The 111,231-nt window shown below is 39.7% G+C and overlaps 3 protein-coding genes across 20 annotated transcripts; 2 read left to right on the top strand and 1 right to left on the bottom strand.

Annotated features, from left to right (window-relative positions):
• Positions 1 to 4,488: 4,488 nt before the first annotated feature.
• gabra5 (gamma-aminobutyric acid type A receptor subunit alpha5) lies at positions 4,489 to 58,178 on the bottom strand. 3 transcript variants are annotated; one of them, XM_078946656.1, is made up of 10 exons: positions 58,106 to 58,178; positions 40,206 to 40,290; positions 39,438 to 39,562; positions 38,702 to 38,769; positions 36,978 to 37,198; positions 29,438 to 29,520; positions 20,414 to 20,557; positions 16,264 to 16,416; positions 10,937 to 11,148; positions 4,489 to 7,492 (listed from the first exon to the last, which is right to left on the bottom strand). In XM_078946656.1, exons 1-10 carry the CDS (start codon positions 58,161 to 58,163, stop codon positions 7,202 to 7,204), a joined length of 1,440 nt encoding a protein of 479 aa, XP_078802782.1. In that variant the 5' UTR covers positions 58,164 to 58,178; the 3' UTR covers positions 4,489 to 7,201. The 3 variants fall into 3 exon arrangements, with proteins under 3 accessions (XP_078802782.1, XP_020558310.1, XP_011472720.1); XM_020702651.3 differs by lacking the exon at positions 58,106 to 58,178 and adding an exon at positions 40,454 to 41,078; XM_011474418.4 differs by lacking the exon at positions 58,106 to 58,178 and adding an exon at positions 40,687 to 41,074.
• On the top strand, positions 11,892 to 16,418 carry LOC111947393 (uncharacterized). Of its 13 annotated transcripts, none has more exons than XM_078946659.1 (8): positions 11,927 to 12,132; positions 12,911 to 13,006; positions 13,168 to 13,316; positions 13,718 to 13,851; positions 13,924 to 14,010; positions 14,747 to 14,821; positions 15,159 to 15,348; positions 16,282 to 16,411. In XM_078946659.1, exons 2-6 carry the CDS (start codon positions 12,916 to 12,918, stop codon positions 14,793 to 14,795), a joined length of 510 nt encoding a protein of 169 aa, XP_078802785.1. In that variant the 5' UTR covers positions 11,927 to 12,132; positions 12,911 to 12,915; the 3' UTR covers positions 14,796 to 14,821; positions 15,159 to 15,348; positions 16,282 to 16,411. The 13 variants fall into 13 exon arrangements, 5 of the variants coding, with proteins under 5 accessions (XP_078802785.1, XP_078802784.1, XP_078802787.1 ...); XM_078946658.1 differs by having other exon boundaries at positions 11,950 to 12,132; positions 14,747 to 14,872; positions 16,282 to 16,406; XR_002873204.2 differs by lacking the exon at positions 13,924 to 14,010 and adding an exon at positions 13,527 to 13,620 and having other exon boundaries at positions 11,964 to 12,132; positions 14,747 to 14,872; positions 16,282 to 16,410.
• On the top strand, positions 16,535 to 71,858 carry gabrb3 (gamma-aminobutyric acid type A receptor subunit beta3). Of its 4 annotated transcripts, XM_023954490.2 has the most exons (12): positions 16,535 to 17,766; positions 17,839 to 18,069; positions 42,900 to 42,947; positions 45,644 to 45,735; positions 45,827 to 45,894; positions 56,137 to 56,357; positions 59,007 to 59,089; positions 59,573 to 59,710; positions 60,802 to 60,954; positions 64,599 to 64,843; positions 65,324 to 65,404; positions 68,637 to 71,858. In XM_023954490.2, exons 2-12 carry the CDS (start codon positions 17,975 to 17,977, stop codon positions 68,982 to 68,984), a joined length of 1,572 nt encoding a protein of 523 aa, XP_023810258.1. In that variant the 5' UTR covers positions 16,535 to 17,766; positions 17,839 to 17,974; the 3' UTR covers positions 68,985 to 71,858. The 4 variants fall into 4 exon arrangements, with proteins under 4 accessions (XP_023810258.1, XP_078802781.1, XP_023810261.1 ...); XM_078946655.1 differs by lacking the exon at positions 65,324 to 65,404 and having other exon boundaries at positions 16,535 to 18,069; XM_023954491.2 differs by lacking the exons at positions 16,535 to 17,766; positions 17,839 to 18,069; positions 42,900 to 42,947 and adding an exon at positions 44,896 to 45,566.
• The last annotated feature ends 39,373 nt before the right edge of the window (positions 71,859 to 111,231 follow it).

The raw sequence follows: 111,231 nt of genomic DNA, 5'->3' as shown, positions 1-111,231 counted from the left end.
AGGGTGAATCCAGCTATAATCTCTGATCAGCTCTGGAAGACTAAAATGTGTTTTAACAGCTGCTAAGCCTTGCACGTCTTTATTTTTAGTCTTCGGCTTGGGCAAAATTCCACAAACTCTGCATCCCGCACTGTGGAGCATCATCGATCATTCCACTTTCCCTGCTTCATGTTCTTCTGTGTTTCTGCTCCTCACTGGTTGTTGACCTCACTGATGACACACTTTGTCAGAGCTGCATGACCTCTCATGTGGCCTCAAACATTTTAGGGCATTGTTGTTTTCCCAGCGTCAGTGGGACTGCTCAGAATGAATGTTGAAATCTCTGGGACTCTCACATTGGCAAAAAGAAAAAGAACAAAAACAGGAAAATGCGTACAGAGTAAGTTACAATAAAGGACTGAAAATAGTTCTATCACAACTCTGTGGTCCATAAATAAAGCCTCTGCACCTGCACGGTTGCTGGCCTTGATTTTCAATAGCGGCAAAGAAACAGAGGTTATGTGTGGCAGGAACAGGACATTAGCGGGTATCAGCTCTAGCAGGTATAAAAACATGCAACAATAAAAGCCTCATATGTAGTAAAACACACTGCACATCGTGTGTAGTAAAAACTATTGCATCATCATTCTTTTTCATGAGACTCTGCAACAGGTTTGACAGCAACAGCTGAAGCTGTGGCTGAGGTTTGTCTCCCTCTAGTGGTTAAGAATGTAAAATAGTTAAGCCCCCCTTAAAGATTACGTTCAATCAAAATGAATTGATGTCTATCCATCCACTTTCTGAACCCACTGAATGCCCTTCAGGGTCACAAGGTTGCTGGAACCAATCCAGCTACTATTAGGTGAAAGCAGAGTACACCCGTTCTGAGAGAGGAAGCCAGAGGGTCTGGAGAAAACGCACACATTTGCGGAGAACATGCAAACTCAGAAAACTGCCAGGTGGGTTTGAACCAGGGCCTTCTTACTGTGAGGCAGGAGTGCTGACCACTACACCACCACACAGCAAGAAGGGTTACAAATGACAAAAAAACACATTGTCAAAGAGAAAAAGCAACTCAAACAGGATCAGATTGACGTTTGAAATGTAACCCAGCCTCTTGTGTTTTCACCAAATAATTACTATACTGGTCGGATTTCCCTAACAAAGTAAAAGCATGCATTTTTGACTTGAACAAACTCAATAATTCCAAATCTTCAGGCTCAGTTCCCCTGTCAGCTGGCAGCAAAGACTGGAATGTTTATCCGTAATGCATAACAATTCCAACAGTTTTTCAGAAGTTCTTTTTCCATATTTCCCACTAAACTAGATGTTTAACCAAAATGTCAGCATACTACTAAAATATTTATTCTTTGTATGATCTGTAGAATCAATTTTTTAATATCCTGCTTTTATTCCCTTCATTTTTCACAGCATGCATGCTGACCGTAAGCTGTTTTTACAGCCTGTTTTACTGATACATTTACGGCATTTCTTGAAGTACTCGAAGTTGCAAAGCTCAAAGCAAGTTCTTTATTTTTTATTTTAAACATTTGGGGGAAAAAATGCAAGAACTTTTAAAAATAAACACATTTTTTGTGCAAACATAGTTGGATGTAAAGCAGTTTAGGTCATTTGTCACTCAGTATTTTTGCTGTTAAAATGCTGGACTATCATTGTTATTAACTGAAAAAAGAACCCAAATATTTTTTAGAGTAATAAAAAATCAGTAACTGATGAAAAAAAGTATAGGTACTAACCATAAGAACACAAGAAATATGTAAAAAAAATAATATATATACAAATATGTAATGAAATCAGACAAACCAACAGATTTTAATGTTGTATAGAAAAAAACAAAACAATTATTGTGCGTTTTTGCCGAAATCATTAATTCAAACTTTTTTACACTGAAGTTCTATACCTAGTCTCTTGCATTTTTAGTCAATGAAAACCTTTGATGGTACACACTACCACTGGTTTGCAAACACTGCTGACATCAAGTCTTCCATCTGTTTTAAATATTTCACATCAGCTCCATACTGCCGAGGTGAGGTCTGTTGCCAAAACACTGATCTTTACCTGTACAGACAAAGCTGAACTGCTTGTACTTACAGGCAGAAATGTTTACGTTGGCTGATGTTGATGAGGACCTTTCCTGATATCAAGAAGAAATTAAACAAATGTTGAAAGCAAATAAAGTAATATTTAGAAGTAATCACACGCATACAACCTGTCGCTGAGTACGAAATTGAGACAGATAAGAAATAGAGCCAGATTTGATTAGACAGGAGTATCTGTGGACCACGATGTTTGTAGATGTCACTGTGATCTGTACTAAGAGGAGAGAACAGGTGGAGTAACATCTAGAGAGATAGAGCTTTATTTTGGAAAGGAGGGGAATGAAGGTCAGCTATGGTAAGACCGCGTTTCTGTGTGTACATAAGTTGAACTCAAGTGGAACGATGAGGTTACAGGAAGCAGAGGTGGAGATGGTGGAAGACTTCAAGAACTGATGTGTTGTTTCTAAACCAGGTTGGAATGAGTGGAAGGAGGTTTCCGATGTGATATGTGGCTGAAAGAATGTCATCAAGAATAAAAGGAAAGGTGTAGAATACTGAGGAGAGAGCAGCCCTGTTGTTGGTTTAGAGACTCTGATGCAGAGACAGGACGCAGAGCTGGAGGTAGCAGAGATGAAGATGAGGTTTTCTTTGGGGGTGATGAAGATAGATAGAATCAGGAATGAATCCATCAGAGAAACACATCACTTTGGATGTTTTGGATATAAACGCAGGGAAGCAAGTTGAGATGATTTGGACACACTGAGAGTAAAGCTGTAACGAAAATCTGAATACTCCAGATTTCTGTTCCAGAAAAATCTAGTATGAGTATTTGTGACATCAGAGATAGCTAATTTGCAATCTTAATAAATATAGTAAAAAAGAACTTCAGTCAATGTAATTGCAGCTGTAAAATTACATAATATTATTGGATATGTGCATATAAGCTAATGTAATAGAATAAATGTGAATCCACTTGCCACAGGAGTTATAATTATTTATTCATTATTTTTTAATGGGCTCTCGGGCGCCCCCTATCGATTTATGTCTATGTTCTGTGAGTGGCAACAAAAAATTCTATTAGTTGTGCCACAGACATGTCCGAGGTAGGTCGCATTTTGCAGCACACCGCATTATTATTTATTTCAATTTATAATCAATCTCTCATTGTGATATTTTCGTAGTGTATCATTTAAGTGTTTCTTTGTTTGGTTAATGTATTTCAAGTTAGCTAATCTGTGTATGCTAAATGGACTTTATACTTTTTGTAGCGTGCTGCATGTGCATGTGCGCAAGCCGTCCATGTCTGACAATCACCCTTTATGTTGTTCAGACAATAAACTCAGAATTAAAGATAAGCTGGCTGTCCTGTCGTTCCACAACAAACACAACGCAGAAAATCGTTCTGAACCAGCCTTCGTCAAGACCGAGCTGGTTATACTAAAACTAGAAAGCTGACAGCAAAACGTTTAAATGTGGCTGTGTGTAAAGTGACAGATCCATTCCTTTCTTGTAAATATTTGTGTTTTTATCTGCCATTTTTTGTTGATCTCCTGTTATCAAAAGAAAAACTCATCACCACTCAGACTGATGAAGCCACATGGATGGGTGGTTTCAAAGAAAGAAGTCCTTAATGTCGAAATTCAACCTCAAGACACTGTTCTAAATAAAGAGTATAAAATGACTGTGTTTAATACAGATGATTTTAATTTTCAAATATCCAGTAAAAAGACATGCATACAGCAACCATACAAAAATAATATATGAAATAGCTAGAATCGTGGTTTGATCTTTGAATCTTTGATCTTGATTTGTGAATGGAATGGGATCACCTCCTGAGTAATCATCCACAGCCCTGGTTGACAGGAGGAACAGTGACGATGCTGGTAAATGAATGCTGAGGTTGGAGCTACCAGGAAATAAGACCAGGGAGAGTATTTACCAAATGGGAATTTTCATGCCACTTCATGGGATTGTCCACCAGTGACCGTTTGATACTGAATGTAAATATTACTCAAAAGGAGGTAAATTCTTGTCAAAAAGACGAGAGCCAGTGGCGTCTGCAACAGACCCCAACAATCCAGCAAGTGGCAGTCCACTGTGTGATCGGGACGTGCATATGTGTAATCAGAGTTGAAACAGCATGAGCTTACTGCGGTTCCATTAGGTAAGATTAAGCCTCCCTTTCATCACATCGGCCCCACAGCCATCTAAATATGCAGTTTGTACCTGGAGGCTTACTTTCACTGGATCTATAATGTTGGGTGGAGTCAGTGAACCTTGTCTGACGTCTGGTGAAGAATTACTATTAAGGAAAGCTGTTTTTAGAAGTAAATCTATAAATGTGGTCGGTGTGTGTTTCGAGTGACAGAGGAAGAGACTGAAACATGTTTAAAACCACTCAATCCGGAGGCAGAAAATCCAAACGGCAAAGCAAAAGTAACAAACAAAATTCATGGTTGATAATGATCATAATTTATTGCTTCATATATTTGCAATTAAAGCACAGACTGCCAAAAAATTCAATTCAGGATCACATTACGACCTAATAAACGAAGGTGGAAGCAGCTAAGAAGACCACCCTCTGGCTGTAGAGCTACCCTGGTGAGTACATTTTATGCTTTTATTGGATATTAATCAAATATGCAATTTTGACACCAACAATTAGTTGACAATTCCGGAAAGTAGTACTTTGATGCTCTCTTGTGGTTGTTGAAACCCCAAAGACATCAGTTCAATGGTATATAACTAGTTTTGAAATCTGATTGAGCGCTTAGAAGTACTTCTACTGTATATTATTTTGGACATTTCAGTGTTTAATTGTCCGTGATAGTTTACACTCTTATCATCCCATTGATGAATACAATGGAAGTGTTGGGCTGTTTACAGGGAAACTCTGGTATCCTAACTCCAGACATCAGGTCAGAACAGACATCTTGGCTGCACAGGCGCATTTTTGGATTTTTGGATTCTTGTCTACGAGCGTGCATCTTTAATCGATGTAGAGGTCTTTGGAAATACGGTTGAAGTCAAATGTGGAGGCTTTTACCAACTTTATAACCATGTTTGATTGTAGGATATGAACATTTTAGCCACAGAGTAGCAAATGCTAATGTGGACAGAGAATCGTTTAAGTCTAAAAAGTCATTAATAAAGTAAAATAAGCGTAAAAAAAATAAGCCTCTTTTCCACCTCAAAGCTTTGCATGAAGACTTAAAAAATTGACAGAAACGAATTGCAACACCCAAATATTTCAAACCCTCCCTTTTTTTTCCAAAGATATCAAATCTGAAAGGACACCTGTTTTTTTTAAACTGTATTACTACAGTTTAACAGAAATGTGGTTCAGCGTTTTTACTCAAAAACCCATAAGCAATCAGAATTGTAATTTATATGAGGACTGAAGTCCCAAAACAAAAGTTTTTTTCCCCCCAAGATTTATTTTAATCAAAGAAAAGTCTGGAAACAAGTGTATTGGAAAAGGCTGCAGTCCAACGATAAGAAGCATTCAATGACAGTCAACAGATTAATGAAGAGAATCTCTTGATCATAGCTTTTCTCAGTTTTTTCTTCAAGTTTTGACCTTAAGACTTGGCATCTAACAAATAAATCAATCAATCCACAACCTCATATCTCATGTAAAGCCACAAATTGTATTAATTTCAGGATTTTTTTCATTTCTTAATTTAAAGTCTTGTTCTCTGTCAAATATGAAGCTGTCATAAAGATGTTTTGTGCTGAAAAATTCAAAGAACTTCGGTCAAAAAAACATTTATCCTTTGTAATGATCATGCTGGAGTAAATTCTAATGAAAACCAGTTTCGATCTTCTTTAGTCCCTAAACTTAATGAATGAATGGAGACTGAGATTACACTCAAAGCAAACAAATCATTTAAAAAAAAATATTGCAGTTACTAAAGATAGAAAACAAAATAACTTCAATAGAAACAATAAAAAAAACCTTGATGGCTTACAGTTGGATTCTTATGCTATCAAACTGCTAAAGATAAAACTACCTCACTACATCTTTAATAAAGAGCTAGAGAAAAGCAGCATTACTGCTGTTTATGCGTTACATACAAGCTTGACCGGCTGGTTTAGTGGTGCCATTTTGAAATAGCATCTATACACATTTATAAGTGCTGATATATTTCCTTGCATACATATATGGTTTGTTACCTGGTGAGTTGGAAACAGAAGCTGCCGCCATCACTGCAGCCAAAACTGTCCAAACGTTACATGAACGCGACATTCCTGTGGTAGAGTAGTGGTAGCAAAAACTAGCCTAAACAAAAAGAAGTTCATTGTTGAAAACCTAGCTTTGGAAGGAGTAGTTGCAGGAGATCTCAGTGCATCCATAGAGAGCTATGGCACCCTGAAGGCAACACATTAAGCATGGCTATTTGTTTGCTTTTAACAAGGAAGCAAAGTTCTATGTGCCTCAGTCCAGCCTTACATATCTGGACCCCAAGCCCATTTTTACTGTACATAAAGAGGAGTTAAAAAGGTATTTGCCAGTACTGGGTAATAAAACAGTACAAATGTTGTCTTGCATAGCATTTGGCGTTGCTGTAACATCATTTTACTGGCATCACAATGGGAAAATATAAATGCCAAATGCTAAAACTTCAAAGTAATGAGTTGGAAATGAATCAATAATTGGGTTTTGATTGGTGTGAAAGTTGCATCTCTTTAGTTTGTTTGTTGTACATGTATTAACTAAAGAAAAACAAAGCTGGGTAGCTCGGTTGGTAAGGTGAGAGGCTACCGCACAGGAATCCAGGGTTCGATTTCCGGAGGAGAAATGAACAATGGTACAGGAGCAATTACCATATCAATGTTGAGCAATAAACATCACCCAGTGAGGGCCCCTTGGGCAAGACCCTTAACGCTACTGCCTCCTGAGCGCGGTTTGGTTGCAGATCACTGCTCCCCCAAGGAATGGGTCAAATGTGGAGAAGAATTTCCCCATTGTGGGATTAATACAGTATCAATTATTATTATTATTATTAAGAATCAAATTGTCTGAAGCAAAACACATGCAGTGTAGTTCTAAAGAAAATCATGTATGATACAAGGACTGAGTGCTTGGCATCGTTTGTGGTGGTGTGCATTGGTTCCTGTAGAGGCTTTCTGCAGAATGAAGGGCCCTCGTTCTGGAGCCCCTACACCGCTCCTTTGATCACTGGTTCCCTGTTGAGATACGTGGCCCAGTACACAAGGTTAAAGGTCCCAAACAAAACGGGGAACACAATCCTGGACATCTTGTCAATCTTGCTCACACTGTTGTAAGTCTTTTTGGGGTCTGGTGCCTTGGTTTCAGGAGGCTTGAGCTGAACAGTGGTGCTGTTTGAGATGGTAGAAATGGAGGCATCCTTTGTGATGTTGGCTGTGTAATTTACACCAGTCGGGCAGGAGTTATTTGACTTCTTCGAAAGAGCTAAAGGGTCTTTTTTCTGGAAACAAAAGAGGAAACATTGATGATTTGGATGTCAAGTAGTCACAGAGCATAATAACTAATGATGATAACAAACCAAGGCTGAAATCAATGTCTTTATGAACCAGCTCTTCACCACATCACTAGGAGTGAGTTATATTGATCAACAGTTTAGAGCTTCATACCTTACACCAGTGTTTTTCAACCTTTTTTGAGCCACGGCACACTTTAATCTTGACAAAAATCCCGCGGCACACCAGCATCCAAAAAAAAAGAAATAAGCAGAAATTCACGGTCTCTATTGATCGATAGCCCCCCCCCCCCGCATTCTCACGTGCATTTTGTGATAATTGTGGCCACAAAAGCAGGAAGTTGCGGCTGTTTTTTCTAAGAGATGAAATAAAAGTTAAATTAGAAAATTTAGGAACTGTTTGTTTGTCCGTTGAGGTTTCTAGACATTTCACGCGCACTCATTGTGCGCTGGGACACTGGCCCTTTAAGCCAATGCATCATGGGAGATGTAGTGTGAAAACTGCCGAAAAAGGGCAGAAAGACTCGCGTCTGTGAGCTTCATTTGTTTTGTTCACGGTCTGACACGGTCTGACACCGGACTCTGTGGAAAGCTACACCGCTAAAGACGAGCTTTAGATGGTATTTTTGTTGGAACTGAGAGACTTTATGAGCAGAATTAAGAACAAGGAAGCGAAGACTTTAACCACTTCTGATTGGTCAGACTGCTGACATGTGATTAAGCCTTCAACAATGATTGGCGGAGACAGGTAAAGGGGCCGGACTTTCCCGCAAACCGCTATAGCTGCAGGTAAATACCGTCATTCTTATCAAAATGTCTTTAATAGAATCAAATAAACACAAAGAAAAAATAATTTTAAGATCTTTTATATTCCTCACTACTCAGTGTTTTATCAGGGCCTGTTTGGATGAACAAAGAGCTGATTTCCTGGAGATGGAAAATGTTTTTAGATCAGTGAATGATTAATGAGGGTAATTTCCCACGGCACACTTGACCATCTCCCACGGCACACTAGTGTGCCGCGGCACACTGGTTGAAAAACACTGCCTTACACAAACATTTTATCGATATTTTTTCAACTTCCCTCCACAATAGGTCAGACTAAACCTGACCTATACTAGTAACACCAGACTGCCTCCCTACAGTTGTGGGGATTGATAATGTGTAACACATGTAAACGCCACAGTGGATCTGGTTTCACTCCTCTTTAATGGATCACAAAACCTAAAAATAGTATTATTTAAGTAATAAAAGTAGCATTTAAAGACAGGTTCATGCTTGTAGATAACCACAATGTCTAGAAAGAAATTAGGAAAAGGTTTCAAAAGTTTTAGAATAAACTGAATTTGAATTTCGTCAAATGGACAGACAACTCCTCTGCAATGTTTTTTTCCAAATCAAACTTGGGACCAACACATAGGTTTCCAGGACTTTATTAAAATAACCAAAAGAATTTCAGTTTTTAGGTAATGTTGATAGCTGTCCAGTGGTAACATTCCCAAGGGGGTTGCAAAACCATCAACATAAGAAACCTCTGGCCGTCAGTTGAGTGTATTAAAATATTTCCATATCACTTTTTCAGAGAGCAACAAACCACAGTTACAGCTCAGTTAAAGCAGAACTATTGGGTGATTTCACTTCCCATTCAAAGCCTTGACTGTACAGGCCATGCAGGGAAGCCTTGGCTAACATTTAAATGGCTTTGGTAGGTTCTAACAATGGAATTATATAAATAAACATCCCAATTCCAGGATAGACGACAGAGGAAATTAAGAAAATGTAACTTAAAAGTGCAATTCTGTGTACTGATTTATTCAAATTGTTGTGAATCAAAAACAGATGGAAAAAATGCAGTTTGTAAAAGCTTGTAGGTTTGATGTAGAAGCTACTATGGTAGGTCATAAGCTCCCTCCTCTGCTCCATTCTGATGTGTCCACTTGTAGACAAATAGATCCAGATGCGTCTTTGTTTGCCTCGTGAAGGCATCTGGCTCAAAACTGAACGGCCGAATAGCTCCAATACTGCTCCGCCATTTTTGTTGCACCACTAATGTTAGGTTGTAAGGGGCTGTAAGCTAGTGGGAGAGAGTGTAAACAGATAAATGTCAGGAAGTGTGTGTGTGTGTGTGTGTGTGGGTAGTGGGGGGGGGCAGATTTCTAATTAAATCCTACCACTATGCAAAAACTATGACCTAGAGAACACAGGTTTTTTGATTTTGGCTAAAAATTGCATATTTATAATTAAAATATCACTGGGAACGCACTTTGAAAATAGATCAAAAGATGATTGGAGTGAGTCTTTCACACTGCTCGACACAGTTTTTTCCCTCCATTCATTTTCTAAATCCATTTTGTCCCTGTCAGGGTCATGGGGCTGCCGGAGCCTAACCTGGCCACTTGTGGGCAAAGGCAGGGTACACCCTGGATAGGTCGCCAGTCTTATGCAGGGCCACAATCACACAGCTATATACACACACACCTTGGGGCAATGTAGAGTAAACCTATGAAGCATCTTGCATGATTGCTAACTACTGTGCTACTCTGCAGCCCTACATCTTTTTTTAATGAACAAATTGGATACATGTATTCAGTAATAGATAGGATGATGATGCCTGGAAAACAAGTGGGTCAGTGGCCTTCAGGGTTTGGAAAAAGCTACCACTGAACTATTGTGTTGGCAGGTTTGTAACAATGCACTGTGCCAAGTTTTGCAAAAACCAAACACATCAGCACCAACACTGTTTAACATCTGTTAAACGTTACAGTGAGGGTGTAATGATTTGGGTTCGTCCTCCGGACTTGACCGTCATCCTTGTTGAGCCAGCCGTGAATTCAAAGGTAGTCCGCAGTCAGATATGTGGCCATCTGTCGGCCAGCTAAAGCTGAGCTAGAACTGGGTCATGGAACAAGACAGCTGGCGGTAAATCTACTGTAGACTGGTTAGAAGACAAGAAAAATGATTCAAGGCTTTACAATGGTCAGGTCAAAGTCCAGCCTTCTTATGGGAGCTTTGAGGAGATTTCCTCGATGAAATACAGTACCTACAACCTCAGTGAGGTGAAGCCATGCTAGAAAGAGTGGGTAGAAAATCCCCCATGAGGATTGTATGCTGGAATTCATTTTGCTATTTTACTGCTATTTTATAGTATCAGTGTATGGGGCTTTTAGAGACACAATGCATCTGTTTAACCTAAATTACAACAGGGGTTTATACAAATATACACCTTGTGTGTCAGAAGATTCATAACCCCTGTTGTACCAGTAAAATATGTCCAACAGAAGAAGCCTTCAGCTCTCATCTGTTTTTGTTCAGCTGTTGGACAGGACATGTTAAGAGAGAAAAAAAGAGACACAATGCATCTGAATTTTAATTCTCCTGGTCAATAAGCAAAAACTTGTGTGAGATGTTGTCAATTACTCTACAGGAACGTACCTTGGGCTGCTGGGCTTCCATGGCCTTTTTTCCATCCCAAGCCCAGCTCCGCTTGGTAAAATAATTCACTGTGGCAAATTCAATCAGAGCAGAGAAAACAAAGGCGTAGCACACCGCAATGAACCAGTCCATGGCAGTGGCATATGCCACCTTAGGCAGGGAGTTTCGAGCACTGATGCTTAGAGTGGTCATGGTGAGTACTGTGGTCACACCTGGCAGGGAAGGAAAGTGGGTCAATTTTACTCGTCACACTCGCAATTCAGATTTTGTTCCGGCAGATTAAGTCATGGAAACAGTGGGATTTGGATTATTGTTACGGCCACACTGTCAGAAAAAAGGGTACGGTTGGGGTACGTTTGTGAACACTTAGGGTACAAATGGTGAATTTGTACCCTAAGTGAGTCATAATTACACCTTAGGGTACTCATATGTACCATTTAAGGATAAAAAAGGTACAAATGTGTTTCCAACCATCAGAGGGCCTATATTTGGACCCTTTATTCCACAAACAAAGGTACAATCACTTGTGTGACAAAAGTAATAATTCAAAGTGTATGAAACGTCACCCAAAATCATTTAATACGTTGTTGGTTATTTGGAAAAGATGCACAAAATAACCAAATATATTTAAGAGACCACACATCTTTTATGACTAGTTCTGAACAGTACACAAGCACATTATATTTTATTGATTGTGCAGAGCATCAAGATAATAACTTTTAAACATGTCTTAGTGTGAGCCTGTTTTTTTTTTTTACTTATATAAGAGCTGTTTTGTTTTGCCTTTAATTTAGAGCAAAAGCACACTATAGACAAAATGATTTGATGTTTTTAACCTTATATGGTGTACTTTAACTTGGCCTAAGTTCAATTTAAATTTCTAGTCTTTGAGCTGTTAATTTAAGTTATTTTTTTCTAATCATACATTTTCATAAAAAAGTAAATTTCTCTGTTACTACGTTACATTATGTGTTCATATTAGTACCTTTTAGCTTTTGTACCTACACAGGAAAAATGAGAGAGTACTTTTTTCGGAGCTACCATAAGTAATTTTTATTTAAGTAGGTTTAAAAACGTAGAGGAAATATGTTGGAGTAAACCAGCGAGACCACGCCCACTCTACTTTCTTAAGTTTCGTTTCTTCCGCCATTTTGTTATCCCGCAGCGGCCGGAGGAAGACAGAGGCTGTGACTGAGGTAAGTCTGCTAATTGCTCAAAAATAAGTTGGAAACTTGTTTTAAGCGGGTTCGGTTAGTTTATCTGTAAGGAATAACTTTTGTGTAGTGGAATGCTGCTATTCCACCGTGTATGTGCCTGTGAGGAGATTGAAAACTACGAGCAGGAGTTTGCTAGTAACGGTTAGCCTCAGCCGTTTGAAGTTCAGCTAAATGCAGCCATTAAATAAATTAAGCTGTTGTTTTTATTGGTGTTTTACCGCGTTCCGTTAAATACATTGAAATATATACATTTTATCACTAGATAATTCTGTCGCCGTTTTACCGATGTACGCTGGCGTTGATGCACCGGTTGTTGTTGCCAACCCCCCCCCCCCCCTCCTTTTTTTTTTCTTTCTGTCTTTCTGTCTTTCTTAGTAAGGAAGCCAGCTACTTTTGAAACGACCAGCTCCATAATTCCTACTGATATTTATCAGGTCCGTCGAATTCAATGCGTTAATCATTTTAATCTGTAATGTGTAGGAGTCCAATAACGTTTTATTTTATTTTATTTTTACACCGCAGTATGGCAGTCCTTCCCATTTATGTCAGCCTGCCTTAACTGCTGTGCGCGCGCAGCCACCATTTCTCGAATGCAAGACAGTGACAGACTGTTTAGGTTGTCATGATCGCTCATTGTTGGTCAAGCGAAGTTTACACTGTGTTGTTGATTTTGATCATTCTCCTGAATAAATGCTGTGTTGGTACTTTTTGGTGTTGTAATTTTTTTTCTTTTTTGTAATTATTTTTTTCCCACCAGGAAAGATGCAAGCTGTGCTTGAACATGTCGAACGCCCAAAAAAAAAAAAAAAATGTTTTGAAATTCAGCTGACCTTCAAATCCTTTTGGGAATGCGGTGAGTGGAAACATCACAATTTCCAGCATTTTTCTTTACAGGAATCAGTCAACTTTGTGGATAAACTGTCAGCTGTGATGCAAACAGATTTTTTTAATTACTTTTTAATTTAAAGATAATTTCTGTGCTGTATTCTAAACATAATTTTGCTGTGTTCACAGCTGCCAAAAAGTTCAACATCCCAACCTTGGACTTGAAAGTGTTTGATGACTCAAAGACAGAAGTTGATGAGCAGGTTTTTGATCTCCTGTTGAAAACCCAAACCTTGGTGTGTTGGAAATTTGTCTGGCCGAAGATTCAAATCCAGAAGGTGAAGTTTTTCTTTTAAATTGTAATTTATATATTTTGTTTTGAATGGTTTTGGGTAAATTCCCCTTTGATGCCTGAATTTACTTCCAAGGGAAACGACCTGTGTTTTTGCTTTCAAGTACATGCTAAATTAAGAACATTTTTGAGCTGAAGAGTTTTGATTGTATATTTGCATCAATAGGAGTCTGAGGGTTAATGATTTATTTGACAGGACAGTGTGGGGAACAAAACACGGGCAAATAAGTGAGTTTTTTATCCTATTGCTGTCTTGGACAAGATAATAAATCTGCCAAACTGTTAAGTCGGTCAGTATTTAAAAAAATCTTTGTTTTTACTTTTTTTGTTTTTGCTATCATACTAATTTAAATATTACAGTAACTGAAAGCTTTAATACTTTGACAGATCAGCCGAGTTGTCCTGCAAAGAGCTGCAATACCAGTTCAAGTGGAGATACTGAAGTGGATTCAGATGACACAATACTATTACAACACAGTCCTACAACAAGACGAAGAGTTGAAGACGCCTCTCTGGCCAAAGTAAGTAAATAATCTTTTCACAAATTCATCTTAAGCATTCAAAGTCAGGCTGTCTTTATTGGAGCTATCCAGCCTTATAGATGTGAGCCAGATGCCAACTCAGACGAGGAGAATGAAGAGAAGCGGAGCAGGGAGCTTGTGGCCTGCCAAATGTAGCTTGTACGTAACAACTACAAGCTTTCTCAAATTACATCTTTTCATCTGCTCCTGATTCATCCCAATTTGAGAAAATAAATATTCAGGAACACAGTTTTATTCTTAAATCTTATAACTATGTCATCATAAAAATGCTACATTTTAAAAAATAACTTTCATTTGAGTGGGTCCCCCATTTTTAACATGTCACAGTATTTTTCTCATGATGGGCACGTTTAAAAGAACACGTTTGAAACTGCACATCTGAGTATTCACTCAAATTGGGATGAATCAGGAACAGACAAAATAAATGCAGTTTGAGGAAGGTCTCTATTGTGACGCACCACATGAAATGAAGTTGGTCCGAGTCCCTCTGCTCTGCTCTATTCTGATGCGTCCACTTCCAGACAAACAGATCCATTAACATCTTCATCATACTTGTCTGAGCTTGATATAAACTATGGCCGGAAAGCTTCAATATTGCTCACCATTTTGGTTTCACCACTAATGTTAGTTTTAGGTTGGAAGGACTGTAAGCTAGAGGGAGAGGGCGTAAACAAAGGGATGATCGGACATCAGCAGAGGGTAACTACTGTGTCAATAGCCCCGCCTACAACTCAGAAGTTAATTTCTGATCAACTCCAAACCACTCTGCACAAACTGTCTTTAAACATCATCTCAAAGTGCTTTAACCCCAGTAATCAGTGCTTGCAGTTGTATTTTTTATTATTAATATGGACTTTTAAATTTGATCCAATAGGTGGTTGCTGTCATTGGTGAGGATGCATCATCCGTTGAAGGTCATGTGAATGTCCTGCATATCCAGTACAGCAAGGTGCGAGAGGATGTACTAAAGAAGTACCCTTTCTTGAAGACAACCTCAGGGGTCAGTGACATTTTAAATCAGTTCTCAGCTTAAAATACATTTTGAATGTCAATATAAGCTGAGACATCTGCTAAAATGATCATTAACAGCTTTAACTCAATTGTAAAAACATTGTAATTTTCTAAACCCATATATAAATAGTCATTCAAGCCAAGTAATATTTATACAATGAGATCACTAAAGGGAAATGGCAATGAAAGAGGCAATAAAGAATATTAGAATGTTTTATGTCTTTTGTTTTTAGTTAAAGTGAATGATTAATTTTCTAATTTTTTTCAATTTTCAGTTGTTTGATGTTGACCGAATGCATCCATCACCTGTCAGTTTAAGCCAGCGCTTCAAGGACGGCGTTTACCAGTATTGTGCCAAAGGTGCTTGAGCTTGTTCAAAGAAAAGCTCCATTAGCCAAAGTCTCCAAAGAAGCAAGAGAAGAGAAGAGATGCTTGCAGAGGATCTACTAGGTATTCAAATAAAATGTAAGCCTTGGTAATCTTTAGTGTTTTATAGTTCTTCTTTTTAGAATTCGTATCAATATTATCTTATCACATTTATGCATTTTATTATTAAATTATGCATTTAAACTTGGTTATAAGTTTACTTTTTTATTATCTATTTTTAGAAAATGTAGAATGCAGTAGAAAGATTTACTTAAAATGAGGCCTAGTGCTTCTTTTGTTAATGTCACAAGTTTTATTTCATGGCTAAAAATGGTAACTGAAGTGCTATGTGCTGTTTACGATTGATCAAATGTTAAGGTTATAGTTACAATGAATGCAATGTGAACTGAAGGAAAAATATAGATTTTTCATTATTGTAAAATTGCTAATAATTGTAAATATATGCATCCTTATGTGACACTGTGGAGCTTAAAACATTCATACTGTGAAATGTCAGAATTGTAATTGTTTTGAATGTTTAATAAATGTGATAAACAGTATACATGTCTTTTAATGTGCTGTATCTGGTACAAATTTGCCATCATAGGGTACAAAAGGCTTGTCACTGGGGCAGTACCCTTAAAAGAACAAATTTGTACCTTTTATAAAGGTACATTATGGTACCATAACACTATAAGGTACAATTTTGTCCACAGAGGTACATATTTGCCTTTGAAAGGTACATACTGAAAGGGTACAGATACGCACCTATATGAAAGGGTACAACATTTGTACCCTTGAGGGTACTGCCCCAGTGACAAGCCATTGTACCTCTAAAGGTACAAATTTTGCACATTTTTTCTGACAGTGCAGGTTGTGCAGTAAATTATCCATACATCAACATTCCTGACAAACTGGAAAAAATAGCTCAGAAGTTTCCAAACTTTGATGCTGCCGTTTTGAAAATATTACATTGATGTCAAAGCTTGATATGGTTGCTTGATTTAGACTCACCAAAAACTGTTCTTGCAGGCACAGACTCTCGGTTGAGCCAAAACGAAACCTGAGACAGAATTACAGTCATGAAGCACGGCATGTAGGTCTGGATCACAAAGTAGCCAATCTTCCTCTTCAGGTAAAAGTGGGCCATCATCACTGTATATTGACCTGTCGAGAGCAGCAGAAGAAACAAGGCTCATCGATACCCTTGTTTTCATTTTCTTGAACTTGCAGCAGCCCAAACCATTAGACTACCACCGCCATGTTTGTCTATATTATGTTTTTTGTTAGTTTTACAAACTTTAATATTAGAACAAATATATTTAAACAGCTACTTTCCTCATAACACATGAGCTTTTTAAAAATACGTTATTTTTTTTAGTATAAAAAAAACTAAAATGGATAGATTTTACAAACTGAGTTGACAGTCTTTTTTTTATCAACATGTACAGCAAAAGATTTTAAACAAATATCCAGGTTTAAATAAAACTTGAATGAATAAATGAATGAACAATTTATTACGGACACAAGGTCCAAATTACAAGACCATAAAACAAACAAAAAGAAACAAAATTCATAAAAGGTACCACCAATTGGGTGGTGCAGAGGTAGAGCGGTCGGCCTCTGATTGGAAGATCTCAGGTTTGGTTTCTGTCTTTTCTGTCTGTACTTTGGAAAGACTCTGAACACGACATTGCTCCTGGTGGTTATAGGTTGATGGCAGTGTTCATCAACAGATCCACCATGTGTGAATGTGTGTGTGCATGGATGAATGGGACTGTGATTGTAAAGTGCTTTGGGCTTTCTAAGAAAGAATTAAAGTGCTATATAGGTATACGCCACTTAATTTTATTTAAAAAAAAAAAATCAATTTTCAAAAAAAAAAAACCCAGCTCATGATAACTCCCTTGATCCCAGATACATTTGCAGTTGGTGTTTTATACGGACAGTTTTTTTAGCTGCATTTATTCTTCAGATTTTACAAAGTAAAACTTAGTTTTGCTTTTTTTTTAAATCCATTTATCACCACGTTTGACATTATTTCTACCTGTGAGCAGATGATATAGTTTCTTGGTAAATTATTAAGAGCTCTACAAACTGGCCGAGTTCCTTAAATGTAAAACAAATCTATGTGCAATAAAATACAAATAAAAAAAAACAGGTTGGCTGGAACTCATATCCTGTTAAACAAGTGAAGATTGCATTTGAAGGATTTTTTCAGAAAAATCCTGTCCAGCTACAGAGTCTGATAAACTATAGAAAATCCACTGATGACTGCTGCTTTCTCCTGGCAAAATCGGATTTTTCTGTCTCACTAATCCCTTGTCACAATCTGCATCCTGTATCGCTCTCTCCCTCCGTCTCTCTCTTTCTATGTGCTAGAGTGTGTCCATCCTCTTCTGTCAGGCCGGGACACTCCTGACTGACGGCGAACATCCTTGCGATTGTGGGAGCGAAAACGCTCAGGCAGTCAGCAGTGATTACAAGCAGGTGCACAGATGCTTGAAGCAGAGCGGGGTGAGAAGGACACCAGCAAACTTTGGATGGTCTGTACACTGCAACAACAGTCACCATGTCCTGTATGAAAAGGACACCTGTGTCTCCGTCGCTCCATGGACTACGAGCCAGCAGCCCTGCTCTGTGGTGGCACAACTGGGAGGACTCTGCTCTGATCTGACCGTCTCCCGGGACTGGATGTGGACGGAAACTGCTGAGGCGTGAAAAAATGCGGTTGTGGTGGATTTCACTGTTTGGATTTTGGAGTGTCTGTGGGGAACTGCCGTTCATAGCAGAGAACAACGCTGCTATGTTGGTCAACTGGTGAGTGAAATAGTAAACTTTCTGTTGAGCTTTTCTGCCATCACGCAAAATGAGTGAGACGTGAAGAGGAAAACCTCAATTGTGTTGTGCTAAACCTGTGGGGTCAGAGGTCGATCCTCCACATGCCAGTGGAGCTCATTGCAGGGTATTTTTAGCTCGTTAAGGAGGGTTTCACCCTCAGATCAGTGACGCTAATTAACACCGTGCTCACCCTAGGTGACTTGCCTTCCTTTTTTTAGCATTAGTTTCTAATTTGGATAAACAGTCGCACATTATTACAACTCGCTGTCATGGGAGTTTGGGAGTTAGCCCTGATTCTGACTCACGTTCACATTTTCTATGAACTGCATTTGGACATCCCTATTAATGAAGGCTCAGCTCTTATACATGATCCAATGTAAACATGGCCTGTCCCAACAGATGCAGGATCAAGGAATCCACTATTCCTGTTCACAGCAAAGCTATATAGACCCCTCCTCTAAAACAAACCACAACCAACTACCAAATGTATTATTCTTTACATAACAGAATTAAGCAGCTGCCGCCTGCGCTCCACCCCATGTCTTGCCTTCACAGCAACCAATCCACGAGCTGTGACGTCACTTGGTAAAAGCACAACTGATGGGCCTGCATACGGATTAACCCTACAGACCCAATGGCTCAGACCACGGATAAGTGTTTTTTTACCCCCCCCCCCCCCTCCTTCTCTCCCGATTCCACCCCCACTCTTTTAGCAGTCCCAGAGACAGCTGGTTATGTGTGGGCATTTCCAAATCCTTGTGATTCATTCATTGTCTCCATCAAGCTTGATTTCCTTCTGACGGCGTCTTTAGGTGACATAAACTGTAATGACATACCGCTGTGAGTGTGTGTGTGTGGGTGTGTGTGTGTGTGTGTGTGTGTGTGTGGGTGTGTGTGTGTGTGTGTGTGTGTATGTGGGTGGGGGGGGTTGAAGGGTAAAATCCCTGGTCCTGCCCAAAGCTGCTGCAACTGTTGCTACGACATGAACAATAACAGAGTGATTTCAATTATTCTTTCTCAAACAATAGTCAATGCTTTGGAGTTTACAATATTTCAGATTATCACTAAATCCAACAAGAGCATAGAAGGAACCAAATCCCACACATGACACAGAAATCAGAATTCAATATTCTCTTTTCACATTTGGAATCTGGTAATTGCTGCACTATTAGTGGGTTTTCTGCAAGTAAACAGTTTGTCACCAGTGTATCATATATATATTTGATGACAATTTTCTTTTTTTTATAACCACAGTCCTCTTCTTAAATCAATCCAAGGCTGAACAAACATTGCACTTTAATCCTGAGTTCTCTCCTTTTTTATAAATTAACGGTGGGACACAGGCCCAAATCATGATGCCACCACCACCATGTTTTATGATCAAGGCTGGTTTATTCTGACTGAATTTGGAATTTTATTTGTACAAAAGTGACATTCACGATGTTTGCATGCGGTCAACTGTTTCCTTTAAATTAAAAAAGAAAAACGTAATAGATTTGGTGGGATTCAGAAGTTTCAATAAGAAACTTGAACATGGTGTATGTCAACTTATATATTATTTTTCTCAAAAATGCAAGCAAATAAAAAGCGTTGGCTTGGATTAATGTTAGCTTTGATCAATGCATGTATCAGTGTTTCAAGATGTAGAGTCGCCTTTTATTGACTCAGCTACTTTTAACTATTTCCATGTTCCTATATACTCCCTTAGAGATATACAAAGATTTAAATTTAAAATAATTTAACTTTTTTGAACGTTTTACAAATAAGTATTAATTTTTTGTCCAATAAAAGTCTCATATTTACTTTCTTTTCACAGAAAAAGCAAGTAGAATAGAGAGTAACAATGAAAATAAAATGGAATAAAATTAAAGGTGCACATTAACCGCCTTGATGAAAACCTTGATTAGTCACAATCTTTAGGTGACCTGAAGCAAAAGTTTGTTTTTTTTACTTCATTGCCGCCTTTCACACTGGTTCTGTCCAGTGCTCTCCTGTCTTTTCTGAAAAAAAAAAAAAAAGAGTCCCCTTTGGAAAACTGATTTTTGGTCTGCGCTTTGAAGCCCCCACACATCTAATTCTGAACCCTTTAGACCTGCCAATATTGTGACTCCCATCATCAAATCACTAAAGTGAAACAGGAAATTTTATTTCTCATTATATCAGTGTGTCTGCATCCAGGACAAATGACGTCTAATCAAAGACATCATCTGATTTCATGCAGGATTATAGAAAATTGTCCAACAAATATTAACATTCCATAAAGAGATGTGAATCTCTATGCAGTTTAAAGTGACTGATCACCAGTGTGTTCACGCCGGCATACCTCTGCTGGTGTAGATGTCCTCTGTTCCCGCGGTCTGACCGATCAGGTGGTACTGGTTGAGCCGCGAGCCTTCTTCTGCGACGACCACTGACTTGGCTGCTCCTTTAGTCCAGGTGTAGACAACCTCAGAGACGGGATATGCATCTGGAAGAACAAAATTATTGATTCTATAAAATGTAATTTGGTTTTTCTTTTTACTTTAAAGATGTCAATCATGAAACTCGTTTATTTTTTAACCTTTTTGAAAAAGAAAAAACTATCTTTACGCACTATCACTGCATGACAGTACTTGGGTTTGAAAATTGTGCAACTGTTGATTTGTAGCCTGATCGGTTTTTCATACTTATTTTCATGATTTATTACATTTGGACCATATCTTTCGGAGATGTTTAATAAATAATTATTAATAATTATCAATCAATTCTGCATGTTAGATGAACAGAAAAATATATAATTTTTCTTCATTCTTCATTTTCTTGAATGTATAATGTTGTACTTTGAGAAATTAAATTAAATAAAATGCAAAAAAGTATTGAATTTTTATAGAAAAGTAAGAAAAACACACTATTATAGTTGACTGGGTCATGGAATAGTTTCTATTATAAATAAAGCACATTTCAGTACAACCCCACTCTGTCCCCACTGATCACCAGCATCATTCACGCCTCAAGACCGGATCAGTTCCCACTGCTCTCATGCTCACCTCTCCAGCAATAGTTTATACGAACAGCTCCAGTCTGGTTTCCGTCCCCTCCACAGCACAGAAACAGCTCTCCTCAAGATCACTAATGACCTCCTCCTTGCAGCAGATGCTGGTTCAGTCTCCATCCTCCTCCTGCTAGATTTGAGTGCGGCGTTTGACACCATCTCCCACCCCATCCTTCTGGACAGACTCTCCAATATTGGCATCACCAACCTAACCCTTAGCTGTTTCCATTCATATCTCTTAGGTCGCACCCAGTTCATCCGGTTAAAATCATTTACATCTCCCATCACACCAATCACCACAGGTGTGCCCCAGGGCTCTGTCCTGGGGCCCCTTCTCTTCATCATCTACCTCCTCCCCCTCGGCAACATTTTTCCGAAATACAACATACATTTTCATTGCTATGCCGACGACACCCAGCGCTACATCTCCTCCAAACCTGGCTCTACTTTTCCACCTTCTTCCCTCTCTAACTGTCTTTCTGAAGTCAAATCCTGGTACACGTCAAATTTCCTTAAATTAAATTGCAATAAGACTGAACTTCTCGTTGTTGGCACTAAATCCAATCTTAGCAAAGTTGATAATTTCTCTCTCTCCTTCGACAATTCCTCCATATTTCCCTCCCCTCAGGTTAAGAGTCTGGGTGTCATCCTTGACAGCACTCTTTCTTTCACTGCCCACATCAATAACATCACCCGCTCCGCTTACTTCCATCTGCGTAACATTCGTCGTCTCCGTCCCGCTCTCACTCCTCACTCCACAGCTGTCCTAGTCCACAGTCTCGTCACCTCCCGTATCGACTACTGCAACTCCCTTCTATCTGGACTTCCACAAAAAAATCATCCGTAAGCTTCAACTGGTTCAAAACTCAGCTGCTCGAATAATAACCCAAACCCCCTCCATTCACCACATTACACCCGTCTTACAGCAGCTTCTTGGTTACCAGTACCTCACCGGATGACCTACAAAATCCTCATCATAACCTTCAAAGCCCTCCACAACCTCGCCCCTCCGCATCTCTCAGAGCTCCTAACAGTGGATACCCCCACTCGCTCCCTCAGATCCTCTTCCTCCCTTCGACTGGCCATTCCACGAACACGACTAGTTACCATGGGGGGTAGACCATTCAGCAGCACTGCCCCACAACTATGGAACTCCCTCCCCTCTGATCTACAAAATATGGACTCACTCACTCAGTTTTCCAAACACCTCAAAACTCACCTTTTCCGTCATGCTTTTAGCTCATAATATTTACATTGCTGTTTTTAACTGTTAACTTATTTTGTGTTCTGGAATTTTACTGTTGTATGTTTATGTTTTTACCTACTTTTTACTGTGAGGCGACCTTGAGTGCCCAGAAAGGCGCCATATAAATAAAATGTATTATTATTATTATTATTACAAGGTATTTCAGTTTTTTTTTAAAGGATATTGCAAAAGTCAAGTGGCCAAAAACACTGAAGTTGCAATTAAAGACAAAATAAGCAGCCGATGATGAAATGTACATTGGTTTGACTTGTGTTAACAGTTGCTCATTCAATGGTAAATGGCGTCTATTGATAGAGCGCTTGAAGCCCAAAGCGCTTTACTGTAACAGCCTCATTCACACACGGATTGCAACTCCACTGTGCCAACAAAAAAGCACCAAAGAGCAATGTGGGGTTCAGTGTCTTGCCACAGGACACTTCGAAACATGGGCAGGTAAAACAGGAACTGGACCTGCGATCTTCCATTATTTGAAACCCCTTTGCTCCCTTTCCCATCAACACATGCTTTCGTTTTTGTCGGATTTCTGATAGTTATCCGAGAAACTAGGTTTTGCATAAAAGCGGTGTAGAACCCCAAACCTTTAACTGGACATGCACACATTTGATGACACATTTGACATTTGTCCCTGGTCTGGACGTTTGGATGAACTTCACAGCTGCAGGTTTGGGTGTCCAGATGTTTGTGAGGTAATGCGGGACACCCCAGAAGCATAGAATAAAAAAAGGATTATATTTTCAGAGAATAATGATGATGATGGTATGGAGGTTCAAGCAGAACGCAGCGGGTTCTGAGCTGCATCGTTCTGTCCTGTGATAACCAAAATAATGAGCCGCTCTTTTCCACACAGAGTCTGCCTTTTATTCACTTTTTTGGGAAGATTTGAAATAAGTGTAAACATTTTGCATTCATTAGAAATTACACCAAAAATGCTTAAATAAATCCTTTTTTTTAATTTAATCATCAAAAAGATGAACCAATATTAAAATAAAAATGGTTAAATATATATTTTGTCTTTGCTTCTACTTGTTAAGAAACATATTTATTCTCAGCTAGGCAAGTGCAGCCCTTGAGCAATCAGACAAAAACCATTCAAACTTACTGGCTACCTTAAACATCTTTTAATTTATGACATTACATGATATTTTCTTTTTTTTTAACACATCCTTTTTTTGAGGTTTCTGCTTTTAGACAGGCTGCTGGCAAACTCAAGCTGCTTATGCAGGACTGCTTGTTAAGTGTCCCACAAATATCCACCTGCTCAGTTTGGTTTAAAAATATATGCTCCTCCTCCTCCTCACCATCCCTGTGTTGTAACCATCACTCCTATTTAGAGAGGCCACTGCTGATTCTTTGTAGGTGATCCCAGTTATGTTTACTGCTTTTACCAAAAGAAAAAAAAATGTTAAAAACTGAAGTACTTTAGTGTTTTGTGCGGCTTTCTTTCCCACATTCCTCCAAGGCGCCCTAAAAGTGCTACATCTAAAATAAAAAAATAAAAAATGTATTGTATAAAAACATCTGAGCTAACAGAGAGAATTAAACACGGCAGGCTTTACTACTAATTCACTTAGCGGCTTTAGCTTGTAACTGTTTTGACACATAATTGACTACAAAATAATCAATTAATTAGTTGGTTAATGACAAATTATTGACAATTTCTAACAGAGTTTTCACTAAAATAGATCAAATGTCACAGAAATTCGTTAACAAAGGCTTTGATTGTTGTGAAAACTGTTTTTTTTGATCCAGAGAAATTGAAAGGTTTTCTTTCTCTGTTGGAGTTTGAACGGATTTCACGAGGGTCTTTACAAAATGTTTTCAACCGTTTCCTGTGAAGGAGGAGTTTTACCTCTTCCACACGGATTTGTCCTGTCAGCCTCATTCAGGCTCTGCCGCATTTGCTGTACCTATGCATAAAACCGTTGCACGGTTGGTCAAAAAAGAACCACAACCAAGCAGGTGTTACAGGAATCAAGCTGTCTTGTTCTTCAGCATGCAGAAACGGCACCATGTTCAGTCTTTGAGCTTAAAGTTCATCTTTCAATTCTTCCTTTAAGGGAAGATTAAGCCCCTCGCAGCCCTTGCATAATGTGTCTTCAGTGCAAAGCCTGGACTGATCCCTGGAGGGTTATAGTGCAGATAAACTCATAAGCAGCCCGAAGAAATGAACAATAGTTTAGACACAATATAATGTATGAGCTGAGTTTATGTAATGCGACGATTGCTTGCCGCTGCTCAGTCCTTCAAAGATGTGTTTGAGACAATGCTGTTTGTTTTGGAGATAATAATCCACAGACGAGCTCAGGTCAAACTCAATTGCAAAGAATTGTCACAGTTGCTGGATTACTGTTAGATTGGATGGCACACTGCTGTTTGATTGGAAGAGAAGGAGACTCACACACCGACTTGAAACAACTATTCCACCACACAGTGTGCAGATTTTGCGACTGTGTCAGAGAGCATTTGTGCAGCGCTTGATAGTTTTCAGGACAAACCTGCAAAAAGAAACGCTGCTCCTCAGCATAAAGAGGCAGCTGCAGGCAGCAATCTCTGCTTCTGCTGCTGCTTTCTTTTTTTACGTCTTCTTTACAGATGTGGAACAGAAACACATTCCAATGGCTGTCCCAAAAAAAATTTAAAATGGCAGGGAAAAAAACTTTCTGCTTTTCCTTAAAAAACAACTCCACTCAACGAAAAAAAACACAACTTTAACCCTCTATAACTTAGTAAATCATATTTGATACAGCCATTTATGAGATCCCTATTTGCTTAGTATGATAAAATATTTACCTAAAAACCTATAATATATAATTTGGTTCATGTTTTCTGCTCTGTAGTTCATCATCTCTCCACTAGAGGCAGCAGAAGAGCTTTTCCCTCATTTCAAAATGGCTGCCTCCTTAAAGGCTAAAAAATACTTTTGGCAGAAAAAGTTTTCAGAAAGTGAAAATAACTCATCTATTGTTATTCTTTTTTTTTTTAAATGACTGCTTGACAGTGTTTTTCCCAGTAGCTTAAATGTACCAAATCACCCCACAAATCCTAATTAATAGTAGCTATATGTCATTACAAAAATGACATTGCAAACTTTTTTTGTGGATTTCATCAAAGGGTTTTAGAAACATTTGAATTCCCCCCAAAAATTGAATTTTTAATTATTTTACAAGGTTATATTGACAGTTAACCCTTACTACCTTTGGCTGAATTACTGCTACATACAAGTATGCGTCAGTGGTTCCTTAGGGGCGGAAAATTTAAAGATAAAATCCATGGATTAATTTTGAATTTTCTATAATTGAAGCGTGAAAATTAGACATCTTTTTTTTAAAATTAAATGCAGGTCACATTACTTTGGAAAATATCAAGATTATTGCATGATTTGATTTGATTTATTTCCAGTATGAAAAACAATGGAATTCTATTTAAAAAAAGCAGAAATTTCAAACGCATTTCTGATTTTAAAGTAGATATTTGGTTAGAAAATATAGAAAAATCAAGTAAAGAAGATGATCCCATCTTCTTTACAGTGTAATTACTCAAAATCAAAAATATGTAATGCACATATGTCACATCAGATTAATTAAATATAATGATTATCAATTAAAGTCCAGTAGAGTTGGTTGCTTGAAAAGGGAAGGGAAGAGGCAAAGATTTAACTTTTTAATTTTTTTAAAATTTTTAATACAGTTTGAAATCACTCACATGTCAGTTTAATGTTTTATCAACCTCTTTTTTAAATTGAATATCACTTTTTAAAACTTTTTTTCTATTTTTTGTTACGTTCCTTGTTTTGTTTTTTTAGGTTTAAAGCAGTCATTTCAAGAAGTCAGTTGTAGTTTGGTTTTCTATTCAAATCACCCTTAAAATAAACTGTGTTTAATTTTTTTTTCTTTTTTCTGGCCACCTCTTATTCAAGTTTTTTTTATTTATTCCTATAAACTATATCACATCATTTTTTATCATTTTAAAGGATGTTATAGCTTAACATTAAATAAATATACATCCAAACGCAAAATGTTTTATATTTAAAAACCTGTAAGATTACAGAAAAGCATGAGGAATCACTGGAATGAACTGGTGCAGCAAATAAATGAGTTTGCTCTCTAATTTTTGTTGCTGAGTTACACAGAAACCTTAAAAAATTCAAAAGCTGATGAAGTTGAAAGTTTTAACTGTTAAAGTTACTGAAATATTACTTATTACTTTGTATACTCCTTTATAAATTGTGTAGTTCTAGGTCACGCGTTTCTAATAAAACAAATGTTTTAAAGAAACATATGCCATTTTACAATTTAATAATTTTACAATTATTACAGCCCCTAACATTCACAACCTAACAACAAAAATGGTAGTCAATATCATATCCATCCAGCCGTACAGTTTTGATTGAGATACCAGCTCAGATGAGGAAAACAAAGACGTACATGGATATATTTGTCTGCAATCAAATGCATCGGAATGGAGCAGAGCAGAGACCTTGAGGCCTGCTGATTGTAACTTGTACGTCACAACTACAAGATTTTTCAAACATTTTTATCATCTGCTCCTGATTCGCAACAATTTGAATAATGAAATACTGAGAAATGCAACTTTAAGCATACATTTCTTTATTTATGTCCTCTATCATTTGAAAAATGCCAAAACAAACATGTTAAAAACACCAAAAACTCTTTTCATCATAGCGGGTCTTTCACAGCCAGGTGAATTTGGTTTATTTCAGTCATTTTTCCAATATTTTCCTGCAGTACTCAGAGTAGTGTCAGAGGTCCTAACATAGTTTAGAGTCATGACGAACCCCAGGGTTTCAGATGTGAATATTTGCAGAACGGAAAAGGTACTCTAGGGGTGTGGTCACACTGACTGGTTTGGCTGTCGTTTGATCTGCATCAGTCTGTGTTTCCTTTCTGTTTCAGTGGGACAGGTGTGACGGCTCACCTTTAAAAGCTCTGGTCTGCTGAAAAACAAAGGAAACGCCTTTGTGTTTTTGCACGTCCTTTTCAGAGATCTTATCTGGAAAACTGCACCTGAACGATCATCAGTTGGAACTGAGTTTTTTGACAGTTTGGTGCATTTCAGTCCAACACGTCTGAAACACTGAACTCATGTGAAAGCAAGTTTAAAGTAGAGCTGTGACGGTGTGGGATTTTTGATCACCGCGGTGATGAACCAGCAGGGGGCGCGGTTAACAGCAGCAGCAAAAAAAAAAACGATTGAACGTCAGCGTCCTAGTTAAAGACAAAAATTCAGAACATATATGACAAAATATATAATAAAGTAAACAAAACACGTTTTCAGAACGAAAATGCAAAAGAAAACAAAGTTTTGCTCATTAGTTTATCAGCATTAACACGCCGTTTAAAAGGGGTGCATGGAAATCAATAAAAAAGTTATGTCATTAATAAAGAGATGGAAATAAAAGTGTGTAAGCAAATGTTTAATTTAAGAAAAAATGTGTTCAGGAAGTTCTTATTAAAGTAAAAATATTTCATTTTTACATTTGAAATCCACTTTAGCTTTTCCTTTTTTCAAACTAAAATTGAAACATAAATGATAACGTTTATGTATTTTCTATTAAGTTTGGGGTTACTTTAAAGGTTGCCGTCGCTTTGGGATCATTTGAAAAAAAAAAAAAACTTCTATTCAAGGGATGATGGATAATTATTGTAAACTGACTTTAACAAAGCTCACCCGGTCCAAGCAAAAACAACATTTGCGACTTTATGACTGCTGCGTGCGTGACACACTTCCTTCAAATTGTGCCTCTAAGTACGTGAGCGTACGGTCTCACAGACATGAGCGCTAACAGACGGAGGACGGGCCTGACCGTATCAGTCCATGAAAGGTGATTAACACAGCACACAGAACAGGTCTATCGGGCTCTGAAAGCCCTGAGCTCCTGGGTGAGTGGTGTCCATTAGGTCAGAGGATTAGCTGAGGTTAATGGAGTTGGAGAAAAACACCGTCCGGTAACTTTTACAGCTTACAAACTCACATGGGTTAGATGCGCACATTCACTTTAGCGGTTTTAAAGTCCTTGAAGTTGGCACTCGGCGGTGCTTTTTCAGCCAATGCTGTGCATACATCTGCAGGTATGTATGCACTGAGCTGTCAAAACACAAAAGGATAAAAGTACGCTTTCATTCTTTTATTGAAACACTTTTTGTTTCAAAGAAATCCTGAAAATTGTCAAATACAGTCTAAGCAAATGAATGTATCCAACTGGAGCTGAATCTTTATTTTTGCAGGTTCTTTTCTGTGCCTCTCAGTCCTAAACAACTTTTGTTTTTTTAGATTTGCAGGCCAAAAACAAGAAGTGAAAATGTTATCCTAGCTAGCACCTATACAAGTAAAATGTTTTCTGGAGCGATGAATTAAATTATATCAAATACCAGATTCACCAAATCCATCCAAAAGGCCTCTAAACTAAAGAGGAGACCATGGTCTGTCTTTGTCCCTTTGGCCTTACAATGAGATTCCTGTGTGAGGAGCTTGAGCTACCTGCCCTGATTATCCCTGTCCCCCTCGTCTCAGCTGGGGGCACAGATGACCATATTAGACGTGGGAGAGGATCTGTGTGAGCATGGCTCCGTCACCCTGGGTCTTCGTCAGCAGCAGGGAACACCTTAAATGCTAATCTTGCTGAGCTCACATGCCAGAAGCTCCTGGGTACTTTTCCTTGCAGGAACTCTCTGGCTTAGAAGTTTAGTGGTTCATGTGCATGGACTTTTAGAGGTCATCTTTTGCACAGTTGGTGTGCATATCTGTTTCGGGCCGTGGAGAAACTCTGACATGTTGATTAATGGCTTAATAAGGAGCAGCGTGTCAGAATCTAGACGGTCATCTCCTGCACCGCCACTACAACAGCTCTTTCACCTGAGGGACACGGCCTGTCAAACCCAGGATACACCTGTCTCTATTCCCTCTGCATGAATAAAGACTGAAGTATCGCCAAAAATATCTACCATTTTCCTCAGTTTTTGGTGAAACTTGCAGCCCAACAAGGTTGGCAGCCCAAATGAGTGTTCATGCATGTAAATATATCTACTCACAGCTTCCAAATTTTAGGGGACACGCATGAGCATCCATAGGAAAGTCTTCCAGCTGCATGGGACATTCTGCTGAGATTGTGAGCCTGAAAGAGAAAGTTGAGACGTAATTTTTAGTGATAAGTACAAAAATTTGATTATGTGACACAGGTAGATTCTAGTGGATCAGACTCTGTGTAAGGAGCTGAACAACCAGATGCAAGTTTTTCAAAATGTTTATTGTGTCCAGTCCTATAGTGTCCAGCCTCCAGCAGTCCAAATGCTCCAGGATGCTTAGAGGAGCATGCAGTCCAAACCCCATTTATCTGAAAGAGGGGTGGGTCGCAACCACACCCCTCTGCTGTTGTTCGTCGCGTCCCCTCTCCACTTTCCAGTTCCATGGTCCACTGGTTCCACTTTGCTGTCCCTGGTCATGTGGCCGAGCCCAGACTCTACAATGTCCAATTCCTGGGCTGGCATGCTTCAAGCACCACAACCGCTGCTGCTGCTGCTGCTGCTGCTGCTGCTGCAAAACACCACACGTGCAGCCTCCGTCCTGGTGCTCCAAAACACCACACGTGTGGCTCCCATCGCTGGTATTCCAACACTACTTGTGCAGCTGTGGTGCGCCTTTTTTTCCCCGCCCCAAGTCCAGCTGTTCATCCTTTTTAAAGGATCAAAACTCCAACCCACCTTGATCACACACACCTGTGACTCATCACCAGATTTACCATGAGCCATTCAAGGGCCCTTGGAGTTTTAGGTTGCACAACCAGGATCAATAAAACAAAAAAGATTTAAAAAACCAAATTGTAAAGGTAGGAAAAAAGAATCACCCCGTTACATCCCCCCACAGTAAAATATTGGCAGTCCCTGCCATTACACAGGAATTTGTCACCAAGGCATCCAACCTTCATCTGATGGACAACTGTTAACACCTTTCTTGCCATGTTCCCAAATTCATGGTTGGTTGCAACTATGGAGTCTGCTTCGTCTTTGGGTTTAGCTGACAATCCTTCTGCCACATCATTTAATTTGTAACCCACACTCCAGGCCACGGGAGAATCAAAAATCCCTTCAACTCTGATTGGCCATTGACATGTTAGCAGCACCCCTACAGCCTCTTATAGTTTAGAAGGTGACCCCAAACCACTCGGTTGTCTGGCTGGTTCGAATTTGAAACCCACACTTCAGACCACTGAAAGGGGAATCACAATTCCAGCTCAGAGGAGAAACCCAACTGCCTAGGAACCTTGCCTTATTCACCCACACCCCAGACCACTGGAGGAGGTATCCAAAAATTGGCCCATATTCATGAATGGCTGCGGGACAATTACACCCATCTACCGCACCTCATGTTACCTCAGTCCACTGAGGCCTGTGGCCTATTAGGCAGGCTTCACAGGTTCCACTGTGTTGGCAGTAAACATGGCTCTTCCGGGCTCAGATTAGGGGTGCCTTCTCTGCCAAGCAGGGACGGTTTCTTCCGGATGCTTCATACTTGGGATGCTACAGCTGGCTCAGACCCTCCTGGTATGACACCTGTTTCCTGTTGCACCGGTTGCCCCCCACAAATGGCATCAGGTCCTTCAGTTCTTCCCAAACCCAATATTCGTGTTCACAATCCAACCTGCTGTATCTCAGGATCCAAGGCGAACAGGCAATAAAAGCAATCATCATTTTGAAAGTATGTTAAACTTTACCATATGACCTGGGTTCCGCCTTACACAGTAATCTGATCCTGCCGACAACGCCAAATGTGACACAGGTAGATTCTAGTGGATCAGACTCTGTGTAAGGAGCTGAACAACCAGATGCAAGTTTTTCAAAATGTTTATTGTGTCCAGTCCTATAGTGTCCAGCCTCCAGCAGTTCAAATGCTCCAGGATGCTTAGAGGAGCATGCAGTCCAAACCCCATTTATCTGAAAGAGGGGTGGGTCGCAACCACACCCCTCTGCTGTTGTTCGTCGCGTCCCCTCTCCACTTTCCAGTTCCATGGTCCACTGGTTCCACTTTGCTGTCCCTGGTCATGTGGCCGAGCCCAGACTCTACAATGTCCAATTCCTGGGCTGGCATGCTTCAAGCACCACAACCGCTGCTGCTGCTGCTGCTGCTGCTGCAAAACACCACACGTGCAGCCTCCGTCCTGGTGCTCCAAAACACCACACGTGTGGCTCCCATCGCTGGTATTCCAACACTACTTGTGCAGCTGTGGTGCGCCTTTTTTTCCCCGCCCCAAGTCCAGCTGTTCATCCTTTTTAAAGGATCAAAACTCCAACCCACCTTGATCACACACACCTGTGACTCATCACCAGATTTACCATGAGCCATTCAAGGGCCCTTGGAGTTTTAGGTTGCACAACCAGGATCAATAAAACAAAAAAGATTTAAAAAACCAAATTGTAAAGGTAGGAAAAAAGAATCACCCCGTTACAATTAGCTGTGTTAAAAATAGGACAAAAGAATGAAGTCATAAGGGAAATAACATCTTTACTTGTGTTTGTGTTTGCTGAAATGATCTTATTGTTATTTGGTTAAAAAAAAAAGAAAAAAGAGAATAGATGCAGGAGCTTCTACCTGTTTCAGGTAGAAGCAATACTTTTTTAGAAACCTAAGGAGCTTCTTGTTCAAAAGAAGGCTTGCACAGCTCACAGCCTTGTGTAATTCTGCCCTCTGCTGGCCCAGCTGAAACAACTACAGCTACTCAGTCTAAAATCTTCACGTTGTTTCTTTGAAGCTCCATTGCAATAATGACGAAACACAGCTGAAGATTTATTTCCTTTTCGGATATCACACAGCTCCAGTGAAAGCAATAAAAAGCATCTGACTCTTTTTATGCATAAGAAAAAGTCCTGTTTAAATATTAAAGCTTCAATAATCCTCAGAATACAGTGCTGGGTTAGGGTTAGACTGATTTAGAACAGAGGTCAAGGTACCCTGGCTAAGGATCACAGTGACTTACACTATGTTATATTGGCAAATTCCAAAATAAGCTTCACTGCAGCCACTGAACAGGTAATTCAGCATATTAAAGGGCAAATGATGCCCCTCATTTTTTATTGAAAAACAGCATATTACATTTTTTTTACATTTCTCCTCTAAGCTCAGGTCCTCTACCAGAGGCCTGGGAGCTTGAGGGTCCTGCAGTATCTTAGCCGTTCCTAGCACTGCGCTTTTCTGGACTGAGAGGTCTGAGGTCTTTCCAGGTATCTGTTGTAGCCACTCCTCCAGCTTGGGGGTTACTGCCCCGAGTGCTCCAATAACCACAGGCACCACTGTCACCTTCACTTTCCAGGCTTTCTCCAGTTACTTCCTCAGTTTTTCATGCTCCTTCTTCTTGATGTTTCCATCACTTGGCCCTGCCACATCCACCACAGCGGCTTTCCTCTGTTTTTTACATTGTGGTTTTCAGCCAAGGCTGACTTTTTCGGCAGATGTTCATAATTATCTTTGAATTTAACTATTCCTTCATACCTATACTGTTATTTTTTCTTCTGTAACTTAAATGAACAAATGTTACCAATTAAATACAAGTAACTAAACAGATTAGCCTTTTCTAGCTTAGTAAGAATTGTGTTTTGTCAATATAGATCTACTCAAGCAAATGGAAAATGTATGGTGTCCCAAAATTCTTCTTAAAAATATTTTTACAGGTTACGTAAGTAACAAATGAAATGTCATCTGGTGCACACTACCGAGCACGATAAAAGGAGACCTGAGAGGAAAAGGAGCATGGATTTACAGTACAGAAGGATGCCTGTCATTGCTGCTTCTCATTGGTGGAAAGCACCTAATTCTGGTTATCATTGTATTGACTCTTAAGTTATGTTCACACCGCCCTCAGTAACGTGCGTTTAAGTGGCCACTTCCAATGAAAAGTCAATGTAAATGTGTGTAAATGCGTTTGTTTGGGGCTTACGCATTCAGAACTCTCACGTTAACACATCCCTATGCGAGTTTCTACGACCGTTTTCAGGCTCTGTGTACCAAACGTCCACTGAATGCATGTTGACAGTTAAACCAGGTTGAACTTTGACCAATCAGGGACTTGGGTTTGTACATTATACAAACATTTGTAAATTGTTCGTGGAGGAGAACTTAATATTTGCAGTTTGTGCCTAGCTGGAATTTTCTGACACCAAGTCTTTCATATATCGGAATAGAGCTGTAGATGGTGGACATGCGCTGGTAAACAGTACAAAAAACAGAAGAAGCGCCTCCCTGCTCGTCCAGTTTGAATGTTGTTGTTACTCTTTTGGCTTTATCCCATCAGGGGTCGCCACAGTGAACGAGTCGCATGGTAAACTTGGCAATATTTTACGCCGGATGCCCTTCCTGACGCAACCCTCTCAAAGCAACCGGGCTTGGGACCGGCACAGAAGTAGAGAAGGGAACATGGAGCAGCCCGGAGTTGAACCCAGGTTTCACGGACGGAAGGCGCCGCAAACCAGCACGAGCTAAACCGGCTCCCAGCTAAACCGGCTCCCAGTCTCGTCCAGTTTGAATACCATGTGCTAAATGCGTTTAGCGTGATCTTGAACAGGCGTCACATGCCCGGTGTGTCCATAGCTTTCAAAAACTATGGTTCTCATGGAATGCAACTGGACAGAACTGTTCAGGCAGCTTCTGTGGATCCCTGACGAGGTAGTGTCATGTGAGGTCATATCATGATTCTCAAACTGCCGGCTTAGAGAAGTATGAGGCATTCCAATTTAAAGTCATTCGTGGTCCAACAAAATCTTAGATGATACAATTCTATTTGTACTATGTCTTGATCCTAAAGAATGCGTCCCTTTAAAGCAGTATTTTTCAACCAGTGTGGTGCCGCAGGAGATCAGGTGTGACATGGGAAATTACCCATTTTCACTGATGTAAAAACATTTACCATCTCCAGGATTTCAGCTCTGTGTTCATTCAAACAGGGCCTGATAAAACACTGAGTAGTTAGAAATATGAAAGATCATAAAATACTTTTTTTTAGTGTTTGTTTGATTCTATTAAAGACATTTTGATAAGAATGACGGTACCACGATTTAGCCGCAGCTTCAGCTCTATTTTCGGAAAAGTCCGCCCCTTTAACTGTCTCCACCAATCATTCTTGGAGGCTTAATCATACGTCATCTGTCTGACCAATCAGAAGTGGTTAAAGTTTTCACTTTCACTCAATCCCAACAAAAATACCAGCTAAAGCTCGTCTTTTCATATGTTAAATTTAAGAAGAAGTAATAACAACATTTAAGAAACAGGATTAATGTGAAGTGGCCAACAGACACAATCAAACTAAATTAAAAGAAATACAATATTTTTGTTAAAGTTTTCAAAGACTTCATCTTTGATTAAGACAAAAGAAAAACTAAGAAAAGTGCAACATGTTCACTTTTTGTGTAGCTGCAGAAAAAATAAATATGTGGCTGGTTGTCTTTTTGTGTAAAATTTATCAAATATATTGTGATCATCTAATTGTTCAAAAATTACAGTTGCCTTTGCACCGACATTGAAAAAAAATATTAAAAAATCAATAAATCACAATTTAGAAAGAATATATTTGTTTGTTTTTTTGTGGGGTTAAATAAAATTGCATCTTAATAAACTGAAGGGTAAAAAAAACTAACAGGGTAAAATGTCAAATAATTTAGTTGAAAATTATTACTGAAAACAAACTTAACTTTTTCACATCTTTTAGAAGAACCTTGTGGAGGGACTGTTCATCAATACAGACTATAGAGTTTCTCCTTTTTTAATTTTTGGATGCTGGTGTGCCGCGGGATTTTTGTCAAGGATAAAGTGTGCCTTGACTCAAAGAAGGTTGAAAAACACGGCTTTAAAGCAGAGTGTTTGGCTGCAGCATTTTAATGATAAACAGTCACACCGTACAGTCACAACTTTACACTGAAGATGTTAAAGAAAAAAGACAGATAAGGGGAATTTAATTATGACCTGCAGTAAGTTATTATCTTGAGCTACAGAAGCAAATGTATTGATTCCATGAATGCTGTGACTCACTGCTACCGCTGAACACAAGCACTATTTCCTTACATGAAATAGATGAAATACCAAAGGTGCATCATCACTAAAGCGCATCAGGGTGTAAAAAAAAATGTTAGAAAAGGTTAGATAGACAAACGTTTCCAGAGAAAAGGTGGAGCGCCTTCCACTCGCTTTCATTAGTCAAATAAACAACTCGGACCCTGAATAAATCATGGGTTGGAGTGAACAGATTCAAGCAGGAACATCATCAGCTTGTGTGCGCAATGACAAATGCTGTCATTCGTGTACTCACTCAGGTACTTTGTGAGTTTCTCAATGATGTAGACAGGGCTGCACACAACTCTGCTTTTACTTGTGCGTGGTAGCCCAGCTACAGCTCTGCAGGCTTCAACTCCTTATTCTCCGAGCCATTGAGGAGAGGGGAGCAGTGTATGAAGAAAATGTTCCTCTAATAGCCTTTTTCCCAGAACACGTACACGTTAATGGGCCATTTAGAACTCATTTCTGCTAGCTTTTTTGCAATAGCAAATGCATCACGTTTGTTGCAGTTTCAAACGATGTGGATCAATAATTGTTTCTGACTTGCAGCCATTTTCATTCTCAAACTTGCTCAAACTTCCTTCCTTATTATTTGATTTGGAGCATTGATTGTGTTGATGAAACGAAGACTTAAGTTGAAGTAGCTGTAAATGAGATGGCTCCATTAAAGCATCCATTATCAGACATACACAGTCTGGGTTTTCATAACAAGTCTTTTAAACCATTTTTTTAATACAATACACACTAAAAAAGAAAATCTTCATGATGTTTTCTGTAATCTATTTTGAGGCAGTTTTTCACAAAGATCCCTTTTTCTTGTTAATCGGTAACAAAAAAAAACTGATTAAACATCCAACCAGGCACGGATTTACCCAGCCTCACTATGGGATGCAGGTAGAATATTCTATCAAAATGGATAGAAAACCATGTTATCGTCGGTTTATCTATCTATTTATCTATTTTTTTTCCCCTTTGATGTGCTTGACATGTGGTATAAGTTTTATGTCGAATGAGCTTCCTGACCCCACCCTTTGCATCTTGGGCTTGGGACCGGCACAAGCAGGACACCGGTTTGTGCCCTGTTGAGGCTGCAATTATCTTTCATCTTTTTATTGTCCATCTGTCACTCTTTTTTATTTATTTAAAAAACTACATATTTTTGGTATAATTTCTTTGATTTGATTTCTTTTCTGTGTACAATTTTCATTTCTTTAGTTAATTGTGGATTTTTGCCAGTCATCACATTTGGGGGTGGAGCTAGTCAATGCATTTAGGGGACACTGTCCCCCTCTTACCCATGTCTATGTCCGGCCTTGTATCCAACAAGAGCAAAGATGTGACTTAATAACAGGAATTTCTCTGAGGTGTTTGTTTGTGATGCATCTGTGCAGACGAGCACCATAAATAAATCTCTATGTATAAAACATGGAGGTGGACTTATTTTCTTGACTTTGTCTTTGTAAGTCACATTCCTTTAGAAAACGTTTGTCCTCCTCCAGCTCAGAACATTCAGCCGGTGTCAGGAGCACAGCTCACCTCATGGTGTACAGGAGGGTCCCGTCATCTTTGAGGCGCAGCAGCTTGTTCGGCGTGGTCATGTTGTGAGCGATGGACTTCTTCCCGTTGAGGAAGAAGGTGTCAGGGGTCCAGATGTTACTGGCCAAGAGGTTATTTAGAGGCAGCATTTCCATGGGGCCTTTAAAGCACAGCCGCTCATCCTTCCAGCTTTGACGGAAAAACACATCAATGGTGTATTCCTGCAGAGAAACATCTCAAATGAATTCACTCTAGTTGTTTGACAGGAAGTCACTCTAGGATTAATATGTTTCATTTCATTAATGTTCCTTTTTAATGAACAGTACAGCAACTCATTCTGTTTAAGCGGCATGAATCCTGATGTTTCATTGCAGAAATGCAATCTAAAAAGCAATAAAGTATCCACTAATTACTTTTCCAGGACCTATGACTCATATGTCCACATGGTGGCGCTGAACACTAACAGGAAAAACTGAAAGACAATGCACAAATTTGCAAAGTAGAAGGGTTCCATAGGCATCCATCCATTTTCGTATTCCTTTTAGGGTCACATGATGCTGGAGCCTGTCCCGGCTACTGTTGGGCAAAGGCGGGGTACACCCTAGACAGGTCGCCAGTCTGTTGCATGGCCACACTATCACTCCCACACATGCAATCCTAAGGACACGTAAGAGTAACTGATTAACCTATAAAGTGTGTTTTTGGACGGTGGGAGAAAGCCGGAGTCCCCAGAGAAAACTCACGCATGCACAGGGAGAATATGGTGAATGGTGTACACTTGTATAGCGCTTTTCTACCTTCCTCGAAGGCCCAAAGCGCTTTACGGTCACAAACCCATTCACTTACACACACACACACACAACTTCACACGCTGGCGCCAACCTTCCACCAGAAGCAAGGTGGGATTCAGTGTCTTGCACAAGGACGCTTTGACACATAGGGCAAGGCGGGAATCGAACCTGCAATCTTGTGTTTTTACACAAGTGTACTCAGTGAAAGTTATTCAATGACACACTTTGCAAACACACAAAATCTTTTTGTTTTTAATTTAGATATCTCATCACACTTGATATAAGACAAAACTAACTATCTCTTCAGGAAAATGTTTTGGGGCAATAAATTTGATCTTGGAAAAACACAAAGCAATATCTTTATAGTTATCTTCTTTTTTTTTAAAGTTTTATCTGTGATAAAACTTGTGTGGGCGGTTTTGTTACAATAAACAAATATACTTGATTTGAGGCAACTTCAACGTTTTATTAGACTCCTTTGACCAATGTATGCATATTTATTAAAACAAAGTGTATCTCAAGCTGTGTAATTGTAGTACTGAGATAATAATGGTCTAGAAAAAAGGATCGTTCGACTGTTTTAGCTCATAAATAAGACATAACTGTGCACATATACTTACTTGTTTGTGCAAACACACTTGTTTTCTGAATTAGTACTTCCAATAGTTAATTGACATACATTTACATTTTTATATTCTCATAAAAAAAGCTCATGACTTAAAGACAAATTCTACTAGTTCTATTGACAGATTTTTTCTATTCAAACATTGGAAAGCGTCTTGTTTTTTTGTAATTTTAACTTGTTTGGAAAATTATTTTTTTCCCAGTGCAAGCATTTTTATTTTTCCCCTGAGTAAGTCTGCAAAGTTATTTTTTTAATAAAAATTGTTTTGACCAAACAAAGGAAATCAAAAAAGGAAAACAGTTTGTTACCATTTCTGTGTCAGAGACTGGACCAAAACTTGTGACGAAGATGTTGGTTTTAATCTCTGTCACTTTCTCTGTAAAAAAACAAAAACAAAAGCACAATTTTATAAACTAATTCAGAAACTGAAAAAAAAGACTAAACTTTGAATTTTTTACATAATCATTTGATCTTCTTTAACAAAAAAATTCAAATCACATTAACCCATAAGAACTAAGCCCCATTTTTCTTTCAAAATTAAAAAATTAAATGATGTGGACTACAGAATCCACTATTTTTCTGTTACACTGATGTCAACATGGGTTCTTATGTGTTACGGTAAAAAAATAAAATATGTTTTTGTTGTTAAATAAAAATATAACAAACACTTGGGATCTTAATCCTAACTGTAAAATAAAACTTAATCTCCCAGCACCAATAAAATAGAAATGGAAATGGAACCATGCCTTTAATCTGCAGAACTGATCCAGTTTAAGGTTCTCTGTGCTTCACAGAGGATATGTGTGACATTAAATCTACTTTTAACAGATCTATAGAGCGGGCCTTCGCTCACCACAGATATTTCTCTTAGTCTGGGAGGAGCAGAGGGAACATTAGGGGTGGTTTCAATTTTTCACCCAACTCATTTTTCCTTCTGCTAAGTATGGAGCTGTCAAGTGCACTCTAAAAAAAAAAGGGGCGCCCCAACTCTCCCTTAGATTGGGTCAGAGTAACAGAGGGGTGGGGTGAATTCGGTGAGCGTACCACCCAGTCCAGGGCGAAGTCTGTTGTCGTATCCATCCAGAAGTCCATCCAGGATGCGGGTGAAGATGGTGATGTTGTCGTTTAATTCTGCCTCTTTGGGAGTACCAGTTACCTCCTGGGAGATGCTGCAGGGGGAAAAAAGACATTTTTGTGCAAACAGATTTAACCTCTTAAGGCCTGTATTAATTTCCAGTTATGAAAACTAATTCTGTAATGTTTTTGATTTCAAGTAAATGATAAATTACGGTTATTTTGGAGCAAAGGCCCTTTTGACGCATGTTTGCATCATTCAGAGTCAATGGGTTAACGCTTTATCTGCTGAAAACATTTCTAGTGTATTCTAAAGTGCAAATATCTTATATTTTCCACCAAAGAGACATATTTCCATTTACAATTTTTAAGGTTATCTTTAAAAATAGCTCTTTTAAGGTCCTTTTAAGTGTTTATTTCCATTACCTTTTTTTTTACTTTTGGTCAAATGGTGAGCATGTTAAAAAGGAGACTGTTTGTCCCTTGCTTAAGCTTTTATCTTGTATCATACTACACTGATGGATCCTTAATGTAAGTTGCTGTTTTATCCTTCCATTCCATGATAGTTCCTTGTTAAAACAGCTTCAAAGTAATTATTTATTCAAAAGGTTATTTTCAAAAAGTGGCCAACTCAAATAAACGAACTGGAAACCATAAAATATTAAAGACAGAGTTAGTAGAGCAAATGAGCCTAAATGTCCCCTGAAAGTGATGACATTACAGAAGGCAGTGACTCACCTCAGCCGGTAGGTGGCGGTAAAAAGCAGAGCGGAGAGCCACAGACGTGTCATTGCGGAGCTGCAGCGCATTCCATCGCCCATCCCTGCGAACACAAACTCTATACTTTTACAACAAAACGCAGTTACGCACTCTCTGATGCAAAGCAAAGCACTTTCTAACACTTCCATGCGCAATCTATAAATGGCTCCTGCGCGTTCAAGCGCATTAGGAAAGGGCATGCCCACGTGCGTAAAGAAGAGCCTCACTTCTGAGCAGACGGAGATCCGAGCTAAATAAATTGTGAAATACTTCTGGCTGTTGTGAAAGCGCCATAACTCCATCCACAATTCTCATACACGCGCTCCCCGCACCGCAGCTCTCCAACCGCCCGCGTGTCTGCGTGGAGGCTGCAGCGCCTTCACTCACGCACTCCATCCCTGCCCGCTTCTTCCATCAGCAGCATCAGCAGCATCTGATGCGCCGCACAGCCGCATCTTACCGCCCAAGAAGAAGATGCACAGTCAAACTTCTCCGAAGATCTCTCACGCGCAGATTGCGCTGGCTCGTCGTTGCGTCTTTGGCGTTAAATCCCAGGGAAAACGCCGCCCACACGCGCGCATATTGATTGCATTTTGGAGAAAGAGGCGGAAGATTAAAACAGAAGAGTCATTTCGAGCGCGAGCGAGGCGTTTTTCCAGAGCGATTAAAAGATTGGCAGCGGAGAAAGAACGGCCTCCCAACACTTCTGCTGACTGATCATCGTTAGCGGGTCTCGGAGGAACACCCGGCAGGCTTAGCAAGAAATCCAATTCTGTGTCCAACAGCAGAGGCAGAGGAAATGTGGGGCTGCAGGACGAGGGAGCACCGCGCGCGCACGCATCCAGGAGGATGGGCGGGCAGCCGGAGATGGAGAGAGGGAGGGAGAAAGAAAGGAATAAAAGACGAGCCGAGTTTACCTTTTTATTAAAATGGTTCTAAAGAAAAGTTGACTGTGGTTTTGTAATAATAATTTAAAAAAAATCTTCCAGTTGGAAAAAGCAGGAAACGTTTTTCCAACTTTTTCTTGGCCAAACGTAAGAAGAAAAAAAAAATGTCGTCTGCATAAAGTTTTCTGTTGGATCTAAGTCATACATTAGAGATCCAAGGAGCGCTCATCTTCTGTCCACCACCAAAAACCTTTGCTTTTTATGATAAATCATCCCAATGATTCTGAGGGTAAATTGGGTTTTTGGGTTTTTTCACTTGTGGACTTTTTCTGATGATGGAGGACAATCATGAAGAAAATTAAAATCAAAATGGCACTTCTGAACACTTTTGTTTTCAATTTGTTTTAAATCAGGAGCCAACGAAAAAAATGATGTTATTAAAAACCTAGAAAATACGCAGGGCGGGCCACAAGCTCTCTGCTCCGCTCCATTCTGATGCATCTCCTTGCAAACAAATGGATCCATGTACGTCTTTGTCTTCCTCATCTGGCTGTTATCTGGCTCTAAACTGTACGGCTGGATACATCTGATATTGCTTGCCATTTTGGTTGCACTGTTAATGTTGGGGTTGCGAAAGGCTGTAAGCTGTAGTGGGAGAGAGTGTAAACAGATCAAATTCAGATCAAATACGGGAAGTGGGGGCAGAGTTACTCTGCACCAACATTCCTGCCCACATATCAGAGGCAAATTTCCAATAAACTCCTGGCGCTCTGCAAAAAAATTTGTCCTAGAAAACAACATTTTTTTTTGGCTAAACATGGCATAATTACAATTAAAAGACTACTGGGGAATGCTTTTACAATAGATCAAAAAATGATCAGAGTGAGTGGGACTTGAATTGTCTGGTTGTTGTGGTTTTGGTTTGTGCATTTCAGCAGCTCACATCACTCAGTGACCTCACCCAGAATGACTTGATGAGGTGACAGACTCACATTGAAGCTACAGTATGATCAACAGTAAAAAAAAGAGGCTTGGTTCGTTGTATGAGCATGACAAACCAGTATGCATCAATGCTCACTAGATTGGCAAATATTGACCACAATGCATTGTGTTTGGATGACTTTTCATTTAAATAAAATGTACGATTTTTGTATAAACCATCCAAGTTTTCATCATCAAAGCCCAATGGATTCATCACCAGTCTTTGTAAAATGTTCATATTTATTAGATTTTTACTTCATGAAATCGGTGACGTCATGTTTGTCATGTAAAAATGAAACAAAGTAGTGAGCATGGTGCTGGAAAAGCTTTTAAAATCCAGGGCACTACTAGATAGTCCTGCACTGTATAGTTTTTTTAGTTGTTAGGGAGGAAATTCCACCAGCCAGTAGATGCTGGTGGAGAATGTAAAATTGTTCATGTGATCCAAATGCAGAAAGAGACAGAGAATGGGTGGAGGAAGGCATGTAGACCTGACTGATTATGAAATTTAAAGAAAAGCAAATGTACATTCAGCATGAATATAAAAGAAGAATTGATGAATAACGAGTTTAACCAAACCAAACATTACCCATCAAAGGAAAAATGCAGAAACTGCTACGGTTTACGAACTTTAACATCCTAGAAATGATGTGAGACGTCTTTACTTTTGGTTTAGTGCAGTTAAAACGGCATCTGAGAGAAATGTCCAACAATGTCCAATGTCCAGCAATTTCCTGCTGGGAAAACGCTTATTGTCCAAGTCAGCACAGTTCCTTTGTAATGCTTGCTTTTGTGCTTTTTGCAGGAATGCTGTTGATGGGAATAAAAAGCTCTACGCCATTTATGATACAAGGTAAGGCTAAAACTCCAAGTGCTGCTTATTGTGAGCCAGTTTACAAAAAGGCTGCAACATTTTCACTCCAAAACAGGGAAAAAAAACTGTTATCGAGCATGAAAAGAAACAGGAGAAGTTTGTGTGGAAGAGCCAAATCATCCCTGCAGCGGTATTGAGTTTGTGCTGCACAGCAAAAAGACCAACAATGAACCTAGAGCTCATTCTGAGGAAACACAGGAATAACTTCTCCATTGTCTCTAATTACCCCCTTTTCTCAACCAGCTCATAAAATTTGAATTCCAGTCATATCTGGTGTCTTTTTGCCTTAGAACAATTCTGAGAGTGTGTAAAACATCAGCCACCATCCTCTGAAAAAGCTGCAGTGGGTTGCACCAGGTCTCATAGGTGCACCTGGATGCACCCAAAGCACTTTTTTTGTTCAGTAGATTTCTAAACATTCATTTTCATTTTACTCTGTGAGGTCAAAACGATCACAAGAACAGTGAGCAAAAATCCCAGAACCACACGGGGGCACCTAGTGAATGACCTGCAGAGAGCTGGGACCAAAGTAACAAAGGCTACCATCAGTAACACACTAAGACACCAGGGACTCAAATCCTGCAGTGCCAGACGTGTCTTCCTGCTACAGCCAGAACATGTGCAGGCCCGTCTAACATTAGAGCATTTGGATGATCCAGAAGAGGATTGGGAGAACACCAAACAAAGGACCAGGACGACTGACCCGTATAAAAGAAAGAATGATTGAATGGGGCCATGTATCGTCAGATTTTGAGTAAAACCTCCTTCCATCAGCAAGGACATTGAAGATGAAACATGGCTGGGTCTTTCAGCACAACAGCAATCCCAAACACACTGACCAGGTAACAAAGGAGTGTCTTCTTGTGAAGCATTTCAAGGTCCTGGAGAGGTCTGGCCTGTCTCCAGATCTCAACCCCATAGAACATTTTTGGAGGGAGTTGAAAGTCCGTGTTGCCCAGCGACAGCCCCAAAACATCACTGCTTTAGAGGAGATCTGCATGGAGGAATGGGCCAAAATGCCAGCAACAGTTTGTGAAAACCTTGTAAAGACTTACAAAAAAAACTTTGACTGCTGTCATTGCCAACAAAGGGTATTTAACAAAGTATTGAGTTGAACTTTTGATATTGACCAAATACTTCGTTTCCACCAAAATTTGCAAATATATTCCTTAAAAATCAGACAATGTGATTTTCTGGATTTTTTTCCATTTTATCTCTCATAGTTGAGGTTTACGTATGATGAAAATGACAGGCATCTGTCATCATTTAAGTGGGAGAACTCACACAGTTGTTGGCTGAATAAATACTTTTTTGTCCCACTGTATGTCTCATCAAAACTCTTCTGCTTTTTGGCCACAATGAACATATATCCGAGTTATTTTGTACTGTTGACACATTTATTTAATATATATTTTTGTTGCTACACTTAAGTTAGCTTGAGATTGTTAGGGGCTGTCATCAGATATCAAGAGAGAATGTACACAAAGAAATAATGGCATATCAGTGGAGGCTTACTTCTGTGCCAACAATCCCACCCACAGAGGGGAATCTTAATGAGCTCCTGCCGCTCTGTAATTATGTCCTAGAAAACAATAAAGGGTTTTTGATTTTGACTAAAATCGGCATAATCATAATTACAAGACCACCAGGAACATTTTTACAATAGATCAAAAGATGATCGGAGCGGGACTTTAAACGCGTTAACTTTTTAAAGGTCTCATTGCTATGACCATGTTAGCGATCCACATTGGACTCTGATTAAAATAGGGAACTTGTCTCTAAACGTAGTTTGAAATAACCCTAATGGCAACATGGAAAATATGGCTTTATGTTCACACCATTATATCACAGTCCAACCGCTTTTTTATGACTTCATTTTGCTCACAGAAAGTAAACTATCTAAAAAAGGGCCCTTGTGCTAAAGAGTAAAACACTTAACAGAAAAGCACAACAGAGCCATTGCCTTACATGCGGATAAATTGAAGAAGTAAACTATTTTACTTAGATGAAATGTTTGGAGAGCATATGGATAGATTGGCAGCAATTAACCATTAATTTTTAGTCCTGAGTTTGTATCAGTTTCTCTGTCAGAAATAAAGAGTAATGCCAACTCTGAGCATAACATCACATTTTCACTGTTTTTTGTCAATATTTTAAAAATTGTATAGAAAGCAAAGATGGATGATAGTGGATCAACACTTCAGGTGGTTTTCTTCCTTAACTGATTTCCCTCGCATGCGCTGTGCGCCACTGCTTCTCCACACAAACAGTCTTTTGTCCAGATCTCCTGTAGCTTCTACCGTTCTGACTCACTTGAGGCTCTGCATCCGCCTGCATCTTGTCAGCGCATTCAGAGAATGGGCGTTACGCAGCATCACAGCCACGCCACCTCTGGAGCGCGTCAGCGCAGGCTGAACCTGCATGAGTGGCTGATCATGAGGGGAAAGCCTCACCTCTTGTAGCTAAAGGTCGAGTCGCTCCTTCATTTTGTTCTCATGAGTCTGGACAGTGCAGTGCAGACATGCGGGAAGCAGCAGCATGGCTGCGCACGGCTGCCACACTGCCGCTGCTCCTGGCTGTGATGCGCTGCGCGCTGAGGTGAGCGCGTAAAAAGCCAGCAGTGGTCCGGGTTTGTGTTTTCAGACACTCACAGCTTCTGCTGCTCTGTTTTTCAGTGTCAATGAGCCAGGGAACATGTCCTTCGTCAAAGAAACTGTGGACAAACTCTTGAAAGGTTATGACATCCGTCTGCGGCCAGACTTTGGAGGTATGTCTCATGCATTCACATTTTTCTAACTTCTCTAACTGTTTTTCTGACTAAGATGTCCATGTTTCTCCTGAATATTGTTTACTTCCAGGTCCACCAGTTGCTGTTGGGATGAGTATAGACGTGGCGAGCATAGACATGGTTTCAGAAGTTAATATGGTAGGTTCAGTCTATGGTTTCCTATACAAACAGAGGCTTCTCTGTCCCATCTTAGTTGTAAAGTTGTCCAATAAAAAAAACAGATGAAAGCATCTCTGTTTTTTGGGGTGAAATCTTTGGCCTCGCAGCCTGTTGTGGGCTAAAGGTGAGCTGTCTTTTTAGAGCAAAAAAATAGTAAAAAATAAATATTTAGAGAAGATCCAGACTGTCAGTGGTTTGATAGTAAATGTGTGCCATGTATCCATGGACTTAAGTGCTGATAGAGTTTGATGCTCAATCACGGTCTGAGAGAAAATAGTCCCTGACATGCTGTCCTGGGTGATGGAATCCACCCGAGGAGCGTTTTAATGCTTCTCTGCACAGTGCAGAAACGGAGAGGCTGGAAGACATTTTTATCCTTCAACAAACAAGATGCAACTTATAAAACTTTTAAGATGGTCTGAGTGAGAATAATCATTTAAGCATCACATTTAGTTAATTTAAAAAAAAAGTCACTATTTTCCTTTTCTTCTAACTCCAGTGTAAAATGTAACAATAGTTTCCACTTCAAATGGATTAAAGACTCCAAAGCTGCTCGGAACATGCAGCATCAAGTCGCGTTGACATGTTCAGGCTCCAGTGACAAACGGGATTATTTAAGACTGAGGTAAATTCAAGAAGACTTTCAGCCTCATGTGGATTCAAACAGTAGGAACAGGTGACTTTATTCAAACTGAAGCTTCTACTGTAAAAACAGAGCAAGATCTATCACCTGTTCCAATAATGTGTTTTATACTGTTCATTGCTATATAATCACAGTGCATGAGGCTTAAAAAGATTAACCCTGTTGTTGCTCATTTGAATTTGCAATTTGCCTATGGATCTTTGAACCTACAAATCTATGAAGAGATCGCAAAAAAAGGCCAGATTTTTTAACGTATCATCTGACCTTTTGGTGCACTACAAGTCTCCAGAAAATGGTGCAGATTATTGACATTTCCAACATAAAACATCTTCTCCAACTACATTTCCTGCCTTCATTGCTTCCGTCAATAAACCATTTTAATGAAACTTAACTCTGAGTTGCTTTACCATAGAGGAAGGGGTTCAAATAGCAGGACTTCACCACTAAGTTCAATCAGATGACAATCAGACAGTTAGAGCACAAAAATGGCCTTCTCAGTTTAGCCAAGGCTAAAATTGACCAGACTATTGGTCCAAGCAAGTAAGTAAGTAAGTGAATCTTTATTCATATAGCACTTTTCTCAGAGAGCGACTCAAAAGTGCTTCAGAATGTTAAAAAATATAAAATCAGTAGCGAGACCCAAATAAATACAAACAAGAAGCAAGAAGTTTAACAAATTCCCAGGATTAAAATAATTAAAAAATAAATTAGTCACATAAATGATTTTAAACTCCCTGAATTTTTCAGGTTTTTCTTAAAAATATGCATTTTAAAATAAAAATCTAGACAAATAAAAATAGATTTAAAAAATATTGCATGCTGTGGCAGATATAACAACTCAAAACGCTTTTAGGTTTCTTTCTACAACGTACTTGAGGAAGTTCCTCAAGTATAATCATAAATGTTACAGGTCATCTCTAACAAGAAACACTTTGGTTACATTTTAGTTTTGAGGAATCTGAACTGTTTAAATCCTCCCCTTCATGATTTTCCAGTTTACAAACAGAAACCACTTATTAGACCTGAACTGCACAATGTTTGGTATATAAAGATCCCACATTCATGAGGTTTGGTTAACCTCATGGACACATCTGACATAGATCAAAATCATTTTACAGTGAGGCTTGATCAAACAATCAGAAATAGCTGAGCAGTCTCTTTTTCATCAAAGTTAAAGTTATGCATGCTTAACCCTTGTGCTATCCTAGGCACTTTAACGTTGGGAGTTGGGTCATCTAGACCCACTAGACAGTGCTCTGAACCTTTTTTCTTCAATGATTTGTGATCTTCACTGGTGTCCATGGATTACATGAAATCTTTCCACCTTTATCCACCTTTGTCATGGTAGGGAGAACACGTCAATGGAAGGGTGGGGTCATCTAAGATAGCACAAGGGTTAAACAAAAAATAATCGATTTTTTAAATATAAATAATGTTGATTTGTAAGGGATCTGTTCCTGCCCCCCAAAAAAAAAAATATCTGAAAACTTGCTTTTATTAACATGCTCTCAAGTAAGGCAGAAAGCTGCTGAGTCAGTCGACATTCATATCCATCCGTCATTTTAATTATGCCACAAATGGATTTGCAGTTCTTAACTGAGGTCTGTGGGATCCTTTTATTTTTTTTCGTAGTTTATGTTGATCACTACATTTCTTGGCATTTGCATGAACTCCTTGTTTTTTTTCTATGGGATGTTCAAATCTTATATATGAAGCAGTGCTTGTGGACTCCTAAATACTCCAGATTTGCACTTCACAATACTTTGTTGTGCTAAAACATAGGCTTAATTTTGCACTTTAAAGATTATGATTGGAAAGAAAAATCTGCTTTGTAAATTCCAACATACTATCTGTTTGCTTAATAGGCTAAAAGTCAACCTCTAATTTCAACTTGACAGTTTGTGTCTGCACAGCGGTTCAGTGTGAAAGCATTCTGCCCCCCCTCAGGCGATGGTATCAGACTGTCTGGGTTAATGGCTCCTGGTGTACAGATGGGACACATGAAATACATCTCTTCCTCAGGCATGAGTGATCAAATACATCTAGAAAAGTTCCCTCTCCACTGTGCTCAAGTGTGTGTTAAAAATGATCCACCTCTGAGACGGTTGATAGGACGGTATCTGCTCCAGCTTTTATCAAAACCATCTTTGATTTGGCAGACAGATAAAAATAGCTGCACTGTTGCGATGAGATATCTGGTCCCAAATAAAAGAGAGGGCTTCAGCTGTCATTGCACATCATGGTTTTTACTCTCAATACTGATATTTGTTGATGATGCTGATGAAGAGGGAAATCCTGTTCTGAGTACCACAACATATAGCACATGCAAATGCAGCTTGATTTTGAGCAGGAATGGCTGCCTCACATGTATGTAATATTGCAAAGATCCTATGTAATCTATACGTATCTGCATCAGTAAAAAGGAAAACGCACAGCTCTGGTTGCAAGTGTAAAGAACCGGTGGTGTAAGACCCAAAAATGTTGGAGACCAGGCTTGGTGACTGGAACTTAGAGACCCACTCCAATGAAAATTGAAAACTGTATTTCTTTACTCAAATTGTGGTGAGTCAGAAACAGACGAAAAAAATGCTGTTTAAAAAAAGCTTGTACCAGTAATCTTTTTTTTTTGCACTGGTAGGGTAGTGAGACAGGTTCTAAGCAAAGGGATGATGTGAAATGAGCGCAGGCTTATGCATCTATTTGTATAGTATTTGTGTATATGGGTATCTAACTACACTGTCTCTTCTCTGACGCTCTTATGTCCATCATTGACTCATGCCTGCCAGACCCTGATTTAGCTTTGTGGACTTTTAGCCGAGCTAATAAACTTGCTGCATTTAGATCCAGCCGTCTGCCTGTTCATGTGACACTGAATGTGTGCTTATTAAAGAGGGAACAGGACCATAATAGATAGTGGGTGCACAGGGTGTGGTAATAAATTTGGTCTTGGGCATGGGGGAAGGGGTGGGGCGGTTAAAACTCTTGTACTACATCTCACTTTCTTTAGGATATTTATTGCATTTTTTTCGTCCTATCATTTCTTTTAGAGTTTATGTCCACAATAAAATATCGTCACCATACAAATATTAACTCATGAAATTTCACTTCAGGTTAAACAATCTATTTTTGTCTCCACAGTGCATTCCAAAAAATTCTAGGATAAATGTAAAACTGAACCTTCTGAATGACATTAAGGAGTTCATCCATCATATTGCTGTCTGTCTGCACGCATCACTGAGCTTGTTGTCTATGAAACGAGGATAGCTCGTTTCTGAGTTTACCTGCATCCTTCTCTTATTTCAAACTTTAAAAAAAAACTTTGTTATATTTTTCCTTTTATTATTTATTTATTCATGGCCTTTCCAGCATGGTTCTATTATACAAGTCCTGCTAGGAATCAAAAACGCTGTATTTGTAGAACTCCCTCAGATGTTCCCTGTGGTGCTCAGAGGCTCCTATAAAGCACCAAAGACAGCAAAGCAGATCCTCCATGAGGCATTATTACATATAGTTTCAGTATGAGTCAGCTGAAAGGCAAATCCATCTTCTGCTAAAAACCCCATCCTTTCTGACACATTAACATTTACCATGTCTCGCCTGAAGGAAATGTTAGCCTTAAAAAACTCCATCTGTAGATGTTCTCGCAGATTTATAGCCATCGTTGCAGTAGAGAGCTGCTGGCTTCATGGTAGGAGAACTCGAGCAGAAATACTGATGATGATATAGTTTCATATTGTGTTGGAAAATAAATATGCTGTGTATAGTGTTGCACAACAGCAAAAATGCTTGTGCTTCTTTTAGTTTAGTTTTAGTTTAGTTAACAGACCAAAGGTTACTTCAGCGACTTTCATTGGTACGACCAGCTGTTTGTTTTTTTCTCCTTCCAACACTGTGGCTATGAACGCTTTAGATGAGTTCAGATAACGCCCACATGACACTAAGTTTATTTTGTGGCTTTAGGGCTTGAAAGAATTTCTTGCAGAAGCTTCAAGGGCCTATATCATGCAAAATCAACTTTTTGAGCTTTTAAATAATATTTATTCCTCACGAAAAACAACTCCAGAGCGGTAATTTGATCCATTTATGCATTTCTGAGTATGCCTCTAAAAAGCTTTTACAGATGCTTGAATGCAGAGGCAAAAACCTCATAAACCAGTCTGCTATGTCTTTAGATGCGAGTGGCAAAACTGAGGTCTCGGTCTTGCACAGAGCAGAAATCAGCTTCTTTTCCTGTATTCCCAGCAGATGTCTTAGTGCTAAGTTGGCGTAAGTGACGTTTGACTGGTGCACAGGAACCTTTTGTGAGTTAGACCACAAAACCTCTGAGCCAAAGACGTTACAACACCCTCATCATCCCACCTCATTTGTGCTCCGGTCCTGAGAAAAGTCTGTACAGATTATTTAAGGATCCAGTTTGTGTTCATAGCGTTTTTTAGTCTTATACCAAATGAACTTTAGTAACAATTGAAAGTAGGAGGAATAGTACTGTCCAGTGAGCAATTTCACTGACCCTTCCATTGTCAGACAGCTGGCTAGTAATCTGGAGTTACAATTTTATGTGTTTCTGCTCTCATGTAAAGTAAAGAGCAGTGCCGTTCTGCTTCGCGTTTCATAATCTGTTTCATTTACCAGCCGTGCAGCTATGCCCAAACCAGTCATTTTCATACTATTGCAGCTCAGCAAAAGCCAAAGATGTCTCTCATCTGATGATATAACTTTGTGTTTTACTGTTATCTTTTCTGCTGTACCTTTTTTTGCATGTTTTCACCAACTATTGTTTGTTTCTTTGAAATAATATTATTATAATTATAATAATGATATTGCAGTTACATGGACAAAAGTATTCGGAATAAACGCTTTATCAGAATAAAAATGTGTCATGTAATCACACAGTTTGGAATACTCTGCCCCGATCAGACTCATTCAGATCAGAATTTCCTTCTGATTGAGATAGATGGATTATGCCGATTGTTGATCTGATTGCGGTGCATATAAATAATTAATTCCAGTGGTGGGTCACTGCTCCGCTGTTTTTACGTAATGCGTAGACGGTGTGGCGTTCCACAGCAGGGTTTGGAGCACGAACAGAACTGGCCGACCGCTCTGTGCGAGTGAACCATCTCTTTAAGTAGAACAGCCGGACTCGTAGCTTCTGTTTATGGGCGGGGTAGAGTGCTAAGCTACGGTGTGCGTTCGAGAGAAGGCTTCAAATCGCAAGTTTTTGTGGAGCCACTTTGCGGCATTGACCGGATAGATTTCTAGTACATCCAAAGCTAAATCTTGTTATATATATTAACCAAATCCTTCTTCCGGGTCCATGCGGCCAAGAATAAAGCACTGCCCGTACGGATTTAGAAAATTATAATCTAACAGGCACTTAATAATCATCTTCACAATAATAAAATCCCATTTAGAAGATCATCTCGCTCTATAATGCAGCTTTGTTTGTTTACAACGGAACACGCCATTTCTTCTTCTTTTCGTTTCCGGTATTTTAGATAGTTCTGCACATGTTAAAGTTAAAGTCCCATTATCTGTAAAGTTGTTCTCTGCATTTGACCCATTCCCTGGGGGAGCGGTGAGCTGCAGACACAGCCGCGCTCGGTCTCCATTTGGTGGTTTAAGCTCTTAATGCTGAGTGTCAAGCAGGGAGGCACTGGGTCCCATTTTAAGAGTCTTTGGTATGACTCGGCCTGGATTTGAACTCACGACCTTACAGTCACAGGGCGGACACTCTACCACATGGCCACTGAGCTGTTAAAATGATTTATTCTGACTGAAAGTGTGTAATCAATTGATTTAATTATATGAAGTTTTTCTGGACCATGTCACCAGTTAAATTCTAATCCGATCTTTGATTATTGAGAGCTATTGAAAGTAAAATACAAAATATTGGCCCTTTACATGAACTGTTATTACATTTAACCAGTGAGGCTCATTTTCTATATATTAGTGAGTGTGATTGAAGTATTTGAACACCTTGTGACTTTGCCAGTTCTCTTACTTAGAAATTACAGAGGGGGTTGACGTTTTCATGGTAGGTGTCTGTCCATTGTGAGAGACATCCAAACAAAAATCTGGAAAACACATTGCACAATTTTTTAAATAAATTATTTGTACGCTACTGCTGCAAATAGGTTTTTGAACTCTTGTCTATCAGCTAAAATTCTGACCCTCAAAGACCTGTTAGTCCGCCTTTAAATAGTCCAGCTCCACTCCACTTATTATCCTAAATTAGAAGCACCTGTTTAAGGCTGGTTAGCTACACCCCTGTCCACCCCCTACAATCAGTAAGACTCCAACTACTAACATGGACAAGACCAAAGAGCGATTCAAAGACACCAAAGACTAAATTATAGACCTCCACAAGGCTGGACTGGGCTACGGAGCAAAGGCCAAGCAGCTTGGTGTTAAAAATGATCCACTGTTGGAGCAATTGTTAGAAAACGGAAGAAGCTATACATGACTGACCATCTCCCTCAGACGAGGGCTCCATGCAAGATCTCACCTCATGGGGTCTCCATGATCCGAAGAAAGGTGAGGACTCAGCCCAGAACTACACGGGAGGAGCTGGTCAATGACCCGAAAATAGCTGGGACCACCGTTTCCATGGTTACTGTTGGTAACACACTAAGACAGCGGTCCCCAACCCCAGGGGCCTGGACCGGTACCAGTCCGTGGGTCATTTGGTACCGGGCTGCACAGAAATAATAAATAATTTACAGTACAGTGCAGTCCATTTTATTTATTTCGGAATCTGAAAGATGTTTTATTTTGAAAAATTGCCCGATTCTCTGTTAGATCTGTCGAAGTCAGTCTTGACGCAGAGCCAGGAGACAGAAGAGGAGCCTTCGACTTCCAAAAAAAAAAGAACGCTACATTTCATAGATACTTCTTTTTTGCGCTATGAGAGTGGGAAGGGGAGAGGATAATTCAAGATTCAAGTTTGAAGATTTGTTTATGGTCAGTCCACACATAGTATTTGCAGAGAAAGAAATACACTAGTGAGACAAGATGTTTCTCACTAGCATGGCAGTGCAAGAAAGCAGCAATAATAAAAAATAGCAATAAAATAACATGAATAAAAAATTAAAGAAGTGAAATAGAATAAAATAAAATAAAATAGAGACCAGCATCCAGTGTGATAGTGACAAGGTGCGTTTAGCAGCAGTCTTGTTTATGGGGGGGATTGTTAGAGTCTGTATCCATGTATCTGTATTCTGTATAATGAAACCTGTGCGATGTACAATTTCACAAGTGTCAAATTAAAAGCTCGGAGTTCCCCTTGTCACGTCTCTGTCCCTTTGTCGTAGCATTGCTACAATAATCATCCGCCACGGAAACCTACGTCTGACGTCATATGGGACCATGGTGTTAAAAAGATTGGGGACCATTGTTTGAAATCATGCATTTCACAGAATGTTCCCCTGCTTAAACCAGCGCATCTTGGCCTGTTTAAAGTTTGCCAATGACCATCTGGATGATCCAAAGGAGTCATGGGAGAAAGTCATGTGTTCAGATGAGACCAAAATAGAACTTTTGGGTCTTAATTCCACTCGCTGTGAGGAAGAAGTATGATGAGTACCATGACCGGGGCCATGTATTGCAAGATTTTGGGGTACAACCTCCTTCCCTCAGTTAGAGCCCCAAAGATGGGGCATGGCTGGGTCTTCCAACATGACAATGACCTGAAGCACACAGCCAGGAGAACCGAGGAGTGGCTTAGTAAGAAGCAGATCAAGGTTATGGAGTGGCCGAGCCAGTCTTTAGACCTCAACCCAATGGAAAATCTTTGGGAGTTCAAACTCAGTGTTTCTCAATGACAGCCCAGAAACCTGACTGATTTAGAGAAGATCTGTATGGAGGAGTGGGCCAAAATCTCCCCTGCAGTATGTGCAAACCTGGTGAAAAACTATAGGAAACCTTTGATCTGTGGAATCAACAATGTAACAAAGGTTACTGTGCCAAATGTTAACATCGATTTTCTCAGCTGTTCAAATACTTATTTACAGCAGTAGCATAAAAATACATTATTTTTAAAAATCATGCAGTGTTATTTCCAGATTATTTTTTTAGATTATGTCTCTCACAGAGGTCATGCACCTACAATCAAAATGTCAGACCCCTCCATGATTTCTAAGTGAGTGAACTTGCAAAATCACAGGTTGTTCAAATGCCTTTTTGCATCACTGTATGGGGGAGGGGGGGGGCACATTTTGGTGAATGGCTGCTACAGACACAAGGAACAGTTAGGGTGATTTCTTTTCAATCCCATTTGGTTTGACCTTTTACATAAACTTCAAAACATTTGAGAATATCATTAATGAAAATGCTTACTTGTTGGATGATTGCACAATTGCAGATACGCGACATGATTTGTTACTTTTCAAGCAGCTAGTGGCATTGATAGCATAAAAACTGCCAACACTGCCCTCCAGTGTGGTTCCCACAGGCTCACAGCCACTGTTGGGGATTGGGCGAAGCTTGGAATAGATTCCTGTAGCACGCTGCAGGTTGTTCAGTGGAGCAGGTGGGCGGGCAGCGCAGTGTGAAAAGTCTGTTGTGGTGCAGCCTTGTTTCTGAGATGTTCTTGGCGTTGAAGGTGAGCTGCTTCTGTGGGATCTGAAGATCTCAGAAAGACTAAGATAGCTCTGGTCCATACATGCCGTGTGGAGCTGTGAGTGTGCTTTAGATAAGCTCCATCTCTGGAGCGGAAGAGCTGTTGCATAAAGCTGATTCATCCGCTCACACCTCTGCTGTATGTGGGCCGGCGTCTTCTGTTCGCAGAGGACGAGGAGAGAATGGGGAGGGTGGGGGAGTGAAACATCTCGTAAAAAAAGAAAAAAAAGAACAGCTCCATCTGTACTACGAGGTTGACAGTCTTTTTTTGCACATTGCATTTATATCAATGCATCGAAGTCTGGGGAAATAAATCAGGAATGAAAAACCAACTTTTTTTGCATCAGAATTCTGCCGTCAAATGACATAACCTTTGATTTTTTATTAAAAACAAAATCACAAAACAAGCTTTTGCATTTGATAAGTTGTGTCATTTTTCTTCTCAATATGCCATTATCTAGCAGTGATGCTTTTTTTTTTTGTTTGTTTTTTCATTATTTCCTGCAGGGACCTGCTTATTTATTTAAAAGAAGTTCACAAACTCAGAGAGTTTGTAAAGCGCTCCGCCAAAGGACTGGAAAAGCTTTTCGGTGTGACGGATCAACTTAGTTGGAAATAAAATGATAGTAAATCATTGATGCCTATGGTACTGTGTTTTACAATTAGTTATTTTAGAAATTAGAAAACACCCTTGCACGGAAAATTAGTGCTCCGAGATGTGCATTGATGTTTGACAGATGCTGCCAGGTTTTTTTGAGAAGACTGTGAGCTTTTGTAAAACTAAAATACATGTTTATGTCATTGATCACATAACTTTTTTAAAAAAAAGGGGTCTCAGACTTGATCACCTTTCGTTTGCCTTGAGTTCGGATAATTCAAAAATACCAACCTTCAGAAAGGAAACTAAGAAAGGAAAGTTACTTGATCTTGCACCTAATTGACTGTCCTTTACTCCACAGGACTACACACTAACCATGTACTTCCAACAATACTGGAGAGATAAGAGGTTGGCCTATTTGGGGATCCCGCTCAACCTGACTCTGGACAACAGAGTAGCAGACCAGCTCTGGGTCCCAGACACGTACTTTCTCAATGACAAGAAGTCTTTTGTGCACGGTGTGACAGTCAAGAACCGGATGATTCGGCTTCACCCGGATGGCACAGTTCTCTATGGTCTCAGGTAAGAACTGCAACATATAACACACAACACTTTTTTTTTTTCTTTGTGCAATGTTAATAGAGAAAATATCTGATAAACTTGTACAATGCACATAAAAGTAAAATGCAATGAAACTGTATTAGTTTGAATGCTGAAAAGAAATTTGGGGTTGTTTTGTTGCGCCCTGGTCTTTTATAGTAAATTAAAGCCTCATTAGTTGTTAAACACCTGGATGTGTGAAATTTGCTCTCTGGATTTTACCCATCCCCTGGTAGATCAGTGAGCTGCAGACACAGCCGCAGTTGGGAACTCTTTGGTGGTTTAAAACCCCTTAATGATGAGCGTCAAACAGGGAGGCTTTGCGTGACTCAACCGCAGATTTGAACTCACTTCACAACCTTCCAGTCTCAGACTGGACGCTGCAACACAAGGCAACCGAGTTGGGCATTCAAGAGAAGATTACGTTTTAAGAATAACAGTATTCGATACAGGATCAAATACAAAATTAGGTTATGCACATAATTAGTTTACCAAGCCAATGTTTCTCTTTTGGAATAGACAGAGTGGCCCAGAAGGATAAGAAATTCTCTTTATTCTCTCAAGTGGTTAACGACAGTCTGGGACGTCCCCCTGTGTGGATCAGTTGTTAATGTATTTGAACCTTACTGGAAAATGCAGTATGCTAATTGGTCTATCCGATGCGCAATGTGAGCTGCCGGGGTGTGTCTTAATGCAGAAAAGCAGTGGGGGAGGGTCAAAGCATAACATGGGTGCACTTTAAGCTATAAAACCAAGATAAAAATACATTCTTTCAGACATTCTACGACAGTTGTTCTTTTTTTCTATTCTCCCTATGAGTAGAAATAACTTATTTCACTTTCCTTGACATAAATCCATAAAATATCTTGGATACAATTCAGTAGTAGCTATACTTGCATAAAAATATTGTTTTTTTTCCAGTTGGTACATTTTAGCTGTTAGAACAGAACAAATTACTGGTATTATGAATTTAAAAGTATTACACTGAAGTGGCATTCACTCTTACTTCAACATCTTGAAGGCAGCAAAATGTTTTTTTCCAGGAACTTTGTCATGTTATCTGACTGTAATCCTGCTTCATACCTGTAATATGTTACCTGGAAACAGATTAATGACAAGCTATATGTCACAACAGGGGCATTTCTAAAAAGCTAAATTAACTGAGAAAGAAAAACATTTTTTAGAAATGGCATCTTAATTTTTTTAAGTGTTTTTCCTATGTGAACAGCACTAATGTGACTGTTGAGTTACAGACCCACTCCAACGAAAATAGAATTTTTCGTGTTTTTAATATGCTTTTGTAGCAAACTTCTAATGACAGTGGAGATCTTTATATATCTCCATAGAGATATATAAAGTGATATATGAAGAAAACTACGCTTAAAATTGCTGTTTCTTCGTTCAAATTGTTGTAAATCAGGAGCAGACGACAGAAGGCCGTTGGAAAAAGCTTGTAGCTGTGACGTAGATGCTACTACAGCAGACCACAAGGTCCTGCTCCGCTCCATTTTGATGGATCATCTTGCAGACAAAAAGATGTATGTGACGAAGTGGCGTCACAGGTTGCAGGACAGCGCCTGAATTGTTTGTCTCGTCTCTTTTCTCCCAGCACAGTAGCAGTTTATAGTTGCACCGGACACATGCACACACCCAGGCTGACAAATCATTCACATTTCATATTTTGTTTAACTATCAGGGTGCACACTTGGTTTAAACTGAATCTTACTCACCATTTAAGTTTCTCTTCACAAACAGCCAAACCAGAGCATTGTACACATCAGCATACATGTCCACAGGAAACAGGAAGTGACTTCACATGTCAGAATCGTTATTTTACTTTGTTTTCCTGTCTGTCTAATTGATTTTGTTTCAAACATTCCTGTATTTCATCCGTTACTATAGTTTTTTTGTGTTAAATGTAATTTTGGAGTTTTTTTATGAATCCTCCAGGTTGCAAGGCAAAAATTTGTTTTAAAGAAGTGTTTGTTTAATTGGCCTGTGCGAGGGGCTAAGCTTTTATGTGGGGTGAGGGAGAGCAGTCTTGGTTGCAGTGGTGTCAACAGGCTCTCCCAGAATCAGTTGAAGTATTTCTTTTATTGTTGTTTTGGGAACAACAAAATCCCATTGTTTGAAATGTGGAGTCTGCTGGCTTGGTCATCTTATTTTAGAGGGATTTATTTATTCACTGCTAAGAAGAACCTCGTCACAATGTACGTCTTTGTCTGAGGTGTAGTCTGGATCAAAACTGTAACTCTAAGATGGATCAAAAGGTGATCGGAGAGGGACTACAACCAAACTCTTTTAGAGAGTTTGAGTCATACTGTTTATGTTCAAGTGTTACACTGTATTCAGGTAAAACGCACAGAAGAGATTAAGACTGATGCATTTGGGTTTTTGGTATTACAACACAAGAGACAGAAAAATGGGTTTAGGCGCTTCTCAACAGATTAAATAACAGAGGAAAAACTTTGCATAATCAATGTGATACTTTCTTTGGACTATATATTTTGACCTACAAATCATATCTTTACTGTGTACAGGCATGATTTCTTGAGTTAACGAAAACTGTAGATTTGGATCTTTGTCCGCTGGATTTGACCATGTCTTACTTTTGTTTATGTCATGATTCAGAATCACGACGACTGCTGCCTGCATGATGGATCTGAGGCGATACCCGCTGGACGAGCAGAACTGCACTCTGGAAATCGAGAGCTGTGAGTTTTTGTGCTCTGTAGAGCACAACAGCACACACACTTAATTTGTGGTTCCTCAAAGTAGGAATGAAGCTGTGCCACGCCTCATCTCGAAACTGGACAGGCAGCTGCATTGCTTAACATTTTTCAATTTGTTATATCTCTGAATAACGAATCTACATGCACCCTTCCACGCCTACATGCACCCTTCCACGCCTAAAATGACTTCATCCACCCATTTTAGGCAAAAAGAGATTTCCTCCGTTAATCACGATAGGGATTACGCTCGCATCATCAGTCACGATGACATCTTTGACCCTCTGTGCTGCCAAGAAACTATTGACAGTTCTTGATTCTGAGCATGTATCAAAAGTCACCCTCAAACATTTACAAATAGCTTCTTGTAAATCTGTTGCTGATTGGTTTTTGTAATGCAGCAGAAAGAAGCAGATGGATTTTTCAGCAAGTCTCCATTTGTGACACCCTCTCCTTGCCTCCTCATAGATGGTTACACCACAGATGACATTGAGTTCTACTGGAAAGGAGGAGACACTGCTGTGACCGGCGTGACTCGCATTGAGCTCCCTCAGTTTTCCATAGTCGACTACAAACTGGTCTCCAGGAACGTAGTCTTTTCCACTGGTATGTGACAGTGGGGGGTGGGGGGATTTATATTTGAAATTGAGCTTGAAAAACTATTTTTTATGGTTCAAAAATATTAATTTTGCACTCACAGCTTACTCAATTTATTATCCTGCTTTTTTTCCAAACCGAATAAATAAATCCAACATTTGGGGATTTCACTTAGATTTGAAATATATGGATTTGTTTTCCTTTAGTGCTAGTTTATGAGAGACAAGGAATGGTTTTTCCTGACTTTAATCAACTGTGTTTCTGAGAATTTCTTTAATCAAATGTTAGTTGTAGACAACTAGATCCATGAACGTCCTCGTTGTCCTCGTCCAAGCTTGCATCTGGCTCAAAACTGATTCGATAGCTCTAATATTGCTCACTGGCTTTGTTGCAATGGGGGTGTGAGGGACTGTAAGCTAATGGTAGAGTGTAATCAAAGGGATGATGGGAAATCAGCTCAAACGTACTCCGTGCCAACAGTTCTGCCAACAACTCAGAGGTGAATTTTTGATGAACTACTGCTGCTCTGCAGAGATTATGTTCTAGAAAACGACACAGGTTTTTTGGATTTTGGCTAAAAATCATTATTGAAAGACTATTGGGGATGTTTTAACAATAGATCAAAAGATAATAGATCCGAGTGGGACTTTAAGGAGAATGGGAATTATCAGAGAATATGCAGCTTTTTTGACCTTCAAAAATTGCTGTTTTTATGTTAAAAATAGTTAAACAAGTCACAGAAACCCCCATATTTTTTTATATGCAGGAATAATATACTTCTATCAGCATTAGAGAGGCAGCAATTCTTGTTTTTTTTCAAGCTCTAGATAAGTAGACAAAGAAAAGCATCATGATTTATTTTTGTGGAAGGGTGTAGAAAGTGAGAAAACAGCCATTTCTTTTCACAGCTGAATTCATTCTAGGTGGGAAAATGTTTTATAATTCTTGTTATTAGAGCTAATTATGATCGGCTTTTCACACCACACCAACATAAGAGCATCAAGTTGATGTGCAAGTCTGGTCAAAGTATTTGGAAATACAGAAACATGACGTTCTTTCACCAAAATCAAGGCTGATAGATTCTCCATCTCTCCCTGCAGGTGCCTACCCTCGACTGTCTCTGAGCTTCAAGCTGCGGCGAAACATCGGGTACTTCATCCTGCAGACGTACATGCCCTCCATCCTCATCACCATCCTATCATGGGTGTCATTCTGGATAAATTATGACGCCTCAGCTGCCAGAGTTGCATTAGGTACGATTTGATGCATACAGTAAAAAAAAAAAAAAAGTCTGCAGGTCTTACAGAAAAAAATGTTTGTATGAATATAACAAAAGGTAAAGGAATATATAACTTTACAGCGTCTTTTCTCTTTCAGCACATGATTTTTTTTATGTTTTTGCTTTTACGTAGTCTTTTCTTTTAGCAGTTATACCTGCTGTTTCTTAGATTGAAATGGAGAAGTGCTAGAAAATGTGGGACGAAGACGGGGTGCTTTGAACATTTAGCCACAGAGCAGAAAATGTCTGAGGGCTTTAGTTTTAGTGAGATTCCTTTTGACTGATAGGCTCGCTCGTTCCAGAAATCTTGAGTACAAATGTCTGTAGACCTGCTACTGAATCTACAGTGAAATGTCATGAAATATGACTGCTTGAGGTCAATCCTTTTGAAAAAAAGTTTTTTTTTCAACTTAGGAAGTATTAGACCCTGAAAACTGAAAGTCCTTGCTTGTAAGTTTGTCTTCTGTGGCCGCTGTCACATCAGTGGGAGGTTTTTATGTTTATCTAAGTGGATGTAAAACTGCATTTTCATTGCTTGTTTGCACAGAAATTGTTGCAATGTGTGGGGAACGACTGTTTTTATGCAGACTCCTGGCTTTAAAATGATCCTGGATTTAAAAAGCAGGAAAAAAACAGTTCTAAAGGAACTAAATATTGACAGATAAGGAAAAGCAAACTAAATCCACTGCAGCTTGGTGTCATTGTAATTCAGTAATAAAAAAAACCACGTTGTTGAGTTTCACAGAAAGAAACACTTAAAGAAAAGTGAACACCTTTGGTTTCACTCTTGTGCCCAGCAAACTGATTTTCCATTTTTTCCTGAAAATGTTTTTATGGTTAGGTTTTAGGTTGAAGAAACATACAATATGGAAACAAAAAAATTTGTATTTTGACTTTTTGAACATGTCAATAAAATAATTTACATATAAGGAATTTGTTTTAAAAATTCCCCCTTCATCCTGAAGGATTTACCTGAGATTTTTTCTTCTCTCTGTAAATTTTGCACAAGATTTTAGCGTGCAATACATGAGGCTGAAACAACATAATCATAAAATATAATATTTCAGATGATTGTTTAAATCTTCTTTCATTGTGCATGCAAAGCAATATTGTTGGGTTATTTTCCCATTTGAGTCTCACTGAAGTCAGTTAATATTAATCAGGGAAGAGCCTTGTTTGTTCTGTTTCAGGCTTGTCCTGCAGTGTGGTTAATGCTCAGTCTCACACTTTCCACTGACTTGTAGAACTAAAACTAATGGTCCATTAACACAGGGTTTTGTTTACAAGAATAGTCAGTGTAAATGATGTTGTCTTTTGGTATTCACAGCCCAATAAGTAGAAATTTTCTGGAAACTCCAAGTCCACTGTTCGTGTAATTCTGAGCTCACGAGTTGGCTATTAAACGAGCCTCAGCTGGTTAATAAAAATCCTCATTCAGCTCTCCGAGAACTGTCTGTGTAAGAAATTCATGCATCAAGATGAGATCAATTTGCCTCTTTTACAAAAAAGAAAGAGGTTTTAGAAAAATGTCTGCAGGATCATACATATTGGAGTCATTTATTAAAATAATCATGCATTTTGTGGTAAAAGCACCAAAGCTGGCATGGATGTACCATAGGATCCCCTCTTTCAGAAGGGAGTCTGTTAGCCCATAGAAAATCCAAGATTTTAAAATATTTATACAGATATGATAGTTATAATACACATATAATAGTAAAGGTTCCACCTTTAGTTGTAAAGGCTGAATTTTATGCATAAACAGATTATTTTGTTGAGACGGGAGCAAACACACATTAAATATTTTTGTAACAATTGAGTGTGTGGCCGCCATCTTTACAAATGGCCACCTTTTTGGATTTTTTTTCATGGCTAAATATAGGTTGTGTTACACCACCGCTATGTACATTTTGCGCATTTTCAAGGTATGAAATTTGGTCTTTTGTGCTAGATGCATGATATACAGTAGGTATTTCATTCATTCATTGATGTGCGCGGATGTCTGACGGACGGACATTGACATTCATTGATGGGCGACGATGTCCGTCAAGGTTTTGGGCCAATGGGTCGTGAATTTGGTTTTGAGCTGGTCAAAATTTTTGGTCGGTTGAGAATAACGCATTTGATGAGTCCTACCCCTCTCACAGTGCACTGTCCGGCGTTTAGGGCAGGTTGGAGGATTTTGGCCAGTTACGTCGTGCGCAGATGCGACTCTGGACGCCCGCTGGGGGGGTCACTTGTCTCGGCAGGGGTCGCCCTCTGGCAGGTTGCCTTGGGCATTGCCTGGCTGTTTAGAACTGGTGTGGATTGGGGAATCCGACTGCTTAATTACAACAAAGCATTGCGAGGGCCAGCGGCTGGTGCTGACCATGGTCGTGACACAACGTGATTTCTACTCAGTGTTCTGAATGTCAAAGTGAAGAAATTCAATGGTTTGCGTGTTCTTTGTGTGTTTTATTTGTACTTATTCTGAGGTTTTTCTGTGGTTCATTTGTGATACATCTGTGAAAATTTCACACAAAGAACCGCAACTTGTCTCACTTTTTCCACGTATATTCACGTATGAACAGTTTTCACCCGTAAACTATGCGCAAATTGAACCTGGTGGCAGCATTAAGGTACATCCAAGACAAATTTAGTGCTTGTACCACAAAATGCATGATTTGTCTGGAATGTCATACTAACTGGCTCCGCTATCTGGAAAACCTTTTGTTTGTTTCAGTTTCATTCCCCAATGTAGACAAACATGTTAGTGACAGTGAGTTCAATAGAGTTAAGATTTGACATAGTACCCCTGAGCAAGTCAAGCTTATTTACAGCTACGGATTAGGATTTTTTGAATTTCTAGTCCTTTACGTTTAGGAATGGCCTAAATATTGCAACCTTATTAACTGTACGTATAAAGACAACTATAGTTAATATGAGATATTAGGTCCACTGAGTGCATTTGAAGTGCTATGGTTTCATTTTGAATTACTTTCTTTGACCTTTCTGCCTGTCTTCCTGAAGCTTCATAGCTTCCTTAACTTACAGTGCAGCTTTTTTGTTTTAATTATGTTATCCTGAATAAACAAAAATAGACACACCATCCACTGCTGAACCTTCCAGAGGATGCAAAGGCAGCACAATATCCGTTGATGGTGCATGTTATTCAGAATGCATTTCAGCTTGTTGTGTATTTGCTGAGCTTGTCGTAAGCAGCATGAGTTGTAGAACATATGGTGGAGTGTTTTCTGCCTGTCTAAGCTGAATGTTCATTCCTATCAAGATGCCACATGTCTTCACCTGCAGAGATATCAAATTAATCCCTCTGTAATCTAGACTCAAGAGTGGAGTGTGTCATTTCTTATTCTAAAATTCATTCAAATCATTGACTGAATAAGAGAACTGGAGCGAGTTGACGTCACCTATAAAAAAAAATGACTCGCTTCTGGTTCCAATGAAATCAAGTCCATTCAGTCACCATTTTTTCGCAATACAAATATTGGCATGTGGGAACCTGAAAATTCCATTAAGCGGTGATTATTCTGAGTTAATATTTCTATTGACACAGGGGGGAAGGGATCACACAACCCAGTTCTGAGATACAGTCAATGATTCAAACATTTCTCTTGTCTTTAGGGATCACCACTGTGCTGACCATGACAACCATCAACACCCATCTGAGGGAAACGCTACCCAAAATCCCTTATGTCAAAGCTATTGACATGTACCTGATGGGCTGCTTCGTGTTCGTTTTCCTGGCTCTGCTGGAATATGCCTTTGTCAACTACATCTTCTTTGGACGAGGCCCTCAGATGCAGAAGAAGCTGGCTGAGAAGGCGCTGAAGGCAAATAATGAGCGCAGCAAGTATGAAAAACCTAAGGTGAGAATGACAGCAGAACTCAGTGAAGCTGATACACATTTGTGACTGGATGGTCAAGAGCCCACATAACTGCTTCTAAAAGTGACATGAATTTAATCTTCACTTTTCATTTCTGATATTTGCTTTTTTTAACACTCTAGAAAAACTTGCAAGGAAACACATTGATCTTTAAATTCTAAGGAATAAAACAATTGTCTAGCAAGTCTGTCATTCAAACATTTTATTCTTAATGTCAATTTTATATTAATCTTACAGCAGGAGACTTTATATTTAAAGTTTTTAGCTGCGGTAAAAATTGCAAACTAGAAAGAAAGAGCATAAGAGGTATAATTTTTTTTCATTTCTGTGACTTTTTTGCTATTTTACCAGCTGTGAGAATCGACGTAGATCTGCGTTTATCACTTTTAGGCTCTCTGCTTCCTCGGCTAACTCTTTAGCAAAGCTCAGATACAGGCCTCTGTCTTTTTGTCTTCTGGCTAGTCTTTACTGGAAGGAGTCAATTGCAAGTTTTCATCTCTAAAACAGTCCAATCAGGTACAAGGGCGTCGTCACTCACAGCGGGTGAGTTTTTGTCTCCATCAGTTGCGCCAGTCAAACCATCTTGACTGCATTGACGATCGTCCAACTTTATCCCGACTTCTCTGGCATCATATCTATTCTTCTCATCACCAATGGTCTGTGTTGTGTTTTCAGTATCTCTGTGTTTGTAATTTCCTACAACCACTCAAACCATTCTCAAGGTTGCAGTTTATTTCAAAATACTCCTTCCATCTTTTCTGTACACTCTCTTTGGTTGTTAGCACCTTTCCATCTCTGTCCTTAATCACCCTTATCTGTTGCACGTCCTTCCCATCTCTGTCCCTCTGTCTGGCTAGCCTGTACAAGTCCTTCTCTCCTTCCTTTGTGTCTAACCTGTCATATAGCTCATCGTAAGCCTTCTGTTTGGCCTTTGCCACCTCTCTCTTCACTCTACGCTGCGCTTCCTTGTACTCCTGTCTACCTTCCTCAGTCCTTTCTACATCCCACTTCCTTTTAGCCAACCTCTTCCTCTGGACGCATTCCTGTACTTCCTCATTCCACCAGCAAGTCTCTTTACCGTCTTTCCTCTTTCCAGATGACACACCTAGCACCTTCCTACCTGTTTCCCTGATAATCTCTGCTGTAGTTTCCCAGTCCTCTGGAAGCTCATCCTGACCACCCAGGACCTGCCTCAACTTCTGCCTAAATTCCTCACAAGTTTCTTCATTCTGTAGCTTCCACCACTTGGTCTTCTTTTCTGTTTTCCCTCTCTTCTTCTTCCTGACCTCCAGAGTCATCTTACACACCACCATGCGGTGCTGTCTGGCTACACTCTCTCCTACCACCACTTTGCAGTCATTAACCTCTCTCAAATGGCCTCGTCTACATAGGATGTAGTCCACCTGAGTACTCCTACCTCCACTTCTGTATGTCACTCTATGTTCCTCTCTCTTCTGGAAGTAAGTGTTGACTACAGCCATTTCCATCCTCTTCGCAAAGTCCACCACCATCTGTCCCTCCAGATTCCTTTCCTTCACACCAAACCTGCCCATCACCTCCTCATCACCTCTATTGCCCTCACCAACATGCCCATTAAAGTCTGCTCCAATAACAACTCTCTCTCCTCTGGGAAAACTCTCTATGACCTCATCCAACTCACTCCAGAATCTCTCCTTCACTTCTAACTCACAGCCAACCTGTGGCGCATACCCACTGACTACATTCACCATCACCCCTTCAATTTCTAACTTTAGGCTCATCATCCTGTCTGAGACTCTTTTCACCTCTAGAACGCTGTTTACAAACTCCCCCTTCAGAATCACTCCTACCCCGTTTCTCTTCCTATCAACACCATGATAGAACAGTTTGTATCCTCCTCCAATACTACGTGCCTTGCTGCCCTTCCACCTTGTCTCCTGCACACACAGTACATCTACCTTCCTTCTCTCCATCATGTCTGCCAGCTCTCTGCCTTTCCCTGTCATTGTGCCAACGTTATGAGTCCCTATTCTCAAACCTATGTTCCTGCCTTTTCCCTTCTCTCTCTGGCCACGGACCCTTCTGCCTCCCCTCTTTCTTCGACCAACAGTAGTCAAATTTCCACCGACACCCTGTAGGTTAACAGCATCGGTGGCGGTCGTTGTTAACCCGGGCCTCGACCGATCCGGTATGTCTAAAGTGTTGTGGATGATTCGCATGGTTATTTTGGCAATTTTTACGCCGGATGCCCTTCCTGACGCAACCCTCTCTATTTATCCGGGCTTGGGACCGGCACAGAAGTAACTGGCTTGCAACCCCTGTGGCTAGATTCAAGGTTGCAGTTTATTACGATGCGTAAATAAGTGCAAACCCTCTAGATTTTTTAGAAAAATGTGTTTCAATATTCTGCAAAAACATTCAGTCAACCCTACAGCTTTTATTTTGGTAGAAGATAAAAGCTAGTCTTCCAAAACCTGTTATTTTTAAGTTTTAGATACTAGAAATATTTCCCTTTTTAGCTTTAGCTTATTGTAGACAACAGAGGGAAGGCTAAGAAAGAGAATTAAAGATATTTTTTCCCCCTTAACTTTACTTGCACAATTCCATAATCTTGACCAGTATTTCATATTTATTCTGCCAGTGATCATAATGGATTAACATAGAGAACACTGTAACAAGACTGTTTTAGCTCAGAGAACAATACATGGCTTCTATACTTATGATTGGTGTAAAATAGAAATTTTGAATCAGACATGAGTAAAATTGTACATTTCTAAGAAAACTCAATCAGGAAATTACAATAGAAGGTGAACAAGATCAGAGTTCATGATTCCACTTGAAAGAAAACTTTGGTGGGAAATTCCAACAAGAAAGACAAATCTGTATCAATCCAGAAACAGCAGTTGTTCTGTATTCGCTCAAAAAGAAAAGTAAATTGTAGCCACAGCCAAACACGGTGGTGGTAGTGTGATGATCTGGGGCTGTGGGAACTTCCCATTAATGACATTTTTTTCCATGCGCTACGAACGTTATGCTGTTGCAACCATTTGGCAATTCTAATGGCTTTGGTCCCTCAAAGGCCTTCCCTGAAGAAGAACATGTAAAAAAAAATGCTTTTTTAAAATTTCATTTTAAATTCCATGATTTATCTCGTGTACAGTGTTCCCTCATTTATCTCGGCAGATATGTTCTAAAAATAACCTGCGACTGGTGAAATTAGCAAAGTTCAAAATATATTTTTAATCATAATTTTAGATGTTTTGAGGCTGTGAACCTTCACTGCACACATTATACCTGTTTCTGAGGGACACGTGATCATTTTCACACTTTTCTCTATTGTTTGAACTCTCAAAGTTTAAACCTTCATAGAAAATGTAGTCCAGCATTATAAAATGAAAACAAATATCTGATCCCGATTTAAAATGTATGTAAATGTGGCAAAATGAGAGCATTCTGTAAAGCTTTGCTTTTCATTAATGTTGTCACTTCCTTTCATGCTCAACTTTCTCTCGCTTTTCCTCTTCTTCCATCATTGTGTCCATCTTGTATTTTTGATTTTTCTCATTCAGGTAATTTTTGTTGAGAGAATTCATAGTTAAAGTACATTTTGAAATGTTGTGTTTTGTTCAACATTATACAATCTTTGATTTGTAAGGACTGGTCTGTCAGAAAACCCAATTTTGTTCTGAAGCTATAATCTGACTGCTTGTTCGCAGTGGTCAGCCAGGAGCTCCGAAGCACGCCACTCATGTCTCCACTCAACCATTTTAACATCACTGCCGTCTGTTGTTCCCAGGTCGACTCCCAGGGCAACATTTTGCTGACAACCTTAGAGATCCACAACGAGGTGGGAAGTAATGAGATTACCACCACCCTGAGTGAGACTCACAACTCCTCCTCCATGGTGTTTGACAACTCTGGGATCCAGTACAGGAAGCAGAGCGCGGTGCACGATCCAGGTCGCCTCAGCCTGGACAGGAACGCACATCTGAAGAAGACCCGGCTGCAGAGACGATCTTCACAGTTGAAAATCAAAATTCCTGATCTCACGGATGTGAACGGCATCGACAGATGGTCACGGATTATTTTCCCATCCGTCTTCTCCCTCTTCAACCTCATTTACTGGCTGTATTATGCCAATTAAGTGAGTGCAGACTTTAATAAAGAAGCTGTCACTCACTGTGTGCAACAAGGAATGGTCTACACAACATGAGTTTACAAGGACTCGTCTGCAGACAATCACGTTTGTATGGACACGCCGGACGTGGACTGAAGATTTGTTATCCCATCTTCCAAAAAACATCAGTCATTTATTAGGTGAAGTCAAAGTATCCAATGCAACATTCACTCATCTGCCTGCAAAAAGGACAGATACGCACAAGCAGACTACATTTTAACCCGATATGTAGTCTGTCTAAATTAGACTTAGAAAGTGGTTCTTTTTATCAAACATGCCACTTTGCCCTGGAAAAAAATGCATTTTTTTCACATGCATGTCTGCTGACATTGCTAACATTCTGTGACTGCCCATGCTTTCCTGTAGGAGTACCCAATAATTGCTGATACTTTCACAAAATTGCACCTTTTTTTTCTGTCTAAAGTTTGGCTCAATTAAAAAAGTGTTTAACCCTGAAGGTAAACTGATAAGAAAGAAACATTTAAACAATTTAAAATGAAAATCCCTCCTAAACTGACAATCGTCATGTGTGAACCTATATATATGGAAGTGAAGAAATGCCCAAATTTGTATAACTCTTAAAGGAAAAGTGTTTATCATGTAATATTTTTAGACGTCAGGTTGGAAATAGACCATCTGCCCGTCCACAGTGTTACCACATCCTGTGAGAAAATATAAGCGAAAAGATGCAAAAGAGGAAAATAAGGTGATAGATTTCAAAATAAAACAATGTTAAATCCCAAATCAATACACACATAGAACTCTTTTAGATATTTAAGTTTTACACGCTTATGTATGAATGGAAATTATATCTGCAGCACATTAAAAAACATTAGAGGCATTTCATCAACGTATCTCAGCATCACTAGACGTTAGCATCACCAACTTGTAGGTAGATAAGGAAAAAAAATGCTGACTTTGCTTGATCAGAAGGTATAATAGTTATTCAAAGCAAGACCAAATGAAGAAGAATTCTTAAGGAAGAAAGAAAAGGCAAATGTCTTTATTTTGCATTTGCAGGATATTCTAATTGAGAAGACAAATCATCTGGTTACAAAAAACAAACAAAAAAGCCAAGTAAATGCATTCATATATAAACTACAAGTATCTTCTGTCTATCTTTAGAAAAACAAGCATAATCAATGAAGTGTTTTTAATTGGATTGATATATCTTTTTTCTTCAATGAATCTTTGCTACACATTGTTTCATTACTATTGTTGGGCTCGGAATTAACTTAGGAATTAAAATATTTACATTTGTTTGGAATATCTGGGAACACAAAAAGCATGGTCACAGCCCCTCTGAACACGACGAGCAGGATCTCACAGGAGACAGCGTTTTATCCGTTTATCTATGACTTCCCCCTGTGATGTTGTTATTCTTTTTTGTCACATCGTTATTTTGTACAAATGAATGGAAAAACTGCCAAAATTAGCTCTTGTCCTATAGCCACTCTGTTTGTGTTCGTCATTTCTGTATATTAAACTCTAAAAAGCCCTGGATGTTTTTTTTTAATTTAAATTATGGCCTGAACGTGGACATATGGAAGACATCTCCATCAAACTGAGATCAAACCTGAAAGTACCTATGATCTTAATCGCAGCACAACAGCAGGTTGTCAGAGCTGTGAAATCCTCAAACCGTGGAGGCGTCTGAGAAAATCACTGCAACACCTTTAACACACTGTGTCAGCCTGCTGGACTGTGTAGTGTACAGTTTCTGCTCATGGTGGAAATGTAAGCAGTTCTGCAAAACTGCTGACGATAGTGAGGACAGTGTGTCAGGTGAGCTGTTAAAAAACAACAGAAAAACAGTAGTTTTTGTTATGAAGAAATTCCAGTATTTCCTCAATGAAAAAAACATTCCAAGCATGACTGAATGTAACATCTCCCACTTCATGTTTACAAATCAAATATTAGTGATTGTCCCAGATTTTACTTGATTTTTCACTTTTTCAATTCTGAACATTTATCATTTTAATGTTAAACTGTGGGATCACTCTAGCTTGATTCATGTTCCCGGGTCGGGTCAGTGGTCCTACATCTAGGATGATACAGGTCCCAGTGATGTAAATTGCACTGCTATGTTTCCTCTCTTTTATATCCAGAATTTCCCCTCCACAATTTAACCAAGTGACTAGAATGGCACAGATGATGTGTGGGGGGAAAAAACGTGGCACAATTGTTAATTTTGTGTAAGCCGTCTAAAATGTGCATTCCAAGATTTGCAATTTTTATGCAAAAAAATTGAAAGATCAGTCAGTGGTTGCAATCCACTTTCATTATCAGAGAACTTTTCCACCAGTGCAGGAATTTTTACTCCTTTGTACAAGAAAATAAAGTACACAAATGAAGTGATTGTAAAACAACACTGCTTTTGCAGCGAAGTTACCCATCGGCAGTGTTTTCTCATCTTACAGCCACAATATGTCACACACCGTAGCATGGCAAACATGTCAAAAACCTTCTCGTTTTGCACTTTTCTGTCTGTGTGCCCTTTGTGCTGCAAACACTGCACTTCTTTAGGAAGCAGGAAATCCCTACAGGAAACAACACGCAGTAATAATTACTACTCTTTCTTTAGGAATGTGTGTTGTAAGCTCAGTGACAGAGTCATTCTTGCACGTTCTTCATGTTTAGATTTTTTGTTTCTCCCTGGGATTTGATATACCCCCCGTTGCTGCACAGTATCTCTCAGCTGACATTAATCACACTGCTATGTTGTCACCATTGTTTTGCTCACAGATTTCTGGCCTTGCTGTTTTGTTTCGCTTTGTTTTGTTAGTCTGTGCACATCATGATTTCCTATTTGTGATTAAAAAAAATATACCTACGTGAAAATGAATATGTGAATCATTTTCTTTTCTCTGAAGATGCAAGAAGGAAAATATAAATAAAATTGGGTTCTCTAGGGTCTGGAACAGAACATAAATATAAAGAAAAGGAGAAAAAAAACAACCTCCCAGCAGACACGTCCCGCAGCGCTCCATCTGCACTGTTTGGTTGAGCGGCTTGCATCGCGTAGGAGTGACAACAACTGTCAGGAGTCCACAGAGCTCAGCGAAACATTTGTGCAACCCCCTGATGTATAAAAAAACTCGAAAGCGACAAACCAAAAACTCTCAGTGGGAACGTAAACTCGTTGAGCACTAATTTATAGCTAAGTTAATCTCTACAATATATTCTTGTTTGAGACAAATTGGATATTCATGGAAGCAATAGATGTCTGAAAGTTTTCTTGATAGGGAATTGAAAAGCATTATAGAGTCAATTTTTGCATGGAGGAGAGATCCTAAAGGAATGGAAAGATACATGTATTACAACAGTAAAAGTCTTTTGGTAGATTAGGCTCTGCAACACGGCCTCGCAAAAATAGAGAACCAAACACTGACGGTGCCCACGGAAAGGACAATGTGTGCCGAGAGCACAAAGAGGTGGAGAACAGGCTGGAGGAGGGCTTACGTTTTAAAGGAAAGGTAACAGATATTGATTGGCTAAAAAAAAATGCTGCTGATTAGCTGTTGGACCAAAGCACTGAGGTAAATGAAGAATGAATGCGGTTTTACAAAGGACTGCACCTCGAGGTGCTGTGAGGAGGGAAACAACTGATCTTCCCCGTTGAGATTTTGCTGAAGCTTTTCTTTTCTTTACTTAACTATATGTAGAGTTTAAATCAGATCTGAAGCTGCACATAGACTTAAGGGGGAATACAGCATTTGCTTGATAAAAAAAATAACCTAAAACAATGTTTTTCTGCCAAAAGATTGAATGTTCTGTGGACTAAGAAAGATGGTGAACTTGTTGGAAATTGTGCTTCTTGTAAATGGCAGACAGAAAGAAAAAAATCGTGTTTTTTTTCCTACTAACATAAAACAGTCAAACATGGTGGCAATAGTATAGTGGTATGGGCTGGACTTATATGTTGTAATCTACAGTTCTGAATTCTACCAGATATTATTATTATTTTTTAAACAACACCAATAAGAATAAAAGAAACAACTCCTTATTAGCCTATTTGAAGTAAAACGATGTGGTTTATTGTTCCTAACTGATTGACTCACGGCTGGCTGGTTGGTTGGTTGGTTGGTTGGTTGTTTGGTTGGTTGGTTGGTTGGTCGGTTGGTTGGTCGGTTGGTTGGTTGGTTGGTCGGTTGGTTGGTTGGTTGGTCGGTTGGTTGGTTGGTCGGTTGGTTGGTCATTTCAAAGACAGTATTTTGTGCATTCATTTAAAATTGAAAAGGGAACATGTAATTTTCAGCCACTAAATATAATATTCAGCAGTTTTTCACTTTTTTTCTTTAAATAAAATAGTCAATAAAATCCCATGAAGCTTAAATTTACCCAATAAGTATGTTGCCCTTTTTTTTACGTAAAACAAACTAGAATCACATGTGATCTAATTTAAAAGTTAAAGTCTGTTTAAATTTATCTTTTTAATTCAAAAATCACATCTGTGACTGTGCAGTCACAGAAGACAATCATGAAAAGGGATTTTCTCTCCAAAGATTTTTTCTTTTAAATCTGATTTAGTACCAATTTAATAAAGATTCAATTATTCAAACTTCGTCTTTTACACACATTTTTTATATTTTTGGCTGTAAAAAGTTCTTACAACAGCTCAGTGCAAGATTTTCACGGAAATGTGTGTCCAGCAACTTCTGCAAAAGATGCATCCGTTTTATTGCAACGTCTAAAACATTTGACAACTATCAATAGAACTTTATTTTAACAAAGTTGTGGCTGTGTAGTTTTCCATCTCATCAGTGATCTAACATCCAAAGAGCTGAGGAGCTTGGATGTGGTACTGTTGGGCTCAAATGAAAGGTAATTTCAGTTCAATCCCTGCAGCTCAAAAATGGCAATCCATCAAACCGGTTCAAAACCGGATCAAGCAAATTGCTTTTGGAGCACAAAAATGTCACCCATAAACTGCCTTTGAGAAGTTCTGTATGCATGACTCACTCTTTTTTTTTACAGAGCAATAAAATCAAATCTTAAATGATCTTCTGCTGAAATTTTCTGGTGTGACCTTGTCAGCAAAAAGCCAGGCTGGGACAACATCGGTAACCATAAAGCAGATGCAGTCCCTGAATCAAGCCAACATAAAGCTCCTTTTCAGGGATGTTGTTTTACAGCCTGCAACCTAACTCCCAGCTTAATTAAATATCACGCATCTGCATTAGTCTTGTTTTTTTCCCAGCCGTTACTCTGCTCTATTTTGCCTCCACAAACATCAGTTGGTCCACAAATTTTCTGTTGCTGTGCTTGCTTGTTCCTTGATCTGCTGCTTATCCTGCGAGTGTTGAAATGCTGGATGAATGGACCGGATCTGCAGCTGATTATAAAACCTTCAGCTGATGGATAGAGGCACACTTTAGATAAATGAGCACTAAGTGCGGTTTTAGCAGCGCTGGGAGAAGCTAAAAATAAATTATCAAAGTTACGTTTTATTGTTTTTTTCTTGCGATAACCAGGTATTGAATGGTATAACTAATGAATTTTTTCATTTAATGTTCTTTCTTTTTGTTCTCGTGTTCAGCCACCAAGATTTATTCTTTTAAATCCTGACAGTTTTTCTAGCCTTTTATAGTTTTGGGGTACAAGAGAGTCTTTAAAAAAGTAAAACAGCTTTTTGACAATTAGTGATAATTGGTGAATTTGCTAAATTACTAAATACAATTCATGATTTATAAACTTATTTTAAAATAACTAAATACACTGCAACATGTTTTAAATTTTCACATTTAAATTTGGATTCAAAAAATGTGTTACAGGGTTGTTATTAACCGTGTTAAAATCAAAGACATCAAAAATATGTCATTATTATTATGTTATATTATTTTTTGATGAACAAGTTGATACATATATTCTGATTTAAAAATGTATTTGCACACATAACAATTTAAGTTTCAAATGCATTAGAAAAAATTGATTTTCTGTGGCACTTGCACATACAGTTTTTAAAAGGAGAACTAAATCCTTCATTTGATTGGAAACCCCCTTTTTATTTCATAGATTAAACATCTCTGCACTATAGGGCACACCGTTAATGAATGGTCTATTATTGAATTTAAGTCATATATAAGGCGCTCTGAATTATGAAGTGCATTAAGTGAGCCTTTTTTCTTTTGAATTTGATTTGAAATGGTTTATTTCAAGCAATACAAGCAAGAATAATGCACAAAACAATACAATCAGAAGTAATACATTCATACAAAGACGTATTAAATTTAGGATATTTCCACATTAAATCATAGATTGCTTGAAAAGGAGTGCAAGAAGCGAATTTATATAATCCCATCCCTTTTCTACCGTACAATTTTCACTGCTTGATTTTGTGGTACACTGCAGTTTCAGATTGAGATTTACTTTACATTAAAAACAAACTAATGATTATAACTTATGTTTCCAAAGATCCTGTAGATTTTACAACCAATTTACAGCAATAAAAAACAGAAAGACATTGTTCTCTGCCTCTTCTAAACTTTAGTCAATGTGAGGAACACAGGATCTCGATTTGGATTTGCTTTTTTTAAAACAGAATGCCTTCATTTTTTATTTTTGACTAAACTTACTGAAGTTGAGGGTTGTTCTTCCTGTACTTTCAGTTTACCAACAAAAAACAATATTTACACCATATTAACCTTCTTTTAAATGAAAAATACTGTGTGCCACATTCGTCATCATGTTTATTTCTGCAGGAATTCCATCATTAGTAACCTTAATGTAACACAGGAGTCATGTAATACAACATTTGCACAACACTAACGAGACAATGCTGCTGTTGAAAGTTAAGGATTACTTTTGATCAATAATGACACAAAATCTGCAACATATTGCAGTTTAAAAGTAACTAACACAACACTTGTTTATTTTCTATGATGTCACACACAACTGGCTTGTTTTCAGGATGAACTTTCTGTCTCTCTCACATTAGCATGACATTAAAATTCTGCTGCCTCCGGTCCCCTTCACTCTGAAAAATGGCTCTATGTTGCTGACAGACCAATCAAGACACTGAAAGCATTAATAACCATGGTGAATGACAATTATTGACTAAAAGAATAATCTTTTTCTCATACTAGTCCACTGTGTACAAATTGTGATTTTCTGTGATTTCCAGATACAAATTGTCTCGACATGTACACAGCAGTGCTGAAGCTACTTGGTTTTGTATGTCCAAATTGAAATACATTTTATGGGAGACATATTTTATGGCTTTGTAGGGGAATTTATTGCTTTGATGTAAAATTAAAAAGAACATTAATCATGCTAGAAGTATAAATTAAATGTTCAACATTTTTGAGAAGGAATTTCTCATCATCTTGGCTCCTGAGGTTTGAGTCCTTCTTTTTGGTTTGGTTTTTTTAAGGAGTTAGCAGTAATATTCTCTGAGTACGGCATGTGCTTCCCGTACTGTTTCCCAGAGATCTTTACTGCGGAGGGTGCGTTTTGGTTTGAGGTAAAATTCTGGAAGGAGTTCCATAAGCCACTTGGGCTCAAGGTCAGTCTGAGGTCCAGGTTCCACCGTGAAAAATCAATGGTCAGGTAGAGCACTTCAATCAAGACTTAGAGACGATACTATAAGATATGTGATCCAAGAACCCCAACACTTGGTGTGTCTAGCTTGCTTAGGTTGAGTATTCCCATAATTCTCTAATCAACTCCACAGGTAAATCTCGCTTCCGGTCAGCCTATGGTTCTCAACCACCTTTCTTTACCCATCAAGAACTGTCAGTACCTACATTCAGGTCAGAAACATTACCAACCAATACCAACACAACTGGGGGGCACAGTGTTAAAGAAACAGCTTAAGCAGAATCAGAAGAAGTTCACCTCAATGGCTAATCACCGTAGGGTTACTGCTCCCATGTAGAGGGTGGGGTCTGGTTTTCCTCCGCAGAAGTGTCCTTCAGTCCCTTTAACATCAGCCCTTTAGCTCTAGTGTTGGCATTTTTTGACTACTGTAACTCTTCAACCGTTCACACAGGCTTACTCTGCACCAATAATCCCACCCACAACTAAGAGGCAAATTTTCTGGTGAACTACTGCTCCTCTGCAGAAACTATGTCCTAGAAAACGAAACAGGTTTTTTCAACCCACCCTGTCACCAAAATGATCAACTCTGTAGCAGTTAAACTGGACTTTCTCCCATCTGAAGAATCCATTCAGTCTCTCATGTGAGTAAGCTAAAACCACTGAGGGTCATCTTCTGTCAGCATCAAACACTGCTCCTACACTTTGTTTGTTGATTGTGGCCTATTCCCATAGACTTCTGTAGAGAAATAAACAGCCAAAATGCAGTCATTCTATTGGTCAGAATAACCATTCTTGCTCTTTTTGCTAATCCTATTTTTTTTCATATTTATTCATAAGTTATTCAAGTTATAAACTGACCAATCAGATGCCTCAGTAAAAGCATGTGTTGCCCGCTGGACCCCGCTTTGCATGTTTGATTAACAGATTCTCCCAGGACCGCTTTCAGTAAATGGGGTGTGGACTTCAAACAAGCTTATTCCTGATTTTTGACAGTCGCTGTCCCAGAATGTCGGCGACTGAATTGAATTCATTTCACTGGAGCCGGACAAAGGGAGTTTCTGTGTATGACGTCAAACCCGGCTGTGTCCAGTTCTCTGTTTAAGAGCAAAGCGAAGCGAAGTTAAGCTAAGCTAAGCTAAGCTAAGCTAAGCTAAAATAAGCTAAGCTAAGATAAGATAAGATTTATCCCACGATGGGGAAATTCTTTTGTCTGCAGCAGCAAAATTACAATAATTAGTTCAAAGTATAGAAGAACAGAAGAACATCTTTAACTTACACAACAATTAAATTAAATTAAAATTAAAACGAAAATACACACCGAACAACGATACCAGTTGTAAGAAAAAAACGAAAGAAACAACATCAAATGAAATACACTCAGTAGGTACATAGTGTGTCACTGTTGTACTGTGTTGTGTAAGCTGATGGGTGTGGGGGGGGGTCTTTGATTTACAGTATGGTTTTAAGGATCTGGTGCATTATATATTTCTTATTCCAGACAATTCTTGGGAGTTGATTATGGATGAAAAAGACAGTTTCAAACTTATTCCCATTCAGCTTTTCAGAGTGCTGTTGAACAGAGTTTGCCCCAGTTGATTTGTTGTATTCTTTTTCCACTATAAGCTCAATTTGCTTTTGCAAAAGTGCTTCAGGTTTAGAATTAAAAATAAAAAATCAGGTTACATGTCTATACCAGGGATCGGGCAACTCCAGGCCTAGAGGGCCACTGTGCACGATTTTCAGATATTCAAGCCCTAATCATGACGGATTACCCTATTCAGGTGTGTCTAACCAATTACAAAATGCCAGAGCAGGACATGTTGGAAAACATGCAAGAATGCAGCCCTCGAGGCCTGGACTTTCCTATCCCTGGTCTATTTAAAGCCAACATGGCTTTTAAAATGAACATTATTGATATAATTCTGCCTTGCACTATTTGTCATTTAGACTGACGAATAGCATCTTCATGTGCATGTTTCCCATTGCTGCACACAGTTAGTAGTCAGCATGCCACCTGCATCAGTCCATGTTACACTGACCCAAAGAGGCTTTTGTAGAGAAAATGTATTTGGCTGCAGGTGATCTGAACTCATCCAAGCACAGAGCCTGCTCTCTTCATCTGTTTCTTCCATCACTCAGTTATGTAAGATGCCATGTCACAATGAAACATTGACAGAACTACGAGTTGTTTGACAATGCTCTTGATCTGACTTATTCTGAAGGCACAAAAGCACTCCTCCATCCTGCCTGAAAAAAGTGATAGTAACACAAAGTGAGTTTGTTTCAGTCCACCCACAGAGGATTTTCCCCTCACTTTTTTGGACAGAAGTGGATTTGACGTGTAGCACAGCTGCACACTTTGAAACAGCCCATAAATAGTCCATGTAGTAGTCAAAATAGTACCTCTGACTTTTAATATAACAGTGAACTATAAATTGAGGATTGTATCCTGGAAGAAAAGTCGGCAGTGTAATAGTGGAACTGTAGGCATTTGGATATTCAGTTTTATCTGTGGAGCTTTTTGCCTGGGGTTTGAATTGTTTTTTAATAAGGGCCTACATTAAAAGGGAAAAGAGTGTCGGACGAAACTAAATGTATTTGATTCTGTTTAGACATTTTAGCAAACAAGGAAAAATATTCAATGTACCAAAGAGGAAAAGTAAAAGCACAAATAGAAATGTCATAAATATACAAATAAGGCACATCTTAACTAGGCAATCAAACTTCATAAAAATGAATTTGAAAATGTTGTTTTAGTTTACACAAATATTCTTGTCACCTTAAAATTGTCAGATAATGAACCTTGAGCCATGTTTGTGCAGTAAAAGCAATAAACCACAAACAAATTAGATGCTGGAGTGAGTTTACCTGGGAGGCTCAGAAGGAATGATTAGATGAAAACATTAATACATTCAGCGTGTAATGAGACCAGGTAAAAATATCTTTAAAGTCACCCAAGATAATTATGAAAGAAATAGGGTATTGGCACCAACAGAAAAATCCCTTTATCTACAAAATCAAAAAAAGTTTTTATCCATCAGACAAACTTTTTTGCCAAAAAAAAAATATAAACAATTTCTCCTTTGTTGCAGAATGGTTTCATTTGATTTTTCTAAAAAGCCAATTTGTTACTCATTTGTATCTAGAATTCTAGTTTTCTTTGCTAGGTAATTTGATTAATTGTCTCCCCAAGGTTATGTTTTTGGATGGAAAAATCCCTCAGCCTCCTTTTACTTATCCTGCATGGAAGCGAATTGTATTCAATAAAAAAACCCAAAAAAACTTTTTTTTTCAAAACAAGGGGTGATCTTTGTTTACGACTTTTCTGTGATTTTTGTCTGTAATATAATCAAGATCTACAAAAGCAAAGAACGCCAAACAGGCTGAGCTCTAACCTTATCTGCAAATGAAAACTAGAAGATGAGCTGCAATTAAAAGTTGAAAAGAAACAATGTGTCCGTGTTACAGACATGATCAGTATTGTTTACCTTCTCGTCACGATATAAACAGTCCGTTTTGTTCGTCCTACTTTATCTACAAATATTACAGAGCAAAACATTCAATGTAGTTCTATTGACATTATTTTTGTCTGTGGTGATAGAGAAAACAAGTTACAGCCAAAGTTTGTCCTGATGTGAAGCTGCAGAGGTAGGCGGGGGCCGTCAATGAAGTGAGTAACACCTCAGACACCATAAATAATCTCAAAAAAATCACAAGAACTCATTATTGTTCAAACAAACTCCACAGAAACCCCTAATACACTTTGTGAGCATACAAACTTTAGTGTCTGTAAATAAACAGTTCCTCTAAATTACAGCATACTAAGAAATCAAATATACTGCCTAGGAAAGTTTTTTTTCCATTTTTTGTTTAGATTTAATGACAATTGTGCAAAGAACCCCTGTTGCAAACAGTAGGAATGTCCAAATGTTTGAAAGGGTATCTCAAACCGGCTCCTTGTAACAGGTTAGTAAAATCCAAGTTATCAAAATCCAACAACCATTGAGGCCATTTATCACAAACATAAAACCAAATCAGATGGTTGTATTGGGAGTGATAGTTGTGTATCTGTGGGCTGTAAAATTGCGTGAGCCAAACTGAGGTAATGAAAGAGCTGCTCATGGTGTTCCAAGCAGATTCATTCATTTTCAGCAGTTGTTTCCATGCCAGTGCAGATGGAAGAGAAACAAGCAGTCGTCTGTGTGTGTGTGGTGTGTGTGGGGTGTTGGGTGTGGGGTGTGGGTCGGGGGGGTGCAGGGTCACTGCTGGTTAAGGTCTCAGAATATCAGCTGGAACTTCCAATACATCATTGATAATGTAGTCAAGCCTTGAAGAAAGCTGGTTGGTTAGGATGCAGGACACAAAGGATTGGTAGTAAAAATAAAAAAAATGGGTCAACATGTGTGGATCACAACTATGGATTGGTTGTGAAAGCAGCATGAATGAATGTGATGGACAGACAGTTTGAAACCCACCGCAGGCAATAGAAATTGGAGTATTTACAAATCTCTTTCATTACAACGGTTTGCAAGATTCACCTGGAGAGGCCTTTAGCATTTAAATCCTTGTGCAGAATAATCAACTGTGAGCTTTTCCATCCTTTATCCTTACATCAGCTAAAAATATTCAAGTGAAATGGCGTGGAACGAACAAAGGAAGCGTGCTTTGCTCCAGAGTTGTTTTGTAGAGGTTAGTGTTTGAGCCATCAGAGCATAAAAACAAAAAATCAGTGCTTTTCTGCCTCTTTCGTGCTGTTAAAAAGGCCTTAGTAGGCAGTCGGTGCACTTCAAAAAACTCAACATTATTAATTCTACTCCAGCACCCACGATGCAACCGGATGAAATGTTTTCAAAACAACCTCACTTATTGTTGCAGATAAAAGCAAAAGACAATTCATTTTTGTAGTAAAAAAAATGAAGTTTTGAATGTTTTCATTTTCTTTTTTTTTTTTTTTTTTTTTTTTTTTTTTTTAACCTTGTCCTGTCCAACAGCTGGGCAAACAGATGAGAGCTGAGGGCCTCTTGTGTTGGACATATTTTACTTTAACAAGAGGGGTTATTAATCTTCAGACAAACCAAAGGTATGTCTGAATAAACCCCTTTTGTAATTGAGGCCAAACTTTATTAATTTCAAACATGTTTGAAGATCTTTGGTGTTGGACCGGACGGAAAAGGAAAGAGGGGAAGAAGAGAGAGGGACGTTAGAAAGAGGGGGGGAAGGAGGGTGATAGTAGGAGGGGAAGGGGGATAAGACCATGAAGCAGCATAGAGCAACAAGTTTACTGGTTGTTAATCACCATGGTAAGGCTCAAATGCAGTACAAAAAGGGCGGAGCCTGTCCACACACACACCCAAGTGTCAAACACACCTGCTAGTTGCAAAAATGTCCATCTGTCGACATGTACACAAAACAGATAGTGCTCACACGCATACTTACGCCTTAACACCAACTAGTGTGAAACATTTCAGTCATTCAGTCACGCAAACCGCCAGTGCAAAGGTGAGCCAACACCCGTGCTCAGGTGAGTGCTCATGTTCTTCTAATATGGATGGTGGAATGTGTAAAGAAGGAAGGAGAGCGCCCAGCCATCCCCACCCCAAGACCCCCACCGCAGCAGCAGCGGCAGCCGGAATCCCCCCCACGCCACACGGAAACCGGCAGGGAACAACCGCCGCCCGGGCGACCAAGCCCGCCACCCAGGCCAGGGCCAGCAGGACCGCCGCAAGGCCCCCCAGAGCCAGAGAGCAGGGAGGCACAGAGGGAAAGAGAGGGCCGCCCCAGCCCAACCAGGAGAACAGCCCCCCCGCCGCGCCGGGAGAGCCCAACGCAGGGCCCCACCGGAGAGGGACGCCCACAGCCCCAGACGAGCACCCCACCACCACCCAGGAGTTCCGGGCATCCCCCCGCCCCAACCCCAGGTACGAGCCAGGACCCCCCAAGGGAGACCCGCCCCGCACTCCAGGCGGCCATCCGCCCGGCCCACGGTTGGTCCAGGGAGGAGCAAGGCAGGGGCCCGCCGCCCCCGCCCAGGAGGGGGGAACCCCGGGGAAAAAAGAGGGCCCACAAGGGGTGTTGTAAATATGGCCCGACCAGGCTCGGCCACAGTTGGAAGTTTGGCGGGGCCCAGCGCTCAGGAGCAAGGGCCAGAACCCACCCCCCAGGGACACCAACACCCCCGGCTCAGATGTAATGTGAACCCCCCCACCGCGCGGAGAGAGCACCGCCGGGCCCAGGAAGCCGGCACCCCGGGGACACGGCCGCCGCTGCAAAGGGGCCCGTACCCCCCACCAGGGAAGAGGCAGGGGACAGATGGTCCTAGGTCCCACCTTCCTTGCAAAATGTGTGTGCGTATATGTGTGTTTAAGAGGGTGTGTGTGTGCATGTGTGTGTTTTTATGTTGGGATGTATATATTGAGGGGGGAGGGGTGTGTGTACTAAGGGGGGTGCAGTTAAAATTGGCGGGTAGGGCACTAAGGGGACATCTCCTGATTACTCACAGTGATGTCCCCTCACCCTCCCCACCAAGGGGCCCTAAATGTCTAAGGTGCGGTTAAAATTGGCGGGTAGGGTGCTAGGAGGACATCTGCTGCTTGCTGGCAGTGATGTCCAAGCACCCCCCCTACCAAGGGCCCTACATGTCTAAGGTGCAAATAAAACCGAAAGAGGGGGGGCCCACTCCATACGGCAACCATAGGAGGGGGGGCCACTGCCTAGTAAACCCCCCCCCCCCAAGGCTCATCGCAGGCTAAGCCCCCCACCCCCTCACCCTATTATGAGGTTATATGAGGAAGGGGGTAAGTTGGGGACAGCTGGTAGACTGTCCCCCGGTGTAGACTGTCCCCCGGTTCATTTTCTTTAACCCTTGTGCTATCCTTGGCACTTTATCATTGGGAGTTGGGTCATCTATACCCACTAGACAGTGCGCTGAACCTTTTTTCTTCAATGATTTGTGATCTTCACGGGTGTCCATGGAATACACAAAATTTTTCCACCTTTATCCACCTTTTTCATGGTGGAGCCTTTTTAAACTTTGGTGTGCTCTATCCAAAAGTCTCCCAGTAGTTTAGGTGTTTGTTTGTTTTAACCAAGCTGCACACTACAGAATGTGCAGCTTGGACACATGCTGCAAAGACTTCAAGCGCCTGCTGTTCACACTTCGTCTTTTTGTTTACCAGCACATGTACGTACAGTTGGAGGAGGCTTCATTCCAAATGAAGTTGCAGGCTTTTTCTTTCACAGCTCTATTCCAATATATAAAATATATAGAATTCCGGCCTACTACAAACCGCAATTACTAATTTCTCCTCTGTGCTTACTTATCAAACAGTTGGCACTTCCCCGAATTAAAGGCAACACCATCCATACGTCACTACCTAATCTGAGTCCCTGATTGGTCAAAGTTCGACTTGGTTTAATGTTACATGCATGCACAATGGCCGCGTGTTTTGTAAGTAGAGCCTGAAAACGGTCAAATGCAAGAGTTTTGAACGCTGAAGCCCTGAAATGCACATTTACATATACCTGTACTTTTTATTGGAAATGGTCACTGAAAGACCTAGCTTTAACTGTATGCGGCACAGTGAAGCCTGCTTCAACTCAATGCTATTGAAACAACGTGAACTCCTCTGACATTTCTTTTCTAAAAATATTTGACTCCATAGAATATCTAGATTCAAAAACACGTTTGGTCTCCATACTCAAAAATATGTCTGTAATATTCATCCACACATTACACAATGTTTCCTGCAAGCAGATAAACTGTCACTTCACACATTTGTTTGGATGAAAATACACAAAAATGATTGTAAATAACCCAAAAGCTTTTATTTTGAAAGTCCCACATGTTTGTGTCAAATGTTTTTTAATTTTTTTTAATTTATATATATATATTTTATGTGGGTGGTGGGACTTGTAATAGCTGTTGTCATGGAAACAACCACAATTTAATAGCATGTTCTTTTTTGTTGCTTTCTGTTAACTTTTTTTTTCATTTTCTATTTTGTTACTTATTATGTGATCCATGACGGATTTACGGGGTAAATGAATGAAGCGTGCTGAGTGCTGATCAAAAAAAGGTATATTTAATTCATGGAGAACAGGGACTGAGACACAGTGATTGATGGCTATAAATAGAGAGGATCAGTACCCATTAGCATTTTCAGTGGATTGCCTATGTGCCACTGCGTGATCATGGATGGGGTGGTCATTTCTTCTCTTTAGCACCAAGCCAGATTTCCATTTTTTTTTTTTCTTATTTAAGTGTCATTTTGCGTTACATTAACGGGGTTGTGTAGGGTCAAGGGGGTTGTTCTTATTCCGTGACGCACCTTGTGTTACCTAATATGAACAGTGCTTTATCATTTAAGTTTTGATATAACTTTGATATGTCTGAGCCTTACTCAAAGATCTTAACAGTTTTGCTTGTAGTCATGCAAAACCAATGATTTGTTTAATTTTTAATTATTTTGAAAAAAAAATCCATATTTATTGCTTGTTCTGAAATATTATTCACTAGGTTGCGTGTTAAAATTTTCGCTGGCCTACAGCACAAAAGTATTAATTTGATGCAGCTTTCAAGTGAGCAGTGATGGAAAATGAATTATAAGTACTTTAATAAAAATAAATATTTGGAAGATCTTTTGTTTGTACTATTAATAATGTTATGAAACTTGTAGAGTATCAGCTAAAAAAGTTTAAAAAAAAACTATTCAAACATGAATATTTATTAATATAGCTTCATGAAACTGTATAAATAATGCAGAGTCCCTCCAAGGCTAAAGTGAAATTACTACATTCATTGAAATACAGAGTGGTCGGAATAAGGCGTAAACAATTCAAAGACACAGATTTTTTACTTAGTCAGTATAAGTGAACCTCAAACTACAGGTCAACAATTATTGGACTATAGGGGTTCACAAGAAAATTATTGTCAATTACGAGATGTTTTATTTTTGCTTGGTTGTTTTTTAGGGCATGATTTCCAGGATAAAATGAAGGATAAAGGTCAAATTTTAAGCGTCATTGCAAGCAAGCTTTTTTTTTTTGCAAAGTCATCCCAATAAAACTTCCATTCTGCCTGCAATAAACCATAAATCACTGTGGTGCCTCTAAATATTATTAACTGTGGGATGCTCATTAACTTGGCGCTCTCCACTGATGCTGGCAGCACACCCAGAAACCCCTTAGATTAATCAGATACACATGGATTTCAACTGAACAATGCAGTGATCACACGTGTGCAGTCCATGATTCAAGAACAAATGAATCCTTTTTTTTGTTTTGGTAAAAATATTACATAATTCAGTGTACAGGGGGGTATTCCAAAAAGCAGGTTATGTGAGTTACCACGGTACGTTTGAGGCCAAGGAAGCAGATAACCTCAGCTTTCGGTTCCAAAAACAGAGGTATGTTTCAGGGTATGTCAAGTTGCCATAGTAACTCATGCTCTGAACATAACCTTGTCTGGAGCAGGTTTAGTTGAAGGTTAGTTTGTTTTCAGATAGGTGAAGCAGCATGGCGTGTCCATTTGAAGATGATTTAGTGGATGAAGAAGCTCAGATAATACTTTTTCCACCATGAGAGGGTGATAAGACCACGCATGGATGTTGTAAAGATAAACTTTTTTACTTTGATCTAACTTAATTATTTGCTTCAGTTAAGATAAATCTTTTTCTAGTTAAGGCAGCTTAAAAATAACACATAGTTTTCAGACAGTTATTTTGCTTTCATTCAAATTAATTCAATTAAGTAGGTGTAACTTTGGTGCTGCTGTTAGATTGGCATCGCAAGGAATTGTGGGATACCATTCCCTTTGCCTATCTGGACGGATTTGGGTTTAAGTGTGGGTTTTTAACCAAATATCAACAGTTGTAGCTGTTTTACTGTGTTTTGCCGGGTTATTTGTCCAGTTATGTTTAATTCTTTCTGCACCATGAGTGAGAGGGAGGGAGAGGACTCAGGCGGTTGAGCGGGTTGTCCAATGATCAAAGGGTTGGCGGTTCGATCCCTGCTCCCACCAGCCAAAATGTCGTTGTGTCCTTGGGCAAGACACTTCACCCTCCTTGCCTCCAGTGTGGCTCCACTGGTGTGTGAATGCGCATGAATGATCCCGGTGATGGTCAGAGGGGCCGTAGGCGCGAAATGGCAGCCACGCCTCTGTCAGTCTGCCCCAGGGGAGCTGTGGCTACAACCGTAGCTACCATCACCAAGTATGAATGAGGAGCGAAAGAATAATGGACACACTGTAAGCGCTTTGAGCGTCTGGAAAAGCGCAGAAAAATCCAATCCATTATTTAGCACCCCCACTGGCTGCTGGTGTGATGTTTAAGTTGGAGAATTTACAAATGATACCATGCTGGATATCCGTATTGTTTCTTTTTTTTTATTGTTAAAAAAATGAGTATGTCTGCAGGCTCAAACTTAGACATATGAGAGTTCAAGAAGTACAATTAATTAAGATGGAAAAATGTTTAATTGAATTGGAGTAAAATGACATTTAGTTAGATAAATATGTAAAATTGAGTTGTATAGTATAAACAATTATTGAGTTGGATAGACGTAAGAAATTAGGCTGAATATGTTTAACTCAAGGGCTACAGGGTGGCGGAGTGGTTAGCGCTCTTGCCTCACAGCAAGAAGGCCCCCGCTGGGGGACCTGAAAAACAACATCAATGGGGGACCTTTCTGTGTGGAGTTTGCATGTTCTCCCCGTGCATGCGTGGGTTCTCTCTGGGATCTTCCACCCACCGTCCAAAAACATGCTTCATAGGCGAATTGGTCAATCTAAATTGTCCCTAGGTATGAATGTGAGAGTGCATGGGTGTGTGATTGAGGACATTCTACCCTGCGACAGACTGGCGACCTGTTCAGGGTGTCCCCTGCCTTTGCCCACAAGTGGCCGGGATAGGCTCCGGCAGCCCCGTGACCCAGAAAGGGATAAAACGGTAGAAAATGAATGAATGAATATGTGTTACAATGAAAATAGAAATGAGATAGAAACTCGTGTGTTTTCTTTGTCAGTTATTTTTCTCCAAGCAGAAACTCTCTTTTGGTGACGATGCAGCCGTATTACTTTTTTGATGGGCGTATAATCTTCATACGGCGTCATTAAAATATCCGACTCCGTCTCACTGAAGTGTAGCGCTCTCTTTTGTTCTTCACGCGTTTCCATGGTGACTGGGGATAGCGGCGATCCATTGAGAATGTCTTTATGAACTTGCAGTGCACGCGCATTAACCCATGGTTACCAAGTCGCGCGTAATTACGCTAACTCGTACCTAGTCTTTTGGAACCCACATACCCAGATTACTGTTTTGCACATCTGTGTTCCCTTCAATGCATTTTTTGTTTGTTTGTTTAGCTGATAAGCATTTTAGAATAAAACTTTGTGGATAAAAAAAAAGTTTTAAAAAAATAGAAATTCTTCTGAAACTTTCCAGTTCTTCCATGTTTGACTCCAGCCCTGCAGACATCAGCTGAGCTGGCAGAGTTTCTAAGTAGGTCAAATTTTTCTAAAACATTTTATACAAACGATACAAAGGGAAACACAAAGGAGCATGCACACGCTGATGAATGCATGCATGTTTGATTGGTGGCTCAACATTTACTGCAGGAGCGTGAGCCCCTCTGAGTGGCTCTTTGATGGATCAGCACTCTCCCTCTAAAGCAGCTGAGAAAGCCCCCTTCCACACACAAACATACACACAAAACTAACTAGATGAAGGCTTATAGAAAACTGATGGTGTGGTTCAATAATGTGTTCTCTTCTTTGGATGTGTTTAAGCTGCAAACAGCAAGATTTTATCGTTTTGATTTAAAATTATGCAATTCAGGTGGCATAAATAAGAAATGGTAAAAAATTTGATGAGTTTTAAACAGCTACAGCTACAGCTTTCTGTACTTCCATCCACTTTGTTGGCAACCACATCAACCTCAAACATGAGTCCAAACTCTGCCAGAACTACCTAAGAAAAAGAGGACATGATGCTTAACCTAAAAATACGGAGAAACAGCACATCTGTGGCCTCAAATTGGGGTTTGAGATGAACAAAAGTCAAGGAAATGAAATTTTAAGTGGAGGGAAGAACAACTCTTTTATTTCTGTAGTGAGAAATAACTGCTGAATCAATGAATCTCCTGAATAAAGTAATCTATGCCCTCATTCGAGAACGTGACAAGGAAACAGTAAACAGTAACATTCAATGAAAAATGCCCCTCTCACCCTCCGCAAGTGTATATAAATGCCTCAACCAAGCTCGGGTCCTCTACCAGAGGCCTGGGAGCTTGAGGGTCCTGCAGTATCTTAGCTGTTCCTGTTCTTTTCTGGACTGAGAGGTCTGAGGTCTTTCCAGGTATCTGTTGTAGCCACTCCTCCAGCTTGGGGGTTACTGCCCCGAGTGCTCCAATTACCACAGGCACCACTGTCACCTTCACTTTCCAGGCTTTCTCCAGTTCTTCTCTGAGTCCCTGGTATTTCTCCAGTTTCTCATGTTCCTTCTTCCTGATGTTCCCATCCCTTGGCACTGCCACATCCACCACAACGGCTTTCCTCTGTTCTTTATCCACCACTACAATGTCTGGTTGCCTTACTAGTAGGTATTTGGCTGTCGCAGCTTTCCTTTCTACCTGTTCCAAGTTGCCATTTGTCTGTGGAATTCCAAGGTACTAGTAACTGTCCTCAATGTCTGCTATTGTTCCTTCTGGGTGTCAGGTAGGAGGGGTTGATGAAGGACCCAAAATGCAGAGACGAGGAGACAGGTGGTTCCAAATACAAAGGGGTTTTAATTCTCAAACAAAAAGCGCTGCAGAGCAGGGTAAACAAACAAAACCAACTATCGGGGTAACCAGGAACACAGGAAATGAGACGGTCAGGAAAAGAAGATATGGGCAAACTAATACATACAGGCAAACTTCAAAATAAAACAGGAAACAGAATTCAAATCGTGACAGAACAAAATAGAAGCAAAAACCAAGGCAAAAAACCCAAAACCTGAGAATGGGAGTGAGACCCCTCCAGTGTGGACTACCTTGATGTGAGAATTAGGTTCTATTGGAATGCCTTCACAATGAAATGCATACTTTGACTTAGGTGTTAGATTAAGTCTTTTCTTAGTATACACGGACATTTGATGTGAGCTCTAATATAAAATAAATGATTATTTAATAATTTGTTATGTTGAATGACTTAACAGCTAAACTAACACACCATCTTTAGAGAGAACTTTGGTCAGCACCCTTTCTGAATCAAATGTGCATGAAAGCCCTTTTTGTGTGAAGCAAAAGAGCAAATTTAAAACTTGTCTGCAAAAATTATCATCAAGGATCTGCCTGATGTTCATGCAGAGTGTTTTCACTCCATGCAGCTCATTTCTGCACATTTTAGAGCTCAGTACAGCATCCGTGTTCAACTTCATGAACAGAAAGAGTGAGAACCTTTTTACTTAAGCTACAGCTATAACTGAGCTCAAAAAGTGGCAAAATGACACAACTTCAAAATGAATTTATAAAAGAGTTGGAAGAGTATAGATAAGGTGGTAGTTTTTTTAAAAAGGTTATGTTTTTATATTTTAATGGATCCCATGGTGTATTGGTTGACCAAGAATCCAGCTACTAGAAGAAACACATACCGGTGACTCAGAAGAGAACTTGGCACGTCTGGTTGAGGAGTTTGGAAGGGTGTGCGACAGAAGGAAGTTGAGAGTGAATGTGGAAAAGAGCAAGGTGATGAGGTATACGAGGTTAAAGGGTGAACGTAGATTGAATGTGGCATTAAATGGGGAGTTGTTGGAAGAGGTAGAGTGTTTTCAGTATTTGGGGTCGTGTGTCTGTGTGGATGGTGGAATGGGGGGAGAGGTAGACTTTAGAATGAATGAAGTATGAAAGATATGGGGGGGATGAAGAGAAAGGAGATTGTATGAGGGTGTGGTAGTGCCTGCAGCGTTATATGGCGCTGAAACGTGGAGTCTGAAAGTGGCGGAAAAGAGGAAGCTGAATGTAGTTGAGATGAGATGTTTGAGGAGTATGTGTGGTGTGACGCGTATGGATCGTGTGAGAAATGAAGTTATCCGAGAGAGAACTGGTGTGACGCGAGAGTTGGCTGATAGAGCAGAGCAAAAGGTACTGGGATGGTTTGGACATGTTGAAAGAATGGGAAGGGAGCGATTGGTGAAAAGGGTATACAAATCTGATGTGAGTGGAGTGAGAATGAGAGGAAGACCGCGAATGGGATGGACAGAGGGTGTAAGAAGAGCGTTAAATGCAAGAGGGATGACTGTGGTGCAGGGGAGAGAGGCTGCTCAGGACAGGGATGAGAGTTTGTGCATGAATGATTGGATGGGTGTGGTAGAGGTCTGGTCTTGGGATGAAGCGGCAAGGGGAAACCAGCCTTGGCTGAGGCCCTGCTGTGGAGGTGCCCACACTGGAGTGTGCAGCTGACCCTGGTGCAGTGTGGTGTGGCTTAGACCAGGCCTCAGACCAGTCACACGCACATACACACACACACACACACTCACACACTGAAGGAGGAGGGTTTGGGGAAGAGACAGAGGGAGCTAAAATTGTGTGCCTTGTCTAGGCTACCCCACCTTGGTGGGACACAGCCTTGGTAAATAATAATAATAATAATAATAATAATTTTAATCGATCCCATGGTGTATTGGTTGACCAAGAATCCAGCTACTGGAAGAAACACATACCGGTTTGCTAACAAAAATGAAACTAGTCATTCAAACCAATTTAACCATCAAAGGCATGACAGAAGGAAACAATTAGGATAGATGGATTGATTAAAAACTTGAGCTCAAGTAAAATCTTAGCTGAAACAGCTGTAAAAACTAAAACTGAAAACAAAGTGTGGTGGTGCAGAAAAAAAGGCAAGATGACTCAGGAAGATGAATAACAAAAATAGACTATGGAAAAATAACATAGTAATTAAATGAACATCTTTCCTTTTTTCATCTAACTTCTTGCCCTTTTTCCTGTTTAGGTACACAAGGATGCTGGAGCCTATCCTAGTAACTGTTGGGAAAGGTGATGTACATCCTGGACACATCTCAGGGACACAAACTCACGTTCAGCCTTAAGGAACATCTAATTACCATATCAAGCATGTTTTTGGACAGTGGGAGGAAGCTGGAGAAACCCCACACATGCTCATGCGACCCATTATGCATCTTCCTGAAGTCTTCATGTTTAAAACAACTGAGCTGCAGCCAAGAAGACACGTGCTTGATTAGTCATTTGATTCAGATACATTTTGTACTTACAGTTTTGAGGAGCACCTGTATTGTTGTCTTTTGAATGAACATATCCATGTCGTTCTTACTTCAGTACAAGTTTCATATGGGAAGCCAACGCTTGGAGGATCATTAAATAATCGTTTAAATCAGTTGCAAATTATGCAAATTAAACTGTTTATGGGCTGTGGAAGATTTGCCGAACCAATGTGGCTCCTTAAAAACATGTTATCCACCTCCAAAAAAAGAAACAAGTATATTTAACATTAATAACATTAAGATGACTTAGCCAATTCCTTATTTCTGAAAAGTATTACAGCAGATTGGTCATTATCCACTCGAAAGGGGTCGTCATCGTTTCCCATTTTCTAATTCCGCTGAATGATTGGTTTGGATCAACCCCGATCAAAGAGTCCTATGATTGCTGCAGATGGCTTTCTTGTAATTAAAAAATGCCTCTCCCACATAGTGCTGAATGTTTCTGCAAAACCTCTCTTTGTTTGATTCCTCCGAAACTCATTAGTAGTGTAAATTTCTGCGCATGCTGCAAATTTGTATTCAGTTTGCAGGAAAATGTATCAGATCAATTACCGAGTTAATTACTTTGATTTATTTGGGCCTCTGCACAGTTAACTTTAAACACTTTATACATTCAAATAGCAGCCAGCTGAATCCGTTCATTACTGAATCCTGACCAGAGACTACATTTTAGAGTGCTCTCTGTGATAATGAAACAGAGGCAATTTGAATGATTTGCTGATGCAAACTTTTCATCGTCCAGCAGAGGCGTTCAAAGCCTCTTTAGTTATTCAAGCAGTTACCCATCCATTTTTTTTTTACTTTTTAAGTAATCGTGTTTTATCAAAAATATCCATCATCAGTCTTCATGGGGGCAAAAAATTAAGTGTCAACAAATGAAAATCAGAGAAAAAAAATAACATCAGCAGACATCAAAACCTGCTCCACCGCAATCTATTGCCTTCTTTATTTTTCTTTGTTCTGCCCTCAACCTTCTCCCCCAAGGAGGGGGAGCCCACTATTGGTACGGGACCTTGGGGGGTTGACGGGTCGGGGTCTCCCCTGAGGCAATCGGCGGTTGCCCCGGCCGGTTGGCTGCCTCGGTCCCATTGAGGCCTGACCAGAGCTCTTCTAGGGCCGGCACTTGGGGGGGAGGGGCCTGGACTTGCTCCGGGGGGGCGGCACTTTCTGGCTCCTCTGTATCTGTGTGGGGTGGGTGGTGCTGGGCCTGGGGTGTCGGCGCCTCCGGGGATGGGGCCCCTGGGCTGGGGGGGCCTGGCCCCTATGCCTGGGGGGGGCTGGGGGACAGCTGTTTGACCACCGGGGGACAGTCTACCAGTCTACCTCATATTAGGGTGAGGGGGTGGGGGGTTTAGCCTGCGATGTGCTTTGGGGGGGAGCTACTTGGCAGTGGTCCCCCTCCCATGGTTGCCGTATGGAGTGGGAGCCCCCTCTTTCGGTTTTATTTGCACCTTAGACATGTAGGGCCCTTGGTAGGGGGGGTGCTTGGACATCACTGCCAGCAAGCAGCAGATGTCCTCCTAGCACCCTACCCGCCAATTTAAACCGCACCTTAGACATTTAGGGCCCCTTAGTGGGGAGGGTGAGGGGACATCACTGTGAATAATCAGGAGATGTCCCTCAGTGCCCTACCCGCCAATTTTAACTGCACCACCTCCTGGGCGGAGGCGGCTGGCCCCTGCCTTGCTCCTCCCTGGACCAACCGTGGGCCGGATGGGTGGCTGCCTGGAGGGCGGAGCGGGTCTCCCTTGGGGGGTCCTGGCTCATACCTGGGGTTGGAGCGGGGGAATGCCCAGAACTCCTGAGTGGTGATGGGGTGCTCGTCTGGGGCTGTAGGCGCCCTTCTCGGGTGGGGCCCTGTGTTGGGCTCTCCTGGCGCGGCGGGGGGGCTGCTCTCCTGGTTGGGCTGGGGCGGCGCTCTCTTTCCCCCCGTGCCTCCCTGCTCTCTGGCTCTGGGGGCCTCGTGCCGGTCCTGCTGGCCCTGGCTTGGGTGGCGTGTTTGGTCGCCCGCGGGGTGGTTGTTCCCTGCCTGCTGCCATGTGGCGTTGGGGGTTTCCGGCTGCCGCTGCTGCTGCGGCGGGGGTCTTGGTGTGGGGGTGGCTGGGCACTCCTTCTTTTCACATTCTACCATCCATTTTAGAAGAACATAAACACTCACCTGAGCACAGGTGTTAGCTCACCTTTGCACTAATAGTTTGCGTGATTGAATGAAATATCTCACACTAATTGTTTTAAAGGCATAAGTATGCGTGTGTGAGCACTATCTGTTTTGTGTACATGTTGACATGTGGACATTTTTGCAGCTAACAGGTGTGTTGATAACATTTGAGTGTGTGTGTGGACAGGCCCCGCCCTTTTTTAACTACATTTGAACCTTACCGTAATGATAAACAACCAGTAAACTTGTTGCTTTATGCTGCTTCATGGTCTTATCCCCCCCCCCTCCTATTATCACCCTCCTACCCCCCCCCCCCCCTATCTCTCACATCCCTCTCTCTTCTTCCCTTCTTTCCTTTTCCGTCTGGTCCAACACCAAAGATTTTCAAACATGATTGAAATTAATAAAGTTTGGCCTCAATTACAAAAGGGGGTTATTCAGACATACCTCTGGTTTGTCAGAAGATTCATAACCCCTGTTGTTAAAGTAAAATATGTCCAACACAAGAGGCCCTCAGCTCTCATCTGTCTGCCCAGCTGTTGGACAGGACAAGTAAGAGAAAAAAAAAAAAACCTTCTCCCCCAAGTGATACTTCTTGTATAATGCAAGAAACGTCATGAAACACATTTCGAGCTTTAGTTATTTCTTGCTATGTGCTCTCCTCCTCTCACATATATTGTATATCTTTTGTGTTTGTCATTTGAACGTTTCCAAATGAGTCCCTTGATCGAAGCTCAAGTCATTTGGTTGTCCTTTGTCCTTGTTTAAGAATCATTCCCCGCTAAGAGATTAAGATTCTGGGTCCTCAAAAATTCCTCTGCCTGCATCCACATCCAACACAATCATCCACCTGAACTTCGACCATTTTCAGGTACTCAAAAAAATTGGGGGGCCACTAAAAATACATTATGTTCCATCACAATATAGCCAAAGCTCAAATTGTGGTTTATTTGTTTTCTCAAGTCAACAAATTAGCCCCCCCTCACCTCAAAAAACAAAACAAAAAAAAACTCTCAAACGGGTATTATGAGAACCGCCTCAGGCATCACTGAGAAAATGTGATTAACAGCTTGACATTACCTTTAATAAAGTCAGAGATGTGCTTTGGGCTTTTCAGGGGGTTACAGCTGCACCAGCGAGCTTTTATGAGTAAAGGTGGAAACGCAGCAGCAGTAAGTGGAAGTCTGTGTACCAGGCATGCAGCGTCTGGCCGGAGTTTGATGAGAAAGCTAATTGAATGAATATTTCTCCTGAGAGTTCATCAAGTGGATACTGGTCTGCTTAATTAAAGAACATGTTGCAATTTTGATAAAGATTAGTTTAAAATTAGATTATCCCTCGGCACTGCCTGAGTTTCCTAATTATGAGCTTCACACCTTGAAGCCTTTGGACTATTATGACACAAAGGAGGCTTTTAACAATTTTAACAAGGCCAAACCCATTGATGTAAGTGCAGCAACAGACTGACTGATAGTTGATAAAGAAATAACAACTTGTTAGGTGCCAGTTTGTCGATTATTTTAGTATTTTGCCCAATTTTGTGTGCCGACTTGAGGTCCATCTCAATTTCCCTGAAGACACCTTGGTTTAACCCTCAAATGTGATGCTGATGCTTTTGTTAATCAAACCCTTTATCTCACCTTCATATGAGAAATGAATGCAAAAATGACAATTATAACAATATATATGTTCACAGACAAGTCACCTGTTAACACAAAAAAAGCTATAATTACATCACGTTGTTTCCCACTACCAATGACTTGTAAACCAAAAAGCTCAAATTTGATGCACATAGAATACATTTTAGATTATTAATCTTTAAAAAGTCATTTACAGAAAACGGTTTTCCATATAGTACAAACTCACACAAAACCAAGAAGTTAAGGACACGACCCAGTCTATCAGTTTACTTTTGTCAAGTCCTCTCACCCTTTTTTTCTGTGCGGGTCAGCTGTGGCTTCTTCTTGAGCACATGTGTCAAACTCAGGCCCGCGGGTTAAATTTGACCTGCAGTGTAATTATAATTGGCCCGCGAGATCATATCAAATGTGCATTAGTGCTGGGCTGCGGTATATACTGTACTGCCAATTCTACAAATCCCACAATGCTTTGCTAATACGTTGGCACGCAGTCAAAACCGGCAAGCGCCCCCTTTTTCTGTTGACTGTCACTGACAGCCATGCTCCAGTTACATCGGACAAATTCATTTTACCCTCCACAAAAATGGCCAAACGAAAGATGCACCACAGGAACTTTCAAGACAGGTAGGACGCAGATTATCTGTTCACAAATATGAAGACAGACCTGATTGTCTTGTGTCTTGTCTCTGAGCTGACATGGCTGTAACGAAAGAATATAACATAAGAACACACTATATAAAAAGGTTAAACAGTTAATTTATCAAAAAATACTGAGTTTGGCCTGTGACTTTACTTCACTGCTTAAACTTTGGCCGACTGTAAAATTTGAGTTTGACACCTCTGTTCTAGAGGTTATCGCCCACTCACCTGTGGTTCTCCATGAAGTGGCAAACCACAGCTGCCTGCACTTACTTTGATTTTTTTGAGCAGAAGGTCATTAGAGTTTCTGTTTTTAGTAGGGCTGTACAGTGTTCCCTCGTTTACATAAATAATCTGCGATACCTGTAGGATTACAGATGTTTTATGGCTGTGAAACTTCTAACTTTATCCACTTTTCTCAGACAAACATGGACATTTTTACACTTTTCTTTCTTGTTTAAACTCTCAAAATTCAAACTTTCCCAGAAAAATAAATCCAGTATTGTAGAAGCAAAAAAAAGATTTATGTAACTCTGGCAAACTGCATGTGCCTCGTCTCTGTAGAAGACCCAAGCACAAAAGAAATTGACTGACAAGATAAACAGGTAATTAGGACGCAGAACAAAGTGTATTGTTAAAAAAAGAGGCATGCAAAGTTGTGCTGGCAAAAATCTGCAAAACAGCGAAAGGTGAAACGTGTTATGGCGAGAAAACACTGTAACGACAAATCAAATTGATGAATCCATTTTTATTCCTACGATCCAACCTGATTGATATGTCTGCTGCAAGTTGTTAAATCGACCTATACCATCATAAAACTGTTTAAAAATTGAAATGAATTGATAGTATTGAGTTTGGAACATACCATACCACTCTTTGCTTTAACTTAAAAACGATCAAGTGCCACCACAGCCACACTGGTTAAGTTTTTGGCAAAAGATGTCCTGGATCAATGTAAGGTCATTGTATCAAATCAAATCGTGTCGTTCAAAATGAACCAATATCGACTGTGATGCAGCAAGCTACAAATTAAAATATGAATTGAATAGTTGTTCAAATGATTTATTACACCTCTAGTGTTTAGCTCTGTGTCGATGGGTTCTGAATCTGCACTGTTCAGTTTACTTTTGGCTATCGTAACGCCATACCGATGATAGAGCTGTTTCTTATTCTGAGTTTTTGCTTCTTGCAGATCTTTTGGGTCTCAAAAAATCACAAGTTCTTCGTTGATCCTTGCCTGTTCTTTCCTGCATCTGGGTTATGATATGTAGTTAATCATAAACAAAAAATACTAAGTTTAAATTTTGTTGCTGCTATGAAAAAACAAGACCAAACTGGACCCTTTCATTAAGCCCTTTTCATGCAGTTCAAAGGGCTTTACTAAACAAAATGTATTCCGTAGGAAAATCCAATGCACACACAAATGTACAAGAACAATGCATTCACCAATAAAATAAAATTTATCAGAATAACTTTCAAATTTTTATTTTATAAAAATGGATCAAATATTTTAATTAATTCTTGTTCTCTTTTTTCCCCCCAGTTCATCTATTAACTGTTTTTAGCACTGTTGTCACTTTAAATTGCCACTTTAACCATCTTATTGGTCTTTTGCACTGTTTAGATTGCTGTTCTTCTTATTATTACTGTTATTTTTTCTATTTTGTTTGATTTGATTATTTTATATGCTGCTTGCACTGTGGGGCGAGAGGAAAGTAATTTCATCTGTGCTGTATGTCTTGTGTATGCAGCGTGTTTGACAAAAAAGCTGACTTTGACTTTGACTTTTCATAATAAGGTAATTCTCTGGCTATTTCAATTCATGTCCAACGAAGTTCTCTTCTTTTTTTCTGCACTGATTATTAAAATGTATTAGAGACGAGATGCTGAGGAAGTATAGGTTCCCGATGTGCCAGGTCTGAAGTATCAAACAACAAATCCTTTCCTATTGCAGCGAAGGTTAGGGAGCTCAGTGAATGTGGGATTCCTGGGTCCCCGTCATTACAGAGTCTATCTGTACTATAAGAGTGTGGAACAGTCCCTGAACAACTGTCGTTATTTCTAAATTTAGAACCACATTTCTAAACAAAGCCCATGCATGAGGTGATTCATTAGTATCTAAAAGAGTCTTTCTCCACATCCCCTGAACAAAGGACAAACCTCCCAAATTAAGGAAAATGTAAAACGTCACCTTTGGTGGAAAATTGTTTGGTTTAGAGATAAAATGTAAATTGCGTGTATGGTAAGTAGGACACGCCTACTAATTATGTGGCTGCATGCGACACACTTGAGTTAATTTGGTGGCGGTGCTTTAAAAGCCCTCCTCCACCCCTTTTGGACATGAACTGTAGTTGTTGCTATATATTGAGTCATCAGGAAGTGGAACAGGGGGTCCCTGTACATGAGCAATGGGCCGGGTTTTGGCGCATCTGCGGCGTGGCGACAGCTTGCAAGTGTGACATGACTGTTTCCCCTAGATCCGGCCTCCTCTCAGTGACCGGTATGTTAAGCTGGCCTTCCTCCTTACGTCCAATTAAGCGTCCTGCAAACTATTTATTTCCTTTTTTTTTTAGGAAACGTGTTTTGGCTGAACGCCCTTCTCATCTCCCCGAAAATAGGGGATTAAAGCTGCTGCTTTGCTTTTACTATTTTTTAATTGTGATTTCTTTACGGGTTCCCACCCCCGCCACGACGGAACCGGTTGGAGCGATACGCTCAGCTCATGCAGGAGACCTCTCGTTGCTGTGGCGTCTCACTGGACTGTGGACAGCTCCCACCAGCTGATCGGCAGTGGTTGGGCAGCTTACCTTGCGCCCCTGTGTCGTGGTGCCCCTGGCAGTTTCTTCTCCCCCTCCCCTCTCTGCTCTGCTCTACTGATTGGAACTAGCCGTGGACACTCACCTCATCTACCTTCAGCCTTCATAAGGAGATCCAGCCCCAGCATTCATCGCCAGTTCATTGCTCCTAATGGTGCTTAGTCTGGTCACCAAGTTAAGTCTTGTCTTCGAGTTAGCCTTTATACTTACCTCGTTTTGTTGCTTCGCTCTCAGGTCTTACCACGAGTGTCCACCTGGAAATATCCTCTCTACGAGCTGCCCGATCCGACTCTCTCCACGCCACAATTTCTGCCACACTTACTCCACCCACGCCACAATTCCTGCCACGAAAGACTCTCGCTTCATTTCATATCCTGCCACAGCGGAACTCCAGAAATGGCAAGACTGCTGTCATTGCTAACCATCTTTTACTGCTACGAACTCTACAGACTCCAGTACTTTTCGTTGTTGAACCTTTTATTCGTGCTGCCACCTGTGCATTCTTACAATACATATTTTGTTCAAAATGAAGAATGGTATAATGTTTAAAAATATTTAAAACTTTTAAAGGGTCTAAATGAGTTTGCAAAAATTCTCTTCTACAGAAATACAATGTGAGATAAATATGTGGAGCTTTTAAAGAACCAAATGCAGAAGTGGAGCAGCGATAAGTGATGATCAAGCAAATGCCACAGAAACAGGAGTTTGGTCAACTGTTTTTTTTTTCTGTTTTTTTTTTTTGTTAATATGAGACTGTCTTGTGCATGGTTTCATGGGCAGCGGAAATGCAAAAAAACCACCAACAATTGACAAAGTAAAAAGTCTACGACTAAACTTTGTTTCTTTGTTGGGACTGGACAAAAACAAGCAGTAAGAAATGAACTTTCCCTCAGAAGAAATCATGCTTTGTTTAACTTATCATGACAATCAGCAGACTTTACTACTTTACTATTTTTACTACCCCCCTGAAAATTATGGAGCCCCAAACTGTACATAAATAAATAAATATGACCTTGTGCAATCACACAATCAACCAATAAATCTCTCATAAATATTTAAAAAGATCATGACATTGAGAAAAACCTGCGCACAGAGTTTAAATCAGTCATATTAATAAATATATTTCATGTTGCTGTAAAAACCTGTTGATTGTTTTAAAATAGCATTTTCAAATATTCATTTTTAATCAAGTTGAATATTGTTATAATTCAATGGCTTTTTTCAGAAACTTGATTTCAAAATCATTATTTTCCAAATTAGGTTTGTTTTTATTGTACGTTGCCGTTTTTTAGAATTACTTGTTTATTTTATGAGTTTTTTAGCAGAATGAGTTTGTCAATCAATGAAAGTGGGTGGGGTCTAAACGCACATCAGCTGCTCCCTTGAAATTGACTCATATTCCCAGATACCCGCTCTGCAGTGTGCCAGTCAGAAAGATGACATATTTCGCCTACATCCGCTCGGCTTTGCTGACATTAGCTGATCAAATAGAGACAAACAATCTGTCAGCAGACGCTGTTTTGAGTCGTTTAGATAACACTTTTGAAATGCTCTCGATGCAAGCATCTACGACTCAGTTTTTGCGCGTTTGAGAGCAATTAAGCACCGGGTTCATGTGCTGCGAGTCAAGCTTTCAAGAACACAATTTTGGACACGCCGAGCAGGGCGGCGAACCCCCAACATCAGGTTAAATGACAGAGCCAGGGCCATTAAGCATCTCTGCCTGATGCGTTCATGGAGCTCCAGTACATAGAAACTTAGCGGAACTCCAACAGCCTCCCAGCCTAACTGAGTCTGCTACTACAATTTCATGAGAAAAAAGAAAAAGCTAAACCAACCTTAAAACCATCCAAATTATGCCTAGACACCCAAAGCCATTTTTACCCACAAATTTAGAACCAAAACCACCCAATTTTGCTGAAAATTGGCAACACTGTCGATGTGTTGAGGTGCATGCCCCCACCTAGTGTTCAGAGGTGTGCACGTTCGCTGAAGCAACTTTGATCGATGTAGTTAGGGTGCTGCTGCTTATTTCTGAATAAAGTAGTGGCCAATCACAAAAGTGTGTCCACCGTGTCTGATTTGATTGGCAGACAGACCCATTCTACTGAAAATGCTCATTCTGAAATAAATAAGTCATTCTGAAAAACAGCAATGTGAAATAAAAACAAAGCAACTTTGGAAAATATTGATTTTGAAATCAGAGTTCCTAAAAAAAGCAATAGAATTATAATATAGAATAGACTATAGAATTATAACTATAATAAAATTCTACATGATTAAAAATGAATATTTTAAAATGCTGTTTTAAAATAATAATAATAAAATCTTTTAAAGCAAATATTTAATACTATAATGGCTAATTTAAAATATGTGTGCAGGGTTTTCTTAATTTCATGATCTTTTTATATATTTTTGAGAGATTTATTGTTTGATTGTGTGATTGCATAAGGTCATATTTATTTTTTTAATTATGAACATTTCGGGGCTCCATAGAAATGAGCAATAAGAAAAATTCCAGCCAATCATCGCAAATGTGCATGTCGAAAAAAAATGACCACATACACGAGGGGATGCAAGTCAATGAAAATGCATTTAATTACATCAATATGCACATATAGATATTCAATAACAAACTGAAAGAAGGTGTAACAATGTCTTAAACGTCAAAGATGGTGGTAGACTGAGAACATATGGCATGTGAACTCCAGAAACTGTATTAAGGGAAAGGAGATTTTTTTTAGAGACCAAAGCTTAAATAAATGGGAAAAGAGGTTGTCAATCATTTGTTTGCTTGTTTTGCAGCTGCTGTGTGTTTTTGACTGAGCTATAGACGCCCTCCAGAGTAACTGACTGCTTTTAATAAAATTGCCTTAAACCCCTGTTCATTCCTTCCACAGAGTGATAAGTATCTTTAACAGAATCAGCAAATTTCCTCCTGCGTGCCTGGAAAACACCAGACTTAACTGCTTTTGTTTATCTCTAGAAAAAAAAAAACAGTGGATTGATCACGAGCAGTGAGCACACAAGCAGCAATGTGTGGGTTTTCTTCACATTTTCCCAAAATACTTTATTGTCTCATAAGTCAGGCTGACTTTATGTTTCCTTCTTCCTTCTTCTTTATACAGGATATTATTTTCTTATTACAAAGCAAATTGTGTGTGTCATGATTTAAGTCTTGAGCCCCTTTGTTTTTCTTTATATTTAATTTTGGTTTAATTTCTGTGCAGGTTGACTGTGGCTCCTCCCAGATGGACCCGCCCCCCTCTGCGTTTAGTCACGATCTGTCAGGGCTGTGTGCACTTAGTCATTGGTGTGTGGATTTAAGGTCCCACTCTGATCATCTTTCAAACAATTTTTTTTATTATGATTAAGCAGTTATTAGCAAAAATAAAAAATAAACATTTTAATATTCTGGGACATATTTTCTGCAGATTTTATATGATTTACTGTTAATGTTAAAATATATTTTGGTCTTTTGGTGCAACTCTGATAAAAAAAACACGTTATTCAGTGTTTATAATGCAGTACCAACAATACAGTACTGTATGAGCTTTTAAATATTCCACACAGATTGGATCAGGGATAGTGTGGAGCGTCTCTGAATTGATTAGAAGACTGTGCCATCTTCTGGAAGGTTGCATGGTGTTTGTGACATAACAAGCTGTTAATGGATTTCATGCCTTCTGATGTACAATCTCTTGTGTAGTGATGTCAATTTAACTGTTTTCCTGCACTTTATTTCAGTTTTATGAGAAAATCTAGAAAACAATTATAATGAATAATTTAAAAATCGTATAGGATTTGATGGATTTTGTTCTACATTTTGTCTCACAGTTAAACTACAATGGCTGCGGGGTCTGGGGGGTTGGGGGTCTTGTTGGCCCTGTCCTGGGGGAGGGGAAGGGTCCACCAGCGGTACTGGACCTTGGAGATTTGTCGGGTTGGGGTCTCCGCTAAGACGATTGGCGGTCACCCCGGCTGGTTGGCTACCTCCGTCCCGTCGAGGCCTGACCAGAGCTCTCCCAGGGGCGGTGCCTGGCGGCGGGGGCCTGGGCTTGCTCCAGTGGGGCGGCACTTTCTGGCTCCTCTCTCTGTGTGTGGGGTGGGTGGTGTGGGGCATGGGGGGTCGGCGCTTTGGGGAATGGGATCCCTGGGCTGAGGGGACCTGAGCCCTATGCTGGGGGGGCCGGGGGGGGGGCTGTTTGACCACCGGGGGACAGTCTACCAGCTGTCCCCAACTTACCCTCTTCCTCATATAATCTATTATTGGGGTGATGGGGGATAGGGGTAAGCCTGCGTTGCACCTTGGGGGGGGGGGGGGGGGGGGGCTACTTGGCAGTGGTCCCCCTCCCCCTCTCGGTTTTAATTGCCCCTTAGACATGTAGGACCTTTGGTAGAGGGGGTGCCTGGACATCACTGCCAGCAAGCAGCAGATGTCCTTTTAGCGCCCTACCCACCAATTTTGACTGCACCTTAGACATTTAGGACCCCTTGGTGGGGAGGGTGATGACACATCACTGTGAGTAATCAGGAGATGTCCCCTCAGTGCCCTACCCGCCAATTTAAACTGCATCCCCTAAGTACATACACCCTTTACCCCTCAAAATATACAATTCAACACAAACACACATACATGCACACACACACCCTCACAAACACACACGTATGCATTTCACAAGGAAGGTTGTACCTTGGACCATCTGTCCCCTACCCCATCCTTGGTAGGGGGTTCAGGGCTCTTGGCAATGGCGGCAGTGTTCCCTGGGTGCCGGCCTCTCAGGCCCTGGCAGCCCTCTCTCCACACAGAGAGAGGGATCCCTGAGCTTTCTGGCAAGACCAAGAGCCTGGGATCACATCACATCTGAGCCTGGGGGTGTCCGTGTCCCTGTGGTGTGGGTTCTGGTCCTTGCCCCTGTGCGCTGTGGGCGAGTCTGGTCGGGCCATGTTTACAACACTTCTTGTGGACCCCTTCTTTCCCTGGGTGTCCTCCTCCTGGGCGGGGGTGGCTCACCTTTGCACAAATAGTTTGCTTGATTGAGTTAACTAGTTGGTTTAAATGCATAGGTATGCGTTTGTCAACATTATCTCTATTGTGTACATGTTGACATGAATATTTTTGGAGCCAACAGGAATGTTTGTGACATTTGGGTGTTTGTGTGGACAGGCCCCGCCCTTATAGTCTTGTATTACATCTGAACCTACCTGGAATGATTATAACCATCCAGCAACTTGTTGCTTTATGCTGCTTCATGGTTGTAACCCCCCCCCCCCCCCCTTCTATAATCACCCTTCTATTCCCCCTCTTTCTTCCTCCCTCCTCATATTTTCAAATATGATTAAAATGAATGAAGTTTGGCCTAGATTACAAAAGGGGTTTATTCAGATATACCTCTGGTTTGTCAGAAGATTCATAACGCCTGTTAAAGTAAAATATGGCCAACACAAGGGCCTGACACTCCTGGCTGTACGTGGTGTAGTGGTTTGCATTCTTACTGAACAACAAGAAGGCCCTTGTTCAAATCCTGGCTAGGTTCCTCCTGTGTGGAGTTCACATGTTCGCCTCAAGTAAGTGTGTGTATTCTCTGGGATCTCCAGCTTCCTTCCACAGTCTGAAGCCATGCTTCATAGGTGTATTGGTATCACCTGTAGGGGTAATTGTGTGTCGTGCCCCCCCCCCCCCCCCCCCCCCCCCCCGGGTATACCCTTTTTTTGCCCAGCAGCCCCATGACCTAAAAGGAATTCAGCAGGTTCTGAAAATGGATGGATAGGACTGATAAAACTTGAGCCCTACTGTATATGAATGAATTATTTTGCTTTGTAAGTAATTAATCAATTTATCTGAATTTTCCAAGTCTCAGGAGAACATTTGATTTCATCAAACACTTTGGTTAGGTCAATAAAAAAAAAACTGTCACGGTGCCTCTGTCAGCCCCGCCCCCCTCTGCTCTGCTCTGCTCCTGACTCCACCAGCTGTGGCCACTTCACCCTCATCAACCAGCCTGCTCTTAAGGAGATCCAGCTCAATCATTCAACGCCAGTTCGTTACCCCTTATGGTGACTATGCCTGGTCTAGTTCTGCCCATGCCTTGCTTTTTCCTTGCCTTGCCTCGAACTAACGTTATATCTCCTTGTCACAGGATTCATCAACACGAAGGTCACCTGTGTGGAAGTCACCTGTTTCTCACCTGCTGCCTCTGAGGATGTCAGGAATTATCAGCCGCAATATTACCTCCAGCCACGTCGCGAGCCTCCTTCCAGTCTGGATTGCCATCCTGTCAAAATAATCTAGTTATCTCCAGTGAGATTAAAATCTATTTACCAAGCCACTGATCTGTGTTATCATTCTGGGTTTTCAGCGTCTGGGTCTGTCCTGCCTGAGAATTATGACAAAAACATTAAACCACTTTTGTTGATTTTTTTTCTATTAGCCCCATGATGGTCACTGCTGCTGAGTGATTTACCCCCAAAAACCATTTTACTATTACATAAAGTATTTTGTTTCTCAGTAAATGTATTCGATTTTTTTACAAAAACTTTTTCCAATATTTTGAATAACTGTGGAAGTACTGATGCTGCACATTTATTTTTATTTCCAGTTTTTAAAATGGTTCAATTTTTACAATTTTCAGCCTTTTTTTCTGTGAAAACTCCTGTCGCTATTGAGGGGTTACAAATATTAGTGAGTACTTCAACAACAGAACTCTATTCATAATCCTTATGTCGAAACAATAACAGACACTTGATCTTTGTTTCTTTTTTTAAATAGTTTTTATTTCCTCTTTGTCCTAAAAGTTGTCACACGCTGTAGCACAGTCACCTGACAATGGAAAGGCCCTGGTTTAAATCCCATGTGAATTTTTATTTATTTATTTATTTTTTATTTATTCGATGCAGGGACAGCGCATATTAATACACATTCCTGTCAATATGCCAGAGTTAGCCAAAGGGCTATTTTTCATCTGCAGTCCCTTGGTAGATGTTAAAATCACCCCAAAAGATCAAAATAAGATTACATATTTACATAACATTACATACACATATAAAACAATACATTCAATAAAATCAGCAGTTAACCTAGAAGTAATTGTCAATGAGCCATTTCTTTAACTGTGTCTTAAGTGAATTAGATGTTTTTCAATTTCTAATAGTTTTGGCGGTGAAGTACCACTCAGTAGCAGCTCTATAGCAGAAAAAGACCAAAACCAAAAACACTTTTCTAAAGGGAATGACACAGTCTCCTCTGACTGCGCTCCAAGGTCTGTTGTAATCTGCTCTCCGGATGTTAACAAACTTGTGAAGAGGAGGGGATGATAAGCCATGATTTAAACATTTCACCACATATTCCCAAGTCAGTAATCCATGTTTTTGTGAAATTGGACAACGGTGGACAATGTTGGGTTTCTTATCAAAGTTTTAACAGTTTGTTTGTATAATGTTTGCAGAGTGCCTTCTTCCTGTTTTGAGTTTGCATGTTCTCCCTGTGCATGCGTGGCTTTTCTCCCGGGCACTCTAGTTTTTTTCCCCACATGCTTCATGGCTTGACTGATGATTCGCTAGTTGTAAATGTGTGTGTTCTTGTGTTGCCCTGCCAAACTGTCCAGAGTGTGCCCCGCTGCTGGGATACGCTCCAGCAACCCAATGGTCCCACTACGGATTGAGTAGGTTTAGAAAATAGGTGAATGGGTTTTACCTTTATCCCTGTTGATAAGCCTATTTATTTTACTCCTCGCATCCTTTGTGTTGTTTTTATTCTTGTTTAGTGATTCCCTATTATATAGCTTTTTATTGCACAGCAGGGAAAGACGCAGCATAGTGATTTAAGCTAATTTGTGTTATTTTTTCAGCAAAACAAATTCTAACTATAAGCTAGTCACAGGATGTCACTGTGCAGATGAATAGAAAACAATGATTCTTTGTTTAATTTTGTTGATTTTGTTCTTTTGGGTGTTTTGCTTGTTTCAATTTGGATTCAGGGGATTTTTCATTTTTACATGTTTTTATTAGCTTTTGTTTTTCCTCTCAATAGCTGTTTCCTGTTCCTGTGTTTAAAAGTTTGCATTTTCAGTTGCTTCACCTCATACTGGTTCTCTTACAATCATTAAGAGTTTGATATCTTTCTACTATAAATGAATCTTTGTCTTGTTTAGTTCTTTTGGCTCAACCGTGTGTTTATTTGTCAAACCTCCTGCATGTGAGTTCTCCACAGTCTGCATTTCATGACAGAAAAGAAGTTCAAACAAACGAGTTTTTGCCATCTACAAACTCTAAATCAAGATGTTGGTCTGTCGTTTTGGTGTAAATTGTGGGTTTGTCGTTTTGGCCAATGTAATTGTCCCTGCTTGAGAATATACAGAACATCCTTTGAAAATATTTGCGTCAGCTTCATACATCAAACTTCTGAGCTACGCTAAAGGCAGGACAAGAAACAGATAGCTGGAACTAAAGATTATGGAGATGGACAGATCTGATCGGCAACGCCAAATAATATCTTCAGACCCATGATGCGATTGCAAACTGAAAGATTTATCTACAAACAAAAACATTGGTGTATTTATGTAGACGTGTATATATATATATATATATATATATATATATATATTATATATACATATATGTATATGTGTATGTATATGTGTATGTGTATGTGTATGTGTATGTATATATATATATATATATATATATATATATATATATATATATATATATATATATATATATATATATATATATATATATATATATATGTATATGTGTGTGCGTGTGCACGTGCACGTGCACATTTTTTATACCTAATTTGTGTTTGTTTTTTTTTTAGCAAATGAACGAAGAAGGAAAACCTAAGTTTCTAAATTCTATGGATTTTACAGACAAATTCTCAAACATCTGAAAACATTGGGAAAAGTAAGCAGGCCAGAATAGGAACAGTCTTACCCAGCAACACTATGCTGATCCAGCAAAAATCTCTCCCAGTGAGGTCAAATGATTAGCCCCAGTAGAACTGAACATGTCCCTGAACAATTATTGCATTATTCATGAAACTTTGCATTGTACGGACTGCTGTGAGGGCTCTTCATCACTGTGGCATATAAGACACTAAAACCATTTCACATGCAAAAGCTTTTGACTATGAACACTTGAAATTCAAATTTGTCTTTTGGTCATCCTGGACCCTTTAGGATCACGGAGCAGATTTTGTGTGACCGTGGATGACAGCCACCTTTGTCTACCAAAAAAAGTCAGCTTCTTCAATGAAGCAGGGTGGTGGGAGCAACACATTGTCGTTTGGAGGATGGTTTGGGGTTCATCCATCCATCTACATAACCTGTCAATTCCCATCTAGATTAGGTTCTTCTTTTGAAATTTGCTGTTTTCAAATGTTTCTAAAAGATATTATGTGAAACTATTCAAAGTAATTTAAGAAAAATGTCTTCATTGATTTTGGCTCTACTAGAAACCCTTCTAACATTTGGAATGAAACACCAATAAAATATCCTAAAATAAACAGCAATTTAGCTCTTTTAAAACAAAGGAATAACAAAGATTCGGTTGAAGCCATTCCTATTATTTTCTTGACTAAATTCAGTTAAACCTTACAAGCATAAAATAAGTTAATTTTATTAGAACTGTAGTTTCATTCAACTTTTTCTTGCCATTTTCTTAGTGCAATAGTTCTTTTTTGGCAGTTTTAGTCAGCATGTTGTCTCCGATTCACCTCCCTCTGGTCATTCATCATGAGGAAATTGAATTGTTCTCCGTGCCAAGATGCTGCAGTGTACAATCAGGCATTAGTTTTCAGCCCAACAGCTGGATGCTGCCATTGCAAATTGCTGTAGACTGCACCGAAATTGGTCTTTGATTTATTGCTCAAGGGGTACCTGCTGGCTAAGAGGCCAGTCAGCCACTGGAGGCACAGATATTCAGCGCAGAAACTCACGTCCATTATGGGCATGAAAAGAAATGCGAGTCAATGTTTCCTTTCATGTATGGATTTTTTTTAATTAACGAGATGTACTGTGAGTTTTCTAAGAAAATTGGGGACATGGCACAAAAATAAAGTTGCATTGAATAAAAATTGTAATTGTTTCTGCAGCAGCACATAAACGTGCTTACTAAAGAAAATTTAGCTTTTCTATTTGTAGTTATTTAATTTACTTTGTCTTAACTTTTCAGTAAAGACAAAGTTATGCCAGTAGGTGCAAACATAACTTAAAATCCAAATTCAATCGTCTGTTGTCAAATCTGTTCTCAAATAGTTCCCAGTGGTCTTTTAATTATGATTGTGCTGTTTTTAGATGTTAAGAAAAGACATGCATGGATTTATTTTACTGCAAGTGGATGCATCAAAATGGAGCAGAGCAGGAATTGGCCCACCCATGTCAGTTTCTACATCACAACTACAAGCTTTTTCAAACTGTGTTTTCTCCTCCACTTCCTGATTCAAACAAAATTTGAATAAAGATATACTCAGAAAATTAGAGATGGCAAATTCAGATACGTTTTATTGCACATAAAGGGCTGCCATGGAGCTGCGGAAGGGCGGTCGACCCATGATCGTAAGGTTGCAGGTTCAATTTCCGCCTTGCACACCCATGAGTCAAAGCAAATGGGTCTGTGACTGTAAAGCACTTTGTCCTTGTAGGTAGAAAAGCACTATATAAGTATACGCCATTTACATCATTAACCCCATTAATTTGTACATTCAAAATTCTATATATGTAGCTTTAAGCTTTATTAAACCAGTAATTTAACCCATGTTATTATCATCTTGTTATTTTTTATAAGTGCTAACAGCATTTGGACACAACAATAAAACAGAAAAGGAAACACATACAGCATAACCAAGTAGTTGTTTTTTTTGCATAAAACTATTTCATCAAAAACTGTTTTTTTCTTAACATCGAACCCATTTTTTGACTATGACTGAATTAGTCTTACTTAAATGTTTTTCTTGGTTGTTTTGCATTACACCAGCGAGACCCTAATTGAAAATAAAAAGTAGCTTTAGTGATTTAAGATCCAAATTCTATCATCAGAATTTAAAGCAACTTGGGTTTATTTTTAACCTTTTCATGCCGTATGTCGCTACATCCCAATATACCATTAGATCCAGGACTCCAATTGATTCAGTATCACTCCGAATAGAAAAAGAATCACTGACAAATATTTTTATATGATTAAAAGTGAAGTCAGGGGTCAAAATTGTTTGGATTTTGCATGCGCGTTATCTTTACATGAGACTTACAAATCTATGTTTTAGCTCCATGTTAACTTGTTCAAAATCTGTTCTATTTTCTTTATGCATTTTACTAGACGCCTTACATTTTTGCATATGTGACACTATTTTCAGCTGTGTGTGCTTTTTATTCAGATTGATGAAAAAAATGGATGAAATATCTGCACATTAAAAGAAACTGGAACACAGTGCACATAGCTGATTGCTGTGAAATTTGCTGTTTAAATAAGGTTAATTTAAAGCACATTTGCAAATTCTTGGTTTTCGTTCTAGTTGTGCGGCACAAAACAAAACACATTAACATTTGGGAAAAAACTGAATGCTGGATAAATTGGATCTAATCTTTAAGGCCTGTTCACACCGGGACGAATTTCGCCGGTGATTTTCGCCGACGTTTAACGCCTCGTGACTAAACAAAGGGCACCAATGAGAGTGTGCACACCGAGGCGAAAAAACGCCACGCGCCAAAGCGTCGAAAAAAAAAAACGCCTCGGGTTCGTTTTTTTTTTTCGAAGCGTCGCGTCGAAATCTATTCGACCAATGAGAATGGCGCTTTTGCACACGTGCCTGGAGCTTCTGAAGTTACAGTAAAACACAACTTGGGGGCGCTCAAACACAAAACTGCCTTGCTGAGCACACATACCAGCGAAGAAGTTAGACGCCAAGTAGCGTCTACACTGCCGCGAAGAAATAATGACGACATTCTTAAATATCCCCTTACCAAGTACCAGTTGGAGCTACTGATGCTTGAAATATTTATGTTTTCTTTGTATGATTCTGACAAGCGCGTAAATACTTGCTCTCTTCTTCTGAGTGAAAAGCGACTTTAAGAATCGTAAAGTTGCGCAGCGCCACCTTGTGTACAGGAGTATTTCTGTTTACATTAAGCGCCATCTAATGTCAGGGAAGGAAAT

Source organism: Oryzias latipes, chromosome 4 (genome assembly GCF_053564925.1).
Source record: "Oryzias latipes strain Hd-rR chromosome 4, Olatipes_Hd-rR_3.1".
Classification (NCBI taxonomy): Eukaryota; Metazoa; Chordata; class Actinopteri; order Beloniformes; family Adrianichthyidae; genus Oryzias; species Oryzias latipes.
The sequence above is the reverse complement of the archived record's forward strand: the minus strand, read 5'-3'. Positions and strand labels throughout refer to the sequence as shown.

Coding starts and splice junctions, on each gene's coding strand:
- gabrb3 (XM_023954490.2), top strand. CDS start 17,975: ATGCGGTTGTGGTGGATTTCACTGTTTGGATTTTGGAGTGTCTGTGGG. Junction 45,895..56,136: donor TGGTTTCAGAAGTTAATATG/GTAGGTTCAGTC, acceptor TTTACTCCACAG/GACTACACACTAACCATGTA. Junction 65,405..68,636: donor GGCGTCGTCACTCACAGCGG/GTGAGTTTTTGT, acceptor TGTTGTTCCCAG/GTCGACTCCCAGGGCAACAT.
- LOC111947393 (XM_078946659.1), top strand. CDS start 12,916: ATGCAAGCTGTGCTTGAACATGTCGAACGCCCAAAAAAAAAAAAAAAA. Junction 13,007..13,167: donor CAAATCCTTTTGGGAATGCG/GTGAGTGGAAAC, acceptor CTGTGTTCACAG/CTGCCAAAAAGTTCAACATC. Junction 13,852..13,923: donor AAGACGCCTCTCTGGCCAAA/GTAAGTAAATAA, acceptor GGAGCTATCCAG/CCTTATAGATGTGAGCCAGA.
- gabra5 (XM_020702651.3), bottom strand. CDS start 40,622: ATGGAGTGCGTGAGTGAAGGCGCTGCAGCCTCCACGCAGACACGCGGG. Junction 39,563..40,205: donor ACCGCCACCTACCGGCTGAG/GTGAGTCACTGC, acceptor TTCCCCCTGCAG/CATCTCCCAGGAGGTAACTG. Junction 16,417..20,413: donor GGACATCTACACCAGCAGAG/GTATGCCGGCGT, acceptor TGCTCTCGACAG/GTCAATATACAGTGATGATG.